The sequence below is a fragment of the Dromiciops gliroides genome, chromosome 4, assembly GCF_019393635.1.
Source record: "Dromiciops gliroides isolate mDroGli1 chromosome 4, mDroGli1.pri, whole genome shotgun sequence".
Taxonomy (NCBI): Eukaryota; Metazoa; Chordata; class Mammalia; order Microbiotheria; family Microbiotheriidae; genus Dromiciops; species Dromiciops gliroides.
Window position 1 is genome coordinate 340,915,070 of NC_057864.1, and position 144,179 is coordinate 341,059,248.

Sequence of the window (144,179 nt, forward strand, 5' to 3'; positions counted from 1 at the left end):
TTAACTTTTATTTTGTTACAATTTTATTATTTTATTTATTACAAAATTAACCTTTTGATTATGTGATTGCAATAGAATTGAGAAAAATGCTTAAACTAATTCACCAGTACTTGTCCAACAGATAAACACAATACAGGCAATTTTCAATTACTTACTCTAATGGAGGAGAACATTGGGACGGGTATTCTAAAACAGTTATTAAATTAATGCCAACCCCTGGGCCCCAAGCAGTTTTACCAGTTACTGCTACTATCACCACCCCTAGGCTAGGAGACATAAAGCTATTCCTATTATTAAGATCAACAATACTTTTATTTAATGCAATTCAACAGTGATTTATTGAATGCCTCCTCTGTGATTTCATCTAGGAAAAATAGCATGGTAAATAGGCTGCCTATTGAAAATAGCAGAGGATATATTTATGATGTGGACACACATAGTTTTCATCTATTATTTTCTATACTGGAATTGAGACACAAAAAGATATCACAGATCAAAAAGACAGTCTTTGAACCCAAGGGCCATTGACACTTATCCTTGGCTACAGAGACTGAATTTAATTTTAACTTTGACAAAATAATTATTAAAAATGGAGTGGGGCAGCTAGGTGGCACAGTGGATAGAGCACCGGCCCTGGAGTCAGGAGTACCTGAGTTCAAATCCGGTCTCAGACACTTAACACTTACTAGCTGTGTGACCCTGGACAAGTCACTTAACCCCAATTGCCTCACTAAAAAATAAATAAATAAATAAATAATGCATTAGGAAAAAAAGGGGAAAAAATGGAGGTTATGTTCTACAGAGTTTCATAAATCTTTACTTCTCACATCTACTGATGTTTGTTGCTATTAGACATATTACTACCAATTTTCCAAATGTAAGAAAGATTAAAGTCTTCTGTACTGGCAAACGTTCTAAGACCTACATCAAGACTTGAAAAACAAAGTTCACACTATTGTTTCAAACTATCATAAGAAAGGGTGTGGATTTAGAGTCAAAAGTCTTGAGTTTAAGATGTCCCTTCCCAGCTCTTAAATTTACTAGTTAGGGGATCATGGGCAAGACCCGTGAAAGGGAACAGGTTCCTGAGGGTCATAGGCATAGCACTGCAAGCTCCTCAAGCGGCATCTAATCTAACCACTTCATTATATGAGGTGAGGTAGGTTGTGATTTGCCCATGGTTATACTCAGGTGGTAAGTAAGGGAGATAATAAGAGGGAGGTAGGGGACACAGGTTTCTTCCACAATAGCATGTGATTTATTTTTTTTTTGGTGGGGCAATGAGGGTTAAGTGACTTGCCCAGGGTCACACAGCTGGTAAGTGTCAAGTGTCTGAGGCTGAATTTGAACTCAGGTCTCCTGAATCCAGGACCAGTGCTTTATCCACTGTGCCATCTAGCTACCCCCATTAGCATCCAATTTCTTTGAGCTTCATTCTCCTCAGCTGTAAAATAATGCTTGTACTCACAGTGTTGTTGTGAAAAGAGTATTTTGTAAATGGTAAAGAATTATATAACAATAATAAAAATAACAGCTAGCAAAATTACATAGCCCTTTAAGCTTTGCAAAGCACTTTCTATATGTTATTTCTTTTCATCTTCACAACAACTCTATGAGGTAGAGGCTATTATTATCCCTATTTTACAAATGAGGAAACTGAGGCTCAAAAGGTTAAGTGACCTGTCCAGAATCATATAGCTAATAAGTGTCTGAGGCAGAATTTGATAAACTTGAGCTGCATGGTAAAGAGGACCTGTGTAGTCCTTATACCTGACTTCAAATCCTGGCTCTGCCAATTTCTACTTGAGTGACCTTGGGCAAATCACTTCACTTCTCTGAGCCTCTGTTTCCCCTTCTGTAAAATATGGAGTTGGGCTATATGGCCTCTAATATCCCTTCTGACTTTAGATCTATGCTATTTCAATGGATCTCTGAAGTCATCAATAAGCATACACTCTCAACTTCCATCACTCCTTCCATCACTCCTTTTCATCTTCTGCATAAATCCTCCAGAGAGGATCTACCCAAAATGCTAGATGCCTTTCTCTAAGTTCTTGAATATTCTGTGGGTATTGGACAATTGGGCCATCCATTATCCTTTCCTTTCACTATACAACCCGATTACCTCCTTTTCTAACCATCCATTTCCATGATGATATTCTTTGTACCCTTTCTTGTATGCAAATCACTGTTCTTGATATGTTGCAACCAATTTATATCTCCCTCATACATCTCTACTTGTAGATTTGACTCTTCAGGGATTAGAGTATTCCATGTGGTAATTAAAAAGGTTCAAGAGACATGATTTCTGAGTAATTTAATAATTTTATTAATAAGGCTAGCATGTTTATTAATAAAAAAGATGATCATTTGGATGTTTCTCTTAGACCAAAGTCAATCATGATGGTGGAGCTCAGAGTTTGTAATCCCTTTGAAGAGATCCCCAGGGTAGAAATCAACCCTGATTGGTTAATAATTAATGAGAGAATGACTATTACAATGAGGAGCTGAGTGATATCATTTCTATATTCAGACCACCCTGAGTTGTGGGCAATTTAGACAAAAGGGTCTGTCTCTACCCAATCTTGATTGAATGGAATTCATCTTAGACTAGAGATTCCTTGTAAGGTTGGGTGAGGTTGAATATAGGAGGTTAACTCAATCTTCTGAGACTAAGGTCTTTAAAACAGAAAAAGGGGGAACTCTGAATCCCCCCAAATCACTAGTTATTCATAATAATTGCTCTCATCCACAATGATATAGTACAACCAAGAGAATATTCTTGCTAAAAAAGATGGACGTTATGTGTATCACAGAGCAGCTTGAAATTGTTAAGAGAATTAGAATTTCCTAAACACAATTCAGACCATTCTCTCATTCAATTATGAGCCCAACTCATTATTCATTTTGCAATATCAGGCCTAAATAAATGTATTAATTAAATCAATAGGCTTTTTTTATGATGAAAACATTAAATATTCATCCACTTGGTTTTTCCTATGTAGATTGTGAAGTCTGAACACTTAATTGACTATGGATTGCACTGAGGAGATTCTATAGTATTTTGAGACTCAATGCAGATTGACCTTACATAATATACATGCAAGAGTATCTATATGACTTCACTGTCTACAGGGAATCCCTCTTCAATTTGTTTTCTGTGTAATCCATCTATCATGATGGTACTGAAAACATTTAGTGAGCATATGCCTCCCAATTGGTTGTTTTTATTGTTGTTATTATTATAGCTAACATTTATATAGAGCACTTTACATATGTTATGTCATTTGATCCTCACAATAACCTTGTGAGGTGGTGCTATCATCATCCTCATTTTACAGATGAGGAAACAGAGGCCTGAAGGGGTTGAGTGACTTGTCCAACATCACATAGCTATGTAAGTACCTGAGACAGGATTCAAACTCAGGTCTTTTGAATTTCAACTTTCACGCTCCATACACTATGCCATCTTAAGGTTTGAGTAATGCCTATTGCTGGTGATCAATCACACTGTGCTACATGCAGTTTAATATCATCTACAGCTTTGCCTTAGAAGTGGAGATTTTCAAGGTGGTGATTAACTCCTTGACCAGCTGAACAGCCTGGAGAGCAGTGCCCCAGTGCACTGACAAGCCACCAGCACCATGACCATAGTTGTGTACCACAGGTAGTCGATGTCCATCCCGTACCAGCATCTCCTTCTGCAGTCGAATTCCTGGCCGTGATGGCCGCAAGCCCACTTTCTCTTTGATATCCCAAGCTCCTTGAAGAGATGGCTCAAGAGCCCGACACCTGGCAAGAATCTCTCTACTGTTTTGTGGGTCAGGGGATAGATTCCAGTCATCTTTTTGTCTTGTTCCACCTAGTGTTACATCGAAGGCTCCTGGGTAAATATAAGTCAGTCCATCCCCATCTCGGATAAAATGCTTCAGCCAGGGAGCTTGAACTTTAAGTACTTGGCCCCTCACAGGGAAAAGTTGCAAGTCACCTACTAACTCTCTGCTTCCAAGGCCTGAGCAATTGACAACAATATCATATGAGCCATAAAGCTCCCAGAGATCTTCAACCTTTCTTGTGTGGACCTGGCCTCCTCTGCCCCTTAACCTAGGAAGAAGAGTGATAAGACATGGTTGTTGCTAGAGCTCCCATATATCACAAAGCTTGGTTTTTAAAAAATTAATGTCATTGAGGGGGCACCTAGATGGTGCAGTGGATAAAGCAATGGCCCTGGATTCAGGAGAACCTGAGTTAAAATCCAGCCTCAGACACTTGACACTTACTAGCTGTGTGACCCTGGGCAAGTCACTTAACCCTCATTGCCTGACCAAAAAGACAAAAACAAAAAACAAATTAATATCATTGAGAGCAGCAGGTTCTTTATGCTTTGTCTTTGGATTGCCAGCACCTGGCACAGTGTTTGTCTCTTAATAAATATGCCATTTGCTTTATGAATAAACAAATAAGGCAGTAAGTTTAAAAGGACAGATGCCATGAGGTATTCCAACAGAATCATGGCACCAAGAATTTGAGAGTTCAAAGAGTCCTCAGCAGCCATTCTAAACCCAACCGATAAACAAAAAGAGTCATCACTATAATATATGCAACAAGGGGTTGTCCAACCTCTGCTTGAAGACCTCTGAGGAGTGGAAACTCCTCACCTCTTGAAGCAACACATTGTACTTTGAGACAGCACTAACCCTTAGGAAGTTCTTTTTTTTGATATCAGGCTTCAGTTGGCATCTTTGCAGTTTCCTTGCTCCGGCCTCCTCAGCCCAAATGGAACAATTGTTCTTCAGCCTCAAGCAGAATATATTTAAGCTCCAAATTCTAACATGCATTCTAAAGTTAGCCAGAAATGGCCACCCATTTAGATTATTCAAAGATAAAGAAACTGTGAGCCCTGACACTTTTTATGCTTTACTGAGTTTCTGGGCTATTCTAGATGCTGAATAGATGCAAAACTCATTGATAACCTGTATTGTATTAATTCATAATTTTATATTTAATTGTATATGACTTTGTGACTTCTGTATTATTCTCTTGTACTGTTTTTTAATGTTTCATTTGTGAATGCTTTATTCCCCCAACTCAACTATAACTTTCCTGAAGTCAGAGGGTCCATGCCTTATTTCTTTTTTTAAGAATTATTTATTTTATTCTGACCTTAAGAAATAAAACAAGCATTTCCATAACATAGTAGGATAGAGAAAATATGATTGCACATGAAACTGCAAGAATACAACTTGCTGTTCCTTTTAAGTACATGATAAAGTTATCATATAATTTTCCTTTTTCTCTCTTTTTTCTTCCTTCCCCAACCCTCTGCCTTAAAGATAGCTACTTACACAACACACACACACACACACACACACACACACACACACACACAGAAATCATCCTATAAATATTTCTATTTATTAGTTCTTTCTCTGGATGCAGATAGCATCTTCCTTCACAGGTCTTTTGTAGTTAATTTGGGCATTTATAATAGTCAAAATGACTAAATCACTCAAAATTATGCTCTTTTTGAAAAATGTATATCCTAAATCCCTCAGAACAGAAACCTACTTACTGTATAATGAACCTAGTGTAACCATGCCTTATTTATTTTTAATTCATCACAGTGCCTGGCATTGTGCTCTGTATAGAACAAAGTAAATATGCAGAATTCTAGACTGGTAATGATTTGGGGAGAGAAAAAAATTATCAAGATATAAGGCAAATGATGATTTATTTGGAGAATCTAGTTTCCCAAATATTAGACCATCTACAGCATTCAGGTTAATTAGAAGGATGAATTGGTCTTCCTGGAGCTAGGGCAACCTAGCTCTTCCAGAAAGATATTATAATTAAAATCCTTTCAGACCCATCATACCCAAGTAAATGGTATGCTAGTTTGTTCAAATGTACATCCTATATCCTCCAGAGCAGAAACCTGCTTACTGTATCACAAAACTAATCTTCACCACATGTCTGGCCTTAAGAAATAAGAAAAGATGGGGCAGGTAGGTGGTGCAGTGAATAAAGCACTGGCCCTGGATTCAGGAGGACCTGAGTTCAAATCTGGCCTCAGACACTTGACACTTACTAGCTATGTGACCCCGGGCAAGTCACTTAACCCTCATTGTCCCGCAAAACAACAACAAAAAGAAATAAGGAAAGAATAAACTTAAGTGTGAAAACAAGAATCATATGTCTTCAAAGAATGCATGTAACCAAGCATTTTATTAAATTTGGGCCAACCTCTTTTAATGTGTTTATATGTGTGTGTGTGTGTGTGTGTGTGTATGTGTGTATGTATATATATATATATATATATATATCCATTTTTCTAATTGCCACTTCTTTCTTATGTTCATGTCTTGTTCCCAGATAGATAATAAACCCCTGTTAATATGCCCCCAACAAGCCATGGAGACAGGGATACAGTGCAGCACAGATCATAGTTTTCTCATCTAGAAAAATGAAAAGGTTGGATTAGCTGAAATAAGCTCTAAGTATATGAATCTATCAGTGAGAAAATGTGTTACCATCTCCTGACAAAGCACTCAGATTGCAGAATGAAACATTTTTTGGACTTGGCCAAGGCAGAAGTTTGTTTTGCTCGATGATTCATATTTGTTATGGGGGGTTTATTTTTCTTTTTTCCCCCAAGAAAGGGGGGTGGGAGAGAGAGGAAACCAGTTTTTGTTCATTTTTTTAACTTAAATTTAATTTAAAAGAATCTTTGGATCAAAATACAAAGAGACTGCTATGCAGGGAAGGAATTCTATATAAATGGCTAAGAAAGAGAGCCTTCCTTCCTATGGCACTCTCAGAAGCTCTGAGGCCAACAGTACACAGGAACAGTGCATTAGAAAAGGGGGAAATGGTGAAACTAACCAGCTAATGGGCGGTTTGTGAGTAGACAGAACTCTGAAACAGTTCAGATTTTCACTAATCTCAACCTTCAGGCTAGAAAATTCAACCCATATTTAAGTGCAGAGCAGGAATAGCCCCCATGCTACCAGATCTGCATTGGCCATCTCCTAAAAGTCCCTCCACAAGAGGGGGGGAGGCTGGAAGCCTACCAGAGGCATACACGTGGATCATAGACTCTTGCTTCACTACCTCAGGGCGGTAAGCTGTAGCCAGGACTACACATATTACAAGAGAGGAAGCACGTGAGGTGGTAGGGTAGAAGCTAGGTTCAAAGGATGGCACAGTGGCTTGAAGTCAGGAAGACTTAAGTTCAAATTTCACCTCAGATTGTGGATGTCACCCTCTTGATTTCTTCAACTGAAAAATGAAGGGGAGAGGAAGAGTGCATAGTTTCTTAGATCCCTTAAATCATCTGATCTATGATCCTAAGTTCTAGACTATAATATGGATAGAATTTCAAAGGAGAATCTCTAGTCTTTAGAGGAAATAAAATTACAAACCCCTGGAGACCACAGGATACTGATAGACAATAGCCTTCTACCATGAGAGCAGGGGTCAGCAAAATACAGCCCGAGTTGGTACAGCCATGAGTTAAGAATTATTTTTACATTTCAAATGCAATAAAACTGTATTATAAAATGTAAAAACCATTCTCAGCTCTCTGACTCCTGAGGCAGATCATAAAGGTTTCCTTGTTTCATGAATAATTAATGATTCAGTCTCTAGCATTCCCCAGTTCTTAGGGGAAAAGGCCCTACCAATTTAGTTTCTTACCTCTGCACACCTGGAGGTTCTGCCACACCACACAGGCCCTTCCCAGACACCACTGCAAAAACTGTCTCGCTTGGGGGAAAGGGAAACAAGAGAAATGCAACAGTAACCTAAAATAGATCTATTAACATGTATATTTATGCTATAGTCAACAACTGTATCATAACAGGCCAAATAGACCTATTCTTTTCTAGCCCTTACATCAAGCAATCTTTTATACTATCCTAATACCTGGGCTTAGGATACCTTCCTAAGCCTTTTAACAAATTCCACTTCCTCATATATAAAGTATCCAGATTATTTCTAATGCCCTCCCCAGCTCTTAAATGCTACAAGTCTGTGTTCAACTATACTCAGTAACAAATAGTAACCATTACTTAAGTCATCAACGGATATCATCAATAGTAATTTTGTTCCAAGCAATGACACAAATTTATTCCATGATCAGCTTTCAATGTGAAATTATATTAAAAAGGCAGCATGATATTATATGTCTGATTACAGGAAATCAAGGAAAGAATTAGGCAGCCACTATAAGCTTTGCATCCATATAGGATTAAGGAAGTGCTGAGCTCTTTCAAATTGAAATAAAGGTAGTAACAGACAAGGTTTAGAGCAACAGTATTTTCAGAGGAAAAGAACATCATGAGTCTGGATGACTTGATCCTTTGGGACATTGGTTTGGAGTTTGGAGGCCTTGACTGAAAGGAATAAACTGGCAGCTTTTTACTACAGTCTTTAAATATGGCTTATTCCAAAAGATAAAACAGAAGTGAGCTTTGTGAAGTCTTTTTTTTCTTCTTATAGGGGCACAGAAAAAGAAAAGAAAAGAAAAAATTAGACCTGCATTATAGGATTGTGGGACTTCATATTCATTAAGAGAAACTAAAGGTTTAAAAAGTCAAGTTTTTTTAAAAGGGTTATTTTAAAATAATTTTTTAAAATTAATACCTATAATATATAGGTCTACACACACGTGCATGTGAGCACACACACACTCATACTGAGGTTTGGAAAAGAACTTTCAGAATGGTATTTGGATTTTATTTGTTTGGTATGAGATCTATGATTTACTGGCATGGGGAGCTCATGGTGAGGAACTTGCTTCTACCTATAAATCAACAAGATGGGTCAACAAGCTTATTAAGAGCTTACTATGTGCCAGTCACTGTGCTAAGTACTGGGAATACAAAGAAAGGCAAACTGCCCCCAAGAAGTTCACATTCTAATGGAAAAGACAACATGCCCAAGAAAATGTACCTGCAAATAAAAGAGTTTCAGAGGGAAGGCACTATTCTGGAAAACAGTGGCCCCAGCAAGGCAGCTTGCAAAGAAGGGGACTAGAACAAAGATAATAGTGGGTCATGTGAGGTGTCACCAATCTGGACAGTGGGAGGCTGAGGGTAAAAGTTACAGAACAGAAAGGATTAAGCATTCTCACCTGTTTCTCTTTCTAGCTGTCTACCTGATCCTTCTCAGACTCCAAAGTTGTCCTATTAGCCATGTCCTGGACCCATTTCCACCTCTGCTTACTGGAGATCTCCCCCTAGATATCCTATAGGCATCTCAAACTCAGCAAGTCCCAAATGGAAGGTATTCCTCTTTAAACCCATCCTTCTTCCTGACTTCCTTATTCTTGTTCAGGTCACCACTTATTCTTCCAGTCACCTGGGTTCAAAACCACGGAGTCATCCTTGACTACTCACTTGCTCAGAGAACTGTAACCAAATGAATGGTACCACTGCTTCTAGAAAGAGCATCAGTCAACTCCCCTATGGCACAACTCACCATCCTTTTCACTTCCCAGACCACCCCACCCCACCCCTCCCTTCTGTGGCACCTACTCCCCTATATTTATTGTTTCTCTATTAGAATGTAGCTCCTTGAGGGTTGATACTTGTTTTTTATTTGTAACCTCAGGGCTCAGTCTCTTAGGGGGACTTGGTGGAGCACTCAACTGCGGGTGATAGGGAGCAATGATGCACACCTTATCTCTTAATATCTGGCCCTCCATTCCTTTCCTCATCATCAACTAACATTCTCAGTCTTGTTACTAAATATAAGACAACAGAGAAGTTAAAAGCAGCTCTGGTTCAGGAAATGGTGAGGAAATACTGGGCTAAGCAATTACTTCTTGGCATCTAAACAAAAATCAGAGTGAGGTGATCCAGTAAAAGCACTGGACTTGGAGTCAGCAAGAACCAAGTTCAAATCCTATCTCAGAGGCTAACTGTGTGACCTTGGACAAGTCATTTAACCTCTCATCCTCAGTTTGTACCTGCCACTGAGAGGGGTTGTGAAAATCCAATGAAACAGCATTATATAAAGTGCTTTGCAATAATATATATGCTATACAAATGTTAGTATCATAATTACCTCACATACTTACCACAAGGCAACATGCTGCCATTGACTATTTGGAATGGGATCTGTGACGTTATGTGATGTTAGATGTCCAATGAAAAAAGACCAGTGTCTTTTTTGCCTGGCAATGAGGGTTAAGTGACTTGCCCAGGGTCACACAGCTAGCAAGTATCAAGTGTCTGAGGCTGGATTTGAACTCAGGTCCTCTTGAATCCAGGGCCAGTGCTTTATCCACTGAGCCACCCAGCTGCTCCCAAAGGACCAGTGTCTTAAGAAGGGACACCACCTTTTACTAATAACCTTGCAGTTATCATATGTGTAAGGGGCTAAAATTCTAGCTATACTATCTAAAATCTAATGAGTGGTCACCAGTAAATTATAAGCTTTAGCAAGAGTATTTAAGTGTTTAAGTATTTATTAAAGAGCATTAGGATCAGAAGGAAAGGTAAAAATCTAACTATTTCTAAGAGACCCCAACATCCGACCCACCATGGTGAGGTCAGAAACAAAAAAGGGACCCAACACTTCCTCCTTCGTCCCAGAAACCTCCTGTGAAACTGGGAACATCCACCATCCACATGCACACACAGCTCCAAGCTAATTGGCTGGTAGCTTTGATAGACATTACCCACAAGCAAACGTCACTTCCTGACACCAAAGAAAAGCCGCATAGCTTGCCCTCAGATACCTTCTCCTCATAGCGGAGCTTTCCTACAGTAACTCTCCAGCAGGTGGCATTACTCCAATTGTTACACATGCAAATGAGATTTCTTTTCTACAAAGTATATTTCTACACAGGTCTGTGTCAGTTAAATAACATCTTGCAGAAAGTCTCTAGTTTCTTTTCCAATATAGCTAATGTTGCATAAGACCAAGATATAGTACCGTATGAGGATAATAACAACACATTTCTATTGTGTGATGTGGTTTAGAAAGTCCTTTATTCACAACTCCAAGGGCTTGGTTGTGTAAGTATTATTGTTATTCCCATTTTATAGATGGGGGAGCTAAAGGTCCTTCTTTATATGTAGGAAACAACCTGGAAGTTTGAGATTTGATGAAGAAGGAAACTGACAAATAGAAGCACACAAACCGGGGGGCAGCTAGGTGGCATAGTGGATAAAGCACCTGCCCTGGATTCAGGAGGACCTGAGTTCAAATACAACCTCAGAAACTTGACACTTTACTATTTGTATGACCCTGGGCAAGTCACTTAACCCTCATTGCCCCACAATGAATGAATGAATGAATGAATGAATGAATGAATGAATAAAAGAAGTACACAGACTGGCTTGATACTGTCTTTACCCAATCTGTGAACCACCATAGATTGAGAGATACTAGCTTTCTTGGAATAAAAAGTATCTGCTTTTTGTAACAGTAAGTCTAATTGGCATTGCTTAGTAAATCGATCACCCAGACTTATTAAGTGTCTACTAAAAGCTAGGCATTGTGGAGACAACAATACAAAGAATGAGACAATACATATTCAAAGAGCTTACATTTTTTTCTAAATATTATCAAGATTAGCAATAACTGAAAATTCCTGGTGGTGTTGTTCAGTCATATCTAACTCTATTTGACCCCATTTGGGGTTTTCTGGGCGGATATACTGAAGTGTTTTGCCATTTCCTTCTCCAGCTCATTTTACAGATGAGAAAAAAGAGACATGGGGTTGAATGACTTTTCCAAAGTCACATTGCTAGTGTCTGAGGTCAAATTTGAACTCACGGGGCAGCTAGGTGGTGCAGTGGATAGAGCACCAGCCCTGGAGTCAGGAGTACCAGAGTTCAAATCCGGCCTCAGACACTTAACACTTACTAGCTGTGTGACCCTGGGCAAGTCACTTAACCCTAATTGCCTCACTAAAAAAAAAAAATTGAACTCACATCTTCCTGACTCTAGGTCCAGCAGTCAATCCACTGTGCCACCCAACTGCCCTTCCTGGTACTAATCGTAGCTTAATAATTGCCTGTTGATTGATTAGCAAGAGAGACTATGAGAAGCAGCTAGCTGGTGACCCTGGGCAAGTCACTTAACCCCAGTTGCCTTCAAAGAGAGATAGATAGAAACAGAGAGAGACAGAGACAGAGACAGAGACAGAGACAGAGACAGAGACAGAGACAGAGACAGAGACAGAGACAGAGACAGAGACAGAGACAGAGACAGAGACAGAGACGCTATTGGATGTGTAGTGCTGATTATAGAGTCAAGAGGAACTGGGTTGAAAGCTTGGCTCCACCACTTGTTAGCTATGACCCAGGGTAAGTTACCAAACCTCACTGGTCCCCAGTCTCCTCACCAGTAAAATGGGGGCAGTGTACTAGAGGATCTCTGATATCTCCTCCAGCTCTGGGTCTATGGTCCCGTAGGTGTCTCCACAAGGTTTCTGAGGAGAGAAGGAATGCCCATCTATCCAGGATAATTTAAGGATTCTGATAGAGGAAAGGGAAGGGTCCAGATAATCTCCAAAGCTGTCTCCCCACCATGATTGTTCCAGGGAACTTCCTATAAGGGACAAGGAAAGGGCACAAGGAAAGGTTATTCTGGTCATGATCCTCAGGATATTTCACCTTGAGAAAAATGAATGGCTTTAGTTCTTTGTTGGACTCTAAAACTCAGATTTGTGGTAGAAAATAAATGTTCCATCAGGAGAACATTGTACACAGTAACAGCAACATTGTGTGATGATTAACTGTGATAGACTTAGCTTTTCTCAGAAATACAATGATCCAAGACAATGCCAAAGAACTCATGATGGAAAATGTTCTCCGCATGCAGAAAAAAGAACTGTGAATTCTGAATGCAGATTGTACCATTCTGTCTCTACTTTTGTTATTGTTTTTTTGTTTTTGAGGTTTTTCCCTTTTGTTCTGATTCTTCTTTCACAACATGACTAATGTAAAATATGTTTAATGTGTAGCAGGAGGAGTTCAGAGAAACCTGGAGGGTCTTACGTGAGCTGATGATGAGTAAGATGAGCAGAACCAGAAGAACATTGTACACAGTATCATCAACATTGAGTGTTGACCTACTGTGATGGACCATATTCTTCTCACCAATGCAATGGTACAGAAGAGTTCCAGAGAACTCATGATAGAAGAGGATCTCCAAATCCAAGAAAAAAAAAAAGAACTGTGGAGTATAGATGCTGATTGAACCATACTATTTCTTTTTTTTGGGGTGCTGTTTTTTTTTCTATTTTGAAGTTTTGCATTACTGCCCTGATTTTTCTCTTATAACAGGATTAATGCAGAAATAGGATTAATGTTATTATGGATATATATATATGTGTGTGTATATATATATGTATATGTATATAGATATATAGATATAACCTATATCAGATTACCTGCTGTCTAGGGGAGGGGGGAGGGAGGGGAGGGAGGGAGAAAAATCTGAAATTGTAAAGCTTGTATAAACAAAAGTTGAGAACTATCTTTACATGTAACGGAAAAAATAAAATACCTTATATGTAAAAAAAAAAAAAAAAGACCTATAGGTACCACAGAACTCTGAGCCCAATTTGAGCTATGTGACATGGCAGCCAATAAAAGTCAATAAGATTTTAGTTTATATTAACAAAAATCCAGCATCTAAAATCCAAAAAAATATATATGTTTAATGTGATTGTACATATACAACCTATATCAGATTGCTTTCTGTCTTGGGGAGGGGAGAATGAAGGGAGAGAGGGAGGGAGGGAGAAAAATTTGGAACTAAAAATCTTATGAAAAAAAATGTTGAAAACTATCTTTACATGTAACTGGAAAATAATAAAATACCTTTATGATTTAAAAAAAAGAAAATACATGTTCCAGAAGTTGACATTACTTTTAGGGAGGTAATGCTTACATTGCATCTACTGTCTGCTAGCCTGTTGGGTGAAGCTAACATCTTGACTTAGAATAATACAGACTGAAAGCTAACATTGTATGAAAGAAGGGTAGAAGTGAACCAGCAACTTACTGAGGCTGCCAGATGATCCACGATTGTGTAGCCAATCATCTGAGCCAGTTCTATGCATAGACAGAGTGGGTGGCTACCTACACCTTGAGGGCTCTCACTCACTCACTCACTCACTCACTCACTCACTCACTCACTCACTCACTCACTCACTCACTCTCAGCAACTGGCCATATTATGTCCCTTCCTCTTACCTACCATGAAATTCCTACTCCTTTGAGTTAGCCAAAAAGGTGAGGGCATTCACCTCCAGAAATCCACCTCTTACACCCTAGGAAAGAAGGGGAAAGAAAGTCCTCTTCCATTAATGTAGTAGTGCAGGTTAGTTTCTCAGATAACCAGCCATCAGGTGAACGATGTCTTATGAGCACTAAAGGAATGGGACACAAGACAAGTAAGTTTCTTTAGGGAGAGGTTGAGAAAGTTCTGAATGGGGTGAAGATAGGAGCTCTACTCAGGAATGGTAAGCCCGAAAGGGGCCCCCATATTAGGGGGATAGTTCCTGGGCAAAGAGAAATTAGGGTCCTCAATACATGAAGTCATCGATAATAATAATAATAATAATAATAATAATTAATATTTATATGGTGCTTTAAGGTTCACAAAGTACTTTCACACAAATTAGGTAAAATGTTTGCAAAATGCTTTTTTAAGGTTTTTTTTAAAGACAATTTTTTTTGTGGGGCAATGAGGGTTAAGTGATTTGCCCAGAGTCCCACAGCTAGTAAGTATCAAGTGTCTGAGGCTGGATTACCTGAGGGCCAGTGCTTTTTCCATGCAAAGTACTTTTACAAAAATTATGTAAAATGCTTGCAAAATGTACAAATTTTGCAGGTGAGGAAACAGGCTTAGCAACATTAACTGACTTGCCTAAGATCACACAGCTAGTTAGTGACTGAACAGGATGTGAACTCTGGTCTTTCTGATTCCAAGTTCAGTAGTCTATCAACTTCACCGCCTAGCTTCCAAGTTAAGTGCAGGCCACTGAAAACAAAGATGAGCTTTGAAAAACAACAGTAACAACAACAATAAAAGGACACAGTAGAAAGAATGCTAACTCTGGAGGCAGAGGACCTGGGTTCAAATCCAACTCCTGACACTTGCTACCTGTGTGACCTAAAGCAAATAATTTAAACTCCCTGGGCCTCAGTTTCCTCACCAAAAAACAGGGGTGTTAGATTAGGTGACCTCTGAGGTCTCTTCTAGCTCTAGTCTTAGGATCTATGATCTCTGATGGAATTTTTAAAATTCTATGACAGAAATCACTGCAAATTCTTTTGCAGAAAAGAAAGTAGGAAGGAATCTTTGGAGGAACTTACCTTTCTTTTCTTTTCTTTTTTTTTTTTTTTGCGGGGCAATGAGGGTTAAGTGACTTGCCCAGGGTCACACAGCTAGTAGGTGTCAAGTGTCTGAGGCCAGATTTGAACTCAGGTCCTCCTGAATCTAGGGCCAGTGCTTTATCCACTGTGCCACCTAGCTGCCCCCAAGGAACCTACCTTTTCTCCAGCCATGGCAAATAGGAGAGGCCTTCACATTTCATGGTGGTAAAGGCTTGGCCGAACACATGCTGCGGAAATTTCTTCAGTTCTGATTCAGTCATCTTCCGAAACCCCAGCACGGTGTCAGCCCAGAAGGGCCTCTCTTGCTGTGAAATGTTTCTATATATCAGCCAGCTAAAAGTCATGGGATGCAGAAAACTCTTCAGTTTTCATGGAACACATATACCCAACATCATTATGAACAATAACAGCAATAATGGCTTGCAGTTCTATAGCCCTTTAAGGTTGGCAAGGTGCTTTACATACGTTATCTCACTGGCTCCCATTTGCTAAGCTCCCTGCTGTTCATCTTGGCATCTCTCACTGCTGAGCACAGTGGTGCCTTGTATAAACACAAAATAAATATTTGTTGAGAGAGCAAACAAATGAGTTGTGACTATAATGGCACGAGAGAGGATTTGTCAAGTGGGGTTTATAAACTGGCTCTGAAAGGTAATTGCAAAAGCAGTCTCAAAAAAGGTTTGGATCAATGTAGCAATTTAGAATCAGGATACAGACTTCCAAAGTGGCTGTCAACAAAACAATCGATTGTAAACAATCAATTAACATTTATTAAACACCTACAGGGTTATATCCCAGGCATTGGTTTGGTACTGGGGATACACAAGCAAAAGTGGAATAATTCCTGCCCTTAGGGAGCTTACTTTGGGTTTTGGGGGGAGGGGAGCTGGGGCAATGAGGGTTAAGTGACTTGCCCAGGGTCACACAGATAATAAGTGGCAAGTATCTGAGGTTGGATTTGAACTCAGGTCCTCATGAATCCAGGGCTGGTACTTTGTCCACTGCGCCACCTAGCTGCCCAGGGAGCTTACTTTGAAAAGGGGTATAAATTCTGGCTTCTCAAAAAAGATCTCCTGGCTTTATAATTATATGCACAGAATCCATTTAAGAAAGCACCCTGGGCCAACCCCCACAAGCCATCCCAGGACAAAGTGAAAGAAATAAGCTGTCACTTTGGTGACGGGAAGGGCAGTACAGGACCAAGCCCCATGGAGGGGAGACAGAGACTCCAGGACACTGGTGGAAAGTATAGTGGAGGATGGAGGTGGTGCTAGTTTATTTAATTAGTTCTTCCTGACAAGTAGGCTCTAAGCTCTGTTATTTGTACCTGTAGAATCCCTCCAAATGCTTTCAGTATGCTCTAGATTTGGCACCTATATGTGTCTCATCCTAATTATGGCTCTGCCCCTCAATCATTGTGCCCATTTTGGTGTCTTCAAGAATGACCACAAGTAAATGAAACAAACATTTACTATGTACCTTATCTACTCTGTGTTCATCACAGACAAAATATCTCAAAGGGATGAGAACCAGTTCATTTCTTAAAACCCCTCAAGGAGGGGCAGCTAGGTGGCGCAGTGGATAAAGCACTGGCCCTGGATTCAGGAGGATCTGAGTTCAAGTCTTTCATCAGACACTTGACACTTACTAGATGTGTGTGACCCTGGATAAGTCACTTAACCCTCATTTCTCCACCAAAAAGAAAGAAAGAAAAAACAAAACAAAACAAAAAACCTCTCAAGGAAAATTATTGTATACCCTCCCTTTGTAACTCATTCCAGTATCTAATAACCTTCACTGTTAGTGAATTGTCTCTTCATGCTATAATTTGTCCCAATTTTTTCTTGTTCCAGACTATATAGAGACAGAAAACACAAGATCAGAGCTCAATTATAGAGCTAGAGATGTCAAAGATCTTAAAGGTCATCTAATCCAACTGCCTTATTTTACATTTGGGGAAACTGAGGCCATTCTCAGTTAAATGACTTAATCAAGGTGACACCCATCATAAATGGCAGAATCAAAATTCAAATTTGGGTTGGTATCCTTTCCACTTTTATCATAAATCTAAGACCAACCAGTCCAACCTGCTCATTTTACAAATGGGGAGAGAGTTAAGTGATTTGTCAAAATTCATTCAAGTTGGTAAGATTCAGTCACCAATTTCTATATAAATCATAAAAGTAAAACTAGCTGAAATTTTTATTGCCTTTTATGGTTGACAAATTACTTAACATACATTGTCTCATTTGAGGCTCATGACAACCTTGTGAGATGGGTAGTACATTATTATTTTCCCAATTTACAGATTTGAAAATGGGTACTAGGAAGTTGTTTGCCCAAGGTCATAAAATTAGGAAGTGGTGGGGTCATTGAGGATTCTGAGTCATAAAAAACAAAAGTCAAACTGTCCTTTCTTACTATTTCCCACCCCAAAAAAGCAAGAAAATTCTGTCTTCAGGCTGGCCCCTTACCTGAAAGGCACTCTATTGTATCCTTTAAAAATCCCTGGTTTTCTTCCAACTTCAGCTCCAGAGCCCCTTCCTATGTAAGGCTTTTCCTAATCCCTTCACCTGCAAATGCTTCCCTTTCCCCCAAAAGAAGATGCTTTGCTTTTATTTTGTATATATTTCACATGTATTTATATTTGTACATTGGCATCCCCCTCCAGGATGTAAGCTTGAGACCAGGGACTATTCAGCTTAGGTCTTTGGTTCCTGAGTACCTGCTAAATGTTTGTTGATTTGGTGAAGAAAATGTTTAACTACGTTCAGCATCCTCTGCTCAAGGAGCCAGAAAAGTGTAGGATAGGTGTTGTTGTTTTTTGGGGTTTGTTTTTTAATGTTCATTCCCATGACCACAATTATGTAAAAGAAAACACTGTAAGACTTTTTAATTTTGACCAATGCCATGACCTGTTGAATCTTCAGAATCTCGTCAAGCCCGATTCCCATTTCTCAGTAGACTATAGGTGTGGAATGAGGCATACGTTTTCAGACACGAGCAATATATTGGTATGTTTTTCCTCACAACTCCCAGGCTAGCTACACTAGGTGACAAAAGTGGGTAGAGCACTGAACTTGGAGTTAGGAAGACATGAGGTCAAATCTAGCCTCAGAAGCTTGCTTGCTATGTGATCCTGGGCAAGTCATTTAACCTGTCTGCCTCTGGTTCTTCATCTATAAAATGGAGATAATAACAGCACCTACCTCCCAAAGTTGTTGTGAGGACAAAATAGATAATATTTGTAAACTTTAAAGCACTATATAATTAGTAGATAGCTATATATTTCAAAGGAGGGCTATTTTTTTCAGGGAGGGATTGTTATTGAGAAATTATATAAAAAGAAAGATTATTAGTAAAACACCAAAAATATGTGCTACTGTATAATTTTCAGAGTTTTACAAAAAAATGCCTAACCTTACTTACTTGTAATAAGAAACATTCTCTGGGGAATGGTTAGGCAATGGCAGTGATATTTAAAAAGGTTCAATAAAACATTTTTAAATGTCCATCTAAATGGATAAGATTAAAATATTCTCATGTTTAAAAGGAGAAAATAACTACCTAGAAGATTCACTTTTGTGGTATACCTCTCTCCTTGACTGGTGCCAGATAAATGCAGTCATATTTCTATTTATACATTTCAAAATCATGCTATGAAAGAAATTAGTCCTGAGCCACAGAAAACCATGTCCAGCTCTTTCCTCACTATAACTATTTTTGCACCATGTTGCTCTTAACCAAACGTTCCCCCAAAGAAACACAAAATTATTTTCTTGTAGTGAGGACCCTAAGTGATTTTTTTATTATCTCTAAAGCAGCTAAGTATTATCTTTCTATCTCTTACATTTCATGAAAGAAGTCACTTTTCAAAGGTTGTTTCTACCTCCCCTAGTTCCTCAGACATATTTGGCACACAGTGAGCGTATCTTACAATGAAGAGCATGTTTGTTCACAAGTATTTAACATTTTTTAAAGGTCTTCCTGAAATTTGCTCTCTTACCCAGATACCAGGTAAACGCCAGCATCTAGAGCTTCTGATGAATTAGTGATTGCAAACAATCTGTCAAATGTCTCTTGAAACCAATGCTTCTGCAGGGGAATTGGTGTACCTGTCATTATGACATAAGGAAAAAGGGAAACAGATGGGGAAGATTCAGTTTAAAAAAACCAACGTCAAACCAGCTCCTCCCTGAGAATCAGAAAAGGAATTAAGAAACATTTCCTTTGATCATATCACTCCCCTGTTTAAGAAGTTTCAATGGCTCACTGTTCTTTTAAGATAAAATATAAATTCTGTTTGTCATTTAAAGCCCCTCAAAATATGATATCATCTTGCTTACAAGTTAGCTGAATTGAGCCTGCTAAGACAAGCCCAGAATTACACTAGACTAGATGGTGGATACAGAAGGGTAGAGTGCAAGTCAATAGGGAAAGAAGTGAAGATTGTATATTTAGAGGACAAGGGATTCCTACCCACCCTCATTTCAGAGAAGCAAGGCCTCCTCCCACACTTCAGACACTGGCTCACCAACCACTTCTTGTTACCATGTCTCTCCTTCTGTCACTTGCAAGAGTCACAACTGTCTAGGTCTAAAAGTGCAGAGTCTATAACTGAGCAAGGACAGACCATGAAAGGACAGTGTCTCAGGCTGATTCCTTTCCTTGGCCAAACTATCAATTGTCAGTGCTTCATGTTCTCTCCCTCCTTGTTATTTGGAGGGGTTTTGTTCTTGTAAACCATCTACTCCTCACTTTGTTCTTGTAAACCATCCACTCTTTGGACTTGTTCTTGGGTTCTGTCCATGATCTCTCCCTCTGGATTAATTGCTTCTGTGCATTTGTGACCTTGGGTTTTACATCTTAAATCTGTTTGGATCAGGCCCTTCTTTTTTTCTTCCCCAATTCAGACAAAAATGAAACAAGCACTTATTAAGTGCCTAAGCATGTGGGAAGGGGCTATATATGGGAGAGAGTAAGTGGAAAAGGTCCTTGGTGAAGATAAGTGTTAAGAGGAGTGGTTCAGTTCCTCCCAACCATGTTTTCAGATGGTCTGTCTGTTAAGGGCTGCTAATCTCTGGCACCACATGCCCCATTACCAATGCCACAGTCACCACCACCACTAAAGGTCCACCCATCTTTAAGAGAAGAATTCTAGTCTAACAATGCTAACTGCAGTATCACTCACCTGGATAAGCATGAGGAATAAGCATTCCAGCTGCTATATCGCTAGTGGTGTCAGGTGTAAATTTATCAGAAATAACATCAATGGAGCATTGTGGGATGGATTCAGAAATGCAGACAGCTGTGGAGAGCCCAACTACACCTGCACCAATAACTGCAACTCTGGTCATATCCATTGGCTCTGTGAGGGTGGGGAAAAGGGGATTCTAGAATACTGATTGGATTCTTCCAATAAAAAACTCTCATTAAGCATTGAATTAAGAACAATACAGTATAATACAACATGATATAACAAACACATATTAAGTGCCTACAGAGTTATCTCTGACTGATGGATTCCCATTTGGATCACTTTTCATTTAAGATAAAATTTTAAAACAACAATATACCAATTGTAGGATTTTGTTCAGTCATTTTTTTTCAATCATGTCTGCCTCTTTGTGACCCCATTTAGGGTTTTCTTGGCAAAAACACTGGAGTGGTTTGCCATTTCATTCCCCAGCTCATTTTACAGATGAGGAAACTAAGGCAGACAGGGGAAAGTGACTTGCCCAGGGTCATACAGCAATTAAGTGTCTAAGGTCATGTTTGAACTCATGAAGATGAGTTATACTGTCTCCAGGTCCAGTGTTCTATCCACTACACCACCTAGCTGTAGGACAGCTCCCATTAATTGTGGACCCATTACTGATGGGATAGTTACAGGTAAAAGGCTGGAGTAAGTATATTGGAGTCAGGGTAGAATTCAGAGCTGGAATGAACATTAAGAAGGAAGGAAACAAGAATTTATTTAGTACTATGTGCCTGGAACCTTACAGATATTATTTGATCTTCCCAACAACACTGGGAGCTGGGTGCTATTACTATCCCCATTTTACAGCTGAAGAAACTGAGGCAGACAGAAACAAAGTGACTTGCCCAAGTACACAGCTAGTAAGTATCTGAGGCTGAATTTGAACTCAGATCTTCCTGAGTCCAGGCCTGGAAACTCTATTCATTTGTACCACCCAGCTGCCTTGGAGATCTTGGAGTCCAACACCTCCTATCAAACTCATCATACCCAAGATCCCTTGTGCATGGAATTCCAACCTGAGGTGCCAAAAGACCATAGGAGGTCTGGAAATAGGAGCTCTAACAGGATTGTGTTAGGACACCCAAGAACATTCCCATCCCAGAAGCCTCTTCAAGATTAAACTGAATCTGGTGGTGATGATACACATACTTGAAAAATCTGTAATGTTTTTGGGACCCTTCCAAGACAGGAGTTTTTTAGTTCATCAATAAGTATGTGGGGGAACATCTGGTATGTGTTCAAATCTATGAGATAGACTCTTCAAGGTAAGTTTGTAGCAATGTACTATTTAAGACCATTCTGGAAACTTGTAAACTTTATGGTTACAAAACATTCTCATGATTATTCTATGAGGTAGGTAGTCCATTATTATTACCATTTTACCATTGGTTGTTTTCCCCAGCAAGTAGACAAGCCCTGGAGTCTATATAATATGATTATTGAAGGGAGCCAGAAAAGCCCACCTACTCCCCCCCCCCATTTCTTCCCTGTGGTGAAGTAAAAAGAGCATTGCATTTGAGTCAATAAACCAGCATTTACTAAACACTTAGTATGTGTCAAATACTGTGTTAAGTTCTAGGGATAGAAAGATATATTCATAAAGATATATGAAACAGTCTCTGCCCTCAAAGAGCTTATATTCCAAAAGGGTTGATAACATATACTTATACAAGTAAAAAGAGAATAGTAGAACATGAATACAAGGTATTTTGAGTTCTGGCTTAGCCACTCCCTACCTGTATGAGATGGGACAAGTTACTATAGAGCAACTAGGTGGTACAGTGGATAGAGCACAGGGCCTAGAGTCAGGAAAACTTGAGTTCAAATCCGGCCTCAGACACTTACTATGTGACATTGGGCAAGTCACTTGACCCTGTTTGTCTCACTTTCCTCATCTGTAAAATAGGCCAGAGAAGGAAATGGCAAACCACTCCAGTAATCTTTGCCAGGAAAACCCCAAATGTGGTCACAAAGAATTGAACACAGCTGAACAACACCTTAGCTTCTCATTTATAAAATGTAAAGTAATGCTACCTCACAGGGCAATTTTGAGGAAAGCACTTTGTAAATATTAAAGCTAACTAATTGTATGCCATTATTACTGTTGCTTGAAATTTCACTATTAGAGCCCATTCCTTTGGGTTAAGGTTTTGCCAAAGGGCCAGAAGTCCTCTGACAATATCTTACTCTTCCAAGAGCATTTGCATTTTATAGACATGAACCCTTTGAGGAGGATTTCATCTGCCAATCGTTTTTGGGTGGATGGGACAAACTATCCGAAAGGGAATGAGGATACAGTATCATAAGCTTCAATGAGAGCAGGAGGAGGGAAGAGGCCAGGGCACTCTGTCTGGAGGAAGGACTCTACCCTGAGCCAGAGGACAGCATGGATAGCGGGAAGAACAATCAGAGGACTTGAGTTCAAATCCTACCTAAAAGACTTACTACTTGCAAACACTACTACAGGACCTTGGGAAAATCACAGAATCTCTCTGGGTATCAGTTTTCTCATCTGCAAAAAAGAAAGGCCTGGATTTGATGACTTCTGAGGTTCCTTCCAGGTCTAGGACTATGGTCCTATGAAACACTAATAAATTCTGGGGAGGAGAAGAGGAGGGTCCAGCCAAGAGATAGGAAAGTAATAAAGACAAGTTTTATGCTACACAATTTTTTTCTGTTGGGGATCATCCCTGACCACCTACAGACTCATCACTGTTTCAAGAGATTAAGAGATGGCTATAGAATATCTAGTGTGTGGTGGCCTTGTGGTGATGGAACAGAGAAGCAAAGCAGCAGCACTGTGTCATCCTGGAGAGAGCCATCTGGATTCAGAGTCCAGGATCTGAGTTCAAATTCCAGCTCTTCCTCCTTGGTCAATTCACTTAACCTCTCTAGGACTCAGTTTCTGCAGATGTAAAAGCAAGAGGTTGGGATAGATCAGGGGTTTTCAACCTTTTGGGGGGTCATGGACCCTTCCTGAAGTCTAGTAATGTTTTTAAATGCAGAAAATAAAATATTTAAGATTAGAAAAAACAACTATATTGACATACGATTATCAAAATATTTTAAAGAAACAAATTCTTGGATAATAGCTTAGGAACCCCTAGAGATGATCTCTAAGGATCCTGCCCTAAGAAGCAGGTGAGTGCTGGTAGCATATTACATAATACCGCTTAAAAGCAAGAGGTTAAAAGGGAGGAAATTGCTGCGGACACGAATAGCAGCGCTCAAGATTCTCAGCTCACCTGCTACCAAGCCACCTTTGAGGCACCCAGGACGCTGCAGAAACCTCACCTTTAGAGAATTCCACCTGGTTAGTAAAGTGAAGGAGAAGAGTACCTGAATTGCACAGGTCTGGGGCGTCAGCCTAGGAACCCACCGAATACTTGCAACCAAAACACTTGTTTTCCCGAAGGAACTGGGGAAAGAGCAGAGTGAGGGCCAAAAGTAAAACTGCTTCCCATTGGAGGCTTTTGGACTACGCCCCCACTGACTTCACTCCCCATTGGCCAGTGAGTCTTTTGGCGATCGAACCTCCTGGCCCCTCCCTTGCCCTAGGGACTCGGGCTCCCCAGAAGGAAGCTTATACGACAGCATTGGCAAAGCTGCAAGGAGACTTACAAAAACAGTTTTACCCGTTCCCTCCTTTCTCTCCACCGCCTCCAAGGTTTCAGTTTTATACTCAGAGTCTAGCTGGATCCTAAAAGTGCCCCAACTCTTCGGTAACTCAGGGAACCCCGGCTGGAAGCCAACATTCCATTACTTTTCTTTGACCCTTTCTTGGAAGTCACCTGCCCACCACCCAAGACGGCTTTCTTGTTAGCCTCCAAGTCCAGCTGGCAGACAGAGACTCCCAAGGTAGAGCCTGTGGGACATAGCTTTCTGTACCTGTGCACCCCCTTCCTTGTGAATGCTCCAGGAGGCTTGGTTATTTCTGTTACTTGAAATAGAGAACCAGGCTTTTGAGGCTGACAGCAGCCCCATGTACAATCTATAGGCAACTCCTTTACGAAGAAAATCTCAGGATAGTTGACATGATTGTGAGCAAGGGGAGACTTGAAGCACTGCTAGCTTTGTGTGGAAGACTGGTGGCGAGTCAGCAATACCTGAAATTCCACCATTATTGATCAGCTGGGGAAAAAGACTTAATTAACAATTTGTTGTTGTTCAATTTGTCCGACTCTTCGTTGACCCCACTTGGGGTTTTCTTGGCAAAGACACTGAAGTAGTTTGCTATTTCCTTCTCCAGCTCATTTTACAAATGAAGAAACTGAAGCAAAAAGAGTTAAGTGACTTGCCCAGGATTACACAGCTAGTAAGTGTCAGAAACCAAATTTGAACCCACGGATATTAATTTCCCTTACTTCAAACACAGCACACTATCCACTGTGCCACTCACCTGCGTCTTATGTATTTTTTTATTATTTCCCCAAGTTACATGTAAAAACAAATTTTCACATCGATTTTTAAAGCTTTGTGTTCTAAATTCTCTTCCTCCTTTCCCACCTCTCCTTAAGAACTCAAGCAATTCAATATAAGCATTTCCGAATATATTCAACAAGTATTTGTGGTTGAGAACTCATGAGCACTTTGTGCAACACAGTTTGTTAAATGCATTAGGGGTTCTTAACCTTTGTTGTGGTCTCCTTTGGTGGGCAATCTAGGGGTAGCCTATGGACCCCTTCTCAGACTTGTTAAGTGAATAAAACTCATTGGATTACAGAAGAAACCAGTTATATTGCACTGCTTATCCCCTCCCAAAATTTTTAAAGTTCATGGACCCCAGCTTACAAACCCCTTCAAAGGATATAAAGATGTATAAGAAATAAAATCCTTATATGAAGGGCTATAGAACTTTGCATGCCATTTGATCCAGCAATACCACTACTAGATTTATATCCCAAAGACTCCCCCCCCCAAAAAAAAAAGAGAGTAAAAGACCTATTTGTACAAAAACATTTATAACAGCTCTTTTTGCAGTGGCTAGGAAACTGAAAAGCAAAGGAATGCCCATCATTTGGGAAATGGCTAAACAAGCTTTGGTATAAGATGGTGATGGAATATTATTGTGCTATAAGAATTCAGAAAGGCCTGGAAAGACGTGTATGAACTGATGTATAGTGAAGTGAGCAGAACCAAGAGAATGTTGTGCACAGTGACAGCAATATTATTTGATGAAGAACTGTGAGTGATTTAACTAATCTCAGCAATAAAATGATCTAAGACTATCCCAAAGGACTAATGATGAAGCCTACCACCCACCTCCAAAGAAAGAACTGATACTGATGGAACAGACTGAAGCATGCTATTTTTCACTTTCATTTCTTTTATTAGTTTTCTTGTACAAAATTGCAAGGTTTACATACTTGCATATATACATATATATAAATATATAAAACCCATATCTGATTGCTTACCACCTCAGGGAGGGGAGGGGAGGGAAGGAGGGATAAAATTTGGAACTCAAAACTTTAAATAAAGGAGTGTTTACTGAGAAAAAAAATTTAAAAGAAATAAATAGAATTTTAAGAAGAAATACAATCCTTGCCTTCATAGAAGTTTATGGATCATCACAAAGTCTAGATTTAGAGCTAGAAGGAGCTAAGAAGTCATCTAGTACAACCCCCTCATTTTACAAATAAGGAAACTGAGGCCAAGGGATATTAAATGGCCTGGTCACACAGGTAATAAGGTAATAATACCTGCAGAATGTCACAGAGCTAATAAGTTTGAGGTGGGATTTATTTATTTATTTGGGGGGGGGAGTAATCGGGGTTAAGTGACTTGCCCAGGGTCACACAGCTATGAGGTGGGATTTAAACCTAAATATTGACTCCTAAAATACAGTTCTGGTTATGTCACTCCACTATTCAATAAACTCCAGTGGCTCACTGTTACCTCCAAGATCAGATACAAATTCTCTGCATGGCATTCAAAGCCCTTCATAATCTGCCCCCCTTCCTCCTACACTTCCAGTCTCCTTACACCTTACTCCCCCTCCAACACACTCTGAAACAGTGACACCACATTTCTACTGGCTGTCTCCTGTGCCTGGAATTCTCTCCCTCCTCTTCTCTGCCTTCTGGCTTCCCTACCTTCTAGCATCTCAGTTAAAATCCCAACTTCTGCAAGAAGCCTGTCCTGACCCTCCTTAATGCTAGCATCATCCCTCTATCGACTCTCTCCAAATTTGTCCTGTGTACATGGCTGCTACAGAGTTGTTTTCATTTCTCCTCCATTAGACTATGAACTCCTTGAGATCAGAGGCTGTTTTTGCCCTTTTTTCTATTCTTACTCCTTAGTACAGCACTTGGCACAGAGTAACTGTTTAATCAATTTTTGTTGACTCATTGCTTTTCTCATTGAGGTAACCTTCTATTAAAAGTTCACATTTACCTGGGACTTTAAAGTTAGCAAGAAAGACTTTATACATGTGATCTCATCCTCATAACAATTCTAGAAAGTAAGTGCTATTATTATCCCCATTTTACAGAGAAGAAAACTTATTCAATAGTTTAAGTGAGATCCTGAGAGTCATACAGCTAATAAGTTTGAAGTAGGATTCAAACCCAAATCTTGATTCCATGTATAATACTCCATCCAGTAGATTTTTATTTTTTATATATACTTTGTATTTATTACTTGCATGTTTATTGTACCTACCAGGTATCCTACAAGAATATAAGCTTTTGTTGTTGTTGTTGTTTGGTTTTTGGTTTTTGGTGGGGCAATGAGGGTTAAGTGACTTGCCCAGGGTCACACAGCTAGTAAGTGTCAAATGTCTGAGGTTGGATTTGAACTCAGGTCCTCTTGAATCCAGGGCCGGTGCTTTATCCACTCTGCCACCTGGCTGCCCTGAATTAATTTTTTTTTCCTTGGGGATAGGAAGTTGGACTATCTGAGCTAAGACTCATAGTCAAGCAATTCCCCAAACAAGCAATGTTTAGGGAACAGTGAAACTGGCTAGGGAGAGAGGACAAGAGGGCTTTAAGGAATACTAACAATTAAGTCTGAAAAAATCAGTTGGGGCCAGTGTGTAAAGGGTTGAGTAGTAAGATAACATGTGCTTTGTGTTTGGGTTTCAGGTGAATTGACCGAAAAGAAGAAAGATTAAAGTAGAGAGATCATTTGGGAGGTTCAAGCATTGAGATGATAAAGGATAGAACTAGTAGTGTGGCCATAGAAACGAAAGAAAAAAAAAAAGGATGAATAGAGAAGATATTGCAAGGGAAGAAATTGGCAACTGATGGAATATGCTCAAAGAGTTCACAATCCTATTGCAACTGATTTATCAAAACATGATAGGATTTGTTATTATTATAAAACATAATAAGAATACAACTTCATAAGCTAAAATACAAAAGGATAAGCTTAACCACATTGGGTCAGAGTAATGCCCCAAAAGGCACTGTTTTTCATGGTGTCAACAAGGAACGTTTAGAGGGAGATCATGTTTCTAAGTTCCTTGATATCCACCTGGAAGATTAGACATATCTCTCCCCCCAAAAAAACTCCCGCTTTCATTTGATGGCTGTTAGTGATCTATCATCCATGAATTTATCTAAGCCTTTAAAAATCTATTCATATATTCAGCCTCTACCAGCTCTTGGGTTAATGAGTTCTAGATTTACACAGTATGAAGCTGTGCGCTTCCTCAAATTGACCTAAATTTCCCTTTGTTTGGTTTTCAAGGGGGTAGGAGTTAGTGTTGGGGGGGGGGGTTGTGATCCAGGATTTGGAACAAACCCACGTTTACTTTTTCTACGTTGTTCGTCATTTTATAGAATTAGATTTCATGACTTTCCATATTAGAGATGTCAATAATTTTAGCCTGCAACTTCTCTCCTGCCTCCCCCTCCAATTATAGTAAAATTTGGAAGTCCTGGGGTTGATCAGTTCCCGAAGTTGCAAATATAAAGGTTCAGAGATGGTATGGCTGGCTATGATATTGTGGAAGCCTATTATCTTGGGTCCAGGACACATCAAATGAAGAGACATTTCCTATATATAGCTGACTGTTTGGGTAGTTCTAATGCCCACACTTTTCTACCTTATGAATATTCACATTATATCATTCCAGCTACAATTTTTTGTTTTGTTTTTTGTTTTTAGTGAGGCAATTGGGGTTAAGTGACTTGCCCAGGGTCACACAGCTAGTAAGTGTTAAGTGTCTGAGGTCGGATTTGAACTCAGGTACTCCTGACTCCAGGGCCGGTGCTCTATCCACTGCGCCACCTAGCTGCCCTACAATTACTTTTTAAAAAATTAAATTTAAAATTTTGGTTATATTTTAAGTTCTAAACTGTCTCCCTCCTCTCCCCCCCCCACACACACACACTAGAGGCCACCATTTCTTTCTCTCTGTCTCTGTCTCTGTCTCTCTCTCTCTCTCTCTCTCTCTCTCTCTCTCTCTCTCTCTCTCTCTCTCACTCACACACACACACACACACACACACACACACAAAGAGAGAGAAAGAGATCTGTATGTGTATATGTGAAACCATACTATGCATACCTCTATTTATCAGTTCTTTCTCTGGAACTGGATAGCATCTTCTTTCACAGGTCTTTTGTAGTTGATTTAAGTATTTGTAATACTGTGTGCTAGCTCATGCTGTTGGTCTCCTCCCCAAAAGGGTGGTCCTAAAAAAAACTGGCGTCTCTCCATTATCTAACCGACTGTTAAAACTTTTTTACCACAGGATAACTTAGTCATTCACAGTTACTCTTCAAACAACATTGCTGTTACTGTATACAACATTCACTTGGTTCTGTGCATATCACTCTTCATTATTTCATGCAAGGCTTTCCATGTTTTTCTAAAATCTACCTGTTCATTATTTTTTACAGCACAGTACTGACCTATAAAATGACTTTCAAATAAACAAAGCACTCTCCACTATTCCTTTGGACCATTATTTGTTAGGAAAATGGTACAATGGACAGAGCACTGTACTTGGAATCAGGAAGGCCTGGGTTTGAATCCTGCCTCAGATACTCTCTGCCTATGTAAACCCAGGCAAGTCATTTAACCTCTGTGGGCCTCAGTTTCCTCATGCAAAATGAGGGGGGAGGTGAACTTGGTGACTACTAAGGCCCCTGGTGATCTATGATCTTGGGAGCAGGTGCCTAGAGACTCTCCATGTATGTTTTTATCTGGTGCTTTGCCCATATTCCAGCATCAGAAGAGAGCAGAAGTGGGAAAAGAAATTAACAATTAAAAGCACTTGACTCAGAATCTCTTGGTTATTTCAAGTTCCTCTCTTCCAAACTCCTCTAGTTTTAATCTATCCATCCTGAAAGGGCAATGACCAGAACTGTGCCAAGGATTCTCCATAAGGAAGCACCATAGACTTGGGCAAGACTAGGATAATGCTTTGCTTCCAATTCCCTTGCTGAAGACAAAAATGCCAAGATTTTTCTTGACCCATTTTTTTTGTGTGCACAGCCACACATTTGGGCAATGTTTTCAGAGGACAGTCTACGATAACTCCCTGATCCTTTTCTTGGGTTGTAAGTACAAGCTCAGAGTTCATCATCACACAAATCTAGTTGGGATTCTTTTTCCCAAAATGCACTTGGTCATGCCAAGTCATCTCCATTTTTCTCCTCAGTTATGCAGAGAAATTCCCCTGGGAACAACCACCCTGACATTATAAAGTATAACTTGGATGAGTTGAACAAATTTCTTGACAATTTACAGGATAAACTGGGGGAAGGGGAGAGGGTGAGTATTTCTGGAAATAATTATGATTTAAAAACAAAAATTCTCAATAAAAAATTGTATCGAACATAGAGTAGATAACTGGGATGGAAATGCAACATAGTACAGAATAAATAACACTATTTTGAATCAGAGGACTTGAGTGCAAATTCTGACTCTTTTGCACATAAAGCTGGGTGACCTTGAGCAAATAACTTAACCTCTCTGGACCTCCATTTCCTCATCTTGAACTAAATAGGTCTCCTAACACTTGATCTTCTAGCTTTAAAATCTACTATTCTAGTAAGTTATCCATGGGAAGACTTGTCTGGTAAAATCTAGTAAGGTTTTAAAACTTATTTGCAGATGAGAAGCATTAATTATTTATCTGGTAGGAAGCTACAAAATTACCCTCCCTGACCCCTTTTTGGTGGGTTCCATGTAGGGAGGGAAAGGAGAATCTCCTCTTCTCAACTTAATTAGATGAGGGAACAGAAGGAAACAGGGAACACATTCTCCTCAAGGTTAAAACTGGCCTGTGTTTATTTATGAAGCTAACTACTGTGGGGATAATTTTTCTTATTTGACTTATTGATATGTGACTTTGGGGTTATATCATTCTTCAAAACAAAAAGAGCAGAACAGACTTTGGCATCATAGAAAGCTGGGGCTTTTGGAGGGAGTATGGTATTAACATATAAAGCAGTATGTAAACTTGGAGTCAGGATATCAGGGATAAAATCCTGCATAAGATACCTACTAACTGTGAGACCCTGAGCAGGTCATTTAACTTCTTAGACTCTGTGTTTTCTTATCTGTAAAATGGGGATAATATCCAAGTGACTTTATACAAATAAGAGTTATTATTATTACTAGACCTAATGGTTTTCATCACTGGTCATTATCCTTAATCCCTTTTAGCATTATTTTCATTTAATTATTATGGTCTGGGGCAGCTAGGTGGCGAAGTGGATAGAGCACCGGCCCTGGAGTCAGGAGGACCTGAATTCAAATCCGACCTCAGACACTTAACACTTACTACCTGTGTGACCATGGGCAAGTCACTTAACCCCAATTGCCTTGCCAAAAAAAAATCCTAATTATTATGGTCTTTTATTATTCTTTCAATACCTTTTCAATTCTTCTGATTAAAGCAGTGAAAAGCTTCAGTTACTTACCAATTGTCTTTAATATCAACTAACTCCTTTAATAAGGGCAGCTACGTGCCACACTCAATAGAGTGCCAGGCCAGGAGTCAGGAAGACCTACATTCAAATCCAGCTTCAGACATTTTTTAGCTGCATGACTTTGGGCAAGTCACTTGATCCTGTTTGCCTGAGTTCCTCATCTGTAAAATGAGCCGGAGAAGGAAATGGCAAACCATTCCAGTATCTTTGCCAAGAAAACTCCAAATGGGGTCATGGACAGTCAGACACGATTGAAATGACTGAATAACAACTCCTCCAATAAGAAAGACAAAAACTGAGAGCAAGATACAAAGGTATGGGGGGGGCAGCTGAAGTGATAACAAGGGTCAAGCAACAGTGAAAATTCAAAAACAAGAATATTAAATGCATGAATCAGGAAGGCAAATTCGGGATTATTAATATTGTGTGAGATAACAAGATAAATTTCTCAAACCTACCCTCTAGCTCTGGCTTCTAATTGAAGGCTAGGAAGGAGGCAGAAATCAGATGGTGAAGTAGGGAAGAAATTAGGAATAAAAGTACTCCCTTTATGACCTCAGACAAGTCACTTAATTTCTGTGGACCTCAGTTTCCTCAACTGTAAATGAGGAAATTAGACTGATTGCTTTCTAAGGCCCCTTCCAACTCAAGATCTGTGATCCCATACAATGCTTTAATTTAAGTCCTGGTTTTAGGAATATGTAATCATGAACCTGATCACAAAAAACATGACATTCTCAGCTACAGAGGTAAATAACCTCATAATGATAGAAAATGAAATTACCTTGCAGCAACTGGGCTGTTGCTTGAATAGGATTCACAAAAACCGAAAGCCAAGAAACTGAAATGCAAGGAGACTATTATTAGAAGACAGTAATATTGCAGATATTTTAAAATAATTTTGCAAGTAAACCATCTAAAGATAAAGGTCACCAGTTTTGAAATAAATGCCTATTGGTCAAACCCATCGTCTCAGAGGAGAGAATCTGACAGAATCTCCTGATTCCCACTCCCTGCTATTCTTTCCACCAGACCCAGCTATATCCATATTAATTGAATTCCCCCTTCTCTACACATATCTGCTATTATTTGGATCAGGAAACAAATCAGATTAAAGGCCTTTTCAAATGCCAAAAGTCAGCCAATTTTAAATCTCTGTTCCTAATGGACTCTTAAAATAGCATCCATTGACTAAATCTTATAGTTGCTGTCACCATCAATCAGAAGAATTCAATTACTCCATAAGAACAAGATGCCAATGTTAGTTTTGAGTTTGCCAATGAAACCTTTAAAGAGGTAGGTTAAAATGAAAAGGACGCAGTTTATGAAAGAGTTAACAACTGTTCCCCAAAAGTATGTACATGGGACACTGGAGAAAGTGTTAGTTGTGGAGTCAGAGGATCTAGGTTAGAGTTCTGACTCTTTTATTTACTACCTGAATGACATTGGGCAAGTCATAATCTCTGGGCCTCAGTTTCCTGAACTCTAAAATGAGGGAAGGTGGACGAGATCAGGGCTTCTTAAGCTTTTTCCACTTGCAAGGCCTTTTCACCCAAGAAATTTTTACATGACCCCAGGTATACAGGCGTATAAAATAGGTATACATAACCTTTTACTATTGCCAAATTTTTTGTGATCCCCACACTCAGTTACTCGACTCCATATAGAGCCATGACCCACAGTTTAAGTAGCTAGGGACTAGATGACCTTTAAGGTCCCTTCTAAGGTCCTAAGTTGACCAAGGTCAAGATGTTATGAGTTTACCTTCAAAATACATGATGGCAGAACTTTGGGACTTTAAGTTTCAATTTGATTTTACTCATGCTGAACCAAGAGTTGATATTATTTATCTTTTGTTTTTTGGGTTTTGGGTTTTTTTGGTTTTTTGGTTTTTTTTTAGTGAGGCAATTGGGGTTAAGTGACTTGCCCAGAGTCACACAGCTAGTAAGTATTAAGTGTCTGAGACCGGATTTGAACTCAGGTCCTCCTGACTCCAGGGCCGGTGCTCTATCCACTGTGCCACCTAGCTGCCCCAATATTATTTATCTTAAAAATAAACAAATAATTTTTAAAGATATTATTTATCTTATATCAGTAGAAAAATCCCTTACATCACCAAAAGGTGATGTTTCTTCTTAAGTATCTCCTTTCCATTTAGCCCCTCTTTTAATGTCCTTTTGTTACAGATATAGCCAGTGTTTCCAGATTCCTCTGTCTCTTACAGTTTCTTTTTATGTTGCTTTGTGTCTCATCTCATTTCCATGCCATATCCCTTAATTGCCTGTCCTTTCAGAGTGAGTTTCTATAGTTATTGAATAGTTTGTGTTCCTTGTTCTTAAAGTTAGAGGAACATTTTCTATTTCATTTCTTAAAAACCCAACGAAGGTCTAGAACTCATATTATAGGAAGGTTAAGGAAAAGCTGGAGTAGATCCTGAAGAAGAAGGTCAAGGAGAATTAAAAGACTGAATAATATATCTTATGAGGAGGACTGGTTGAAGGAGCTGGGGGTGGGTGTTTGGCCAAGAGATGAGACCCTTTCTATTTTGAAGTAGTTGAAGTAGATAAGAAATTAGATTTCTGCTTGCCCCTAGAGAGCAGAACAAAGAGCAATTGGTCTAAGCTGCAGAGAGTTATAAAGACTTGATATAAGGAAAACCTCCCTAATAATCAGAAGTGTCCTAAAATAGAAAGAGCTACCTCAGGACTCAGGGGAATTCATCTCACTAGAGGTCTGAAAACAGACATTGGATAACCAAGTATGTTGCTGAAGTGATTATGGTTCTATTCCAAGCTGAAAAAGATGGCCTCCCCTCATTTCTCAAATATATAGAGAACTGAGTCACATTCATTAGAATACAAATCATTCCCTAATTGACAAATTTGTCAAAGGATATGAACAGCACTAAGACCAGGTGGGATTTATACCAGGAATGTAGGGCTGATTCAATATTAGAAAAACTATCAGTATAATTGACTATATCAATAACAAAGACAACAGAAGTCATATGATTTTATCAATAAATCCAGAAAAAGCCTTTGAAAAAATACAACACCCATTCCTATTAAAACACTATAGAGGGGGGGCAGCTAGATGGCGCAGTGGATAGAGCACCGGCCCTGGAGTCAGGAGTACCTGAGTTCAAATCCGGCCTCAGACACTTAACACTTACTAGCTGTGTGACCCTGGGCAAGTCACTTAACCCCAATTGCCTCACTAAAAAAAAAAAAAACACACTATAGAGGGGCAGCTAAGTGGCGCAGTGGTAAAGCACTGGCCCTGGACTCAGTAGTACCTGAGTTCAAATCCGGCCTCAGACACTTAACACTTACTAGCTATGTGACCCTGGGCAAGTCACTTAACCCCAATTGCCTCACTAAAAAAAAAAAACAACACACTATAGAGGAGGGGCAGCTAGGTAGTGCAGTGGATAGAGCACTGGCCCTGGAGTCAGGAGGACCTGAGTTCAAATCTGGCCTCAGACACCTAACACTTATTAGCTGTGTGACCCTGGGCAAGTCACTTAACCTCAAATGCCTCAACAAAAAAAAAAAACAACAACAACAAAAACCCCACTATAGAACATAGAAATAAATGGAACTTACCTTAAAATGATAAGTAATATTTATCTAAAACCATCAGCTAGCATTATCTGTAATGGGGACAAGCTAGAGGCCTCTCCAATATAATCAGGGGTGAAGCAAAGATGGCCATTATCACCTCTATTATGTAATGTTGTACTAAAAATGTTAGCTATAACAAGAAGAGAAGAAAAAAATTAAAGGACTTAGAATAGGTAATGAGGAAACAAAACTATCACTCTTTGCAGATGATATGATATTTAGAAAATCCTAAAGACTCAACTAAAAACCACTTAAAATTATTAACAACTTTAGTAAAGTTGCAGGATACAAAATAAACCCACATAAATCATCAGCATTTCTATATATTACTAATGAAGTCTAATAACAACAGCTAGAAAGAGAAATTTCATTTAAAAATAACCAAACAATATAAAATATTTGGGAGTCTACCAGCCAAGACAAACACAGGAACTATATAACCAGAACTACAAAACACTTTTCACACAAATAAAGTCAGATCTAAACAATTGGAAAAATATTAATTGCTCATGGGTAGGACAAACCTATAGACTCCTCAATAATGTTTTAAATGCATAAAATAAAATACACATGGTTGTGAAGGAAGCCAATTCTATTGAAACCCAGTTACCAAGTTTTTTTAAGTTCATACACACTCCTCCAAGAATCCTGCTATTGAAAAAATTGCTTTTTATTTATATGCTTCATAGAAAATACACATGTATGTGTGTATACAACACATATTCCCTTCACCAAAGTCTCACTATGATGCCAGGCAAGTTCTAGTAGAGCTTACCATCCTGTTCTTCTGAAGATGGGTTCAATGATGGGCTGTATACCTACCTATTGTCTGACCAACTTCACTAAATTCAAAGAGATTCCTCAGCGAGTGGTCAAAAGGATTATTCATTTTTTCAGCTACAGCACTCAAAGACCTAAGGCATAGAATGATTGCAATCTGTATCAGTGGAAGGAATATTCATAACAAAGAAATCATAATACTAAGAAAGAATGAAGTTTATACATGTGTATCTATTTATTGCTGTTCAGTCACGTCCAACTCTTTGTGACCTCATTTGGGGTTTTCTTGGCAAAGACATTGGAATGGTTTGCCATTTCCTTCTCCAGCTCATTTTACATATGAGGAAACTGAAAGTGACTTGCCCAGGGTAACGTAACTAGTAAGTGTCTAAAGCTAGATTTGAACTCAGAAAGATGAGCCTTCCTGACTTCAGGCCTGACATTTTATCCACTGTGCCACCTCACTGCCCTTGTGTATGAATATATACATGCACACACACACACACCATACATACATATATATATGTATATATATGTATGTATGTATGTATGTATGTATATTTTTAAATATCTCAACATTTCCATTTCTCATTCAGCCTTATTTTAGAAAGGACAGGTGGGGCAGCTAGGTGGCGCAGTGGATAGAGCACCGGCCCTGGAGTCAGGAGTACCTGAGTTCAAATCTGGCCTTAGACACTTAACCCTTACTAGCTGGTGACCCTGGGCAAGTCACTTAACCCCAATTGCCTCACTAAAAAAAAAAAAAGAAAGAAAGAAAAGAAAAGAAAAGACAGGTTCTGGGCAAGTCACTTAACCCTCATTGCCACACCAAAAAAAATACAAAATACAAAATTAAAAAAAAAAATAGAAAGGACAGGTTCACATAAACAAAAGGATTTTCTGAACTTGAAGTATAATATTGAGAGAAGCAGCATGGCACAGTGTATAGAGGGCTGGATTTAAAAGTCAGAAAGACCTTGGTTCAACCCATACCTCTAATACATACTAGCTTTATGACCATGAGTAAGTCTCTTAAACTCTTGTTACTTGGCAACTTTGTGAGACTAAGTTACAGATAAGAAAATCTGTGTTGGCAAAGGAAGCTTCCAAATGAAATTCCCACATTAATGAAATCACAAATCTGTACCATGAAATTGAAATATGCATATCTGTCTATATGATAGACATGTGTGTATATAAGTGTAAATATACGTGCATGTCGATACAATGTACACATGCACGTATATATTATATATGTGTGTATATTTTTTAAAGTTTGAAACCATTAAGAGAATAGCTACATGTAATTTTGTGTGTGTGATATGTTGGTGTGGGACCCCCACCTAGGAAGATCTCAACTCATCTATAGCTTTACTGTTTCAGAGAGTTAAGACCTGTTGAGATTAAGTGGCTTTTCTTCAAGTTTGAAAATGTCAAGAGTTGGGACTTAAACCCAGGTCCTTTTGACTCCATGTACAGCCATCTCTTCTTGTTTCTACCGAATGAATTTAGTGTCAAAGCATCAAATAAAGAATGAGTGATCCACAAAATGTTGATCAGACCATGAACAAAATGTCACAGCTACCAATGCTTCCTCTCACCTCCCCTAACAGCCCTGGTCATTATAGTTTTGCCATGACTTTTAGACCAGTCCCAAGTCAACTGAGTAACTCACTATTGGGTCGGAGCAGGACATTTAGGATTACACCATTGTGACTTTAGCAGTGTCAAGTTGAGCCAGACCATCAAAAAATTATGGCAGTTCCCTATGGAAGAACAGATGGTTTGTCAGCTGTCCTTTTCCCATCCTGCTGCTTCAGGTTAAATGGAAGTCAATGAGATGATGGAAAGTGACCAATGATGAGATGTTTCTTCTCAGTGTAGAAAGACTGACAAAGGACATAGAACAGTGAAAATCAAAAATAGACTGAGATTGAAGGGAAAATAAAAGATTTTTTAAAAATAGAAATAGGAAAACTGGAAGGAAACTTTTCCTTCTTCATTTGCATTAATGGTGGGAGAAATTAAGTTTTAAAAATTTAAATGAAATGGAGAAAAGATGAATTCAGCATTTATTTTGGAAAGTCAATCATTATTTAAAAACAACACTGGTTTTTTACCAGAATACCTAGGTTTCAGCACCAGTTCCAATGCTTGCAGTATAAACCTGGACAAGTCACTTAACTTACCTAAGCTTCAGTTCCTCCATCTATAAAAATGGAGATAATCACATACTTGAACTTCCTATCTTACAGGGATGCTTAGGGGAAAGCAGTACTTAAACATGAAGGTTCTACCTCATTGCGTTGTTTAATGTATGAACAAGTGAGTGCTGATGAAGTTGTAAAAAGCCACCATTTTTTTCTCAGTAGCCTGAACACCTGAATTTCCCAGACAACTGAATGATCTGTGTAACTTTTCAACCATCTACTTCACTTAGAATATGTTCAATAGCAGCTAAAGTTTTGAGATAAAAGACTCAGTTCCTGATGATCCAGAAAACCACAGACAGCTGCAAATAAATATACTTGGGAGAAACCATGCACCTCAATTCTAGCAGAAAGGACTAGAATGCAATGATGGTAATAACAGGATTGAAAGGCTTAGGATGGCAATGTAAGTTTTAAAATCCAGTCAGAATTGAGGGAACACACACACACACACACACACACACACACACACACCATGTCATGAAAAAGGAATGACATCTTCACACAAATTGCTAAGAACAAAAGCCTTTAGAAATAATCAAATTGACGTTAGTTCAGTCAGCATGCTAACCTCAAACTCTAATTTTCCTCTGAAACTTGCAGAGATCTTTGAAGCCCGGAATTGTCACCAACTTCAAAAGGAACTTGGCATGTAAAGGAGACTCATGAGGGAAATCTGGCTTGAAGATAAAGGGAGAATTGGCAAATTCATTCGGTGATTAATTATATGATAAAAACCACAGGATCCGGCATTCAAATCCAAAAATCAAACCACCTAGAGGATGAGAAAACCACAAGTCTAGTGTGAGGATAAGGACACCCCGAATGGATTAAAACAAGGGGGCCTGTCAAATTTAATTCTCTGTTGTTTGGGAATAGAATAGCCAAACAAACTTATTCCACTCCCAGTTGTTGTGCAGATAGTTGGTGCTGGGGAGTCAGAAAGACCCAAGTTCAGCTCCAGTCTTAGATACCTTGACTGGGCTATGTAATTCTGTTGCTGTTGTTCTGCCATCTGCAATTGTATTTCCTTAGGAAAGAATTGTTGTCATTATTTCAGTCGTGTTTGACTCTCTGTGATCCCATTTGGCATTTTCTTGGCAAAGATACTATAGTGGTTTGCCAATTGCTTCCCAGCTCATCTTTTTCAGATGGGGAAACCAAGGCAATCAGGATTAAATGACTTGCCCAGGGTCACATAACTAAATAAGTGTCTGAGGCCAGATTTGAACTCAGGGATATGAATCTTCTGAACTCCAGGTCTCACACTCAATCCACTGTGCCACCTAGCTGTCCATGTGACCCTGGGCAAACTATTTAGCCCCTCTTTGCCCTAGCTTCCTCATCTTTAAAACAGGGGTAATAATAGTATCTACCTCCCACTTTGTAACCTAAAGATGCCACTTAAGTGTTAGCTAGTATTATCTTATTGTTATTGCTTTAAATCCATTCCCCAATGAATTTATTATCTGAGAAAGCATTTAAGGAAAAAATCTTAAAGCTCAAAATATAAAAAAGAAGGAGAAATGGTAAGGTATGGGGTGAAGGGGGACTGTAAAAGGAAAACATATCCCCTTCCTATTAGCAATAAATTGATTAAAGAAACACAGTGAAAGTGTCTGGGTATACTTAATCTATTAGCAAGCAGGATGCTATTTTTATAAAACTCCTTTATTTGTAGAAAATATTTTTAAAACTCCTTATAAAATTAAAAAGAGGCAATACAAATATGTAGGAGAGGGGTTTAGATGAAATGGCATTAATGGTTAATGACTTTTCAAATGATAGCCAACATATAAAACACTCCTATTCATGAGCGCCAGCTGCCCCTTGATGAATCATCTCTGTGTTTTCTGAGTCCATATTATTTACTGTGGGAGGCAATTTGACAAGAGAAATGCCTTTCTTCCCTTCTCGTTCCTCAGCTTCTTCCCAAGTGTTGGTCAAAGGTTTCCCGAGAGTTTCTGGGAGCATCAGTGTTAACATTCCAGTCAGAAAGGCCATAATACCAACCAGCAACTAGAAGAAATAAAATAAATTGACAGGTCATTAACAAATCAATCAACAAGCATTTAATAAATGCCATGTGCCAGGCATTTCGCTAAGCACAGATAAAGATAATATAAAGGATAAGTAGGTCTTTCCGAGATGGGTATAAAAAAAGAGTTTTGAAATTTATTTCAGAAAAACACGAAGATGCTGTACTACTTTGCTCCTTCAAACCCACCAGATTTCTGGGTAAGTGGTCCAATAAGGATCTGGAATCTCTTGGGGTCACTGTAGTTTACCACTGATAGACACACTAGGGGGCAGTGTGGAACCATTTCCCTACAAATGTTCAGTGTGGATTTTGACTCGAGTTCAAGCTGAACATTAAAATAGAAATCTGACCTAATGTATTAATAATTTACATTCATATAGTACTTTAACATTTCTCATCCTTCCAATATCCTGGATTTCCAACTTGAAAAAGAACTAATGCATTCCATAAAAGAAAGGAACATTATATATTGATTAGAGAAAGGAGGGATATGGGATTCCTTAATTCCTAAGAAGGAAACCTTTTTAATGACCTGGATGAGTTAAATTAGAAAGGTAAAGATGGAACTGAAATGTGAGACATCCCTCTCAACAATAGCAAAAATAGTCAGTCAGTCTACACTGAGCATCCATGGTGTGCAGAACATGTGTTTGCTGGGATGCCAAGGCTTGTTCTTCTTTACTATTAAGGAATAGGACTTGACCTGTGATTTTATTGGCACAAGTAACTCCCTTAAGGAAAGCTCTATCAATAGAGATCAGCCAATTGAAGTAGAGAGTTACCTAAAACAGTGGTGTCCAATTCAAAAAGAAACAGATACCTGAAGGCACATGTTGACAACCCACAAATTAAAATTATCTATGTTGTACTATTTTTTTATTTAGTTAAATATTTCCCAATTACAGTTTAACATACCCTGGAGTGTTGTAGGTTGTATATTTGACATCTTTAGGCAGGAGCACTGAGATGTCAAGTGAATTACCCCGTATCACCCAGGCATATGTATCACAGGCAGGAACTGAACCCAGGTCTTCCTGGCTTCAAGACCAGCTCTACATCTACTATGCCATGCTACCTCCCATATTTATTTATTTATTTGGGATTTTTTTGTGGGACAATGAGGGTTAAGTGACTTGCCCAGGGTCACACAGCTAGTAAGTGTCAAGTGTCTGAGGCCAAATTTGAACTCAGGTTTTCCTGACTCCAGGGCCTGTACTTTATCTACTGTGTCACCTACCTGCCCCTCCCATATTTATTTTTAATTAAAATAGGCCAGGCCCTGGGGCAGCTAGGTGGCACAGTGGATAGAGCACCGGCCCTGGAGTCAGGAGTACCTGAGTTCAAATCCGGCCTTAGACACTTGACACTTACTAGCTGTGTGACCCTGGGCAAGTCACTTAACCCCAGTTGCCTCACTAAAAAAAAAAAAAAAAAAATAGGCCAGGCCCTACCATGAAACTCTTTTTCTCATGGGAAACAAGGAACCTATCACTTTAAGCCTTTCTCTTTTGGGTCAGTGTTTATGTTCTTCCCCTAACCCCTTACAGGAGTAGGACATATAGACAAACCACCACAATTGGGGAAACTGAGACTTAGAGGAGTTAAATGACTTGTCTAAGGTCACAGACAATTAGCATCAGATATAGGGTATGACCTATTTTTTCTGACTCCAGAATCAATGCTATTTCACAAGAACCACAGTCATGGGCATACTTCATATATAAGGAGACATTTATGAGACTTAGAGATATTTATGAGATCATTGAATCAAAGCTCAAAGGAATCCAGAAGTCATTCAATGCAACCTCCCCCACCCCTTACTCCAATTGAGTGATTTCCCATTTCCTATCAATTAAATAGAAATGAATATCCTCACAGCTCTTACAAAGAAACTACTGTCTCCCTGGGCATTAGGACATCCACACACACACACATAAACTTCACGAAAAATTTTGTATTATTATTGTACAAATTTCACTTTCAAAAAAATCAAAATAAAACATAAAACATAAGTTACTTGAGTTGCATTAACTGGCCAAAGAAAACATGTTCAATTATACAAAGTTAAAGGTATCATTTAAATATACAGTTATCCTTTCCACATGATAACTTTCCCCATCACAGTTTCCAATATATCATGTGTTAGCATAAGAAATTAAACGGTAATTTCAGGGGAGTTTTGCAGAAGTTACAGATGGAACTCAAGGGCCAGCAGATGACACAAAGGCTATGACCAAATACTTAACCCAAATTTTAGAATAAGGTACTTTAAACATCCCATAAAAGAAAGAGAAAAAATTCAGACTTCTCTGGTCTGAGGGGAGGGACAAAATTTTTACAAAGATTTTCCATATTGAGGGGAATGGGGGGACACCAGACCCCTAACCCCCTCAAAGTGGAAGAGATATATTAAGTTGAGATTTTTTCCCCCAGGGTTCCTAAAAGAACAGCTTTATCCAAATATAGGCTAACCTTAGAATGACATCTGATTGGAAGGGGGAAAAATGTGCATGTACATATGTGTATATGTATAGAGAGGAATAGGGATTGAACATGTGATTTCATTGGTACAGGAAACTTTTGCATCAGAAAACTACCTCCAAAAATGAATTTCAGGACTTCTCTGCAATTTTTAGTCTTGTGGATACTGAAAAATAACTGATTATAAATCATACAGCTTTTAAAATGAGCCAATTGAAGTAGAGTCGGGGATGAAACCTATATTTCAACTAATAGGGTACTATTAGTACCCTATTATCAGTAATAAAGAATCCATTTGAATTGATTAAAACAACTCTGAGATATCACCTCACACCTATTAGAGTGGCAAATATAACAAAAACAGGAAATATTGGATATTGGAGGGGATGTGGGAAAGCTGGGATGCTAATCCACTATTGGTGGAGTTGTAAAAAGATCCAAGCATTCTGGATAGCAATTTGGAACTATGACCAAAGGGCTACAGAACTGTGCATACCCTTTCATCCAACAATACCACTGCTAGGTTTATGTCCCAAAGACATCCTCATAAAAAGAAAAAAACCTATTTGTACAAAAATATTTCTAGCAGCTCTTTTTGTGGTGGCTAAGAATGAGACATCAAAGGAATGCCCATCAATTGGGGAATGGCTAAAAAAACTGTGGTCTTATGATGGTGACGGAATATTATTGTGCTATAAGAAATGACAATCACGATGACTTCAGAAAGGCTTGGAAAGACATATATGAAATGTTGTATAGTGAAGTTGTTACATTGTGCACAGAGACAACAATATTTTTTGATGAAAAATTTTTTCTCAACAATACAATGATCCAAAACAATCCCAAAGGACTATTGATGAAACATACTATCCACCTCCAAAGAAAGAAGTGATACTGATGGAACAGACTGAAGCATGCTATTTTTCACTTTCTTTCATTTTTTTCTTTTAATCAAGTTTCCTTGTACAAAATGACAAATATAGTAATGTTTTACATAATCATACATGTATAACCCATATGTGATTGCTTGCTGCCTCAGGGAGGGGAGAGGGAAGGGAGGAAAGGAGGGATAAAAAATTAGAACCCCAAACTATAAATAAAAATGTTTATTACATTTTTAAAAAAAAGAAACTTGAGAAATACACACACACACACACACACACACACACACACAAAATCCAGCACATACAGTGATCAGGCTTCTCTGATGCCAGGTGTGCCAAGTGGGAAAAAAGCAACTGTCATTAGCACCTGGTTATCAAGAAAAATGGGTTTAAATAGGAATCTGCCAAATGACTTGATTCTCCAGCACATGCCTTGTTGTGTCTTGTAGCTTCTACACCCCTCCCCTCCCCAAACCTGGTGGCATCTGCAGGAACACATGAGAAGGCCTCACCTTCTGCTATTCTGTGGCAAGATTTTGCAGTGTTTGCCCCAAGTGAAAAGAATCAGTATTTTTAGCTCTGTTGAAGAAGCAACTGAGGTACCTCAATGGCTCAGCGAATCGAGTGCTGATCACTCTGAGAGCTTCTGCAAAGGGACAGGTCGAAACCACTCTTTCCGTAACAGCAGAAAGAGGCAGAGAATTTCACTGCATTACCTACCCTATCAGCACAAAGGATCTTTCATGAGTTTGGGGTAAGTCTTCATAGTGAGGGAGATCAAATGCCTGGCTCTTCCTTCAGAAGGCCTGGCCCTAAGACAAACTGTGAAATAACCAACATTTTTTTTGAACGCGTCTTCTTGTTGTTCAGTTGTTTCAACCACGTCCTGACTCTTCATGACCCCACTTGAGGTTTTCTTGGCAAAGACACTGGAATGGTTTGCCACTTCCTTCTCCAGCTCCTTTTATAGGCAAGGAAACTGAGGCAAACAGGGTGAAGTGACTTGTCCAAGGTCACATAGCTAGTAAGTATCTGCAGCTAAATTTGAATTCAGGAAGATGAGTCTTCTTGACTTCAGACCCATCATACTTTTCACTGTACCACCTAGCTTTCCTTGCTTTAAAATAAGAAGGATCAGCTCTGAAGTTCTGTGTTTTCCTTGTCTATTTCCAATTATTGAGACCTCATTTTCTTCTTAGAAAAACCCATGCTGGGGGCAGCTAGGTGGCGCGGTAGATAAAGCACAAGCCTTGGATTCAGGAGTACTTGAGTTCAAATCCGGCCTCAGACACTTGACACTTAATAGCTGTGTGAACCTGGGCAAGTCACTTAACCCCAATTGCCCAGCAAAAAAAGAAAAAGAAAAAAAAGAACCCATGCCACCATTGTATAGTCATTTCTGACTTTTTGTGGCCCCATTTGGAATTTTCTTGGCAAAGATACTGAAGTGTTTTTCCTTTTCCTTCTCCAGCTCACTTTACAGAAAAGTAAACTGAGGCAAACAGGGTTAAGTGACTTTCCCAGGGTCACATAACTAGTAAATGTCTGCAGCCAGATTTGAACTCAGGAAGATGAGTCTTCCTGACTCAAGTACTTCTTCAACAGAGCTAAAAACACCGATTGTTTTTTCCACTCAGGGCAAACACTACAAAACCTTGCCAGAGGAAAGCAGAAAGCAAGGCACTCTCATGTGTTTCTGCAGATGACACCAGGTAGTAGAGAAGGGATGTAGAAACTACAAGACACAACAAGGCACGTACTGGAGCATGAAGCCATTTGGCAGATTCCTATTTAAACCCATTTTTCTGGTGCTAACTAGGTTTTCTGACCAGGCACCAATGGCAGTTGCTTCTTTACGATTGACACACCAGGCATCAGAGGAACCTGGTCATTGTGTGTGCTGGGTTTATATGGGAGGGAGGGAGGAGAATGATATCCTCTACCAAAGACCGGAAGATGCCTTTGGGGAAAGAGGCTTTGAAGCCCAACCCAAACTCTTACCCTCAACAACTCAAAGTAGGATCTTAGAGCTGTAGAAGAGGAAATTGAGGCCCCCAAGAGAGGAGGTGACTTGTCCAAGGTCACAAAGGTTCAATAAAGCTTTTCTGAAACTGAGGCTAAGCTGGGGTGGAGTCAAATGGAGCCTAAATCTCAGAAACCCACAAACTATTAGAATTGGAAGGGACCTCAGGGAATATTTGGGCCAACTCCCTCATTTTACAGAGAAGGGAATAAACAGACCCAGAGTTAATGTCAGAACAAGGGCTAGTACCCCGGTCTCCCAACCCCCAATCCTGCTCTTTTAGCCAAGATGTTAATATATAGTGACCTTGAGGGCACAGGGGGACTGACCCTTCCAATACCATGGCCTAACGATAAAGAGCAAGCAGCTTGAGAGAGGCCTTCAATCCTTCCAGGCACACCCTGGGCACAAGATTACCCTGTTTCCTCCCCCTGGTGGGATTTAAGCAGTTTAGGAGGACAAAGCTTCAAATGAAAGAAAAGTCCCAGGGATGGGAGGGAGCAGATGCACGACCAGGAAGAAATGGGCCTCCATGGACCCTTCTTGCCTTGCCTTGCCGCACTGGTAAAGACCTCCTAACCCTGGGCAAACATCTCCTCCCTGAGGCAACTCAGTCCCTGTTCTCTGAAGGGCTAAAGGCCTTGAAATGCTTCCCCTCAAGTGACCCTCATTTCAACCTGGCCCTCTGCCACTCACCTAACAATATATCTAAGCTACCACTATAATCACTAATAATTAAAGAAATACAAATCAAAGCAACCTCGAGGTTCTACTTTCATGCCTATCAGACTGGCAGAGGTGACAAAAGAGAAAAATGACAGATGTGGGAGGAGCTGTGGGGAAAACAGGCACAATACCAATCACCCTCTTCCCTTTGATACTCCTCTCTAGGTTTTCATGACACTGCTCTCTCCTGGCTTTTTTCCAACCTACCCAACTCTTCCTTCTAAGTCTCCTTGGTTGGATTTTTATCCAGATTGTCTCACCAACAACCAAGGGTGTCCCCCAGGGGTCTGTCCTGGACCCTTTTCTCTTCTCCCTCTATATCATTTCATTAAGTAAACTAATAACCTCCCATGGATTCAGTGATCACTTCTATGCAGATTATTCTCATTTCTCCCATGACCCTATAACCTCTAGTCTCACATCTCCAACTTCTAATTGGACATCTTAAACTGGATGTTGCAGACATTTTAAATTCAACGTACCCAAAACTAAATCCCTTCTTTTCCTCCTTCCCCACCAAAAAAAAAAAAAATCTTCCTCTCTCCTAGATTTCCCTGTTGCCGATCTTCCCACCATCTTTCCAGTTACCCAGGCTCACAACCTATGTGTTATCCTTCTCACTCTCACGCTTCCCCCTCCCCCCATGACCAATCTGTTTCCAAGTCCTATTGATTCTACTTTTTTATCATAAAAGTATTTTTATTATTTTCCAGTTACATGTGAATATAGTTTTCAACATTTGCTTGTTTGTTTGTTTGTTTTTTGGTGGGACAATGAGGGTTAAGTGACTTGCCCAGGGTCACACAGCTAGTAAGTGTCAAGTGTCTGAGGCCAGATTTGAACTCAGATCCTCCTGAACCCAGGGCTGGTGCTCTATCCACTGTGCCACCTAGCTGCTCCCTCAATATTTGTTTTTATAAGATTTTGAGTTCCAAATTTTTCTCCCTCCCTCCCTTCCCTCCCCCCTCCCCGACAGAAAGCAATCTGATATAGGTTATATATGTATAATCACATTAAACATATTTCTGCATTAGTCATGTTGTAAAAGAAGATGTTGGTTCTACTTTTGCAACATCTCTTTTATATATCCCTTTGTGACCTCTGACTTTGACACATCTTCACCTCATCCCTAAAGTATTGCAATAGCTTACTAGCTGATCTCCCTGCCTCGAATCTCTACCCATTCCAGTCCATCCTCTATCCATCTCTCGAATTGTTCTTCCTAAAACACAGGTCTGATCATGTGACTCCCCATTACATTAAAGATTAAATATTTGAGTTCAAAGTGGCACAGTGGATAGAAGAGCAGACCTTGAGTCAGGAAGACATGAGTTCAAATCTAGCCTCAGACACTTAATAGCCATGTGATCCTGGGTGAGTCATTTAACCCTGTTTGCCTCAGTTTCCTCACCCATAAAATGAGTTGGAGAAGGAAATGGCAAACCATTCCAGTAGCTTTGCCAAGAAAACCCCAAATGGGGGTCACAAAGGGTCAGGCACTACTGAAACAACTCAACGACAACATGCTGTCTAAAATCTTCTGCTTAATAAGTTACTCTTTATAACCTGATCCCCTCCTAATTTTCCAGTCTTCTAACACATTCCTCTATGCTAAATATCACATCCAATGACACTGGCCTTGCTGTTTCTTCTATAGGAGATCTCCCCACTCACCACATGGACCACTCTCCCTCCTCATCCAAGGCTTCAAGTCCCAACTAAAATCTCACCTTCTGCAGGAAGCCTTTCCTGACTACTCCCCCACCCTGCCCTGCATGCTATATTTTATCAAAAGCTTTCTCAATATCTAATGATAAAAATCAGTCTTCTTATTTTTCTCTCACTGAGAAGATTTTTTTTATATGAATCATTTCCTTACTTAGAAAGTCATCCTTGCACTCTAGTTATAAATACTTCTTGGTCATACTGGTTAATTTTTCATGTACTGCTGTATTCTATTTTGGGACATTTTAATATCTTTGCATTAATATTCATTAATCATAGGGATCCATAATTTCCTCTCTTAGCCTTCTCATTATCAGGCTTAGTGATCAAAACTATCTTTGCATTGCCAAAGGAAATTGCTAGTCTACCCTCTTTCTCTCCAAGGTGAAACAGTCTCTACACTATATATAGCATAGGAGTCACTTGTTCTTTAAGAGTTGGGTGAAATTTGCATGTGAATCTGTCTGAATCTCTGGGTCTTTTTCTGCAGGATAGCACTATACCAATTTGTACTCAGATTTGTCCATTTATATTTTTTACTTCTTGCTTTGCTAATATTTATATTTTATATCTAAGCCATTATTAATGTCTTTTACATTCTTTTAGTTTACAGGTCAGAGCCATGTGTGGTAATTTCTGATAGTTTTCTTGATTTTTCTTTCTCCTTTTGTTTTTGTTTTTACAGGGCAATGGGAGTTAAGTGACTTGCCCAGAGTCACACAGCTAGTAAGTGTCAAGTGTCTGAGGCCAGATTTGAACTCAGGTGTTCCTGACTCCAGGGCCACTGCTTTATCTACCGTGCCACCTAGCTGCCCCTCCTTTTCATTTTAATCATTTGAACTAAACTCTTCTCTTTTTAAAAAGGTTTTAGAATTCTCATTTGAATTTGCTTATTTCAATTGGCTAAATTCTTCCCTAGCTTAATTATTTCTCTTTTCCTGTGGGTATATTGCTTTGTTCATTTTCTAGATTTTTTTTGAAGTATAGATTCAACTTTTTGATCTTGGGTCATGCTTTAAATTTGCCTCTAAGTACTCCTTTGGCTACATCCCATGGGATTTTGAAATGTCATGTCAGTTCTGTGATAACCTTTTATGTAATCATGCTATTGTTCTTATACTTTCTTGCTTTGCTAAGGAAATTTAATATTTATATTTCATATTATATATCTAAATTTTTATATTATCAATATTAAATAAAATTATTCTTTTTATGCATTATGTAGTTATTTGCTATTAACTTTATTGCATTCTGATCTATAAACATAATGTATACAATCTCTTCTTTTCTGTATCTACCTCTACTTCTTTGTGAGTCAGCATGTTATCAATGTTTCTGGATATCCTATTAGTTCTTTTTTTTTTTTTTGTGAGCCAATTAGGGTTAAGTGACTTGCCCAGGGTCACACAGCTAGTGAGTGTCAAGTGTCTGAGGCTAGATTGGAACTCAGGTTCTCCTGAACCCAGGGCCAGTACTCTATCCACTGTGCCACCTAGCTGCCCCTCCATTAGTCCTTTTTAAAAAACCTAAACTCTTGGCAGCAGCTAGGTGGCACAGTGAATAGAGCATCGGCCCTGGATTCAGGAGGACCCGAGTTCAAATCCAGACTCACACACTTGACACTCAGAAGCTGTGTGACCCTGGACAAGTCACTTAACCCCAATTGCCTCACCAAAAAAAAATTTTTTTTTAATGATAAAAAAAAAATCTAAACTCTTTTTTTCTCCCCATTAAGCTCTCTCTATATAGCAATTGCATACACTTTGTTTGTTTGGGGTTTTTTTGACAGTTTACAAAGAACCTTCTTTTATTGAAAAAATAAATTTCACTGGTAGCTTTTATTTTCATGCCTTCCACATTTCCCATTCTATCTCTCTTCACCCTCCCCATTGAACCCTCTTTTACTACTACTGACTTCCTAAATGGTCTTAGGCTTGAAAAATGTCTCACTTTGACTTTCTGTTGGCTCTGCCACTCCAAAATTTGATTTGGGGAGTTATTTTTAAATTGTTTGGAGAAGTATGTTGGGAGGGTTCAACTGGGTTGCTGCCTGTATTCCACCATCTTGGTTCCACCCCCATTTAGTTTAATACTCTGTTAAGCTCTGTATTTTCTTTCTTATTTGTCCTCTCTTTAGATTTGCCCTATTCTGATAGCGGGGTGCTGAAATCTCTCATTGTTATTGCTTTTTATTTTTGCCGTTCCTTCTTAAAACACCCTCAGCTTTTCTTTTATGAGTTTTACTGCAGAATTATTAGGTTCATCTCCATTTTAAATTGATTTTCTTTCTTTTGAAAAGAAACTTTTAGCATATCATAGTATCTTTGTCTTTTCTTGTTAAAATTTGACTTTTATATTTTCCATGTCATTCTTGGTTTTTTGTGATTTTGCAATAGCATGGTAAATTGTATAATACCCTTTCATAATAAATACAGAGCTCTCTAACTTAAATGGAAAACATATTGTCATATTCTATTTGATGCCATTCCATAACTCATACTTTTACTAAAGAATTCCATTTACATCTAGCACCATAATTTTAAGATTTTTCTTTTCTTCTGTCATTCCATTTCCTTGTCATAAATTGATTAACAATTCAACAAACTGTTGTTATTAATCATCTAAAACAAATTTAAAATAATGAAATAAAATTCCTGTCTTATACTAGTAACTAAGTATGTTTCTTTAATATAGACTTCTCCTTTATCAAGGATGTAAGTTTTCCTTTTCTCCTGGGGATTATTCTCTCATGTGCCTTTATACTGATCTTATTTTCATCTTTTTTTCTGTGTTTATATAAAATAGTCACATTTTCATTAGCATATATTTCTTAATTTGAGAAATATTAGTTTTTTTAATTTTTTATGTTTTACATTTGGAGGCTTGATTATTTAAAAACCACTTCACTGAAGTCTTTGAATAATCTCTACAAATGTCTTTATAATTTAATTTAGTTTAAATAAATTAAATCCCCCAATACAATTTAATTTTGTACATATTATATTTTTCTCATCAACCTACATTTTTCTTGAGAATTTCACAATTGATGTTCCTTGGTATGGTTATTTCTTTGGGTAACTTACATGATTTTTTTTCTCATCATTATCATGTTAAAATGTAACTATACTTGGGCAAGTCACTTAACCCCAATTGCCTCACAAAAAAAAAAAATTAACTATAAACCAGTTCAAATCCTGGCTCTTCCACTTTGTATTTATGTGATGTTGGTCAAATCCATTAATTTCTCTGAGTCAGTTTCCTTATCTGTAAAATGGAGAGGTAGCGGGGGCCAGGCAGGCATGGCATTGAACTGAATGACTTCTGAAGTTTTTTTTCTAGTCTTAGATATATGATCTTATTATCTTGACTGGAAGAACTGAATCTTGCCATTTTCTTTGTCAGGGCAGCTCAGTGACACAGTGGATAGAGTGCAGGGCCTGAAGTCAGGAAGACATCTTCCTAAATTCCAATCTGGCCTCAAACCCTCATGAGTTATGTGACCCTGAATAACCACTCCAGTATCTTTGCCAAGAAAATCCCAAATGGAGTCACAAAGAGTTGAACATGACTGAACGACACTTCTTTGTCAGAGTTATGTGGATCCTTTCTATTTACATTTAGTCATTAGTCTATTCATTCTTGGTTTTTTTGTTTGTTTTTGGTGAAGCAATTGGGGTTAAGTGACTTGCCCAGGGTCACACAGCTAGTAAGTGTTAAGTGTCTGAGGCCAGATTTGAACTCAGGTCCTCCTGACTCCAGGGCTGGTGCTCTATCCACTGAGCCACCTAGCTGCCCTCAGTCTGTTCATTCTTAAAAGCTGTACTGAGCAATTTCCTGGAACATAGTATTATATATATTTTTTTTAATTTTTTTTTTTGCTTTTCTAAATGAGAGTGGATATCAGTCATTCTTTTTTTTTTTTTTTTTTTTGGTGAGGCAATTGGGGTTAAGTGACTTGCCCAGGGTCACACAGCTAGTAAGTGTCAAGCTTCTGAGGCCAGATTTGAACTGAGGTCCTCCTGACTCCAGGGCCGGTGCTCCATCCACTGTGCTACCTAGCTGCCCCGATATCAGTCATTCTTAAGTCCTAACCTGTTGAGTTTTATCACTTGAATCTGAGTATTTTGCAGTTCTTTTAATAATTTGATCATTTGATGAACTTGTTTTCCATCTGTTCTGTGGAGCTCCCAGTTCTGTTTTATACAATGATAAACTTACTGTTAGCTATCTCATTGATTTTGAGGTCTTTCAGGTATGTTCTCCAGCCTAAATATTATTTCCCTCCAATCTCTTAGAAGTATCCTTTAACCTGAGTTTCAATTCTTACCCCTCTATAGCTACCTGCAAAAATTCCAATTTGAGAGACCCTGAGAAGCCAACATGCTTCAGAATGACTTCCTAGCCAGTCTAAAATCCCCAGCACTGACTCTGAGTTGGACAATAGCAGTAGTAGAGTTGTCTTCAGAAAATCATATTTAAAATAAATACGTTACTTCATAGAAACCACCTCTCTTCTTGGCACACTAGCCAATTTTTTTATCAGATAATAACAATTGAGAGCTTGGACCCTGAAGGGGTCAGCCACAAAACAGATTGGTTTCAATGACAGGCCAAGTGCACATAGCCTTGGGTGGTAAAAGGCAAGCATGAGGATATCTGACCACAGAACATGTTCTAACTATAAAGTGACAAAACATGAGGAAGGCAATGGATATAGGGAGGTGAGGATGAAAAAAATCAACTGTTTGTCTAGAATGGATCTAGTTTCCAGATCTAATGAAGTGATGAGGAGATGATCATTTCAATGATATACACAATGATTTCTTCTTCTTGAGTCATTTCAATCATGCCTGACTCTGCAATCCCACTTGAGGTCTTCTTGGCAAAGATACTGAAGTGGTTTGCCATTTCCTTCTCCAGTTCATTTTACAGGTGAGGAAACTGAGGCAAACAGGGTCAAGTGACTTACCCAGGGAAACATGGCTAATAAGTATCTGAAGCTATATTTGAACTCAGGTCCTCTTCGCTCCAGGCCTGGCATTCTATCCATTGCGTGAGCTGCCCCACACAATGATTACAATAATATAACTGTTAAGAATGCTAGGGCAAGGGGGCGGCTAGGTGGCGCAGTGGATAAAGCACCGGCCCTGGATTCAGGAGTACCTGAGTTCAAATCTGGCCTCAGACACTTGACACTTACTAGCTGTGTGACTCTGGGCAAGTCACTTAACCCCCATTGCCCCGCAAAAAAAAAAAAAAAGAAAAAAGAATGCTAGGGCAATCAATTGGGGAATGGCTGGACAAGTTGTGGTATATGAATACAATGGAATACTATTGTGCTATAAGAAACGATGAGCAGGAGGAGTTCAGAGAAACCTGGAGGGTCTTGCGTGAGCTGATGATGAGTGAAATGAGCAGAACTAGAAGAACATTGTACACAGTAACATCAACATTGAGTGTTGATCTACTGTGATGGACTATATTCTTCTCACCAATGCAATGGCACAGAAGAGTTCCAGGGAACTCGTGATGGAAGAGGATCTCCAAATCCAGGAAAAAAAAAAAAAAAAAGAACTGCGGAGTATAGATGCTAAATGAACCATACTATTTCTTTTGTTTTTGATGCTGTTGTTTTTTTTCTATTTTGAGGTTTTCCATCATTGCTCTGATTTTTTTCTCTTATAACATGACTAATGCAGAAATAGGATTAATGTTATTATGTGTGTATACACACACACACACACACACACACACACACACATATATATATATATATATATATATATATATATATATATATATATATATAAATAACCTATATCAGATTACCTGCTGTCTAGGGGAGGGGGGAGGGAGGGGAGGGAGGGAGAAAAATTTGAAATTGTAAAGCTTGTATAAACAAAGGTTGAGAACTATCTTTACATGTAACGGAAAAAAAAATTTTATTAATTAAAAATTTTTAATTTAATTTAATTTAAAAAAATAAAATAAAATAAAAGAATGCTAGGGCAGCTAGGTGGTGCAGTGGATAAAGCACCAGCCCTGGATTCAGGAGGACCCGAGTTCAAATCTGGCCTCAGACACTTGACACTTACTAGCTATGTGACCCTGGGCAAGTCACTTAACCCTCATTGCCCAGCCAAAAAAAAAAAAAAAGGAATGCTAAAAGGAACCCAAACTCAAGCGATTATAATAACCAAATGTGACTCAAGAGAATAGATAACGAAAGCTACCTCTGCCTCCTCTCAACAGCATGGTGAGGGACTATAGGGACAGCATGCTGCATATGCTTTCAGAGATAGTCATTGTCTCATTGTGGCTCATCTATTTTTGTCACAGGGGAATATTTAATTCTAGGGGACAGAGGATGCTGCCTACATCTGAAAATTATTATGATATAAAAACAAGACACCAATAAAAGTTTTTAAAAAGGAAAAGACACAATCGTTTCCAGGAGTAAAACAGCAGAATCATTTAAAAACAGTTGTTTTGGTTTTTTTAAAACCAGTTATCTCACTGACTACTCTTGTTAAATTCTAGATAAGCATTATCAATGAAAGTTGTCAATTGATACCTGTGGCATGAAGATCCACACACTTGTGAGGTAAACACAGAAAGGGGCGATCACACTTCCCACGCGGCACATCATGCTACCGCTTCCTACGGCAAGGGACCTAAAAATTTTAAGAAATGTTAAGCAACAGCATAGAAAGTAAGTAGCTGATACAAGACAGGAAATAGAATATTTATGGCTTTTGTCCTGGGAAGAATATTTTAACATTGCTGCAGTTTCATAGATGGAAGGAGTACATTGATATATGGACTTCCCTCAACTGATACCATTCATGGCCCCCTTGATACCTCCAAAAGAGGTTATTTAGGAGTTGCTATAGTCAGAAATATTTATCACCTGGTGGTCAACTTTCTGGCAATGAGCCATTCAGAACTCAGCTATCCTGGGCCACAGCCTGTAGACCCATAAACCTTCCATGCTTGAAGAACCTCTGGTTTGGTAGGTGGTCACCAGAACTCACATGCCATTGGTGTAGCCACATTGAACCCAGAGAGTCCTCCATAGCTTGGAAAGACACTGGAGGAGGACTTCAGTGGAGGATACAAGGATACATAATAGAAATATTAGATTAATTCAATCCAGAAGGAATTTTAAGATTTTTTTAAGAATATAGATATGGGGGCAGCTAGGTGGCACAGTAGATAAAGCACCAGTTCTGGATTCAGGAGGACCTGAATTCAAATTCGACCTCAGACACTTGACACTTACTAGCTATGTGACCCTGGCAAATCACAAGTCATTTAACCCTCACTGCCCCGCAAAAAATTTAAAAAAAAAAAAAAAAAAATATATATATATATATATATATATATATATATATATAGAGAGAGAGAGAGAGAGAGAGAGAGAGAGAGAGAGAGATGGATGAAAAAGCCAATGCATGAGGTTCTACAACCACGGGAGTCAGGGGTAGCATTGTGCCTCAATTTCCATAAGTGATGGGTACCTGAAAAGTTGTACATAGATCTGATTTTTCTTTCAAGTCAAATAGTATTTTAAATGTGTAACCACTATCTAAATGAAACATTCATCATTTTTGTAAAGCAAAAAAAGCTTCTTTTAAAGTGAATTGTCAGGCAGCTAGGTGGCGCAGTGGTTAAAGTGCCGGCCCTGGATTCAGGAGTACCTGAGTTCAAATCCGGCCTCAGACACTTGACACTTACTAGTTGTCTGACCCTGGGCAAGTCATTTAACCCCAATTGCCTCACACACACACAAAAAAAATAATAATAATAAAATGAATTGTCACTCCTTAATAGTATTGTTTCACCAGTTCAAATGTTCACCTGTTGACTTTTTTTGAAGTGGGATACACTTCTAGTTGAAAAGAGACCACCTTTTTTTCTCTAAAATTCATACTAGCCTCTATTTTCTAGATACTTCATAAATGCTGGTTGAAGGTGGTGGACATGGTGCTTTGAAGTTTGCAAGGCACTTCACAAAATTTAACTCATTTAAACCTCATAACAACTCTGTGAGGAAGGTACTCTCATTATCCCATTTTATAGATGAGAAAACTGAGGCTTGGAGAGATAGATGAAGTGACTTGGCCATGGTCACATAACTAGTCAGTGTCAGTGCAGGAATCAAACCCAGCTCTTTTCTCTGATTCTAATACACCATCTACTAGGACCATACAGCACAAATATGAGTACACACAGCGACATCAGTGGTTTGGAGTATCCCCTTTTTTCTTCATCCAATGGAGATTGTTCGAATTCTTCCCTGCCCTGAATTATAGAAATGCCCCATGAAAAGAACTTTTGGAATCTCTAAGAATCTGCTTGTGGTCCCAGAATTAGGTCTTGTCCCATTGTGAATGAGTTTCCTTATACTTGATAACTGGGCACATTACTAAAAACCCACCCCCCTTTCCTGTCCATAGTCATCTGGGTTCACAAATGAGACTTAAGAGCCTCAGCGCACAAGGAGTGATAGCATTATTGGTATCTGCTTTTATCTAGAGTAAGAGACAGCCAACAATACTCCTTGAGCCACCACCCATTTTTGTACAGTCCATGAACTAAGGAAGGTTTCTACATTTAGGGTCATAGTTTGTCAAATATTAAGAGAATGGCAGTGACATGTATCATGAGAAAATAGACCCCTTGTGGTATAAAAAAATATAGGCATTCACAGGATATCGGGATTTAAATCTAGAAGACGCCCAAGACAATTGAGGTTTAAAATTTCTTTAGGACTATGCACACCTTCAAAAAGTGATTTTTTTAAAAAAATAAATGTTTCTGATGAGAAGGATGCTATCAAAAGGACATGAAAAATGCAATCCATCTACAGAGAAAGAACTGATGGTATCTGAATACAGATAGAAGTATATATTTTTTGTTAGTTCTTCTTTATAAAGGTTCTTTTTTTCCATTTTCTTTCACAACCTGACAAATGTGGAAATGTTTTGCATGACTGCACATGTATAACTTATATTAAATTGCTTGAGTTCTTCAGGGGGTGGGGAGGGAGGAAGGAAGAGAATTTGGAATACACAGTTTTAAAAATCAGTGTGTAAATTTCTTTATGTAACTTGGGAAAAGTTCTAAATAAATAAAATAAATGTTTCAAAATAATTTTTAAAAGTTTTTCAGTGCCAATGAACCATAATTAGCACTTAGCACATGGTGTGGTACACAGTGGGTGCTTAATAAATGTTGGCTGCTTAGCAAAGTAACTGACATACAGTAGGTACTTAAAAAAATGTTTATTGGTTAATCAATAGCCACAGCCTAGGAGTCATAATACACTAGAATTTCTTTTATCTGAGGCTCTCTTTCTATAGAGAGAGTACCTGGGACTTCTATTTCTTGAGTAGCCAGTTAAACAAATGATGTCTAATTGCGACCTCCACTAAAGTCTTGGAGGGGAAGGAAATTTGGGGTCTCAGCAACTATACTGGTAGAACACAAACTCCGGTATGCCCTAATAAGTGACTTACCAACTAAAAGGATTGTGCAACTGGATGGCCACCAACAAGCCAAGTGAAATTCAAAAAGGTTCATCACCAGGTTGGTTGGGATGGGTAGACAACAAATTTTTAGCCATAAAAAAAATCACAAAGCTCACCTTCTAAGGCACAGAGGAGAGTCACTATCTGCATCAGGGAAGGGAGTACCCACAAAGAAGTCATATATCCTCGAAGTAACAAAGGATGTACATTCCAAAGTAACAGGAAAACAGGAAGATAAATCTCCAACTCTCACCTTATGAATGTTGGATATAGCTCTGCCGTGTACAGGTAAATGAGGCCAAATGCAACACCAATAGCAAATTTTCCTGCCATATTTGCCAAAACATTCAAAACGCTGCAGTGCTGTGGAAAGAATGTAAATCTGTCATTGTAAGGAGTCTGCAATGGATTTTGACTCATTAACTTCTCTGAAGCTCATAATAACCCTGAAAGATGAGTACTTAAGGTAGCAGGCCCCCATTCCACAGATGAAAAAAATTGACAGAGAACCCAATTCACCTTACAGTTAACAAGTGTTAGAGCTGGGATTCTAACCCAAGGGTCCACCACACTTGTCTCTATCTCAAGCTGCCTCTCTCTTCTCTTGTCCCTTCTTTTTCGCACCATGACCACCCCACTGGTGCCTAGAGGCAGTGAGGTGGTAAAATGGATAGAATGCCATATCAGAAGTGAGAAAGACTTCACTTCAAAACCTGCCTTAGAAACCTACTGTCTGTGTGACCTTGGACAAGTCACTTAACATCTGTGTGCTTCAATTTTCTTTTTAAAATGAGGCGAAAAATAGCTCCTACTTCACAGGGTTATTTTGTGAATCAAATGAGACAATACTTGTAAAGCACTTAGCACAGTGCCTGGCACATAGTAGGCCCTTTATAAATACTTCTTCCTTCTCGCCCCAGTGCAAAACTGCATCATCGCCTTTCTTCTGGACTATTTTTAAGCTTCCTACCTAATTTCCTTTTCTTCCCTCTCTCCAAAACCTCCTTTGCACCACTGCCAACTAATTTTCCTAATGGACAGCTCTGACTGCATCCTTCCCCTGCTCAAAAAATCTTCAGTGGCTCCCTATTGACTTAAGGATAAAATATTAACTCTGATGGGCATGTAAGGCTCAAAACAGCCCCAAGATAAGTTTCCAGCTTTATTCCCATTCTTCAAACTAGACCTGATCTCATTCTGCATGCTCACACCTGGTAGAAGAACATTTCATTAGTGCGGCAAATCCCCTCTGACCCAGAATGTTCTCCTTCCTCATTCCTTTGGCTCACCTACCAGTCATCTTTTTTTAAGGCCCTCATTTAAGGTACATCAGGAAAGGTCAGTGCAAAAGTATGGATCCTGGACTATTGGGTATGAGGAACAAAGGTCAGTTTGGCTAGATCATAGGGTCAAGGAGGGTAAGGAATACACAGTAAGGTGAGAAAGATTGAGCCCAGGTTGTGATGGACTTTTATTGTTTTGCAGGGCAATGAGAGTTAAGTGACTTGCCCAAGGTCACACAGCTATTAAGTGTCAAATGTCTGAGACTGGATTTGAACTCAGGTCCTCCTGAATCCGGGGCCGGTGCTTTATCCACTGTGCAATCGCTGCCCCTATGATGGACTGTAAAAGCTAAACAGAAGAGTTCATAGATCATCATGGAGGTACTGCAGTTGACTGAGTATACAAATAACAGGGTCAGATTTGGGCTAATGGACAATCTGGCAGCTGTGTAGAACTTTCTAGGTTTGGACAATTTCATTGAAGACTTGGGATAATTCTCATTTAAAGGAGAAATACAATCAGAGAACATATATTCTTTCAGTCTCAAAGGGCAAAGCTATCAGTAGCTCCTTATTGACTCTGGAATAAAACATTCACTCCTTAGGGCATTTAAGGCCCTCCTCTCTAGCTCCCCATCTCCCTTCCTAGCCTCTTTCACACTATTCCCTTTTATGTGCTCTATATTCCAGCCAAACTGGACTAATACCTATTCTTGTAGGGGATATTTTATTTCTCACCTCTGCCATAACTCACAGCTGCAACAAACACAAATCCTCCAAATTCACCTTTCTGAGGCCTTATTTTGCTTTAAGGCTCAGTTCAAGAGCCACTTCCTACTTTGGGAAGCCTTTCCTATATTCCCAGAATTATTATTTCTCTCTTTCCCTAAACAGATTATCTTTTATTTACTTAACTAATATATGTGTTCTATCTATCAGAGTGGAAGCTCCCTGTTGGCAGGAATTGTTTCAATTTTATTTTTGTATCTCTAGTGCCTAGCACAGTGCCTAGCACTTCATAAATATTTTTAATGGAATGAACTAGCAGTTATACTTAAATTTCAAGTAATTTGGCTTTCAAAACATCGCAGAATCATTTAGAACCATAAGATCATGCTGTGTTATATTTTTCTAATGGCTAATGGTTGCTGACACTATTTTTTTTCCAGGGAAATGAGGGTTAAGTGACTTGCCCAGGGTCACAACAGCTGGTGTCAGGTGTCTGAGACTGGATTTGAACTCAGGTCCTCCTGACTCCAGGGCCAGTGCTTTATCTACTGCGCCACCTAGCTGCCCCTGCTGACACTATTTCTTGATGAGCACAGCAGCTATCACTAAAACATTTCCAATCCCTTTACAATATCTATGTTGAATAAAGGAAGAAAGTTCATGCTTATAAACCTACTTACTTTCCTTTACCTCTATATATGCAACAGAATTTATATAGTTTATAGTTTTTATATTTACGTAGTTCTTATGCTTATATAGTTTATAGGTATTTATATAGTGTCTACTATGTGTCAGCCACTATGCTAAGTGCTTTACAAATATAATTTCATTTTATCTTCACAACAACCCTGAGAGGGAGGTGTTGTTATTATCCCTATGTTATAGATGAGGAAATTAAGGCAAATGGAGGTTAAATGACTTGCCCAGGGTCACATAGTTACTAAGTGTCTGAGTCTCGATTTGAATCCTAGTCTTCCTAATTCTAGGCCTAGAACTTTATGTCATAGAATAGGCTCATTTCTTAGAAAATAAGACTAAAGTCAGTGTTACTTTAAGTGTGAGAGATGAGTTTCCCTGAGTGAGTCATGAAATTTTGGATGTTCTGCTATTTCATATAAAAGAAAATTTGTAAATCATTTAATATGGATTTTATTTAGCCAGCATGCATGGTCTAAGTACTGTGTTTAAAAAAAAACCACACACACACCTAATATATGTATGTATTCACCTTGAAATACACCAGACTTTGAAATGACAAACTCTGCTCTCACAGAAAAGAGAATTGTGCCTGTGACAGTCACCCAATTCTCCTGTAGTGCCAACTTAAACAAACATTCAGCGTATCTCGATTCCTTCTGACAAAGAATATTAAGCCTTAAGCCAAGAAAAGTTGGAGAACCATTGATTTAGGGTAACGAACAACTCACCTGAGGGATCAGCATGATCATAGCACAGATGAGGGCACTAGCAATAAGAAATGGTGTCAGAGTGTTTCGTCTGCCAACTCTGTCCATTCCAATGCAAGCAAAAGCATAAGCAGGAAGTTCCACGGCACCTGTTAATGGAAAATGTAGCAAACTGTAGGCTAACATGAAGGCATCTCAGTAGCGCTAGGCACTGCTAGATGGCAGTGGACAGAGCACCAGCTCTGGAGTCAGGAAGACCCGAGTTCAAATCCAGCCTCAGACACTTACTAGCTATGTGACCCTGGGCAAGTCACCTAACCCTGTTTTCCTCAGTTTCCTCATCTGTAAAATGAACTGGAGAAGGAAGTGGCAAACCACTCCAGTATCTTTGCCAAGAAAACTCTAAAAGGGGGTCACAAAAAGTTGGGTAAAAGTTCAACAACTGAACAACAACAAGGGCAAGATGATAGGCCTCTATTTGTTGAAAGAGGAAAGAAGCTGGGGTTCCCACCCCTGTAGAGGCAAGGTGATATAGTGGGAAGAATTCTAAGTTTGGTGTCAAAGAACCAGGATTCAAATCTTACTACATGTCACTATCTGTCTAACCTTACTACATTCTCTAACCTTGGAATTGTCCATCTCTCTGGACCTCACTTTCCCTATTTATAAAGTGAGTGTTTGAGCCTAGATGAGCCCAGCTGTAACTCCTATGACGAACATAAAATGAGAAACTATTCTGAATCTATTTTTATCTGGATTCACTTTTATTTAGGCCACTGGCTACAAGCCTATGGTTTTTCTGACCCTTCTGCAAACATTGATTCTGAAACAGCATTCATATCCTTAGAAAAGACATTCTCTAAATTTACAGATGTTCTGCCTGTAATTTAACAAAGGTATAAATAAGGATAGCATTCTCGTGGGAAAATAAATTCTGGCTACAAAACAAACCCTTCAATTCTGGGATCCCGAATGAATCTTTTCAGGGATTCCTCCCTTCACCCTCATACCTCCTACTCAATATCAGAGAAGGAAGGAGGGAAGGAGGGAAGGAGGGACGGAGGGACGGAGGGACGGAGGGACGGAGGGAAGGACAGGAAAGGAGAGGGAGAGAGAGAGAAGGAACGAAAGAACAAACAAACAGTTCTTCACTGGCATCACCACAGGAAGTGGGCCCAATGTAGTTTGGGTGGGAGTAGCTTATAAATGTTTCTATAACAATTTTGGTGGTACAGTGGCTAGAATGCCAGCCTGGAGTCAGGAAGACTCATCTTCCTGAGTTCAAATCTAGCCTCAGACACTTACTAGCCATATGACCCTGTGCAAGTCACTGAGACCTGTTTACCTCAATTTCCTCATCTGTAAAGTAATCTGGCAAACTAGTGTCTTTGCTAAGAAAACCCTAAATGGGGTCATGAAAAGTCAGACACAATTGAACAACAACAATAACAATAACAATTTTTATAGCATCATGGAATCATAAACTAGGAGCTCCCATTTTACAAAGAAGAAAACTAATTCAGAGATTAAGTAACTCATCCAAGGCCACACACTTAGGAAATGAGGACTTGAATTCAGCCTAATTCCTAGCCTAGGTCTCTTTGCCTCCCTGATACTATATCAAAGAAAGAAAAGTTTAACCAAAGGGATTGAACCTATTAAATACAAGAAGAATTTCTGGACAACAAAGATAGCCAAACACCAGAACACTTTACTAAGGGTGGTTGTTGAGATTCTCTCTTCAACAGTCTTCCAAGGGAAGACTGTTTAATAAAAATAGCTAGGGGGCAGCTAGATGGCACAGTGGATAAAGCACTGGCCCTGGATTCAGGAGGACTTGAGTTCAAATCTGGCCTCAGACCCTTGACACTTTCTAGCTGTGTGACCCTGGGCAAGTCACTTAACCCTCATTGCTCCACCAAAAAATAAAAATAAAAAATAAAATAAAATAAAATAAAACTAGCTAGCATTTATATAGCACTTACAGGTTTGCAAAGTACTTTACAAATATCTTATTTTATCTTCACAACAACCCTGGGAGCTAGTTTCTATTATAATCCTCATTTTACAGAGGTCAAATGCCATAGTGATTAATAATTATTGAATGATATTAAACAAATCAATAATATTATTTTTATCACTCTAAATAATTTGCTCTGAAAAAAAAAATCACCTTAGTGGCAAAAGTTTAATATTCTGGGGGTCCTAAACAAACATGAAGAACTATCCTTTACTTTTTGTTAAAAGTGATGATTTGTTAGTTAGGGAGGAGACAAAGACAATCATTTATTAAGTACCTACTCTGTGTACCAGGCACTGTGTTAGGTGCTTTACTAATATTATCTCATGTTATCCTCACAACAACCCTTCAAGGTAGGTGTCATTATGATTCTCATTTTTCATTTGAGGAAACTGAGGCAGACAGAGCTTAAGAGACTTGCCCAGGATCACACAGCTAGAAGTGTCCAAGGCCAGGTCTGAACTCAGTTCTTCCTGATTCCAAGTCCAGCACTGTATTTGTTGTGTCACCTAGATGCCCCAAGTGCCATGGGGAAGAATATGCTCAGAAACAAATGTGACATAAGAATGAAATCCATCAAGAAAAACAAGAAAATATTTAGAGAGCAGAAAAATAAATAGATCTTCTGAAGAGAAAGATCCTCCTTCTTTCCCAGGTACAACTGTCATGCATGGATCCCTTGGGGAGCACATGTGCTATTAATCTCAGAGGCTCTCCTAGCTATAAAACACTGTGGTGAGGCACTGATAATCATTCTGGTATCATGTGAAGCTGGGAGGAAGAAGACATGAAAGTGCTAAATGTTAAATAGCTTAAGGGAAATGAGCACTACACCTAGGTGATCTTGATTGGTTAGGGTGTAGAGGCATTGTCTGCATGTATGTGTCAGTTTTGTCTTTCCATTGATGACTATGTCATCAATAATGTCCGCCTCTTTGGTAGTAACCTCCAACTTCTGTGAAGTGAGAATTGATCATTTTACTCTGAGAAATGGGAACATATCACAACACATCCTGAGATTAGAGACATCCCAATGTGTCAAAAGATCAGGCCTGGGAATCACAACCCTATCTGAACAGTTTCAGGAAATGAATACCTCATTTTTTTTTTTTTTTAGTGAGGCAATTGGGGTTAAGTGACTTGCCCAGGGTCACACAGCTAGTAAGTGTTAAGTGTCTGAGGCCGGATTTGAACTCAGGTACTCCTGACTCCAGGGCCAGTGCTCTATCCACTGCGCCACCTAGCCGCCCCGAATACCTCATTTTTAAAGTCAAAAGTTTACATGCTATGCATAGGTTAGAAAAAAATATTGACTATAATCACTGCTCAATAATCTGCACTAATAGTGGACACACTGAATGATGGAAGACAGTAAATAAGCCAAATTAGTTTATATTGAGTTTCCAAAAGAATTTTGGTGATTATAGGAGGAGTCCTTGATCATCTGGAAACTTATGCCACAAGCCAAAACAGCAAACATCTTCCTTGTCTTTTCTTTTCTTCTTATTCCTTGACTTTGAAAACCGTATAGGGCTCTCCTCATTATAACCCCATGAGATACCTAGTGAAAGTATTTTATTATCAGGTTACAAATTGAACTAACATTCTGAAAGGATGATTAAATCAGTCAAGGGCACATAGCTAAGTGTCTGAGCTGGGATCTGAACCCAAATCTCTGTAGCACTTCTCAAACAGATTCAAAAGAGAGTCTGAAGCAGAGATGAGACATCTCTTAAAAACTTGCTGTTTCGGGGCGGCTAGGTGGCTCAGTGGATAAAGCACAGGCTCTGGATTCAGGAGTACCTGAGTTCAAATCTGGCCTCAGACACTTGACACTTACTAGCTGTGTGACCCTGGGCAAGTCACTTAACCCCCATTTCCCCACAAAAAAAAAAAAAAAACAAAAACAAATAAACCTTCCTGCAAATAATCAGAGGTACATCGTGGCATACGCAGAAAATGAGGATTTCTAAGTTTTCCATAGTCTGCAAATATGCATTTTTGTCTAAATTGGGACTTGCATGCTGAGTACTACCACAGTAACTCTAAAAGCAGTTCTATCATGCCACTACAATGGAACAAATATGCCTCATTCAGTAGCATGATAACACTTTACTTTCCCGACTAAATGGCTAAAGTAAAAATAAATAGAATTTTTGAGATCAGACAGATGCCACAATCATGTGCTTAGCAATCATGTTCCGGGAATAAAAGGATAATGAAAAATGGGTTACACATATCTGTTGAAATTCCCAGGTGATTAACTAGTCATGTGACTGTCACTGTAAAATAGCTCAATATTTACCTATGAGGAAGAGGTTTAAAAATTCATTGCCTCCCAGGTTAACAGAACTCAAAGAGAATACATAGTATCCCAAGCTGCCAGTAAACCAAATGAGCCAGACTGTGAGGGTCCTTCTCGAAATTTTCCAGTTATAAAATAGATGAAGTATATTGTGACTCTTCATTTCAGATGCAACATTGCCAGCGTTGGTGCCGATGCCACCACCTTGTTCCACTGAAAGCATTTCAGATATGTTGCAAGGGCTTGTTCCATTCCATTTTGCCATCATATTAATTAGCTTCTGTGCCTCTTCATATCTTCCTTCTGAGAGAAGCCAAAATGGTGTTTCGGGCAGAGCCCAGCAACATAAGACAAAGGGAAGAGTTGTCATGGAAAGAAAAATCTGATAGAGCCACCAGGTCCGGACCAAATATCCCATCAGAGCCACTATCATAACACCAATCGCAAAAAAGGCGTGCATGTGCATAGAGGCCCATGTCCGCACTTTAGTACCGATGAATTCTGTCACATAAACAAATGCCACCACAAGATACCCACTGGCAACCTGGGTGGGGAAAAGAAAGAGAGATTAGTTCAACTGGCGTGGCTTAATAAAGGGTTGCTGGCCAAGATTATGCTTATCTATACTAGTAATGGAGAACTTTCATCTGCAAATGCCATTCCCATGATGCTCTACGGAGGGAAGAAAGAAAAAATGACAACAAAAAAAGATTAAAGTTTTCAAATTGCATTCAATTTGCTTTCTCTTTAAGTACTTGCAAATAGCCTTCAAGTCTCTTTCTGCTTAATTACTTGTATTACCCTTCTTTATATAATTAATCAACCATCTACCCTTTTGAATCCCTCCTTTATGTTTACTTAGTAATTCTCTTCGCAGGACATGAAGCATGTTGTTGTTCAGTCATGTCTAACTCTTTGTGAAAATCCCTTTTGGGGTTTTCTTAGCAAAAATACTGGAGTGGCTTTTCATTTCCTTCTCTAGTTCATTTTACAGATGAAGAAATTGAAGCAAAGAGGTTTAAGTGACTTGCCCAGGGTCACACAGCTAGGAAGTGTCTGAGAACAGATTTGAACTCAGAAAAATGAGTATTGCTAACTCTAGCCCAGCACTCCATGCACTATGGCACCATCTAGCTGCCCAACATACAGCCTATATAGCCCCTAAGCAGTCAGGGTAATTTAAGTGCCTACTGTGGCACTTTGCTAAGCATTGGATACAAAGAGAGATAAGAAACAGTCTCTGCTCTTAAAAAGCTGACAGTATAAGGTAGTTTTAACAACTACATACAAACAAGATAGATACAGGATAACTTGGAAATAAGTTCCAAGGGAAGGCACTAAATTTGAAGGTGGGATTTTAGCCAAGACTTGCAGAAAGCTTGGGTAAAGTCAGGAGGCAGAGAGGAGGAGGAAGGGCATTCCAAGCATGGGGGACAGCCAGTAAATACGGGGAGTGAGGAGATGAAGTGTCTACTGCAGGGAACAGCAAGGAGCCCAGTGTCACCTGGATCACATCAGTGGGCAGCTAGGTGGTGCAGTGGATAGAGTACTGGGCTTGGAATCAGGAAGACTCATCTTGCTTAATTCAAATCCAGCCTTGGACACTTAGTAGCTGTGTGACCCCAGGCAATTTACTTCACCCTGTTTGCCTCAGTTTTCTCATCTGTCAAAGAGCTGGAGAAGAAAATGGGAAACCACTCCAGTATCTTTGCCAAGAAAATCCCAAATGGGGCCATGAAGAGTCTATTATCACTGAACAACAATAACAAAAGGTATAAGACTGGAAAGGCAGAAAGGAACCAAGTTATAAAAAGTTTTTAAAGCCAAAAACAAAACCAAATATTTATGTTTTATTCAATCCTGGAGGTAAGAGGGAGTTTTCTGAATTGGAGGGTAGCATGGTCAGAAAATAATTTTGACAGTTGAGTCGAGTGGGGTAGAAAGGAGGCAGGGAGACCAACTAGCAAGGTACTGAAATATTCTAAGTCTAAGGAGATGAGGACTTGGAACAAGGTGGTTGGAGACTTAAAGAAGGGGATTTATATAAGGTAGATAGTGAAGGTAGAATAACTTGGTAACAAATTGGCTATGAGGAGTAAAAGAGACAGATTCATCCAAGACGACCCCTAGGTTGTAAACTTCACTAATTGGGAGGATAATGGAATCCTCAATAGCAACTGGGAAATTAGGACAAAGGGAGAGATAAGGGGAGGCGGGTGTGGGAAATAATGAGTTCTGTTTTGGATATTCTGAATTTAAGACATCTATGGGGATTACTTTGAGATGTCAAATAGGCATCTAAAGATTTGAAGCTGGAGGTCAGGAGAGAGATTAAGACTGGATGAATAGATCTGATGATAATTGAATCCGTGGGATCTGATAAGAAATAAAGTACAGGGAGAAGTGAGCTCAGGACAGAACCTTTGGGGACAGCCATAGTTAGAGGGGGTGAGCTGGAAGATCTAGCAAAGGAAATGGAGGAGGAATGGTCAGCCAGGTAGGAGGAAAACCAGGAGAGTGAAAGGTCACAAAAACCCAGAGAGAAAAGAGTATCAGTAAGAGGATGATAGATAAGGTCAAAGGTTACAGAGAGGGCAGGAAGGATGAGGATTGAGAAAAGGCTATTAGATTTAACAATTAAGAGATAACATAACTTTGGAGAAAACAGTTCCAGTTGAATGATGAGGTTGCAAACTAGATTGCAGAGAGTTAAGACAATGACAGGAAAGGTAACAGAGAGACTAATGGTAATCAGCCTTCTCCAGGAGTTTAGCTATAAAAGTGAGGAGAGGGAGGCAAGACCTCGAAGCTAAATTCTGGATCAGACAAGATGGACCAGCTGCCCCACAGGATCATTAAGGAAACCCAGCATTTGCTGGCAGAATCATGTGGTCATTGCAGGCCCACAGGATTCCCCCTTTGAGGGAGGGACTTTTAAACTTGAACTATTTCTTCCAGAAGAATACCCAATGGCAGCTCCTAAAGTAGGTTTCATGACCAAAATTTATCACCCTAATGTAAACAAGTTGGGAAGAATATTTTTAAATATTTTGAAAGATAAATGGTCTCCAGCATTGCAGATCCGTACAATGCTGCTCTCAATCTAAGCTTTGTTAAATGCTCCCAATCCAGATGATTCATTAGCAAATGATGTAACTGAGCAGTGGAAGACCAATGAAGCCCAAGCCATAGAAACAGCCAGAGCATGGACTAGGCTATATGCCATGAATAATATTTAAATTCAATCTCAACATCAAGTGTGCATCACTTCTCCTGTTCTGTCAAGACCTCTTCCTTTTTTGTTTGCATTTAATGGACACAGTCTTAAAAAACATTACAGAATAAAAACCCAGACCATCTTCAATCCTTTGGTGATTAAATGAACATTAGAAAATCTGTCTTGTCCTTGTAAACTGTCCTTGTAACACATGAGCAGAGGCTAGAAGGATCATCTGGATTGTTGTGAAATCATTTAAAAGCAGTGGCCCAGCTCTGCTTTTATTCATTTTTCCCATCATGGTTTAAGTATCAGCACTGTGAGTGAAAGTAGTTGTCCTTTACCTGCAGGGGGTGTGTCTTTTTTTTTTTTCTTCAAGTTTTGTGGGCTCCTTTTCCCTGTTTATGGTGATGCTAATTGCATTAGTTAAAGCAGCTTACCAGTTGTACTTTAGAATACACCCTCTAGCCAAGTCTAACTCCTTAGACCGTGTAGATGGACAAGCTTGGTTGTTTGAATAAAAATGGGAACATTAATCATCATAGACATCACTAATATTGTGATTCTACTTGTATAGAAACCTCCCTTCAAGAAAAGCTTGTTACTACTTTGTATGGCTTGTCTGGAAACTTCTGTAAATCTTATGTTTTAGTGAAATATTTTTTTAATTCTAAAAAATAAGTGAGGAGAGATATAGGATGATAGTGGGAATGAACAAATCAAGTTGGGATTTTCTTGTTTGTTTTTGTTGTGTGTGTTTTGGTGGGGCAATGGGGGTTAAGTGACTTGCCCAGGGTCACACAGCTGGTAAGTGTCAAGTGTCTGAGGTCATATTTGAACTCAGGTCCTCCTGAATCCAAGGCCAGTGCTTTATCCACTGTGCCACCTAGCTGCCCCGAAGTTGGGATTTTTTAAGGATGGGGGACACATGTATTTGTAGGCAGTAGGAAAGCAGCCAGTAGGCAGAAAGAGATTAAAGATATGTGCTTACTAATTTTTTTCATTCATTAATAGTGTTTAACAAATGCTTTCTCATTCATTCATTTATGTACCACTCTCTCCCTCCATCCATTTACTGTAAGCAGGCAAAGAACCACAAAATAACAAAAATATATAATACGACTTTGGTAAACATAAATGTTAGAAGACATTTATCTTTTGTTTTTAAACAAAATGCTATAGATACACTAGACCAGGTGGGATTTATACCAGGAATGCAGAGCTGGTTCAACATTAGGAAAACTATTAACATAACAAACCACATCAATAAGAAAACCAACCAAAATCATATGATTATCTCAATAGATGCAGAGAAAGCTTTTGACACCTATTCCTAATAAAAATACTAGAGAGTTTAGGAATAGGTGGAGTTTTCCTTAAAATAATAAACAGTATCTACTTAAAGCCATCAGCAAGTATTATATGCAATGGAGATAAATTAGAGGCCTTCCCAATAAGATCAGGGATGAAACAGGGATGTCCATTATCACCCTATTATTTAATATTGTACTAGAAATGTTAGCTTTAGCAATCAGAGAAGAGAAAGGAATTAAAGGAATTAGAATAGGCAAGGAGGAAACAAAACTATCACTCTTTGCAGATGATATGATGGTATACTTAAAGAATCCTAGAGAATCAACTCAAAAATTACTTGAAACAATTAACAACTTTAGCAAAGTAGCAGGATATAAAATAAATCCATTTAAATGATCAGCATTTCTATACATGACCAACAAAGTCCAGCAGCAAGAGATAGAAAGAGAAATTCCATTTAAAGTAACGGTAGATAATATAAAATACTTGGGAGTCTACTTGCCAAGACAAACCCAGGAACTCTATGAACACAACTACCAAACACTCTTTACACAAATCAAATCAGATCTAAATAATTGGAAAGATATTAATTGCTCATGGATAGACAGAGCTAATATAGTAAAAATGACAATACTGCCTAAATTAATTTACTTATTCAGTGCCATACCAATCAGACTACCTAAAAATTATTTTATACAGCTAGAAAAAATAATAACAAAATTCATCTGGAAAAACAAAAAATCAAGAATATCCAGGGAAATAATGAAAAAAAGTTCACAGGAAGGTGGGTTAGTGGTACCAAACCTGGAGCTTTACTATAAAGCGGCAGTCATCAAAACTATCTGGTACTGGCTAAAAAATAGAGTGGTAGATCAATGGAATAGGCTAGGCACAGGAAATGCAGTAGTAAATGACACTAGTAATGTAGTGTTTGATAAACCCAAAGACTCCAGCTTCTGGGACAAAACTGCTGGGAAAACTGGAAGATAGTATGGCAGAAATTAGGCATAGACCAACATCTTACACCTTATATTAAAATAAGGTCAAAATGGATACACGATTTAGACATAAGAGGTGATACCATAGGTAAATTAGGAGAGAAAGGAATAGTCTACCTATCAGATCTTTGGAAAGGAAAACAGTTTATGACCAAAGAGATAGAGAATATTATGAAATGCAAAATGGATGATTTTGATTACATTAAATTTAAAAATTTTTGTACAAATAGAAACAATGCATCCAAAATTAGAAGGGAGGCAGAAATCTGGGAAACAATTTTTGTGGCCAATACTTCTGATAAAGTCCTCATCTCTAAAATATATAGGGAACTAAATCAAATTTATAAGAATCCAAGTCATTCCCCAATTGAGAAATGGTCAAAGGATATGAACGGGCAGTTTTCTGATGAAGAAACCAAAGCTATCTATTCCCATATGAAAAAATCCTCTAAATCACTATTAATTAGAGAGATGCAAATTAAAACAACTCTGAGGTACCACCTGACACCTGTCAGATTGGCTAAAATGACAAAAAAGGAAGATAATAAATGTTGGAGAAGCTGTGGGAAAATTGGAACACTAATGCATTATTGGTGGAGCTGTGAACTGATCCAACCATTCTGGAGAGCAATTTGGAATTATGCCCAAAGGGCGATAAAGCTGTGCATACCCTTTGACCCAGCAATACCGCTTTTGGGTCTTTTTCCCAAAGAAATCATGGAAAGGGGAAAGGGACCCACATGTACAAAAATATTTATAGCTGCTCTTTATGTGGTGGCAAGGAATTGGAAGTTATGGGGATGCCCATCAATTGGGGAATGGCTGGACAAGTTGTGGTATATGAATACAATGGAATACTATTGTGCTGTAAGAAACGATGAGCAGGAGGAGTTCAGAGAAACCTGGAGGGTCTTGCCTGGGCTGATGATGAGTGAGATGAGCAGAACAAGAAGAACATTGTGCACAGTATCATCAACATTGAGTGTTGGTCTACTGTGATGGACTAGATTCTTCTCACCAATGCAATGGTACAGAAGAGTTCCAAGGAACTCATGATAGAAGAGGATCTCCAAATCCAAGAATAAAAAACTGTGGAGTATATATGCTGAATGAACCATACTATTTCTTTTGTTTTTGGTGCTGTTGTTTTTTCTATTTTGAGGTTTTTCATCATTGCTCTGATTTTTCTCTTATAACATGACTAATGCAGAAATAGGATTAATGTTATTATGTGTATATATATATATATAACCTATATCAGATTACCTGCCATATAGGGGAGGTGGGAGGGAGGAGAGGGAGGGAGAAAAATCTGAAATTGGAAAGCTTGTATAAACAAAAGTTGAGAACTATCTTTACAAGTAACGGAAAAAATTAATTAATTAATTAAAATGCAAAAAAAAAAATATGTTATTTATGTTCTTTAGCCTGAAAAGAAGATACAAAATCTCTGATTAACCTGTCCCACTGCTTTAAGGACCCCTGCCATCAGAATATTTCTTTTTTAGTTGATCTCATCCTGCAGTTTAGGACCATTTTCCTTTTATTTTGTCTGTAGTGGAGCTAGGAGAATAAGAAGAAACTATCCTTTGAATAAAAGACTTCATGGGGGGCAGCTAGGTGGCACAGTGGATAGAGCACCGGCCCTGGAGTCAGGAGTACCTGAGTTCAAATCGGGCCTCAGACACTTGACACTTACTAGCTGTGTGACCCTGGGCAAGTCACTTAATCCCAACTGCCTCACAAAAAAAAAAAAAAAAAAAAAAAAAGACTTCATGGACCAAAAGAAAATTATTACATCACCCCCCCACCCCAGTTTTTGCTCTAAGGTTTGATACTTAATTCCTTTAAACTTTCTTCAGTGGCTGTATATGCCAACTCTTTGATCATTGGATAGTAACGATCTTGGCCTATTGAGTAACAATTTTTCACTTTAATGAATTCCATGTTGAAACACGAATAAATGATATTTTTCTGTGAGGCAAGCAAAGGTTACTGCAAGCTCACTTATCATAGAACAAAAATAGTTTGGTGGTTATGTGTGTGTCCGATGGTGACAAAGATCATTGGAGAAATTTAATGCTAGAAGGGACCATGAAGATCATCTTGTCCAATCCGCTCATTTAGGGATAAACAAACTGGGACTCAGAGAGATAAAGTAACTTGCTCAAAGTTACACAGGAAGTAACTGGATGAAATAGGAACTGAACCAAAGTCTGTTGATTGGAAATCCAATATTCTTTCCATTGTCTCACAAGATACTCAGTCCTTGGGTCTTCAGCCATGTGTAACTTTTGCACATGTAAGATGAGGGTGGTTTATTTTTAAACATCCAATTCTTATATTAAACTATTATGGGAAATTCTAAAGGGCAAACCATAGGCATATGCCTTCTTTGTTAATGTTGATGGCAAAGCAGGCTCCAGGGGCACCGAGTGTACTACCTGCTGCCCCAATTCTCTACTTCCAAATGTCTCCATGACTAAGTCAGTTACACTTGACTTATCTTGACCTACTAACAGCAAAAGAAGAGGATAAGTCCCAAGAGTGTATTTTTTGTAATGTACATGGAATTCAATTAAATTCAACATTTATTAAATGCCACCTATATGTAAGGCATTGTGTTTAGTGCTAAGGATAAGAAGACAAAAAAAATAGTCTCTGGGCTCAAGGGTCTTACATTCTTCTAAGGGAACACATGCAGGAAGGCACTAACTCTTACCATATATAAAAATATAAAGGACAGATGAGAGTCAGAATGGCATCATGGGTAGAGTGCTAGACAAGCAATCAGGAAAATCTGGCTTCAAATTTTGCATTAGATACTTACTTGCTAGTACAAGCACAAATATAAGGTGTGCCTAGGCACACCTTAATGTCTCCAGAAAAATTGGTATTTTGTTTATTGCTTTTTAAGTTGGTGTTTTAAAGTAAAATTTAGTGGTTAATTTTTTTTAATAATTTAGTTGTTTTAATTTATTTCCTTTGATAAATAAAAATTATTTATTTTATGGCTGAATATTAAGTAAATGTTAACCTTAAAACAACAAAATTCATTTAACATACACCCAAATGAAATGTGTTTTATACCCCTATGCTGATTCTGTAATCCTAGGGGCAAGTCACTTACTCACCTTTATCCTCAGGTTTTTTTTTAACTATGAAATGGGAAGAGAAGTATCACTAACCTCAGAGTCTTGCCGTGGTGGACCAAATGAAATTATACTTTATTTAGGTAAAGCACTTTGCAAACCTCAAAATGCTGCACCAGTGATGGCTTTGATTATTTTATGTAAAGTGGCAGCTTTGTAGAGAAAGGGAGAAAGCAAAGATTTAAGAAACAATAGGAGGTTTCTTATAATGTTCAGGATTCAATTTTCTGATTTTTCCATTTTCTACAGTATGTCACATGCCCAAATGTGAAGAGTTGTGTTTCCTCCAGACACTTACCATAGCAAGAAGAAAACGTATAGCTATGAAACTGTAATAGTCAAATGTAAAAGCCACCGCAACTCCCAGGAAGAACTGCCCAGTGCTTGTGAACCACATTACAAATCGCCTTCCAAACCTGAGAATTACACAATGGAAGAAACCAAGCATTGGTATACAACCACATTAAACACCGACTCCTTTTGTCATGAACAAATGTCACACCATGTATTAATCAATGAAGGATGTGACAAGCCCCTGACAGGACAGAGCTGGAACTTCTTTGCTTCTAAAACCAGCTTACCTTCCAGTTTCTAGGAAAAATGCTTTCCGAGCAAGTGATAGACAAATAGATACATGGAGTGCAAGAGACACATTCTCTCTCTCTTCTCTTCTCATCCCCCTTTCCCCTTTATCTGTCTCTGTGTCTGCCTGTCTCTCTCTCTCTTTCCCTTTCTTTCTTGCTGTCTCTGTATCTGTCTTTCATTGTTTCTGTTTCTGCCTCTGCATGTCTCTCTCTTCCTTCCCCCTTCTCTCTATATCTCTGTCTGTCTTTATCTCTCCCCTTCTCTCTTGCTGTGTCTCTCTCTTCCTTCCCCCTTCTCTCTCTCTGTCTCTGTCTTTATCTCTCCCCTTCTCTCTTGCTGTGTCTCTCTCTATCTCTGTCTCTTACAGTCTCTTTGTCTCTGTGTGTCTCTCTCTGTATCTCTCTGTCTTTGTTTCTCTCTCTGTCCCTCCCTCCCTCCCTATCTACATATGTAGTTGCCAAGAGTTCTCAGTTCTATTTCCACAGCCTCTCTTACCTCAGTTCCCTCTTCTATACTCAGACAGCCACTACCCTAGTCAAGGCCTTCATCAGCTATCATCACAACTATTATAATAGCATCCTAATTGATATCTCACATAAAATCTCGATCCTCTCAAATGCATGAGCCACACAGCTGGCAAAGAAATTTTCCCAAAGCACAGACCACAAAGGTAAAATTACATAGTTTGTATAGGACTGGACTCAGAGTCAGGAAGAATTGGATTGAAATCCTGCTCAGATACATCCTAGCTGTGTGAACCCAAGTCATTTAACCTCTCTCAGATACGATTTCCTCGTCTGTAAAATTGGAGAATAATAGATCCTACTTCTCTGAGTTATTGTGAGGATAAATGGAAATGACACAGGTAAAGCATTTTTTAAGCCTTAAAGCAGTGTGTGTGTGTGTGTGTGTGTGTGTGTGTGTGTGTGTGTGTGTATGTGTTAATCATCATTATTTTGGTGGTGGTCACGATCATGATCATGATGAGGATGATGATAATGATGTCATTCCCCTGTTCAATAAACTCCAGTGATTCCCTATTGGCTCTAGAATCAAGTACAAACTTGTCTGTTTGACTTGTAAAGCCCTTCATAACCTGGCTCCAACCTACCCTTCCAGCCTTGTTTACTCCTGCCCTTCATATACTCTAAAATCTACCCAAACTAGCATTTTTCCTGTCTCTTAAATAGCATACCCTAGCCATCATCTTTGTGCCTTCATGCTGGCTGTCTAAACTGACTTCCTAGGGTTGATTGCGAGTATAAAATATGGCACTTTGGATACGAAAGGATTACCATTGGACGAAGTACCCACTTTACCACTGGACAAAGTAAAAACTATTAAAATAAGGTAGGATCTCATATTTTACACATTTCCTCTTAGGTCTCTTATTAATGAGGACATCAAGGAAAAGGAACTAGGAAATGCACCAGTGACTATTTTAGCAGTATAAAAGTTTAAATAATCCTAAAACATACCTCCTAGTAGACAAATCAAGGTGACACACTTGGTGAAAGAATTGTTAGGGAAGGAGGCAGCTAGGTGCCACAGTGGATAAAGTACTGGCCCTGGATTCAGGAGGACGTGAGTTCAAATCTGACCTTAGACACTTGACACTTACTAGCTGTGTGACCCTGGGCAAGTCATTTAACCCTCATTGCCCCACAAAAAAAAAATTGTTAGGAAAACACGTGTGCACACACTAAAAGGGGTTCTAAAAGGTTCTACAGAGATTGTGTTGCAAAGGCATGATATCTATACTTTACCTGTCTGAAAGATCACCAAAAATTACTGCTCCCAGAAGGACTCCAAGCATGAAAGTAGGCTGGATGGATTTTGCAAACCACTCTTGGTGACAGACCAGATCCCATTCAGTCACCACGGTGCTCTTCCACTTGGTATGGTCATAAAAGTAGCCATCGGTGCAAGGAAAAACAGATTTGTTACCATCATATTGGTATTCAAAATAAGGATCCTCTCTTTTGGACCTGCTGCACTGAGCAAGTTCCCAAACATCTCCATTCTGTAGTTGTACTACCATGTAATCCTCTTTGCCTGTTGTGAACAGTGCCCAGGCATCTTCTATCTTCAGGCTAGATGAATTATAAAGGAGGACCTGACTTATGTTCCCCAGAACCCCACAGGAAAACTTGGGGGTAACAGCCATGAACACAGAAGCCAAGTAATGGATGCCACAAGAGATTGTTTGGAAAGCTGATGCAAAATAGACAAATGCCTGGAATCTGCAAGAGAAAAAAGAAAGATGGTTAATATACCGTAAGTCCCCACTGAAACAGAGATCTCCCAAATCAGGGACTGATACCTCTGCTCTGGAAATCAAATTGATTCCATGGAGGACAGGCTCTAATGGTAGCAAAGCAATCAACGGCAGCCAGGGGAGAACTCTTCACTGTTCTTTAATTATTAAAGTAGAAGACATGGGGCAGCTAGGTGGCACAGTGGATAAAGCACCGGCCCTGGATTCAGGAGGACCCAATTTCAAATCTGGTCTCACACACTTGACACTTATTAGCTGTGTGACCTTGGGCAAGTCACTTAACCCTCATTGCCCCCACCAAAATAAATAAATAAAGTAGAAGACATAATCCCTATCAAGGTAGACTTACCCATAATTATGGAGGCAGCAAACCATGGCTTTACATGTTGTCTCCTAATGGAGACATTAATATTATGTGTATTGATATATGATAATACTTGTCATCATTACTATTTCTTTGACTCTTCTTACTCAGAGCTGTTTTGTCTCCAGCTCTTAGAATCATAGAATTAAGGCTGAAAGAGAACTTAAAGATCTAGTCTAACTCCTTCATTTTACAGATGAGGAAACTGAGGACAAGAGAAGTGAAATGATTTGCCCAAGGTCACACAGGTAGTGAGAGGCAGAGCCCAGCTTTGAACCCAGGTTCTCTGACTCCAAACCCAGGGCTCTTTGCTTTGCACCACACTGCCTCCTACTAGGCTCTTGGTACTCCCTTCTTTCTTATAGGACTCTGACTCTTGCTAGGAGAGGGATACCTCTCCTTTTCTCCTCTTTTCTAAATTCTTCTCTCCCATTGAGTCTCCTCCTTTCTCCTCTCTGATTCCTTCTTTATTCATCTTCCCCCCTCCCCAGCAGTCTCTCCATGCTTCTCAGTCTCTTTCTCCGCACTTTTTCTTTCCTTGGGGGGGGGGGGGGGGTCTCGCGCTCGCTCTCGCTCTCTCTCTCTCTCTCTCTCTCTCTCTCTCTCTCTCTCTCTCTCTCTCTCTCTCCTTTACCTAGATGACATCATCATCACTATCACCATCACAATAATATTATAATAATAGCTAACATTTAAATAGCCCTTTAAGGTTTGCAAAGTACCTTACATAATTTTGATTTTCACAACAACCCCGTGATATTAACATTATCCCAATTTTACAGATAAGGAAATTGAATCTAAAAGAAGTTGAATGACTTGCCCAGAGTCACTCAGATAGCAAATGTTTGAGGAAGAATTTGAACCCAGGTATTCCCAACTTCAAGTTTAGAACTCTATCCACTATACAACCTAACCATTATATAGGACTGAGGGATGAATTTTATCATATGTGTTTACTGAAAAGCCCCAAACAGTGCAGATTGAAGTTTTTCCCACAACATGCCTAACATGAAATGTCTTACATGATGTATTTCTTGACTTATCAATGGGTGGGATAGAGGTAGAGGGAGAGAGAGAATAGGAACTTTAAAATTTTTAAATTTTAGAAACAATTTTTAAAAAGAAAAAGAAAAGTTTTAACATTGTTTTCTTTCTAGAGTTAATTTTAAAAGCAGATGACCTGACTATTGTATAATTCTCACCAATCCCCCCAATTTAATTCAAAATTATTTATAGATTATTTTTCAATATATGGCCCCCTTGATTAATAATCCTTTATTTTTTAAAGGTTCATCACTTCATCTCATAAGAGAAATAGGGTTAGCAAAACAAATGACCAAAAATTAAAATAAGCAACTATAGCTGTATGAAGATATATATATATATATATATATATATATATGAAACCGTCACAGGGAGGACTGTTTCAGATTGTCATTAGTGAAGAATCATTGCATGGAGGAATAGGTTCTGAGCAGTGTGTTGAAGAAACAAAGGGACATGAGTAAGTAGACAGTAAAGGGAAGATCATTTCCAGCAGGGAGAATATAATAGCAGAAACAACTTAGAACCAGAGGAAGTGTTCATGGTCAAAAAAGGTAGTCAGAGGTACACAATACACAGTGGTAAATGACCATAGTAATCTAGTGTTTGATAAACCTAAAGATCCAAGATTTTGGAACAAGAATTTACTCTTTGACACAATCTGCTGGGGAAAATGGAAAGCAGGTCAGCAGAACCTAGAAATATACCAGTATTTCACATCACATACCAAGATAAGGTCAAAATGGGTACATGATTTAGACAAAGGGTGATACCATAAGCAAATTTGGAGAGCATGGAATAGTTTACCTGTCAGATCTATGGATAAGGGAAGAATTTATGACTAAACAAGAGATAGAGAGCAATAGAGGATATAAAATGAATAATTTTATTACAACAAATTAAAAAGGGTTTGCATTTTTAAAAAAACTGATGCAGCCAAAATTAGAAGTAAAGCAGAAAACTGGGGGAAGAGAGGGGAATTTTACATCAAGTTTCTCTGATAAAGACCTCATCTCTAAAATATCTAGGGAACGGAATCAAATATATAAGAATATAAGCTGGGGGGCAGCTAGGTGGCACAGTGGATAAAGCACTGGCCTTGGATTCAGGAGGACCTGAGTTCAAATCCAACCTCAGACACTTGACACTTACTAGCTGTGTGACCATGGGCAAGTCACTTAACCCTCATGCCCTACAAAAACAAAAACAAAAAGAATACAAGTGAGTGCAACTAGGTGGCACAGTGGATAGAGCACCAACCCTGGAGTCAGGAATACCCGAGTTCAAATCCAACCTCAGACACTTGACATTTACTAGCTATGTGACCCTAGGCAAGTCACTTAACCCCAATTGCCTCACCCCCCCCCCAAAATAAATAATATAAGTCATTCCCCAATTGATAATTGGTCAAAGGATATGAACAGGAAGTTTTCAGAAGAAGAAATCAAAGCTATCTATAGTCATATGAAAAAATGCTCCAAATCACTATGGATTAGAGAAATGCACATTAAAACAAGTCAGAGGTACCATCTTATACCTATCAGATTGGCTAACATGATACACAAAAATGACAAATGTTTTAGGGGATGTGGGAAAATTGGGACATTAATGAATTCTTGGTGGAGTTGTGAACTGATCCAACCATTCTGGAGAGCAATTTGGAACTATACCCAAAGGGCTATAAAACTGTGCATACATTTTTATTCAGCAATACCACTACTAGGTCTGTATTCCAAAGAGATCATAAAAAGCGGAAAGGACCTACATGTATAAAAATATTTATAGCAGTTCTTTTTGTGGTGGCAAAGAACTGGAAATTATGGGGATGACCATCAGTTGAGGAATCACTGCACAAGTTGTGGTATATTAATATAATGGAATACTATTGTGCTATACAAAAATGATGAGCAGGTGGATTTCAGAAAAATCTGGAAAGATGTACATCAACTGATGCTGAGAAAAGTGAGCCCAACCAGGAGAACATTGTACATAAGTAACCAACTATGACTGACTTAGCTCTTCTCAGCAATACAATGATCAAAGACAATTCCAAAAGACTCATGATAAAAAATGCTATCCACAATCCAGAAAAAGAACTGATGGAGTCTGAATGCAGATCAAAAAATGCTATTTCACTTTGTTGTTGTTTTATTTTTCCCATTTTTTCTTTTGTTCTGTTTCTTCTTTCAGAATATGACTAATATGGAAATATGTTTTATATGATTGCACATGTATAACCTATATAGCAGATTTCTTGCCATCTTAGGGAGGAAAGAGGGTAAGGAAAGAGGGAGAAAAATTTGGAACTCAAAATCTTTCAAAAAACAAATGTTGAAAATTGTCTTTATATGTAATTGGAAGAAATAAAATGGTATTAAATTTTTTTTAAAGGCTCCATAGAGGGGGCAGCTAGGTGGCACAGTGGATAAAGCACCAGCCCTGGATTCAGGAAGAACTGAGTTCAAATCTGCCTCAGAAACTTGACACTTACTAGCTGTGTGACCCTGAGCAAGTCACTTAACCCTCATAGCCCTACCCCCCCCCAAAAAAAGGCTCTGTAGAGAAAAAAAAATCATTTTTTAAAATTTGCATTCCCTCTAAATGTTAGCACCCTGGAACACAGCTCTGATTACCACACTCTAATTAGAGTTCTGAAAGGTACTACATATAAGTCAAAAATACAATACCCATTTTTTAATGTTTCTTTCCTGAACTCGTTTTCTATGAGCTAACCTGTTTCCTGGATAAAAATGCATAGAAATCAAAAGAATGATACTTGTTCAGTCTCAGGAGAGCCAAATATAGTTATCACTTTTGTTGCCCAAGCTAATGTTTCTATGTTAAAGCTTAAAAAAGATCACACGAACCTTTTAAGAAATTTCCCAACACACTATAATTTCAACTTCTTCATTTTCAAGTTTTGCTTTATTATGAGTCAGATTTATGAGTCAAATTGGTAATATGCTTGCTCTTTAACCTTAGGGTAAACTCATCTAATCCCTTTCATTTTACAGGTGAGCAACTGAGGCCAAGAGAGAAGAAATAATTTGCCCAAGGTCATACAGGGATTAAGTGCCAGAACCAAGAACTCAATGTCCTCTGATTCCATATCCAGTACTTTCTCTTTGACTTATATTTTACCTCTCTAAACTGACATTGAGACTATGTCTACACAGCACAAATGCAATTGGTCAATTTAGCAAAAAACAAATCAAATCAGTTGTTTGAAAGAATGGAAACAAAACAATTGGACGATGGATTGTTAAAATACCTTTGGACAGCTTCATTCTACTCTCATCTGGCCTTCATTGAATGGTTGTGTGTGTGCGCACGTGCCAAGAGACAGAGACAGAGAGACAGAGTCCATAGGTTCAAAACATACCTAAAGCATAGAAAATTATTGCAGTCTTAGACTTACCTTTGATAGTTTGTGGTCTGTCTAAAAAGGATATTTCTCTAAAAATATATACAGTTAAATTCTGTCCTAAGTTTCTGGAGGTACCAAGTCAAAGACTAATACAATATAAGTAGGAAGGAAGAGCTGAGAAATAGCAGGATGCGTGGACTAAAAATACTGGGTTTGAAGTAAGAATACCTCAGTTTAAAGCCTAGCAACTCCCAGTTTCCTCATCTGTTGATGAGGATTAGATAACATCTAAGGTCCCTTCCTAGCTCTAAATATCTGTCTTGTCCTTTAATGCCTAAAGAATCTATTAAAATTAAGGGGTTTAGCTGTGTGACCCTGGGCAAATCACTTAACCCCCATTGCCCCACAAAAAACAAAACAAAACAAAAAAATTAAGGGGTTTATAAAAAAGGAAGGATTTGGGATAAAGAACTATTTCATTAAAATTCGTCCTATAGTATTAGTAGTAAATTAGTATATATGAGATATTAAAAGAAACCTGGTAAGGCCTACTGCTTTTATTTTTTTTTAGCAAATATTCTATGGAGGGTTTTTGGAAAGGCATACAAAAGAAGGATAAAAGATAAAAATGCTAGAGGGGCTACTCAAATAAAATCATTAATCCAAAGTGCCAAGATTTATTCAAATGCATAACAAATAGACAAACTTTAGACCTTGAATTGGGTGTACAAAGTACATTATTAAAATATATCCAGACAACAATCTGTGGATCATTTTTCTAAACCCCACAAAAATCTACCTGTTGGTATGGTCAATTAATATAAAATTTAAATTTTTCCACTTTTATCATCCAAATATTTTGCCTATATGAACTATTAGCTATTCCTTGATCTCATCCTGCTAGGGCACCTAGGTAGCTTTGTGTATAGAGTGCCAGGGCCTAGAGTCAGGAAAACTCTTCTTCCTGAGTTCAAATCTGGCCTCAGACACTTACTAGCTGTGTGACTCTGGGCAAGTAACTTAACTCTGTTTACCTCATCTGTAAAAGGAGCTGAAGAAAATGGCAAACCATTCCAGTATCTTTGCCAAGAAAGCCCCAACTGTAGTCATGAAGAGTCAGACATGACTGAACTACAACAATGTAATCTCAGACACATTAACACTATACTAGCCTCTAGAATGAGGAAGGTGGTAATCGTGCTATATTCTGATCTTGAGAATCTATATCTGAAATACTAGTTCTGGCCACATTTTAGCAAAGGCAGTGAAAAGGAGTAGTCTGGCTAGAGGAGAATGAAAGTACAGAAGATCATGCCATGCAAGGATCTGTTTAAGAAATTTGGTGTATTCACCCTACGGTGACGGTGATGGATGGATGGAGGATGGACAAGGATGAAAATATTTATATAGTATGTTAAGGCGTACAAAGCCATATATATATATATATATATATGTTCTTTCATTTGAACCTCCATAAATCCTGTGGTGTTCTTATGAGCATCATTTTACAGATGAGGAAACCAAATGATTTCCTCAGGTTCAGGCAGCAAGTGTCTGAGGTGGGATGTGCCTTGAGAATAAGTAATTTACAGGACCATATATTTAGAATCAGAAAGGACTAGACCTATCTATACAAAAATATTTCTAGCAGCTCTTTTTGTGGTGGCTAAGAATAGGAAATCAAAGGAATGTCCATCAATTGGGGAATGGCTGAGCAAGCTGTGGTATATGATGGTGATGGAATAGTATTGTGCTATAAGAAATGACAAGCAGGATGATTTTAAAAAGGTCTGGAAAGACTTTTATGAACTGATGTTTAGTGAAGTGAGCAGAATCAAGAGAACACTGTGCTCAGTGACAGAAATATTGTTTGATAAAGAACTGTGAATTATTTAGCTATTCTCAGCAATACAATGATCTAAAATAACCCCAAAGGACTATTGATGAAACATACTATCCACCTCCAAAGAAAGAATGGATATTGATTGAACGCAGACTGAAGCATGCTATTTTTCACTTTCTTTCATTTTTTTCCTTTTATTTAAGTCTTCTTATACAAAATGATTAATGTGGAAATGTTTTACATAGTTGTACATATATATCCTATATCTGATTGCTTTCTGCCTTGGGGGAAGGAAGGATAGAATTTGGAACTAAAAACTTTAAAATAAAAATGTTTACTAGGTTTTTTTTTTAAAAGAATCAAAAAGTACCTTAGAGGCCATTAAATCTGGTTTCTTTATGTTCAGTAATTTTCTTTTTTTTTTTGCGGGACAATGAGGGTTAAGTGACTTGCCCAGGGTCACACAGCTAGTAAGTATCAAGTGTCCAAGGCCAGATTTGAACTCCGGTCCTCCTGAATCCAGGGCCAGTGCTTTATCCACTGTACCACCTAGCTGCCCTCAATGTTCAGTAATTTTTGACTTGAATTCAAGTCCCAGGTGACTCCAAGATCAATATTCATTCCACTATACCTTACTTCTTCCCCACGGCTTGGTGATGGGGTTATGTGGATGGGTGGAAGATAGCTATTTCCAAGTCTTTGAAGGGCTATCATATAGAAATGGGACCAAGTTTTCCGGGCTTGGTACCAAGGGCAGAGGGAGAAGAAATGGCTAGAAGTTACAGAAGTACAGATTTTCATTCACTATAAGGAAAAACTTTCTAACTAGAGAAGTGAATCAAAAGTAAAATGGGTTTCCTTTCTTATAGCAGTGAGCCCCCTACCCCGCCACGTCAGTCAGGGTCTTCCAGCAAAGTTGGATGTCCACTGGGCAAGGAGATTGTAAAGGGTATTCCTATTCAGATGCAAGGTAGACCAGATGGCCTCTAAATTCCCTTTTAACACTGAGATTCTATGAGTTTATAAAAGACTAAAGGACATGAAATGACAAATTTTCCTAGGTCTCATTGTAGAACTAATAGAAAGAAGCAAAATTATTAAAATGAGAGGGGAAATGTAAAATTTATCCTGAAATTAAACTAAGACTTTATTTTTATTTTGCATCCAGTTAAAGTTAATAAAATCAGCCTCTTCCCCCAGATCAAAGGCATTTGTACAGGATGGAAATTAAGACTCTGAGGTTCCGGTTTCCCACTAAATTCAGGATGCCTCCAATGGAAAGCTATTATTTCCTTCATGCATTTTTAAGTTCAGCAGGGAAAATAATGGGTTTAAGTAGAAATACCAGCCAAAGAAAACATAATGAAGTAAAGAATAATACACTCAAACTGATGCAACATTCACTGGGCCTGGCAACTGTTTATCGTTCGTTGTCTTTTGGAATGATGATTTCTTCCTGTTGAGATTAAGATTTCAAGACAAAAATACACTTCCAGCTAATTCATTAAATTTTTTCCTTTGATCATATTTTCATCTCTTTTGCTCTCTGGCTTTCCTCTATCTAGTTTTTCAACTCAGAGACATTAGGTAGGAATTACAGGCATAACTAGGAAATATTGCAGGTTCAGTTCCAGACCATGGCAGAAAAGCAAGTATTGCAATAAAGTGAGCCACATAATTTTTTTTCGTTTCCCAGTGCATATAAAAAATTATATTTACACTATACTATAATCCGTTAAGGGCAACTAGGTGGTGCAGAGGATAGAATGCCAGACCTAAATCAGGAAGACTCCTCTTACTGAGTTCAAATCTGGCCTCAGACTCTTGCTAGCTTTGTGACCTTGAACAAGCTACTTAACACAAGTTTCCTCAGCTGTAAAATGGGCTGGGGAAGGAAATGGAAAAGCACTGCAATATTTTTACCAAGAAAACCCCAAATGGGGTCATGAAGAGTCAGATACAACTGAAAAATGACTGAACAAGAACAACAATAATGGTCTATTAAGAGTGCAATGGGGGGGGCAGTGAGGTGGCGCAGTGGATAAAGCACCGGCCCTGGATTCAAGAGTACCTAAGTTCAAATCCGGCCTCAGACACTTGACACTTACTAGCTGTGTGACCCTGACTAATGTGGCGGGGTAGGGGGCTCACTGCTATAAGAAAGGAAACCCATTTTACTTTTGATTCACTTCTCTAGTTAGAAAGTTTTTCATTATTAAAAATGCTAACCATCACCTGAAACTTCAGCAAGTTGTAATCTTTTTGCCAGTGGAGGGTCTTACCTCAATGTTGATGGTTGCTGACTTATCAGGGTAGTGGTTACTAAAGGTCAGGGTGGCTGTGGCAATTTCTTAAAATAAGACAATAATAGAGAGGATTCTGGGAAGATGGCAGAGTAGGTCAGAAAATTCCAAGCTCTCCAAATTTTCCCCACAAAAAAAGAATATCGCCTCAAAGTGAACAAAGAGCAGCAGAAATAAGTAAAAATCTGGGTAACGCAGTTTTCCTCCTAAAAGAACTGGAGAGAACCTCAAGAAAGACCTTCCTTTTGGGGGGGGTGGCGCTAAGAAGCGAAGTGCAAACACCTTCAGGCAGACTTTTTTTGAGTCAACAAACAAGCCCAGAGGGCAGCTCTAAATGATTATTGCTGAGAGAAAAGCAAATTAAAACAATTTTGAGATATCATATTACACCTGTAAGACTTCTTAAAAAGATAGACACCCTTCAAATGGAGAATGGCTAAACAAGTTGTGGTATATGATTGTGATGGAATACCACTACCTTATAAGAAATGATAAGCTGGTTGATTTTAGGCCAGTACTTATGAAGGAAGATGCTATGCACCACCAAAGCAAAAGAACTCATAAACAGATGTATCTATAGTGTGGTTTTATATTTATATATGGATATATACATGCATATATATGTGTATAAATGTGTGTATACACACACACATATCCATATTCATGTTTTAATTGTTGCCTCCTCTAGGGCAGGGTGGGAAGAGAGGGAGAAAAAAGTATACAGCAGAGAACAAAAGAAAACCTAGAAGGAAGCAGGGAAAAGTTAGGTACCTTTGAAAACAATGCATAGTATTTATTAAATAGTTTTTGTTTAAAATAGTAAACAATGTGGAATGGAAATTTATGGTTTTATATTGAATCCTCTATGTTCTTCTGTGTACATGGACATGTTCTTTTTTTCTTGTTTTTTATTTAAGTTTAAAATGAATTTTTTAAAAAGTTTTAAATGACAACAATGAGGTTTGATGCATCAATGGGCTCTTCTTTCACTAGAATGCTTAGAGGTCATTGTGAGGTTGTTAACTGGCCTAATTTCAATACTGTTGAGTCTCAGGGAATAGAGAGGCCCAAGGAAAAGGAACCAAACAGCCATTAGCAAAGCAGTCAAAATATATGCATTTATTGATGAAGTTCAGTGTCTTATATGGGCATCACTAGTGGTGGCCCAAAATCATTACAATAGTAACTTCAAACATCAGTGATCATAGATCACCATAATAGATATAATAATAGTGAAAAGGTTTAAAATACTGCAAGAATTGCCAAAATATGACACACAGATAGGATGTGAACACATGCTGTTGGAAAAATGGCAGTGAAAGACTAGCTTGAGGCAGGGTTGCCACAAACCTTCAATTTGTAAAACACACAATATCTACAAAGTGCAATAAAATGAGGTATGCTCCAGGTTCTTTAGGATATAGAGTTTTGCTGCAATTAATAAGAGCACTTACTGCCCAGGGTTGTGAGGTTCAATTAAGATAATATTTGCAAAGTGCTTACACACTTCCTGGCACAAAGTAGATGGTTAATAAATCCTTTTTTTTTCCTTCCTAGACCATGCTGGGTTTCTAAGTGTAAACTTTTGATTTCTTCCTCTCATCTACTTAGTTCCTTTTCTTCTACTCCATTTCATTTTTTTTCTTTTATTTCATCTTTTTCTTTTATCAAGAAACAGCCTAACACATTGGGAAAATACTGGCTCTGTGGTCAGAACACTTGGATTCAAATCCCACTTTGATGATTCATTTATGACTTTGGGCAAATAATTCACTTTCCTTTGGTCTCCATCTGGAGAAGCAAGGGTTTGGTCCATATAACCTTGCCATTCCCTCTAAGTCAATGGTTCACCTCTTCACCTTCTCCCACTCACTTTTTTTTCCTTTTCTTTTTGCGAGGGTATGGGGGTTAAGTGACTTGCCCAAGGTCACACAGCTATTAAGTGTCAAGTATCTGAGGCGAGATTTGAATTCGGGTCCTCCTGAATCCAGGGCTGGTGCTTTATCCACTGCGCCATCTAGCTGCCCCCTCTACTCACTTTTTTGAGTTGGAAAGAATATGCCATTTCCGCCCCCCCTCCATTCTTTTCTCTTCTTCCACAAGGTTGTTCCTTCCTTTCTCTCCTCAATTAGCCACACTGTCAATTTCTCAAACCAAAGGTAATCACTACACATAATTTGTAAAGTACTTTGTTACATACTTTGCATGATTAATTCAATATGAAACTGCTAACCATACAGAACCAGAACAAACTCATGGGTAAAGTTTGTTCAGTAGTTTCAGTCAAGTCCAACTCTTCATGACCCCATTTGAGGTTTTCTTTAAAAAAGATACTGGGGGACAGCTAGGTGGTGCAGTGGATAGAGCACCAGCCCTGGATTCAGGAGGACCTGAGTTCAAATCCAGCCTCAGACACTTGACACTTACTAGCTGTGTGACCCTGGGCAAGTCACTTAACCCCCATTGCCCCGCAAAAAAAAAAAAAAGAAAAAAGACACTGGGGGGAGCAGCTAGGCACCACAGTGGATAGTCAGGAGGACCCGAGTTCAAATCCAGCCTCAGACACTTGACACTTACTAGCTGTGTGACCTTGGGCAAGTCACTTAACCCCAATTGCCTCACTTAAAAAAAAAGACACTAGGGTGGTTTGCCATTTCCTTCTCCAGCTCATTTTATAGATGAGGAAACCGAGGCAAGAAGGGTTAAGTGACTGGCCCAAGGTCACAAAACCTGTATATGACAGGTGAAGCTGAATTCAAGTCTTCTTCACTCTCTAAAAATTATGTCAGCTCTTCTCTAAAATGCCATGCTTCCCCTCCAAACCCAGTTGAGAATAAAAATGTTTAAGTTCTTATTGAAATAAGTAGGGAATACTTTAGACTTTCAGAAATATTCCTTTAGTGAAGATAATAAGTAGCACTTTGCACAAAGGGAGGTAGGATAATCAAGCACCATCTCAAGAGTTAAGAGACTATCTTGATGGACCTTTTCAACTACTTTTTTTTAATAAGCCAATGGAGAAGTACAAAGTCTGAATTTAAAAAGCTCTCAAATTTTATTGTGCAGAGAGTTTGATGAGAAATAATGGTTCATCTTCTAAACTTCTGGAAGGAGATTATTAATTCACTTTCCTTCCTTAAACTTTTCCTTCTTTCAGATCAATTTCACAGTAAAGAAAGTGGTGCTGTACAAAGGGAAATGGCAGAGTCCTAGCAGGTATAAAGAGTTATTTGTCATAAAAATGGGATAATGGCTTTAAAAGTGCTTCAAAACAGCAAAGTGCTACATTAATGGTAGCTAATATCATTATTACACAAACCTCTTCTATCATCCTTCAGCCAAGGATCACGTTGATGAAAGGTGATGGTCAGCATGGAGTTTAGAAGGCACCATGGGCAAGTGTCTAATCCATTGGGAAAGTGTATCTTAGCAGTAAAGAATAATGTTTCCCATCAGACTCACTTATGGCACCATTTTCTCAGCCATGCTACCGTACAGATGAGAAAATCATAGCTTCTTTTAAACTAGCTAATATCATAGATTGTTATACTTGAAAGAGGAGATGTTTCATGAACAATTCATTTACACTCAAGAAGGTCAATAACAGAAAGAACCCATAACATTATATACCGAAATATTCATAAAAGCACTGTTTGAAATAGCAAAAAGCAGGAAACAAAAGCACATGGCCAATATTTGGGGAATGTGTGAACAGACTGTGGCATATGAATGTAATGGAATACCATCATGGCATAATGGATGGCTATGAAGAATTCCGAGAAATGTGGGAAGACCTGTATGAACTGGTACTGATCAAAAAAAGATATATAATGACTACAATAATATAAATAAAAACAACACTAAAAGAAATCAGAATTCAAGTCAAATACAATAAGGAATGTTGGTACCTATTGACTAAGCTAAAACAGACATAATTCTTTATTCCTTAAGGAAAAAGGAAAACAAAGAGGTTTAAAGTCCTGCATCTGATTGGATAAAGCACCAGCCTTGGATTCAGGAGGAGTTCAAAACTGACCTCAGACACTTGACACTTACTCGCTGTGTGACCTTGGGCAAGTCACTTAACCCTTATTGCCCAACCACCACCCCCCAAAAAAAAAATATGTTGATATCTTCTTGTGCCCACCATGCAGGTTTCATTAGAGTATACACCCAGGAAATGTGTGTGTGTATTTTTTAAAGGAAAACATTGATTGAATATTTAATCATAAAGAATATTTTTATTCATCAAACTAAAGAAACTAAAATTTAATTTTTAAAATTAACTTTACTTAAAATACACACTTAAAAATGAGACACTACTGAAATATTTTGGAGACATCAGCATGTACTAGGGAAGTCAGCCCACCATGTTTGTGCAAAGATACACATACATACACACACCCCTATGTGTGTGTGTGTGTGTGTGTGTGTGTGTGTGTGTGTGTGCCCCCCTCCCATTTTCCTTTGGTGGACAACTTCAATACTTCAGCAACTGAGACATCCTGACTACACAATGTCAAAAAAATCACATATTTGGGTAGATGCTCTATGATAGATCTCTGAAGGAACAGGAAAAAATTCTAATGGATGAGAAAGCAAAGATTAACAGCACTAATGGAGGGAGGAAATTTACCCAGATGAGATCCCAGATCCACTAAAGTAAATGTTTCTTGACTTAAGTGATTTTTGATTTGGAATAAAGTTGAAATACACATTGCCCTTATAAACACTGATACATCCTGGTTTTTTTTTTTTGGGGGGGGGGGTGAGGCAATAACAGTTAAGTGACTTGACCAGGGTCACACAGATACTAAGTGTCAAGTGTCTGAGACTGGATTTGAACTCATGTTCTCCTGAAATCCAGGGCCAGTGCTTTATCCACTGTGCCACCTAGCTGCCCTGCATCCTGATTCTTATTCAAATATCTTATATTTGAATATCAGGTTTTGTACTTTTCTAAATGTTATCACCAGCGATCTAAATCGGCCAACAACCACTTATTAAGCCTTTACTGTGCTAGGTACTAGAGACATCAATAAAAAGCAAAGGCAATCCCTGCCTTCAAGGAGACAATGGGTATAAACAAGCATATAAAAGATAAATACAGAAAAGAAGGAAGGCACTAGTAGTTGGTGGGACCAGGCCTGCTGCAGAAGATGGCATGTGAGCCGATTCTTGAAGGAAGCCAGGAATTCTAAGAAGCAGAGAGGAGAAGGGAGAAAATTCAAGTCAGTACAATGGTACAAAGATGAGGTAGAGTATCCTGAACAAGAAACAAGGACAGTATGACTGGCCCATAGATTGTGCTGAGGATATTAATGTATAAGAAGAGCAGGCATGGGGGCAGCTAGATGGCGCAGTAGTAAAGCACTGACCCTGGAGTCAGGAGGACCTGAGTTCAAATCCGGCCTCAGACACTTGACACTTACTAGCTGTGTGACCCTGGGCAAGTCACTTAACCCCAATTGCCCCGCAAAATAAATAAATAAATAATGAATAAATAAATAAATGAAGGTGAGGAGGAGGAGGAGAAGAAGAAGTTCAGAAGAGAGATGAGTTTAGGGGGAAAGAGAATGAGTTCCATTTTCTACATGAAAAGTTTGAGATGCCTACAGACAATCCAGGTTGAAATATCCAATAGGCAATTGGTAGTGTGAGATTGGAGTTCAGGAGAAAGTCTAGGAATGGATATATAGAAATGGGAAATTATCTGCACAGAGAGGATAATTGAATCCACTGGAGCTGATGAAGTGATCAGGTGACACAGTATAGAAAAAAAGTAAAGAGGGCCCAGGACAGAGCTCTGATGTATAGCCACAGTTAGGGACTGTGGACAACTCATCAAAGGGGTGAGGAACAGTCAGACAGGTAGAAGGAAAACTAAGAGAGCAGTGATGATCAACCCTGTCAGTTGCTGCAAAGATGTTTTTAAAAATGCAGATTGAAAAAAGGTCACTAGATTTGATTATTATGAGACCACTGGTAACTTTGAAGATAACAGATTAAGTTGGATGATGAGATCAGAAGTTTGGTTGGAGGGGGTATAAAAGAAATTCAGAAGAAGTAGAGGCACCAAGAATAGACAGATTTTTCAAGTAGTTTAGCCGAAAAGGGGAGGCAAGATATAGGACAATAGCTAATAAGGATGATAGAATCTGAGACAGCTAAGTGGCTCAGTGGATAGAGTGCTGGGTAAGGAGTCAGGAAGATCTGAGTTCATATTCAGTCTCAGAAGCGTACTGGCTGTGTCACCCTGGGTAAGTCACTTACCCTGTGTTTGCTTTAATCTGCTGGAGAAGGAAATAGCAAACCACTCCAGTACCTTTACCAAGGAAATCTCATGATCATTACGGTCTATGGGATCAAGAAGAGTCAGACATGACTGAACAACAAAATGATAAAATCTAGTAAAGATTTTTTAAGGCTGAAGCAGACATGGGAATATTTGAAGGCAGTCAAAAATAAGTCAGTAGATAGAGATTGAAGATTGTTGAGGGAGGGGATGAATTTGAGGACCAGTCTGTTAGAAAAAAAACCAACAGAAAAATGATAGGATCAAGGGTAGATGTAGATTAGTTGGCCTTGGTAAGGAGAAAAGCCATCTCTTCAGATGGCTGGAGTGAAGGAGGAGATTACGAGGAAAGATGTCAAAGGGATGTGAGATAAGGAGAGAAGAAGGGGCACATGTCCTCAATTAATCTTATTCTATTTCTTATTACAACAATGTGGAGAAGTAGAGTAGAAATTATCCCTATTTCGTGGAGTAGGGGGGAAAAAAACCAAAAACTTTTAGGAAAAAACCCTTTGATTTCTAACTGTTGGCTTTGATTGGTTTGGGAAAAGGGCAGAGGTTATTTAGAATACCCTCTTCCCACCAAATCCTTTCAAGAAGAAGCTAAAATATGCTTTAAGAAGTCTTTACTCTCCCTTTGGGCAACAACAGATTAACACATCATTTGAACACTGCTCCAGAGAAAAGATAGCTTTTATGAAAGGTTGTCTCTTTCACTAATGACATCAAAATACATGTTTTATAGAAGAGATAGTGGATGTAAGTAGACTGAAGCATATAACAAATGATAAATTAGATGCAATAAGAGATGTAAAAGACATCATTAGGTACTTATATGAACAGAAATGGAGGCAGGCCAGTCATATTCAATAGCTAGCTAGTAAATAATAGCCAGCATTTATATAATACTCTTAAGGTTTGCAAAGCATTTTCCAAATATCTCATTATTGATATTCACAACAGCCCTGGGAGGTAGGTGCTATCATTATTCCCATTTTAAAGGTGAGGAAATTAAAGCAAAAAGAGTTTAAATTACTTGCCCAGAGTCATGCAGTTAATAAGTGTCCGAGATAGATTTGAACTCAAGGCCTTTCTTAATCCAGGCTCTATGCTATGCAACACTTACCTGCCTATCAAGTACAAAACATGACAGATGGACAACCTGAGTGTTACACTCTTATTCATGAAATTTCCTAGGATTTAGTGGAAGGCCTCTGGTATTCCAGCAGGTATACTCTATGGAGACTTTGTAGAAGGGCATGGGCAAGAATTACACTAGATGTGGGGCAGCTAGGTGGTGCAGTGGATAAAGCACTGGCCCTGGATTTAGGAGGACCCGAGTTCAAATCCACCTCAGACACTTGACACTTACTAGCTGTGTGACCCTGGGCAAGTCACTTAACCCTCATTGCCCTGCAAAAAGAAAAAAGAAAAAAAGAAAAAGAATTACACTAGATAAGAAGGCACTAGAGTCACAATATGTACTAAAGAACAAATCACCTTCATGAATGAGAGATGCTGGATTCAAAAATAAAATGATCAGAACCAAGGACTAGAATCATACATACAGTGGGGGTCCGATTCAAATACACAAATGCAACTTGTTACAATAGGAAACATTTTTGATGCAATGGTGAATTCAGAGAGAAATGTAGCATTTGAACGTATTCAAGAGAAACCTCAGTTTGTCAAACAGGATTTGCCCAGGTTGTCAAATTTAAAACCAATTCAAGAGAACCAGGAAAACAAGCTAGCATTTTACTCTGTTCCTCAGATTTTTTCTGACCTATTAATCTGGAAGAAAAGGAAAATATTTCAGCTGGAAAAATCTAGGCCAAATATTCTTCATCACATCATGGACAATCACAAAATGCTAACCCTTGGAGACTTTAGAACATATCTAGTCCAACCTCTGCTCCCCCGCTCCTTCATTTTACAGATGAGAAAAGAATGCCAGAAGATGACATGACTTCACGCTCCGTGTGCCCCCATTTCCTCACAGTAAAGGAGGGAATTAAGTTGGTATACATCACTGAAAGCTTCAAAACTAAAACAGCATTAGGCTGCATACCGGCAGGTGCTGGACATCGATGTTATTCACTAATGAAGCGATTGCTGCACAATCAAACGGAAGAAACAAACTTGAAAACTAAGAGGAAAGAGATGAATAAAGACCTAGAAAGTAGTAAAGCTCAGCACAGTATTTCAGAACTGTAAGGAATCTCAATGGCTTCCTAGCCACCCCAGTACAAGAGACCTGACAAGTAGTCAGTCTACCTCTCACAGAAGACCTCTAAGAAGGGGAACTCCACCACCTCTCAGGCAGCCCATCCCACCTCTGAAATGCCCTCCTTGTTGGGAAGTTTTCCTAATATCAAGCCCAAATTTGCCTTTTTGTAATTTCCTCCCATTGTTCCTAGTTGGGTGAGAGGGGGAGAAGAGGAAGGGAAGGTAGAACATATTCCTGGTAACTAAAAACGATCACCAGGATCAAAATGAAGAAATAACTAGAAAGAAAAGGACGTGAGATCCAAGCCTAATTACAGAGAGACTAGCCCCTAAGCTAGAAGACTATCTTCCCCATAATGGCCAACGTAATATTCCTAAAGTATAGGTCTAACTATGTCACTTTCCAGCTCAATAAATTCCTATTACCTCTAAAATTGAATAAAATCTCCTCTAATTGGCATTTAAAGTCCTTTACAACCCATCTGTCCATTGTTATTATATATTAACCCCCTTCAGTTAGGATAACCTGGCCCAGCTGTTCCTCACACATGTCTATCTCCCTTCTCCAAGCTTTTTCATACCAAGCAGCTTTTAAACCACTGGATGATTTTTAAAAGTAACAAAAATGTAATTGAACATTATGTGACAAAAAGAGTTGTAATAATTGTTATCTAAAAATAATGAGTTGTAATACTGCCTATCTCAGCCATGGTTAACAACCACGGTGGGAAGACCCAGTTGTGGAGAAAAAAAAATGGATATGGAGTTTCTGCTGTCAGAGAAAACACTGGAAGATATCAATCTATTTATATCTAAACCTCGGACTCTCTAAAAGTATGTGCCTTTGACCAAATTGCTTTCTTCTCATATGCTGTTTTCCAAACTGAGAAAATACATGCCTCTTGCTAATCTCAGAAGAATGCTTGAATATGAAACTTGTGAAAATAACAACAATTCACATTTCTCAGCAACCTGAGAGTTCCTCCTAACCACCTTGTGAGGTGAATGCTACATTATCCTTTCCATCCTACAGATGATGACACTGAGGTTTGGTGATGCAAAGTGAATTGACTGTGGTCCCAGAGACTGGTTTGGAACCCAAGTCTAGTCTTCTTTCCCTACACCAAGAGTTTAGAATCCTTTGGAATTGGATAATAGGAAAATACAATATGGGCATAGGGAAGATTAAATTTTGAGACGCATTCATATTTCTCCAACCTTATCTTTATTCTGGGCATCAACTATGTTGCCAAAGTAAACATAGCCGGGGCAGCTAGGTGGCGCAGTGGATAGAGCACCGGCCCTGGAGTCAGGAGTACCTGAGTTCAAATCCGGCCTCAGACACTTAACACTTACTAGCTGTGTGACCTTAGGCAAGTCACTTGACCCCAATTGCCTCGCTAAAAAAAAAAAAGTAAACATAGCCAAGACACAGCTAACTACACACTCCAAAAACTGTCACTTACCCTAAGAAATGGAAATGGTGATGAAAGAAGAGTATAAGTAATCTAGGGGACTAAAGGGGGAAAAGCGAGGGGAGTGGGAAGGCAAAGAGAAAAGTAAGGAAATAAGCCAGGCTGAAGACTAGAGGAATGCTAAAAACACCAATCAAGGAATCCTCCCATTTCTACAGTACTCTAAGATTCATAAAGTCCCTTCCTCACAACAAAGCCTGTAAGGTTGATGCTTCTAGCAGGATCCCCATTTAACAGTTGAGGAAAGAGACTCTCTGGCTAAGTGACTTGCTTATGGTTACACTCCTAAAAAATTTCAGAAGCAGGACTTAAACACTAGTCTCCTGTCTACAAATCCAGTGCCCTTACCACCATGACATGTTTCTTCATCACCCAACATTAGTATGTCAGGCAACATTGATCAAATGCTTATTATTTGGTGCCAGGCACTGTATTAAGTGCAAAGCAAGGCAAAAACACTGTCCCTCCCTTAAAGGAGCTCAGAATCTAATGGGGGAGACACAGTGCAAATAACTACGTGTGATGTGATGTGTATGTTTGTGTACAGAAGTGATGGAAGGTAATATCAGAGGGAAGGCACTGGGCGGGGAGGTAGGACAAGAGAGAGGGAAAGGCTGGAATTTGAGCTCAATCTTGAAGGAAGTAAGGGAAGCAAGTCGAAAGGCAGAGGGCAGAAGGGAAGAGAATTCAAGGTCTGGGAAACAGCTAGTGAGACGTTAGGAATCAGGAGATGGAGCAACACTTTTGAGGAATGGCTAGCAGACCAGTCAGCATAGCGGGATCATAGAGTGAATAAGTGGAGGACAACAAAGTGTAGGAAGACAGAAGAGGCTGGAAGGGGCCAAGTTGTAAAGGGTGTGTGCCAACAGAGGATTTTATAGGTAGTAGAGAGCTACTGGAGTTTAATGAGTAGGGGGTGGTAGTGATATGGTCAGACCAGTACTCTAGGAAGATCACTTTAGCAGTATCATGAGAATTTACAAAGTCTTTTTCCACACATTATTTCATTTGATCTTCATAACCATTCTGAAAGACAAACACAATAGGGCAGATGAAGAAATTGAGGCTTAACTCTGGGAAACCATTAAATTATATGGAGAGTGTAAAAAACAAATAATGACAAGCAGTTGCCCCTCTTTTGTATTCCACTTCCCTTTCTTTAGTTTCCAGACTGCTTTGATAAATGGGGGAAGGTGTTTGTTTGAAGGGCAATGAGGATTAAGTGACTTGCCCAGGGTCACACAGCTAGTAAGTGTCAAGTGTCCAAGCCCGGATTTGAACTCACATCCTTCTGAATCCAGGGCTGGTGCTTTATCCACTGTGCCACCTAGCTGCCCCCTGATAAATGGTTTTACATCAACACACCATTAGCTATTCCTCATCAACATATCCTTAAACAGGACATTGAGCTAGGTAAACTTCTGTACACCAATTTGAGTAGAGGAACTATTTGAAAAATTACAGTTCAAATTTAAATTCTGGTAACTAATTCTTCTATACTTTTTTTGGATGGCAGGTGGAAATGAGGTATTCTTCATATAGAGAAGGCAATGTAGGGCAATAGAAACCAACCTGGACTTGGGATCAGGTATGATCTCTGCCCTACAGCCTAGTCAGAAATAAGATATAATCACAAACAAGAAGAATTTATGTTGATGAGGAGATGACCTGAACTGTTCAACAATAACAACACATTCCACAGGTACATAAACAACAAAAGCAATCCTTATTCTCAAGGAGTTTATATTCTACTAAGAGATACAATAGTCTATTTGGGGTATCTATGTGTGGCAGTTGATAAGCCCTGGAGTCAGAAGTATCTGAGTTCAAATCTCACCTCAGACACTATATTTTCAATTAAATCAGGAGTACTTCTTAAATGAAAAGATCCTTTTGTCACCTTATTTACTCAATGTCTTTCTCACTAGATATAGCTATTTCTAAACTATCTTGTTTCTTTTTGTTCTTTTTTTATAAAGAGCTACCAGAGACTTCCTACCTTCCTCAATCTTACTTTCAATCATCACTCTTTAATCTGTTAAACAACCTCACTCTGTTGTTTTTATATATAAATACCTCAAATTATGCTTATAGTTATTTCTTCTGTTTTTTGAAAAGGGGAACCACAGTTAACCACCACCATTTTATGAAAACTCTTCATATGCTTGGGAAAATATTTCATCTTCAAGGTTCCACAACAAACAAAACTAAGTCCTTTAACCTCTTCTCAAAGATCCTCTTTTTCAACTCTTTAATCATCTCTGTGGTTCTCCTCTGACCCCTCTCCCAATGTTACATTGCTTGTTTTCCCTCAGTAAGGTCTTCCTTCCGCCCCCTACAGTGCACTGAGTCAACAGAAATCACCCATTCTTGCCAATAATATAAAAATACATCTAAAAGGGAAAAGGAACAAGGACAACAGCAAGCAGCAACCAAGAGTATGCTTGACAGTGTAATCTGCTATGGAAGGATCATTCCACCCCAAATCCCTCACAAAAAATACCCCATTGAGGGACAGCTAGGTGGCGCAGTGGATAGAGCACCAGCCCTGGATTCAGGAGGACCTGAGTTCAAATCCAGCCTCAGACGCTTGATACTTACTAGCTGTGTGACCCTGGGCAAGTCACTTAACCCCAATTGCCTCACCCCCCAAAAAAAAATACTCCATTGAAAAGAGAGTATAATATTCAGTTCTATTCAACAAACCACAATATGCAAGTCATTGAGAATACAAAGGCAAAAATGAAAGAATCCTTGCTCTCAAGGAAATGATTCTATCAGTCAGTTAATGAGCATTAGGTGCCTTCTACGAGTCAGGCACCAAGATCAGGAAAAACAACAAATAGGAAAATAATATCAAATACATACAAAGCAAATACAATAAAATGCCATTTTGGTGTGGAGGAGGCACTAATGGCTGTGGGAGATGGGATGGTAGTGATCAGAAAAAGCTTCATGTAGATTAGAAAGGGAGGTCTTCTAGGATGTGTATTTGAAGAGGAAGAGCATTGCTAGAAAAGGAGACAGCCTATGCAAAGGCTATAGACTAGAGATGGAATGTCTTGTATGAAAGACAGCAAGTCAGCCAGTTTGGGGAAAACTCTACATGAAGTAGAGTTTTGTTACATATTATTATTAAGCCTGGAAAGGTAGGTTGGACCACTATTCCAGAGGACCAATGATGGAGCATGCTACTCATCTCCTGGGGCAGCAGCTAGGAGAGGCAGTGGATTCCTGGCATAGAATTGAAAGACCTGAGTGTTCAAATCTGACTTTAGACACTAACTAGCTGTATGATCCTGGGTAAGTAATTTAGCCTCTGTCTGTCTCAGTTTGCTCCTCTGTAAAATGGAAATAATAATAAGCAACAGGGTTGTTATGAGGATCAAATGAAATAATATTTGTAAAGCATTTAGCACAGTACCTGAGGGATAGGTAGGTGGCACAGGGGATAGAACACTGGCCCTGAAGTTGGGAGGATCTGAGTTCAAAATCTCTGACACTAACTGTGTGACCCTGGGTAAGTCACTTAACCCCCATTGCCTTAAACATGGGGCCATCTCCAGTTGTCCTGATGTATGCCTTTTTTGGGGGAAGGGGGTGGCAATGGGGGTTAAGTGACTTGCTCAGGGTCACACAGCTAGTAAGTGTCAAGTGTCTGAGGCTGGATTTGAACTCAGGTCCTCCTGAATCCAGGGCCAGTGCTTTATCCACTGCACTACCTACCTGCCCCTCCTGATATACTGATGTGTGTGAGTTTTTCTTGCCACTGGACCCTGATGGCTTTGGAGGAGATTTGAAGTTGTTGACTTTGCACAACCCTCCCTCACTTAAATCCAATTCCCTGCACATCAAGACATAACCCCATGTCATGGTCCTCTTTGAGAACAAAGGACAAACAACAACAATAATAACACCCCAGTGCCTGACACACATTAGGACCTTAATAACTGCTTGGTTCCTTCCTGACAGCAAGGTGATGGGGGAGGGGGGAAATTTCATGAGGAACTGAGTGAATAATGTGTAAAATGAGAAATGTCTATTTTAGGACATGACAAATGTGGAGATTTGCTTTGTTTGTGTATAATTGTTCAAAGGTTCTTCTTTTCCAATGAGGGAGATGCGAGGGAGATAGAATAGATTTTTGTTCATAAAAAAATGAATTTAAAATTAAATCAACTAATGTTGAAAAAAGAAAGAAGAATTGGAGTCAGATTATGATGATTTTTAAATGCACACAGGAAAGGTGGTATTTTACTCTTCAGATAATAGAAAGCCACTGGAGCTTTTCAAAGAAGGCACATGCAGATCTGTGCTTTAGGAATATCACTGGCTGCTGTGTGGAGAATAGATATGAAAGACATGAGGCAGAGAACCTAATGAGGAAGCCATTGTAAGGGTCAGGATAATATATGAAATGGGGTAGTAGTTATAATTTCAAAGAAGGATGATAGAAATGTTACAGATTTAGAATCATGGAAGAAGAAGAAGGTGGCTGTCAACAAAGGTGGTGATGGGATATAGGTTTTGAAGGATGGTGTCACCCTCCACAGAAATAGGAAGTTTGAAAGAGGGGTAGGTTTGGTGGGAAACATAAAGAGTTTTGAAGTTAGTGAATTTGGAAAATCACTCCAATTCCTCTGCCAAGAAAAACCCCAAATGGTATCATGAAGAGTCAGATATGACTTAACAACTGAACAAAAGCAAAAATTAAAAATCCATTGAGGGTAACAGCCAAAAGGCAGATTGTGATATGGAGACTAGAACTCAGGAGCAAGTCAAGGACTGCCTATATAGCTTTGAAGTCACATGCATAAGGATGATAAATCAACTAGTCCAAAGTCCAACCCATACCTCTGACACTTCCTAGTTTTGTGATACTCACCCTCTTAAGTCACTAAACCACTCAGTTTCAATTTCTCACCTATAAAATGGAGATAAATAAAACTGTTTTACCTATGTCACAGAGTTGTTATAAAGTTTAAATGAAATAATGGAAGAAAAGGGCTTTGCAAACTTTAAAGCTATGCAAATGACTCATTATTATAGGTTACTAAACTAAATTCATTTCTACTCCATGTATATTTCTTTGGAATGGCCTCAGGCCATTCCACTTTGGATGCTAGGACATATGGTCCTTGATGTTGCTGTTTCTTTTTTTTTTAAATGTTTATTTTTAAGTTGAGGTGTATGATTGTGATGAAATACTACTGTGCTATAAAAAATGTCATTGTTTCAACAGAAATATTCCTAGAAACTAAGTCTTAAATCATATTAAGGTGAAATCTTGACTGTATTCCACTTGGACATGCCTGTTTTCCCAAGCTTGTTTGGCATAATCATGGGAAGAGGGGCAGGTGGCCAGAAGTCAATCTTTTATTACACAAGGAAAGGACAGAAGTGAGAGAAATGGGCACCATTTATTCAGGTGTTAAATACACTATTAGCACATTTCTATTGGCTCACTAAATCACCTTGGTTTGGTCTACATAAATCTTTGTCCAGCTGACCAATGCCAAGCCCCATCTGTCCACTTTCTCTGATCTCTCTCTCCAACAGAATTTTAACAAACCCAACAACCCAAACCTGGCCCTGGGGAAAAGATACAAACATTAAATAAAACATGGTCCCTGCTCTCATGGTCTTAAAGTGACTATATTCTCTGAATTGTCACCACCTCTGCCCCAGAAGATAGATGAGAGGTGGCTCTCCACAAGATTGAAGGCTTCTAACAGAGAAAACAGTTAATGAGGGTCTTTTCTCACTTCTGTGTGATCAAAAAGCACCTACTTTAAAACTGAAGGTACTTTCATTTCATCCATTCATTCAATAACATATACTTATTGAACCTCCACTACAGGAAAAGCAACAGTGTGGAAAATACATAACAAAGACCAAGAGGTGTCCCTCATAATCTAAAAGTCATTCATTCAACCTGTTCAGGACAAGGCATTGTGAGAGACCCTACAAGTCCGAAGAGTTAGCAAGGCTTTGGAAAGTAGCATTTGTTAAGGCAAGTGAAAGAGAAGAAAGACACACCTGTAACCCATCTACTCTGAGCTACCATCCTTTAAAAAAAAATTATACTGCCTAAGCCTAACCAAATGTCTTGCTTTCCTGGAACTAACATCCTTGACCTGAGAGTTAGGGGAGAGGCATTCTTTCCCAGCCCCAACATCTGTAAGTTTGTTTTTGTTTTTTTCCAGGGCCTCCCTTTCCTCCAGTCCTATACCAAGAACAAGAGTGAAGTGAGGACAACACCCGCCTAGAGACTTAGAAGGGAATCTGGGGTGATGACTCCCCAGGGGAGGTAGAACTGCCCCCCAACAAACGTCCTCAGCAGCAAGTCTGATTGGGTACCAGAAGCCCCTGTACGCACAGACCCAAACACACCGCGCACTTTCTGGCGCAAAGAAGCGGAAAACTTCCTGTACTCTCTGACCTGTTTTTTCTCATTTTCTGTTGAAGGAAAGCATGGAAAAGAAGGATAGAAGAAGAGGAATGGAATGGGGGACGAAAGAAGAGAGAAGTAACCGGGAGTGGGAAGGGGAGATGGGGAGGAAAGAAGGGGAGGTAAGGCAAGATGAAGGGGAGAGAAGTTGGGGAGAACAGGAAGAGAGGAGGAAGGTGACTGGAAGAGAGGAAGGGTATGAAAGAAAGGAGGAAAAGGAGAGAGAGGAAGAGAGGAAGCGGGGAAAGGGAAGAAGGTAAAGGCCAAGAAAGGGACAGGTTCCCTCTCTTCTCTTTTCTCTCCCCCTTTTCCCAAGAGAAGTAAAAAGTTAGAGGGAAAGAAGAGGGGGCTACTGCGAGGAAGCGGCTCTTGGTGCCAAGGTAGAAAGCACCGCACCACACCCCCTGTACCTGCCAAAGTGTCCGACCCAGTCGAAGATCAACTCGAAGCTGCGGGAACTCATTTCGCCGGTTGTCAGTGGCAAAGGAGTGAGTGCCCCAAAGGCGAGCAGCTGGGAGTGCGCTGGTAGGCCGCCTTCCCTCCTTATCCCGCCCAGCCCGGCCCAGCCCGGCCCAGCCTAGGGCGGCGCCCTTAAAGACCACCCCCAAACCTTCCGCCCGACTCCGAGCATAAGCCCTTGGGCATGCAGACATAATGACAGACTAGCACCCCGGTCTCTTCGTCTTGCTCTGGCATCGCACCCTTCCCCCATCCCCAGTGCCCGGAGTCCTTGATCTGAGTGTCTGCCTCTTCCCTTCCGAAGTTGTGCTGCCAGCTGCGTGCCTCGTGTGTGTGTGTGTGTGTGTGTGTGTGTGTGTGTGTGTGTGTGTGTGTGTGTGTGTGTTGGGGGAAGGGCGGGGGTGGGTGACTTTATCATCCTTTTGCACCTGGAAAACCGGGGTTGGGCAACCTGGCTTAGAGCAAGGGTTCTCCCCTCTAATATTTCTGGCTGCTGCTCCCGCCCACCCAACTGTCCTTTGTTTCTCTCTTGCCTTGTGTTGGTTGTTTTTTGTGGTCTCCCTACTGTCCTCTCCAGCACCTCTCTGTCTCCCCTGTGCACCCCTGTGCATCCTTCCCCATCCCACCACGCTGGCTGGCAGCTAGGTGGTGCAATAAATACAGCATGACCTGAATTCAAATTCAGCCTCAGACATTAGCTGTGTGACGCTGGGCAAGTCATTTAACCTCTCCCAGCCTCAGTATCCTAGTATCCTCATCAATAAAATGGGAATAATAAAAGCACCTATCTCCCAGGGTTGTTAGGAAGCTCAAATAAGGAATATATATAATACTTCCAGTGAGGGACAGAGGAAGAAGAAAGTAGTAGCGATTCACTGCTATAGGGAATTGGGCAAGCTATTTCTCGACCTGACAAAAACATCAGAGAGGTCCATTGTCTTCCAATGGTATGGATCCAAGACACAGCAGAGAACATCCCAATTCTTAGTAGAAGAGATGACAACAGCCCATTTTAAGCGATCCATGTGGATACAAATTGCATGGCCAAAAGGAACCTAAGGATTGCCAATGATTAGAAAGTATTGGGCAAGAAGCTGAAGACCACAGGGAAACAGATTGCATTCTCACTGTTGATTATTGAAGGCCAGGGATGCCAAAGAGAAAAAATTAATTGGGGTGTGAATAGCTGGCTAAGAAGGTGGTGCCTGAGAATGATATTTGGATTGGATCATGGCTTACTATATAGTGTTGACAGATCACTGGACAGAGATGGAGAACATCTAGGAATGTATTTGCTGGACAATTTTGATTACATAAAACTGAAAAATTTGTGTGCAAACAAAATCAATGAAGTTAAAATTAAAAGGGAAAAAGTTAATTGGAAAAAAATTTACAGTTAAGTTTCTCTGATAAAGGTTCTAATTCCAAATTGGGTAAGGAACTGATTCAAATTTATAAGAATAAAACCCAATCCCCAATTGATAAATGATTAAAACATGAACAGGTAGGGGCAGCTAGGTCGTGCAGTGGATAGAGCAGCAGCTCTGGATTCAGGAGGACCTGAATCCCTGGCCTCAGACACTTAAAGCCTACCAGCTGTGTGACCTTGGGCAAGTCACTTAACCCCAATTGCCTCACACAGAAAAAAAAGAAGAAGAAGAAAGAAAGAAAGAAAGAAAGAAAGAAAGAAAGAAAGAAAGAAAGAAAGAAAGAAAGAAAGAAAGAAAGAAAGAAAGAAAGAAAGAAAGAAAGAAAGAAAGAAAGAAAGAAAGAAAGAAAGAAAGAAAACGAAAACATGAACAGGCAATTCTCAAAGGAAGAAATGTAAGAAAGGGGCACAAGGGGCAGCTAGCTGGAACAGTAGATAGAGGACCCACCCTGGAGTGAGGACCCAGTTCAAATCCAGCCTCAGGCATTTATCAGCTGTGTGACCCTGAGCAAGTCACTTAACCCCATTGCCTCCAAAAAATAATGATTAAAGAAATGCAAATTAAAGCTACTCATAAACTAGCAAAGATGCACCCCCCCCCAAAAAAAAGGAAAATGACAAATGTGGAAGAAACTTAGGGTAAACAGGCACATTAAGGCATTGTTAATGGATCTATGAAAAATGGTCCAGCCATTCTATGAAGCAATTGGGAACCATGAATCAAAAAAGTACTAAATTGTGCATTCCATTTGAATCAATAATACCACTATTAAGTCTATATCCCCAAAAAGATGAAAGAGGAAAATGGCCTATATATACAAAACTTTATAGCTGCTTTTTGTGGTGGCAAAAAAGTGAAAATTAAGGGTTCATTAGAATGTAATAGAATATTATTGTGCCAAAAGAAATGATGGAAGGGATATTTTCAGCCAAAGCTGGGAAGACTTGTAAGAACTGATGCAGAGTGAAATAAGCAGAACCAAGGAAATAATTTATACCATAACAACAGCATTGTAAAGACAAACAACTTTGAAAGACTTAAGAACCCAGATCAACAAAATGACAGATCACAATTCCAGAGGATGCATGCTGAAACATGCTACCCACTTCCTAACAGAGAGGTGACAAAAGGACTTAGAGTGTAGACTAATAAATAATATATTATGTGGGCATGACCAATGAGGGAATTTACTTTGTTTGAATATTCACATCTGTCACAAGAGTTATTTTTCTTTTCTCTTTTCCAATAGGTGAGGAGGGAGAGAAAAATATATTTTTGTTAACTAAAAAAATGAAACTAATTGTTTTTAAAGTACCACTACTATGCTCATTCCTCAAAGAGACCAAAGAAAGAACAAAAGGATCTCTCTGTACAAAAATATTTATAATAGCAGCTCTTTTTTGTGATGGCAAAGAAATGGAAATTAAGAAGATGCCTATCAATGGGGGAATGGCTAAACAAATTGTCGTATATTAATATAATGTATAGGTATTGCTAAGACTTGCTGAGGTGAATCCCATATCTTAATCACATCTCTATATGGATATACCTTATTTAAAAGAAAAGATATGCTGAAAAAAAGGGGGGAGAAGGGGAGTGGATGATTGTATATTAAGAAGATATACTCAAGTGAGGAAATCCAGGAACCCTAGTAGGGAAGCATGAATAGAGGGTATCTGGGTAAAAAGTAAAGAGGGAGAAATAAAATAAATTTTGTCATTGGAGTCTTCCACAGAGCCCCTAGATAGAAAGAAGAAGTAGATGAATAATTTGGGAAATATCATAAATCTGGAACAGAAGCATGATATAATCATTATGAAGGACTTCAATTATCCACATATTTGCTGAAGCTCGTTCTCCTCTGCCAAAAACAGAGAAGTTATATTTTTAACCTGCCTTACTGATAATTTTATCTTTCAAAAGGTGGAGAAACCAACAAAGGGAAATTCTGTTCTGGTTCTTATTGTCACTAACAGAGATAGCACTGAAATGAGGAGGACTTTGTGAGGAAGTAACCAGTCTGTCCTGGAATTTATGATAGAAATGCACAGGAGAAGTATAGTCTGATCCTTAGGATAGATTTGGGGAAGGGAGATGTCAGTGGGTTCAGAGGAAAGACAGAAGAGATGCCAAAGGCTAAAATGTTTTTGGGGAAGTCTATCCAGGAGGGATAGGAGATGCTTAAGAATAAAACTCTGAAGACACAAAGGTAAGCAGTTCCAAGGAAGAGGAAAAATAGGATTTGTCCGAAGAGACAAATGTTTATGCACAGGAAACTCACCAACCAATTTAGATTTAAGAAAGAAATAGAAAGAAATTGGAAACAAGGCCAGGTAAGAGAGAATAAATAAGAATGTGGTATGGTCCTGTAAAAGGAGTGTGAGGAATACTAAAGCTCAAATGTGGTGAGGCTGATAAGGGCACGCACCAAAAAAAGGAGGGTCTTTTTACTTATATTGGGAGGAAATGGAGGATTAAAGAAGCTTTGGACATTCACTTAGAGGAGGGTGATTCAAAGATAAATGACAGCAGAGAGAAGGTAGAGCTGTTCAGTGCTTATTTTGTTCAAAGGTGAATGGCCTTTACATTGAAAATGACAGAACAAAAATGGCTGACAGGAAGTTGATACTCAAGATAAATGAGGAGATAGTAAGAGAGCACCTAGCTAATCTTGATGAATTCTAGTCACCTGGCCAAAGATGAACTGCATCCCAGATCTTAAAACAACTGACAGCTGTGATGGCTGAACCACTCAGTCAGGATATGTAAAACACCATGGAAAATGGAGGTACCACAAGATTGGAGAAGGGCAATTGTTCTGATTTTCAAAAAATGGAAGAGAACTGAGTTTCTATAAACTACTGATTTGACTTGGATTCTTGGGAAAAATTTAGCCCAGATCATTAAAGAAATGGTTGGCAAATATCTAGAAAGGAAATCAGTGGTTACAAAGAGCCAGCATGGTCCCATCAATAAAAGATCATGTCAGACTAACCTCATTTCATTTTTACAATATTACTAAACTAGCAGATGAGAGAAATGCTAGAATTTATGTAGATTTTAGCAAAGCTTTTGATAAAACATCTCATTATTTGTGTAAAGAAAATAGAAAAATATTAATTAGACAATAATCTAATCACATGGACTGATAGATGATTGGACTCAAAGGAGGGTTATTAATGGTTCAGTGTCAACATGGGCAAGAGATCTCCAATGGAGTATCCCAGGGATCCATATTTGGTACTGTGCTGTGTAACACTTTTATTAATGACTTGGATAAAGCATAAATGGGATGTCATATTTGCAGATAACATAAATTTGGGAGGGATAGCTAACACACTGGATGACAGGATCCAAAAGGATTTGATAGACTAGATAGAGCATTAGGCTAAATCTAAAAAAGTGATATTTGATAGGTACAAATTACACTTAGATACCAAAAACAAAAAAAGAACTCCCCAAAATCAGATGGAAGAGGTATAGATAGAAAGCAAGTGTTCTAAAAGAGATCTGAGTGTTTTAGTTGAAGTGCAAGTTCAATATCAATTAGCAATGTGATGTGGCAGCCACAAAAGCTAAGCTGACCTTGGGCTGCAATAAGAGGGGCATAGTTTCCAAGAATAGGGAGGTGATAGTTCTAGAGTACTCTGCCCTCATCAGACGTCATCTGTAATATTGTGTTCAGTTCATGAACAAGATTTTTTAAGGACATTGATAAGTTTTGAGTGTCCAGAGAAAGGCAGCCAAGTTGCTGCTGAAAGGCCTTGATTTCATAACATATGAAATGTGGTTGAAAGAATTAAGCAATTTTAGCCTGGAGAAAAGAAGACTTAATAAGGGACATGAGAGTTGTGTTCAAATATTTAAAGGCCTATCATTCAAAGGTATTAGACTTGTTCTTTTTGGCCCCAAAGAGTAGAACCAGGAGTAATGGGTAGAAGTTGCAAAGAGGTAAATTTAGGCTAAATAGAAATGGCCTAACAATCAAAGCTAGCCAAAAATGGGATGGCTTGCCTCAAGAGGCAGTGGACTCCTCCTTGGAGGTCTTCGAGCAGACTGAACAACCACTTGTTCAATATGTTATCGTGATGTGGCATTTAAAAAGGTTCTAAGACACATAATTTCTAGGTAGTTAAATCATTTTATTCATAAGCCAGCAGTTTATTAATAAAAGGATGGTCATTTGGCCATCTCTCCACCTCATGGTGGTAGGCTCACAGTTTATATGCCCTTGGAAGAGTAGGTGTTCCTGAGGGGTGCAAATACAGGTGTATTTTTGTTTGTTTTTTGTATCCCAATGCCAGCACAGTGCCAACTACATAGTACGTTCTGACTGGCTAACAATTAATGAGAAAATGAATACTACAATGAGAGGGTGGACTATATTACAAGGAAGATCTTAGGGTATGTGACTTGGGTCACTCAAATCTTGGTCAAAGGGACTCATCAATTTCCTTATCACCTCTCTGGAAAAAAAAGGAGGATCAGCATTTTCCCAGGCCTGTCTGAGTAAACATGATGAGCAGAAATGCAGCCATCAGCCTACACTTAAAATTTCTTTTACTATCTGATTAGCTCTTGACCTGAGTAAATCTCTGCCTAAGATTTCCAACACTGGTTGATTTCTGGATGAGGAAGTAGAAAAGGCGACAGATCTTGGTTCTGATTGAATAATTAATTAATTAATCCAAGAGAGAAATAATAATTTCCCACATTGGGGATTCCTTTCATCTCTAGGTCAGACTAGATGTCCACTGTAGTGACCACTCTTCCAACTCTCAAATTCTGTGATTCTATGATTCCAAATCACCATCGGGCAACAAAACTGCTTTCTCCTTGAACTAAATCTTCATCTACTGGCATCCTACCTTTCCTTCAAAGCTTAGTAAAATGTTATCTCCTCCATTAACTCTTCCTAATTCTCCCCTTTCAATTCAACAAACAATTATTAGGAACCTATGGTGATAGAAAGAGGGGTCGGATATAATAATATGCATTACAATACATACTATTGTATTGTACACACAATATAATATAATGTATACATGAGTAAATAAGTACCAAATATATAATGTGCAAAGAAATACAAACTAATTTTAAGAGCAGGAGAATGCTAACTACAAGTGGATAAGAAAGATGTGTTATAAAAGCTGGCACCAGATCATTAAAGTCCTTCTAGAGAGTAGAGGTAAAGAGGATTCTCATTTCAGATATGGGGAGAGGGCACTTGTACAAAGATACTGAGGCCAGAGATAAAGTGTTTCCTAAGGCAAACTGGTAGTAAGTCAGTTCAACTGGAATAGGCAATACCTAAAGGTGAGTAAAATGAAATAATTGGAAAGGTAGATGGACTCCCAATTGTGGAAGGCTTTAAACGCTGGGGTGAGGAATTTGTTTTGTCCTAGAAACAATAGAAAGATATTGAAGGTTATTGAGTGAGTGTGTGTGTGAGAGAAAGGGACAGCATAGCCATATAGCTATGTTTAGGAATACAAATCTGACAGTCATGTGGAGATAGGAGAGCCTGAAGGCTGAAAGGCCAATTTGAAGACCATTACAGTGGTCCAGGGGAGAGATGATAATGACCCGAACTAGAGTAGAGGCTATCTGGAGAGGAGAGGACAAATTCCAGGGATGATGTAGAGGTCAGGTTGACAGGAGTTGGCAATAAACTGGATAGAGAAAGTAAGGAAGAGAATAATTTTAAGATTGTGAACCTGGGTGAGTAGAAGGAAGGATGGTGGTGCCACAAACAGAAATAGAAAAGTTTAAAGAAAGGATGTATTTTGGAGAAAATATATTATGTTCTTTTTTGAACATGTTGAATTTGAGATGCCTCATTACATCCAAATGAAGAGATTTGGTAGACAGTTGCAAATATGGGAGTGGAGTTCAGGAGGGAAATTGACTACATTGATTTGGGAGTCTGCATAGTGATGATAACTGAACCCAACATGAAAAATGAGATCACCAGGAGAGAGAAAGATAAATGACCTTTTTAAACTGTAAGGGGCTAAAATTCTAGCTAGTCTGTCTAAAATATCTGATGAGTGGTTGCCAATAAATTATAAGCTTTAGCAAGAGTTAGACTTTTAAGCATTTATTAAGGAGAATAAGAATTTGGTAAAGAGAGAGAGAAAGGCCTAGATTCATCTATCTATGAAAGGGAGAGCACGTCTTTAGCTCCACTCTCCACCAGAGTCCTCACAAAAGAGACCGAGAGATCCAGCCTTGCACCCTCATCCTCCCACAAGCAAACGTCACTTCCTGATGCCAAAGAACTGGATGTCTTGCCCTCAGACACCTTCTCCTCATGGCGGAGCTTTGCTACAGTAAGTCTCCAGCAAGTGGCATCATTCCAATCATTACAAAACTCTTTGCCAGAAGTATTGTCAATAATCTCATAGCTCAATGTGCCATATCCACAGTAAGTTTATATCATATATTGTGTTAATAACAATAATAATATATCAGAATATATGTCTTATTACACCTGCAAATTGTCAATAGTTTGAGGATCTGGTGTATTTTTGTTTGTTTTTTATATCCCAATGCCAGCACAGTGCCAACTACACAGTATGTTCAGTTGGATTTTCCCAATGACAAAGGACAGTCAGCTTCTTGGTGGAAAGAGAGAAGGAAAACAAGAGTGAGGGTCTGGGAAAGCTAAAGTACTGGCTCAGGAGTCAGGAAGACCTGAGTTCAAATCCAGCCTCAGACACTTGACACTTACTAGCTGTGTGACCCTGAAGAAGTCACGTAACCCCAGTTGCCTCACCAAAAAAAAAAAAAAGAGTGAGAGTCTGGAAATACTACTATTCTGGGACAATACTGGCTTGGAACAAGGGTCCAAGAGGAAAATTCAGTATAAAGATAATGAAAGAAGGAAACAAGCACTTACTACATATCTACTACAACCCTGGGTGGTAGGTGCTATTATTATCCTCAATTTACAGATGAAAATTTTGAGGCAGGCAGAGGTTAAATGACTTACTAAGGGACACTCACCGAGGATCTGAGGATAGATTTGAACTCAGATCTCTCTGACTTCAAGACTTGCACTCTATCCATTGTATCACCTAGCCGGATCGTGAAATCTCAGAAGAAGGAACTGGAAGATCTGTCTAGGACAAGATTCCTAGACTAATATTTGGTGTTAGGAGACCTGGGTTCTAGCTTTGAAAAGTACAAGATTGTTGAATCTGTTTTGTCACCTATAACATGAGCATTATAATACATGCACTACTAATTTCACAGAGGGTGTTGTAAGTGAAGGGCTTTGCTATCTTTAAGTGGCCACATAAATGTGAGTGGATGTCAATATTATTATTTCACAGATGAGGATACTGAGGCCAGAGAAATTAAGCTACTTGTTTAAGATCAGACCTAGCATGTTTTAGAACACTAGGACCCAGATCTCTTGACTGCTAATACAAAATGCTAATCCAAAATTTACTAAGATACAGAAGTAAATAATGGAATTTTAGAGCTGGAAGGGACCCTAGAGATGATCTACACCATCTCCCCCACTTTAGAGATGAGAAAACTGAAACTTTTAGAAGGTAAGTGAATTATCCGAAGCCCCAGAGTCATAGTAGGCATTGTGATACTAGTCTCCTAAGATTTGTATGAACTGATGCAAAGTGAAGTGAGGAGAATGTTGTAAACGGTAACAGCAATATTGTATGATGAAGAACTGTGAACAACTTAGCTATCCTCAGCAATACAATGATCCAACATAATCCCAAAGGATTCAAGATAAAGTATGCTATCTGCCTCTAGAGAAAGACCTGATACTGTCTGAATACAGACTGAAGCATGCTATTTTTCACTTTCTTTCTTTCTTTTTAATTTGTCTTCTTGTATAAAATGACCAATATGAAAATGTTTTACATATTTACAATATGAAAATTATTAAAAATGCACAACCTATATGAGATTGCTTACCATCTCAGTGAGTGAGGAGGAGAGAGAGAGAAGGAAAGATAGAATTTGGAACTCAAAACTTTCTTTAATGTTAAAAATATTGTCTTAATATGTAATAGAGGGGGAAATATCATATAAAAATACTAGTCTCCTGCACCCATACACCTCAAAAGGATGAAGAAGGCAGAACTTCAACTTGGTAAACTAGATTGTGGTCTCCAAGAGGAGATGTAACATGGAAAAAGGACTAGATTTAGAGTTAGAGAGTCTGGGTTCAAATCCTCACTCTCCTTACTACTATGTGATCTTTTAAACTCTCTAAACATTTCAGTGAAATATAATTATTAATAACATATCTTGGGGTGGCTAGGTGGCACAGTGGATAAAGCACTGGCCCTGGATTCAGGAGTTCCTGAGTTCAAATCCAGCCTCAGACACTTGACACTTACTAGCTGTGTGACCCTGGGCAAGTCACTTAACCCCATTGCCCCGTAAAAAACAAACAAAAAAAAAACATATCTTGGAGAGATTCAGTGATCTCCCCTCTTTTCAAAAAGATGTTAGGTAAAGTTATCATTTTTATTATTTTGACTTTACCTACCTATAAACAATTAATATTTCTCCAATTATTTACATCTGACTTTAGTTGTATAAAGATTGTTTTATAATTATGTTCATATAGTTCTGGGGTCTGTTTTAGCAGATATACTCAGGTATTTTTATATTGTCTACAGTTATTTTAAATGGGATATCTCTTGCTATTTCTTCCTGCAGGGTTTTGCTGGTGATATATAAAAATGCCGATAATTTATGTGGGTTTATTTTACATCCTAATATTTTTCTAAAGTTATTACTTGTTTTAATTAATTTTTAGTTGAATCTTTAGGATTTTCCAAATATATCATTATATCACCTACAAAAAGATAGTTTACTACCTCTTTTCTCATTCTACTTCCTTCAATTTATTTTTATTCTCTTATTGTTATTGCTAGTATTTCTAAAACAATACTGAATAATATTGGTGACACATAGTATAGTTTCCCAGTTTATCTCTTTTAATTAAATCTATTTAACTTTACCTTCACCTGAGATCATGATTGCTGCCCCTACTTTAATCCAATCAGCTGACGCATCATAAATTCTACTCTAACCCTTTATTTTAACTCTGTATTTCTCATTTTAAATTGTTTTTCTTGTAAACAAGATACTGTAGGATTCTAGTTTTTAATCCATTCTGCTGTTTCCATTTTATCGGTAAATTCATCCCATTCACATTCAAAGTTATAATTGCTAGTTGTATATTTCCCTCCATCCTATTTTTCCTCATTGTTTATCCTTCTCACCCTGTTTACCCTAACCCTCCTCTGGGTCTAATTTACTTCTAACCACTACCACCTTGCCCTTCTAGTCCTTAATCTACCCACCTCTCTAAGTACCTCCCTTATCCTTCACCCTCCTAATTCTTAATCTACACACCTTTCTAAAAATCCCTCCCTTATCCTATCCCCTTGCCCTCTTATTTCTTTATTATTATTAAAATTATTCATTATTATTATTTCTTCATGAATTTAGAAGTATTTTCTATACTTCTAGATGTATTTGTTGTTCCCTCTTTAATCCAGTTCCCATGAGAGTAAGGTTCCAGCACTACCAGTCCTCCACTCCCACTTGCTTCTTCCATATGAGTTCTTCCTTTCACTCCTCATTTGTATGAGATAATTGCTCCTTTTTACCTCTCCCTACACAGTTTTATTTTTTTAATCAACCCATCATACTCAATTCAGCCTGTCTTTCTTTCAAACTACCCAAGTAATGACAGACTTAAAAGTACTTATAATATTTTCACATATAAGAAGGAAACACTTTGCCCTTATTAAGTCCCTTATAAGCAGTCTTTAATGTTTACCTTGTTTCTCCTGAATCTTAATATCAAAATTTCCATTGAGTTCTTGTCTTTTTGTCACCAATAACTTAAAGTCTTTCACTTCATTAAACATTTTTTTTTCTTTAAGGATTATACTCATCTTTTCTGGGTTAGTTGTTTTTAGTTGCAATCCCAGATCTTTTGCTCTTCAAAGCATTATGTTCCAAGACCTATAGTCTTTTAATGTAGAAGCTGATAGGTCTTGTGTGATCCTGATTGTAGCTTTATAGTATTTAATTTTTTTCTTGTTGCTTGTAGTATTTTCTCCTTAATCTGCTAGCTTTGAAACTTGGCTATGATATTCCTTTAAGCTTTCATCCTAGGATTTCTTTCAGGTGGAAATAGGTAGACTTTTTCTATTTCTACTTTGACTTCTTATTCTACAACTTCAGAGCAATTTTCCTTAATAATTTTTTGTCAAATTGTATCAAGCTCTTTTTTGGTTGCAACTTACAGGTAGTCCAACAATTCTTATACTGTCTCTCCTCAATCTGCTCCCCAGATCATGTGTGGTTTTTTTTAATAAAAGTATTTTATTATTTTCCAGTTACATGTAGAGATAGTTTTCAACATTTGTTTTTATAAGATTTCCAATTTCAAATTTTTCTCCCTCCCTCCCCACTCCCCTAGACAGGAGGTGATCTGATATATATATATATATATATATATATATATATAACATTAAACATATTTCTGCATTAGTCATGTTATAAGAGAAGAATCAGAGTAAAAAGGAAAAACCTCAAAAAAGAAAAACAACAGCACCAAAAACCAAAAGAAACAGTATGGCTCAATCAACATCCATATTCCACAGTTCTTTTTTTTTTTCTAGATTTGGAGAGCCTTTCCCATCATGAGTCCTTTGGAATTTTCTTGTATCGTTGGATTGGTGAGAAGAATCTAGTCTATCACAGCTGATCAACACATAATGTTGATGATACTGTGTACAATGCTCTTCTGGTTCTGCTCATCTCACTCATTATCAGTTCATGCAAGTCCTTCCAGGTTTCTCTGAACTTCTCCTGCTTATCGTTTCTTATAGCAAAATAGAATTCCATTACATTTATATACCACAACTTGTTCAGCCATTCCCCAATTGATGGGCAGCCCCTCAATTTCCAATTCCTTGCCACCACAAAAAGAACAGCTATAAATATTTTTTATGATCTCTTTGGGGAAAAGACCCAAATGTGGTATTGCTGGGTCAAAGGGTATGCACAGCTTTATACCCCTTAGGTGTGTTTTTTATCTTAAAAGTATTTTATTATTTTCCAGTTACATGTAAAGATAGTTTTCAACATTTTTGGGGGGTGTAGTGGGGCAATGAGGGTTAAGTGACTTGCCCAGGGTCATATAACTAATGTCAAGTGTCTGAGGCCAGATTCCACTGCGCCACCTAGCTGCCCCTCAACACTTGTTTTGATAAGATTTTGAGTTCCAAATTTTTCTCCCTTCCTCCCTTTTCTCCCCCCTCCCCAAGACCAAAAGCAATCTGATGTAGGTTATATATGTACAATCACATTAAACATATTTCTGTATTAGTTGTGTTATGAAAGAAGAATCAGAACAAAAGGGAAATACCAAAAAAAGAAAAAAAAAGAAAAACCAAAAAAATAGTAGAAATAGTATGGTTCAATCTTTATTCAGATTCCACAGTTCTTTCTTCTGGATGTGGAGAGCATTTTCCATTATGAATTCTTTGGAATTGTCTTGGATCATTGTATTGCTGAGAAGAGCTAAGCTTATCACAGTTGATCTTTGCACAATGTTGCTGTTACTGTGTACAACATTCTCTTGGTTCTGCTCCCTTCATTTGGCATCAGTCCACTTACGTCTTTCCAGGTTTTTCTGAAATCTGCCTGCTCATCACTTCTTATAGCACAATAGTATTCCATTACATTCTTATACCATAACTTGTTCAGCCATTCTTGAATTGATGGGCATTCCTTCCATTTCCAATTCTTTGCCAGATCAGGTATTTTTCTTTTTTTCTGATAAAAGTATATTATTTTTTTCCAGTTACATGCAAAAACAGTTCTCAACATTTGCTTATACAAGCTTTCCAATTTCAGATTTTTCTCCCTCCCTCCCCCCCCCCAGACAGCAAGTAATCTGACATAGGTTATATATATACATAATAACTTTAAACATATTTCTGCATCAGTCATGTTATAAGAGAAGAATCAGAGCAATGAGGAAAAACCTCAAAAGAGAAAAACCAAAAGCAAAAGAAATAGTATGGTTCAATCATCCTCTCTACTCCACAGTTCTTTTTATTTCTGGATTTGGAGATCCCCTTCCATCATGAGTCCCCTGGAACTCTTCTGTACCATTGCATTGGTGAGAAGAATCCAGTCCATCACAGTAGATCAACACACAATGTTGATGATACTGTGTACAATGTTCTTCCAGTTCTGCTCATCTCACTCATCATTAGTTCATGCAAGTAGATCAGGTGTTTTTCTAATAAGATGTTTCACATGCCCTTCTATTTTTTCACTCTTTTAATTTTGTTTTATTATTTCTTGGTGCTTTATATTGTCATTATCTTTCCCTTGCCCAATTCTAGTTTTTAAGGACTTATTTTCTTCCTTAAATTCCTGGATCTCTTTTTCAAGTTGGTTGACTTTCTTTTCACAATTTTCTTTATTTTCTTGAATTGCTCTTATTTTTTTCCCTAATTTTTCCTCAATCTCTCTTATTCAATATTCAAAGTCCTTTTTAAGTTCCTCTAAGAACTATTTTTGGTCTTGGGACCATTTGACATTTCTCTTTGAATTAGGAGTGGATTTTCAACTTCACTATCTTCCTCTGAAGATGAATCCAGATCTTCCCTACCCCCATAGTAGCTGTCTATGGCTCAGTTCTTTCTCCTTTGCTTACTCATTTTTATTTTTATATTTGTTTTATTATATTTTAGCAGGTTATTATTGTAATCTACTCTAGTCCTGGGGCATGGGGAATTGTGCCCCAGGCCTCAGGTCTTCTTTACTACTATTTTCTGAGCTTTTTCTGGGGTTCTAATCTTGGGCACTCCTCTCCACCCCCAAGCCATGGCTAGGGCCTCCAGTCACACTGTCCTGCAAATGTTCTTGCCCCTTAAGGTACCTCCAGCTGCTGCAAACTTCAGCTCTTCCCCTTTACCCTGGAGCCAAAACCAGGGACTCAGTTCTCAAGTGCTCACAGCCAACAAGGTGCCTACCCCTCTGCTACTGTACTCACCCACAGCTGCAGCTGGGGATTAGTCAACACAGATGGGCCTGGCATCCCAAAACAATCCTCCCCCACTCAGCTGTTCAATCCCCACACTTTCTGCAAAGTGAGGCTACCTCCAGGATCCAGCTGTCTTCCAGGGTTTCTCATTTATTGATTCAGAAGAATCTGTCTGGAGGTATTTGCTCTTAACCCCTTCACCTCTGAAAGTAGGGTCTTACATGAGGTCCTCTCAGGTTGTCTTAGGAGGACAACTGCTTTGCCCCAACTTTTATTTATTTCTACTGCTCTATGTTCACTTTGAGGTGATGTTCTGTCTTGTTTGTTGGGAAAATCTGGGAAGCCTGAAATTTTCTGACCCATTCTGCTATCTTCCCAGAATCCTCTCGAAATATATATATATATATATATATATATATATATATATATATATATATATATATATATATATATATAGGCAGGGCAATGAGGGTTAAGTGACTTGCCCAGGGTCACACATCTAGTAAGTTTCAAGTGTCTAAGGATGAATTTTGAACTCAGGTCCTCCTGAATCCAGGGCCTGTGCTTTATCCACTGTACCACCTAGCTACACCTCGAAATGCATTTTTAAAGTCCTCCATAAAATCCCTCATGGGCATGAGTAAAGCATCCCTAATGGAAGCAAATAATACTTAGTACCTAGTTGTAAATCCTTTTAATGAAGAAATAACCTAAAGATGAGTTGCAGGCAAAGCTAAATAAAAGACAAAGGGAGAACACTCCAAACTTTTCCACAGGCTGTGGTGAAGAGGTGGTAACAGTAAGAAACCAGAAGGGGGAGCCAGCCAGCCAAGTCCAAGGCTTTGCTAGAAGGAAAAGGGTGGGCTCTCAATTTGAATATAAGAAGCACAGGTGTAAAATAACTACAGTCAAAACTTCACTAACATAACTACTAACTAAGAAAAGTTTCCTTTACTTGAGACTTTCTCCAAAGGTCCACCATGAAAAAGAACATGGGCATAGGTGTCAGGGTAGAAGGCCCTAAATGTCTTCTAAGAACCAAGAGAGGATTTTGACATGAAAAGTTGGAGAATTATTGATTTTAAAAGAGAGGGGTTTTTCTCCTTGGTTCGAATTAGACATCTCCATAGTGATGGCATGAAATATTAACAAGAAATATGTAAAATGGACACACACACACACACACACACACACACATGCAAAATTCCCTTCACCTCTCTTAAATCCAGTCAATATCAAGCATCCCATTGCCTCCAGGATAAAATACAAATTTCTCCAGTTGGCATTTAAAGGTCTCCTCAGGCTGGCACCAGCCTCTCTTTCCAGGCTGGTTTCACATCACTCTTCTTCAAGCGCTCCTTATATTACAGTCAAACTGGTCTGCTTGCTGTTTCTCTTGCATTACTTCCCATCTCCTACCTTTACACAAGCTGTGCCTGTATTTAGAATGGTTTTTTTTAGAATGATCATTTCCTCACTTCATTGCAGCTAAGTGGCACAATGGATAGAGTGCCAGACCTGGAGTCAGGAAGACTCATCTTCATAAGTTCAATTCTGGCTTCAGACCGTGGGCAAGTTACCCAACCCTGTTTGCCTCAGTTTCCTCAGCTGTAAAATGAGCTGGAGAGGGAAATGATAAACCAGTATCTTTGCCAAGAAAACTCCAAATGAGCTCACATAGAGTTGGATACAACTGAAACAACTGAACATTTCCTGTCTTCATCTTAATATTTCTACTTTCAAGGCTTACCTCTAGTGCCACCTACAGATCTCAATTAATCAGTCGACAAGAATTGATTAAACTCTTACTTAGTGCCAGGCCCTGTACTATGCACTAGGAAACATAAAAAACCCAACAACAATAAAATCATTCCCCTCCAGAAGCAAGCATTCTAATGGGGAGGCCTTTCCTGCTGCCTCCTGCCACCAAGTTATTAGTACCTCTTTCCTGAAATTAGCCTGTATTTACCTGGTATATATTTGTATTGAGTTACCTGTATATGATACATGTTTTCTCTCCCCACCCCTATTAAAATGTAAGCTCCTTGGGGCAGCTAGGTGGTGCAGTGGATAAAGCATCGGCCCTGGATTCAGGAGTACCCGAGTTCAAATCTGACCTCAGACACTTGACACTTACTAGCTGTGTGACCCTGGGCAAGTCACTTAAGCCCCATTGCCCCGCAAAAAAAAAAAAATGTAAGCTCCTTGAGGGCAGGTACTATTTATTTTTAGTCTAGGGCCTACTTCAATACCTTGCATCTGTTAGGCACTTAATAAATGTTTATTGAAGTATCCACGCAGGCATATTTTCAGCCAACCTTGAAACAATGATTGTACTTCAGAGATAGTGGATTATTTTGTCTAGAGGTATATTTAAAAGTTTTTCTTGACACTAAGATCATAAATTGAGGTTAGAGGGAAATTACTGAATAATAATACTGGAATCCCAGAGCAGAAAGAGACCACAGCAGGTTACTCCTATCTTTTGCAGTACTAAATATCTCAGATAATTGTTGTTGTTGTTCAGTAGTTTTTCTGTCATGTCTGACTCTTCATGATCCCTTTTGGGTGGGTTTTCTTGGCGAAAATACTGGAGTGGTTTGCCCTTTCCTTCTCCAGCTCATTTTACAGATAAAGAAACTGAGGCAAACAAGGTTAAGTGACTTATCCCGGGTCATACAGCTGGTAAGTGTCTGAGGCCACATTTGAACTCAGGTCCTCCTAACTCTATGCATTCTACCCACTGTGCCACTTAACTGTCCCATCTCACATAAAAGCTGTTTAAAAAAACAATTTTCAGAAATGCATAAGAATCTAGTCCATTTCATTTCTGTACAACAACAAAAAATTTCCTTTATGTTACTTCTTTTATCTAACCTTACAGTGTAAAATTATTACTAGAGATTTTACTAATGGACCTCATTACAATATTCTCTTGAATCCCAGGCTGTAGCACATCAGACTGCCAGATCTGGAGTCAAGAAACTTGAGCTCAAATCTAGCCTCACACCCCTACTAACTGTGTGACCCTAGCCAAATCACTTAATTTCTGTTTGCCTCAGTTTCCTCATCTGTAAAATGAGAATTATAATAGCACCTACCTCCCAGGGTTGTTGTGAGCATCAAATAAGATAATAATTGTAAAATGCTTAGCACAGTGCCTAGCATGCTAATATGTAACATAGCATTATATAAATAATAACTTTTATTATTGATATATTCCTGTAGCATTGTGAATTACATATCATTTCTTTCATTTTGCCACTTTAATTTTTACTATTTTCCTATCATTTATAAATAGCAAGGCAAGTTTTAGCACTTAAGAAGGCACATTTTCCTTCAGAACTTTAAAAGGAATGTCAGGTTTGGCAATTTATAGCTACTTAATAGATTCCCTGATGAAATCTTTTATTCATTTCCTAAGTATAAGTTCTATATAGGGCAAAGTCTAGACTTTTACAAGTCTGCCCCATTTTGTACAGTACCCTTATTCCAGGAAAGTTGTGTATAAATTAAAATATAACAAAATGAATCCTACTTAAAAAGGCAGGGCAAAGTTATAATCATCCAATTGTGAAGAGACTTTTTTTTTAAGTGCTAATAATGACTCCCTGATTTAGCTGCTTTGTAAGATGCTTGCTTGTCAGTGGCTAGTGGAAAACCAATAAACATGTAGATTATTGGCTGACTTTGTTAATGTGGTGGGTTTTTTTAAATAAATAACTTCAATTGGTGCCTGTATTTTATACCACAATTATGTTTAGAAACACCCTCACCTGCCACTGAGGAAGGAGTGTCTTCCCTCCTCAAAATGAATTCCTTGCTTGTATCAAAGAAAAACAGACAGAAATACCCAATATTTTATTCTTGACACATATGAAAGAAAACAAGGACAGGGTATTGGTCCAGACTACCATGGTGCTTAAATGAATCCCAAGTATGAACAAGTTAGAGTTCACAAGGATTATATTACAATGAAACATGATAAGATACATGGGCGAAATAAAAAACCAGAGCATGTGTTACATTAAAACAGCTGTTTGTTTTATGATATTAAAAGCACTAAGTACATAGAATTATACAGCTACCATTTATCTCAGTGCTTTATCTCATGTTCTATTGAATTATTTTGTCTATTTAACACCTGTCTTGTTCGACATTAGAACATATCTTCATGAGGCTGGAGTCACATGTTCAATGAGTACCAAGTGAAGTGCTTATTTTTAATAAACATGAATTAAATGAATCATCTCATTTGTTCGTGAAGGGACAGCTTGGTATAGTAGAAATTGTTAAACCTATCATCAGTATACCCTAGTCTGAATGCTGGCTTCAAAACCTATTAACTCTGTGACTTGTGGGCATCACCCTTGAGTTTGTTTCTCCAGTGATAAACTGGGAATAATAATCCTCTCATTGTCTACTTCACAAGGGACAGCTAGGTGGCGCCATGGATAGAGCATGGGACTTAGAATCAGAAAGACTCATCTTCATAAGTTCAAATCTGGCCTTATACACTTACTAGCTATGTGGCCCTGGGATAGTCACTTTAACCCTGTTTGCCTCAGTTCCTCATCTGTAAAATGAGCTGGAGAGGAAATTTTCTTTGCCAAGAAAACCCCAAATGGTGTCATGAGGAGTCAGACACAACTGAAGAAAAGTATCTGGGGCAGCTAGATGGCTTAGTGGATAAAGCACCAGCCCTGGTTTCAGGAGGACCTGAGTTCAAATCTGGACCCAGAGACTTGACCCATACTAGCTGTGTGACCCTGGGCAAGTCACTTACCCACCATTGCCTGGCCAAAAAAAAAAAAAAAAGAACAGAAAAGAAAAGTATCTATTTCACAGCAAAGGCTTAATTAGTGGTCTTGGACCCTGAGGCAAGCACTAATTTCAACTTCAAATTAACCATAGTGGTAAGGACCCAGCAACATCGCTTTATGAGCGAAAGGTAGATAAAAACTCTGGGATACTTTGAGATCTCTACCAGTAATCCAGAGAACAGGAGGCACAGACCTCTTTTGTAGGGTGCCAAAGAAGTATGCCTTCTGGTAGCTTATTCTTGCCAACCAGCTTCTGTGCTGCTGAAGTAGTGAAAGTCTTGCCAACATGTAAATATGACCAATTTAAAGACTTTGCAGTCTTCTAAAATCATTTTTAAAGATGTTTGTGCCCTCTCAACTTTGTATGCCTGGGGTTCAGGCCCCAGTCAGCTCCACCTTAGTTATATTTCTGATCACAGAGTTGCCTAGTAACTTACTATACAATGAAATGTGAGTTATTATCATTTACAGGCAAATGAAGCTGAGCTAAAAGTGTTCAATTACACAACACTGCAAACTCGGCAAATGAGGTAACGTATGCAAAGTGCTTTGCAAACCCCCAAAGTGCTTTATAAAGGCTAATTATTAGGAGTTTCTTTAAAATGAAGGATTGGACTAAATGAATTCTAATATTCCTTCAAGCTTTAAAGCCTGTAACCCTAACATTTTATTCATTTATTAGCAGGTTGAAGGTTATTTGTTTCTGAATTTTATGTAAGATAATGATCTAAGTGAAAATTTGGAGTCCTTTTTCCATCTAACTCAGGGCCTTCAGTTGTCAGCAGTACCTGAGTGAGCCTCTTTTAAACAATAATAAAATCACTTGTCCATGAAAACTTAAAAATAAGACCTTCAATGGCACCTAATAGTTTTTAAGTCCCTCAGAAATTTTTTAAAAATCAATTATAGGAGGGGCAGCTAGATGGCACCGTGAATAGAGCACCGGCCCTGGAGTCAGTAGGACCTGAGTTCAAATCTGGCCTCAGACACTTAACACTTACTGGCTGTGTGACCCTGGGCAAGTCACTTAACCCCAATTGCCTCACACCAAAAAAAATTTAATTAATTAATTAAAATAAAATAAAAATCAATTAGAGGAATAAAAAAAATCAATAAGAGGGGGGCAGCTAGGTGGCCGAGTGGATAAAGCACCAGCCCTGGATTCAGGAGGACCTGAGTTCAAATCCAGCCTCAGACACTTGACACTTACTAGCTATGTGACCCCAGGCAAGTCACTTAACCCTTATTGCTCTACAAAAAAAAAAAAAAAAAAAAAAAAAAGAGGGGCAGCTAGGTGGCGCACTGGATAGAACACCAGCCTTGGAATCAGGAGTACCTGAGTTCAAATCTGGCCTCAGACACTTAACACTTACTGGCTGTGTGACCCTGGGCAAGTCACTTAACCCCAATTGCCTCACTAAAAATAAAAAATTTAAAAAAGAAAAAAAAAAGAAAGAAAGAAAAATCAATTAGAGGGGCAGCTAGGTGGCACAGTGGATAGAGCAGCAGCCCTGGATTCAGGAGGACCCAAGTTCAAATCCAGCCTCAGACACTTAACACTTACTAGTTGTGTGACCCTGGGCAAGTCAGTAACCCCAATTGCCTCACCCCAAAAAAATCAATTAGAAAAAAAAGAAGAAGAAATCAATTAGAAACAAAATTTAAAATACCAATATTGCTTGAGAGCAGCTAGGTGGTACATTGCAAAGAGCACTGGCCCTAGAGTCAGGAAGACTCACTTCCCTGAGTTCAAATTCAGCCTTAGACACTTAGTAGCTGTGTGACCCTGGACAAGTCGCTTAACCCTGTTTGCCTCAGTTTCCTCCTCTTTGAAATGATCTAGAGAAGGAAATGTCAAACTACTACAGTATCTCTGCCAAGAAAACTCCCCCAAGAATGGCTGAACAAGTTGTGGTATATTAATGTAGTGGAATACTATTGTTCTATAAGAAATGATGAGCAGACAGACTTCAGAAAATCCAGAAAAACTTAAGTGGACTGATGCTCAGTGAAGTGAGCAGAACCACATGAACACTGTACACAGTAATAACAACATTATGTGATGATCAACTGTGATAGACTTAGCTCTTCTCAGCAATACAATGATCCAAGATAATGCCAAAGAACTCATGATGGAAAATGTTCTCCATATCCAGAAAAAAAGAACTGTGAATTCTGAATGCAGATTGAACCATACCATTTCTACTTTTTTTTTGGTTTTTGAGGTTTTTCCCTTTTGTTCTGATTCTTCTTTCACAACATGACTAATGCGGAAATATGTTTAATGTGATTGTACATATATAACCTATATCAGATTGCTTTCTGTCTTGAGGAGAGAGGAGGGAAAGGAACAGGGGAGAAAAGTTAGGAACTAAAAATCTTATGAAAACAAATGTTGAAAATTATCTTTACATGTAACTGGAAAATAATAAAATACTTTTATGATTTAAAAAAGAAAACTCCCCCCCAAAGGGGTCATGAAGAGTCAGACATGACTGAAATGACTAAACAATAACAAAACCTACTTGACAACTATTTACATTTAGATCAATTATTTCAATGCATAAAGTGCCATAACATTTCTTTTTTAAATACTACTTTTAGAAAGATTCCAGGAGATTGCTAATTCTGTTCCATATTATAGTGCCTACCTGGGTTTGGTAACAGATTCATTGGTTACGTAGAACAATTATAAATCGAAGTGCCTATAGACCACATTTTTCTTTCTAAACCACATTGATGATAAGTATTATATTCCTATAAAGCCCTGATATTTCACAATTCACACTGGAACTTTGTGTACCAAGGGCCCTTCTCCCAGACACTTCCCTCCTGCCCCCTCCAATTCATCCATGTTCAGTCACCATCCCTAGCTCCAGGTAGCAATCCTGCTGCTCCACTCCTTCCATTGGTGCCAGAACCTTCAGATTTCTCAATGGGCATCTGCTTTATTTCCAATTCTTTGCTATCCAAAAAGTACTACTATAAATGTTTTGGTGTATGTAGAAGCTTTCTTCCAAAATGGTTCCTACACAGCAGAGAAAGAAAGTGCATTGAGTGTGGTTGGGAGTTCAGAGAGGGAACGAAAGAATGTATACTGGAAGACTTAATGGAAGAAGTAATATTTGAAATGATCCGTAAAGCATGAGTAAAAATTGGGCTATTGGTGATAGGGATAAAAGAAATTGCAGGGGCAGCTAGGTGGCTCAGTGGATAGAGCACCAGCCCTGGAGTCAGGAGTACCTGAGTTCAAATCTGACCTCAGACACTCAACACTTACTAGCTGTGTGACCCTGGGCAAGTCACTTAACCCCAATTGCCTCACTAAAAAAAAAAAAAAGATTAAAAAAAAAAAAAAGAAATTGCAGGCAATGGGTACAGAAGTGAGAAAGCATATAGTATGTTCAGGAAACCAGCAGTATACTTTAACTGGAATGAAAATGAATAATGGAAAATAAAGCCGAGAGGAAATTAGGACTAGGTGGTTCAAGGCCTTAAAAGGCCAGCTTAATATTTTAAATTTTTTTAATTTAATATACAATGGGAAGCCATACTCATGAAAAGTTTTTTAATAGTAATTTTTTTACTTAGACTGCCCAATGACTTTAAGCCTTGACCATTTAATTACATGCAGCTGGGTGGCGCAGCAGATAGAGCACTGGCCCTTAAGATGAGAAGACCTCAGTTCACATCTGACCTCAGACACTGTGACCTCAGCTGTGTGACCCTGGTCAAATCACTTAACCCCAATTGCCTTGAACATCCTGGAGCATCTCCAGTCATCCTGATAATATATCTTGCCACTGGACCCAGATGATTCTGGAGGAGAAAGTGAGGCTGGTGATTTTGCACAGCCTTTCCTCACTTAAATCCAATTCAGTGCATGTCATGACATGGTCATGGTCCTGTTCAAGAACAAAGGACAGGGGCAGCTAGGTGGCGCAGTGGATAAAGCACCGGCCCTGGATTCAGGAGGACCTGAGTTCAAATCCGGCCTCAGACACTTGACACTTACTAGCTGTGTGACCCTGGGCAAGTCACTTAACCCCCATTGCCCCGCAAAAAAAAAAAAAAACCAAAGGACAAACAACAACAAGATATGCATGGCTATATTATACACACATCATGATGTAAAAGCTAAAATACACTCAGTAAAGGTAGACATCTCAATTTTGCTAGCATTTATATTGAGCTTTTTTGGGGAAACTTCTCTATTTTTTATTTTTTGTTGAATTTTATTTTCAGTTCCAAATTCTCTCCCTCTCTTCCCACTCCTTCCCCCACTCACTGGGAAGGCAAGAAATACAAAATTTAAAATACAAAATTACAAATTTGAAGTCACATAAAACAAATATCCACATTAGGCATGTTTGGTTTTTTTTTTTTAAGCAATAAAAAGAAAGGAAAATACTTCAATATACTCTCTGCGTTTATCAGTTTTCTATCTGGAGGTGGACAGCATATGTTACATCATGAGTCTTTTGGAGTTGTGATGGATCATTATATTGATCAGTCACTAAGTCTTTCACAGTTGATTAACTTTACTATATTGCTGCTATCATGTAAATGGCTCTCCTGGTTCTGCTCACTTCACTTGGCATCAGTTCATGTCTTCCCATTTTTTCTGAAATCATCCCCTTCATCATTTCTTATAGCACAATAATATTCTATCACATTCAAAGACCATAATTTGTTCAGTCATTCCCCAATTGATGGGCTTCCTCTCAGTTTCCAATTCTTTCCCCCACAAAAAGGGTCACCATAAATATTTTTGTACATATGGTTCCTTTTCCTTTTTTCTTCAATTGCTTAGGAATATAGAACTAGTAGAGGCATTACTGGATCAAAGGGTATGCATATTTTAATAGTTTGGGGGGCATAGTTCCAAATTACTTTCCAGAAGGGTTATACTAGTGCATATCCACCAGAAGTATATTAGTGTAGGGGAAGCTAGGTGGCACAGTGGATAAAGCACTGGCCCTGGATTCAAGAAGAACTGAGTTCAAATCTGGCTTAGACACTTGACACTTACTAGCTGTGTGACCCTGGGCAAGTCATTTAACCCTAATTGCCCTCCCCAAAAAAGTATATTAGTTTATCTATTTTCCTACATCCCCTACAACATTTGTCATTTCCTTTTCTATTACCTTAGCTAATCTGATGGGTATGAAGTAGTACTTCAGAGTTGTTTTAATATGTATTTCTCTTTTAGTGATTTAGAGCATTTTTTCATATGACTATTCATAGCTTTGATTTCTTCCTCTTTAAACTCCTGTTCATATCCCCTGATAATTTATCAATTGGAGAATGGCTCTTGTTCTCCTAAATCTGGCTCAGTTCCCTATATATTTTAGAAATGAAACCTTTATTAGAGAAACTTGCTGAAAAAAATTCTTCCCAGTTTCCTGCCTTCCTTCTAATTTTGGCTACCTTGGTTTTGTTTGCACAAAACCTTTTTAATTTTAAGAAATTTAAATTACCCATTTTACCTCCTATGAGCCTCTCTATCTCTTGTTTGTTCATTAAGTCTTCCTCTTTCCACAGATGTGACAGGTAATTTCTTCCATAATCTAGTAATTTGCTTATGATATCACACTTTATGTCTAAATCATACATTAAGCTTTAATGTTTGCAAATCATTTTACATATGTTATCTCATAATAACACTGTTATATTGGTGATATTATTATCCTCATTTTACAGATAATGAAATTAAGGCTGAGAGAGATTAAATGCCTTATCTAGGATTATCTAAATTGTAAGTGTCTGAGACAGGATTCGAACTAAAGTCTTCCTGACTCCAGGTGGAACACTGTCCACTTTTCTGACCATAATTTAAAGTCAGGAAAAAAATTATATGAATATTTCTTTCCAAATGAAACATGGCATTCCAGGGTACCATTTTTGGCTATATACATCAGAGATTTTTTTTTTTAATTTTTATTTCTACAAAGAACATAGGGAACTAATTTTGTTTACTTTATCTACTATAATATCCTCAGTAAAGGGATTTAAATCAAGAGACGTCTTTATTTCTGATCTGCTAGTAATTCCTTTCACTGATAATTGGGAACAAAATGATAAAATCTGAAGATATAAAACCATAGACTGAACCATAGCTCATGTATATGAGCTGCTAAAAAAATGTCCTCTGACTTCCATCTCCGCATATAAACCACAGAATTTTCAAGCTGGGATAAATCTTAAAGATCACCTTACCTAACACTTTCACTTTTTTCTTTTTTTCTTTTTTTTTTTTGCAGGGCAATAGTGACTTGCCTAGGGTCACCCAGCTAGTAAGTATCAAGTGTCTGAGGCTGTATTTGAACTCAGGTCCTCCTGAATCCAGGGCCTGTGTTTTATCCACTGCGCCACCTAGCTGCCCCCCCAACCCTTTCATTTTACAGAAAAGTAAATTGACGCTCAGAGAGGTTAAGCAATTTGTGCACAGTCACCCAACAAAGATAATTGCTGAGATGGGATTAGAATTCAAGCTGCCTGCATAGCAAATCATAAAATATTTCTACTGTGCCATGATGCTTCTATTTGTTTGTTTGTTTGGGGTTTTTTGCAGGGCAATGAGGGTTAAGTGACTTGCCCAGGGTCACACAGCTAGTACGTGTCAAGTGTCTGAGGCTGGATTTGAACTCAGGTTCTCTTGAATCCAGGGTCGGTGCTTTATCCACTGCACCATCTAGCTTCCCCCACCATGATGCTTCTATAAACAATAGCTGTTTATAGATATAATACATATTAATAGTGATAACAACAAGAATAAGCATGGATATAGTACTTCATAATTTTAAAAGTGTTTTACAGGGGCAGCTAGGTGGCACAGTGGATAGAGCACCAGCCCTAGAGTCAGGAGTACCTGGGTTCAAATCCAGCCTCAGACACTTAACACTTACTAGCTGTGTGACCCTGGGCAAGTCACTTAACCCCAATTGCCTCACTAAAAAAAAAAAGTGCTTTACAAGTATTATGTAACATCATAACAGCCCTGGGAAGTAGATGTTATTATTATCCCGATTGTACAGATGAAAATACAAATACTGAACCAGACAGAGGTTAAGTGACATGTCTGGGGTCATATAGCTATTAAGTATCTCAGGTAGCATTTGAACTCAGGTCTTCCTGACTCCAGCTACAGCAACCTATCCACTGGGTCACCTAATTTTTAGTTTCTGGTTTGATAATTAATAGAACTTTTGTTCAATGTCAACTGCCAACTGTAAATTTAGTTATAAGTAGCAACTGCACTCAGCTTTTTACTATTTCTTCTTATGAAAGGCTTGTTTATTATGGCCAAACCCCTAAAACTTTTTAGAAATCAAAATCTTTAAAGGAGCAAATATTTATTTATAGCTACAAGGGATTTAAAAAATTCATCTAATCCAATCTCATTTTACACATGAGAAAACTGAGGACCACATTAGAAATAGGTATAAAGTAACATGTTGAAGATACAATTACTTCAATGTTTCCTATGTTTTATTTGGTCAATAATGTAACATTAGCTTAATGCTCTTGCTATATCCTTTTCTTAATAGACTTGGAATCTCAATCCCTGAGTCTGAATTAATCACAAAGAGAAATTTCTTTGGAAAACGAAGGTGGAATAAATAGAAAAAAAAAATCCCTGAAAGTTTGCCCTTTGAAAGTGGTATGTAGATCAATGGCATGTCAACTTTGTAAGGCTGCAACACAAGGTATTTTGATCTGACAGCCAAGAAACTGAGAGATTTGCTTAAAGATAACATGTAGAGAGATATCTATCTGGATCTTATCAAGAAGCTAAAACGCTGTTGAAATCCTACCTAACAACAGCATAGACAGCTAGGTGGTGCAGTGGATAGAGTACCAAGCCTGGAGTCAGAAAGATTCATCTTCCTGAGTTCAAATCTGGCCTCAGATACTGACTAGCTGCATGACCCTGAGCCAGTCACTTAACCCTGCTTGCCTCAGTTTTCTCATCTACAAAATGAGCTGGAGAAGGAAATAGCAAACCATTCCAGTATCTTTGCCAAGAAAACCCCAAATGGGATTATGAAGAGTCAGACATAACTGAAAATGACGGAACAAAACAACAGCATAGCCATGGATCCTAGATCAAGAAATCTACTGTATTAAAATGACTTTGGGGGGGACAGCTAGGTGGCGCAGTGGATAGAGCACCGGCCCTGGAGTCAGGAGTACCTGAGTTCAAATCTGGCCTCAGACACTTAACACTTACTAGCTGTGTGACCCTGGGCAAGTCGCTTAACCCCAATTGCCCCACTTAAAAAAAAATGACTTTGGGGGGAGCTAGGTGGTGCAGTGGATAGAGCACTGGCCCTGGAGTCAGGAGGACCTGAGTTCAAATCCGGTCTCAGACACTTAACACTTACTAGCTGTGTGACCCTGGGCAAGTCACTTAACCCCAATTGCCTCACTTAAAAAAAAATTACTTTGATGGTGTAACATGTTCATCTTCGTAATATAGAAAAGCTTGTATCTTGGGAGAGTGGGGTACATTTTGACTATTAAATCTGTTTGCTTGCTTTTAATCCACAGAATCTCAGAACTGGAAGGTATCTCAGAGATCATCTAATCAGAACCACATCTGGTCAAGAATTCCTTCTGCTACATACTCAACAAGTATGTAATCTCTACTTAAAGACTTCCAGTGAGACAGAACCTGTTGCTTCCTAATGTAACCTACTCCACTTAAATAATAATAACTAGCCTTTATTGATGGGCTTTACATATGTCATCTCATTTGACTTTCACAATAATCCTGGGGATAACTATTATTCCCATTTTACAGATGAGGAAACTGAGGCTAACAGAAGTTAAGTGAGTTCCCCAGGATCATCCAACTAGTAAGGGTCTGAGGCAGAATACAAACTCAGGTCTTCCTGGTTCGAGATCCATCATTCTACTCACTGTGCCACCTAACTACCTACTTGTCACATCATTGTGACTCCAAGACCATCATTCTGCACATCACCACCTAACTCCCTTCTTGAAGGCTTTGTTAGAAAGTTTGATCCTGTGAATCTTTGCAACTAGCTACCATTTTCTAGGTTTTGTCTTTTTCACACTGGGAGTTCACTATACCAGTGGTTCTCAAACATTTTGGTCTCAGGACACCTTTATACTCTTAAAAATTATCGAGGACTCCAATAGATTTTGTTTACATGGATTGAAGCAATTCGTATTTACTCAATTCAAACTTAAAACTGATACAATTTTTAAATTTTAATTTATTAATTTGCTTAAAGAAAACAATAATAATTCCATTACACATGAATATGGTTTTATGAAAAACAACTATTTTCCCTTTAAAAAAATGTAGTGAGAAGAGTGGCATCCTTTTATGTAGTCTTACAAATCTCTTTAATGTCTGGCTTGATAAAAGACTGTTAGTTTCTCATATCTGCTTCTGCATTCAATTTGCTGTAATATGTTGTTTTGGTTGAAATATATAAAGAAAATTCAAACAACATATATGTATTTGGAAAAGGGAAGAGTAGTTCAGTAGTCAAAATAATGACAGTATGATTATGAAAATACCTCAGGACCCTATGAAAGGTTCTCAGGGTCCCCAGGGGTCTGCAGATCACATTTTGAGAACCATTACCCCATAAAAATGACATCATAGATCTGTATCAAAATAATAGCAACAGCCACAATCAAGATGAAATTATCTGTCTTCCCATGTGAGAACTTGAGCTCTTGCAATAGCAATTAATCATGACTTCTGGATTCTTCTTTGGAGCCATCCTACATGCCTCCAGCTAGATAACCCACCTAATGCACTACTCTGCTGGTACCACTACTGTTAAGGGCTAAAATTCTAGCTAAACCGTCTAAAATATTTAATGAGTTGTCACCAATAAATTATAAGCTTTAGCAAGAGTTAGACTTTTAAGCATTTATTAAGGAGAATCAGAATTTGGTAAAGAGAGAGAGAAAGGCCTAGATTCCTATCTATTAAAGGGAGAGCACATTTCTAGCTCCGCTCTCCACCAGAGTCCAAAGGAAAGAGAGCGAGAGCGAGCGTCAGTCTCTTTCTTCTTCCTCCCACTAGCCATCGTCACTTCCTGATACCCAAGAAAAGACTCCTGGTCTTGCCCTCAAAGACCTTCTTCTACAGTAAGTCTCCAGCAGGTGGCGTCATTCCAATCATTACACTACCCTGTTTGAAACCCTTCCCTGGATCCCTGATGCTCACTGAGTAAAATAAAAGCCCCTTAATCTAGTATTCAGGGCCTTCCCAAAATCTGGTCACAAACAATCTTTCTAATCTATCTCATACTGCTTCACCTCTGCTCTAGCCAGCTGGGGTATTCCACCAGTCCCCAATCACATTCAATCATTCAATCAATAAACATTTATTAAGTGCCTTCTATGTCCCAGGCATTGTGCTAAGTGCTCAACACTCTGCACTTTCTCTCCCCTAATCTCTCTGTCTAGACCGTCCTTCCTCCTATATTCACCTATGAAAATTTTATTCATCTGTCAAAATCCAGTCTTAGCACCCCTTCTCCATGAAGCTTTCAAAAATAATATTTCTTTTTTGAACTCTTTCAATAATTCAATTTAAATCAATGAACATTTATTTAGCACCTAGTCACCTCAGACATTTACTAGCTGTGTGACCCTGGGCAAATCACTTAAGCCCAATTGCCTTAAACATCTGGGGCCATCTCCAGTCATCCTGATACATATCTTGCCACCGGACCCAGATGGCTTTAGAGGTGAGAGTTGTAAAGAATTAATTGTTATTTGAGGTTTGTATGCCTCAGCAAGCACTGGCCTGGGGCTCCACAAACCGCACGGTTCTCCACCCACTGGTTGTAGCCATTGCCAGGGCTCTGGCATCTCAAGTCATCACCACTCGCCGACGCCTACATGGGCCTGGCAAAATTATAATGATTGGAAGCCTAGTGAGGGCAGTCATGTGACTGTCAGAGCGGCCATCCCATTGGCTGGGGCTGTGTGGGGTGTTTCTAGGTTTGGGGAAGGAGAATTGGGCATTCTAGGTGGAAGCTGGAAAGTGACAGGCGTTCTGCTGCGTATTTTCAGCTGATTCCTGGGCGGTGGTATTTTTTCAGGTATTATAATTTCCCTTTCCCCATTTTATTTCCTTTCCCTTGATCCTACTGATCCTGTTTGTGTTTTGTTTTTTTTAAGTTCGTTCTTGTTAAAATAAATCTTGTTCTGTTTTGAGGGAGTCTGCCGATCTCCTTCCTTGCCCCAATATTGCAGCGAGCTGCTTAGCTAGCACTCCACAATTAAAAATTGGTCCCCACAGAGTGAAGTTGGTGACTTTGCACAGTCCTCCCTCACTTAAATCCAATTCAGTGCAACATGACATCAACCCAAAGTCATGGTCCTCTCAGAGAACAAAAAACAATAAATGAAACACCAACAATGTACAAGATGCAGGGCCTAGCCTGAAGATACAAGGTCCAAAAAATGAGGAAAAGAGTCCTTGTCTCAAGGAGTTTGCATTCTTCATGTGGACAGATAAATATAACATGAGGTAATTTGAGGAAGAGGACACTAACAGATAAGGAAATCAAGAAAAGCTTCCCGTGGGTGGTTGTACCTGAGCTGGGCCTTGGAGGAAGGCAGGGATTTTTTTTTGACTGAGGTAATTGGGGTTGAGTGACTTGCCAAGGGTCACACAGCTAGTAAGTGTCAAGGGTCTGAGGTCGGATTTAAACTCATGTCCTCCTGAATCCAGGGCCAGTGCTTTATCCACTGCGCCACCTAGCTGCCCCCAAAGGTAAGGATTCTTAAAGACTAAGGTGAGCTCAGAGTACATTGCAACATGAGATAGAGACCTGCAAAGGCAGGTGTGAGAAATGGAATAATGGAATAATGCCACTAGATTGCAAACTCTTTGCAAGCAGCTCTTTTTCCTCTTTTTATATCCCCAGAGCTTAGCACAGTGACTGGCAAACAGTAGGTGCTTAATAAATGTTTATTGATTGGTTGATTGCCTAGTTTGGGAACAAGAATGCCAGTGTGTTGGGAACCTAGAATGCATGAGAGGAAGGTATATGAAATAATTGTCTATTTTATCTTTTTATCTTAGGGGTAATTGGTTGAATGGTTGGTTGGTTGTTGTCCTTCATTCTCAAAATGGACCAAAATGCCATCACTACATTAGAGTCAAGTTACCATCTGTCCAGCTGTGGTTGATCAGACCAATATGAACTTGGAATGTTCTACCACAGATCAGATAAAAATAGTCCATGTGAATATCTGGGTTGGATTCTCTAAATTTGCACATTTCACATTTCTTTTGAGCTAGATTCTTCAGTAGGGGAGGATATGATCAGAACTATGTTTTAAGAACATGCATTTGATTTGAAAAGGCAAAGGGAGAAGCTAGAATGGATATCAATTTGTAGGTTCTTTTGGATGGAAGGGTTCCCTCCCTCAGGCCCTGTGATTTGCCTTTAATCATCGCCTCCTAACTGCCTATCTGTGCCAGGGATCTGATACTTAGGACCTATGCCACTGCTATGTAATGATGCAATTGTGCACTTGGCACAATGCCTTGACTATGAGACAATTTCTAATTGCAGTAAAAATGGAATCCAGTAATCAGTGCTCAACTGGGACAGGGGTTTCTTTATCATTGTTCCATTTCTTCATTGACCACTTGATAAAAGAAATAATGGCCAAGCTTCCCCTGGTGAAGGGACTTAGGACCAGAATGGTTTAAGAGAATAGGAAGGCATTTACCAACTTCTCAACCTTTGCTTGGGGGCCTAACATGGTCGCTATTTACATAAAGTAACAGATTACCAGCCCAGACCTCACAGTTTATAGAAGGTGAGTTATAGGTATATTTCATGACACTGTTGGGGAATTACTGCTCTCTACCCCTTTTGGTGTGTAGGTATATGTGATATGTATGACATCTGTCAGTCTGTGTATCTCTGCCTAGTTTTCTATTCCTTGGCCCTAATCAGTTTCCCTGAAATATATCAGACTTTCTTTTCCCTAATCCTGTCTGCCTAAGGAGATAGGCCAGTTATAAAGAATGAAGCATAAGAATTCTAAGATCATGGAATCCTAGATCTAGGACTGGAAAAGACCTCAGTGGGAAAAGATCAGATGCAATGATATTTGTAAGGTTCAGGGACACAGAAGGTACTTAATAAGTGCTTATTCCCTTCCACTTTGAAAAAGTAAATTTATAGATTTCTCTTACCATTTGTTTAGAAAATTTTATTTTGGTGTTCTATTTCAAGAAATTCCCCCCTCTTTTTGATCCAAAAGCTACAATTTTAGCTGAAAAATTGGATAAGTTAAAAGCATGAACAGGTCATTCATTTGGGTTTGTTTAGGTTATTATATAGGGATCTGAGGATAGCAAGGTTATACAAGTGATGATTCCTGACTGTGGATTCATCACCTGCTTTATTGTGATAAGCCTTTTCTTTACAAGATGAATCATTAGGTATCTCTTCTTCTTCCAAATTCATATTTCTACTGGTTTTACTGTCTACAATATACATTATAGCACATGGTAGATTTGGATATTTTCCAATATGTTTAGACTTAGATGTGTTTGTTAAGCAAAAATAACAATCTGTTGATAATGTTGTTTTCTCCAAATCAGAGTGCTACCTGAAGCTCAGGAGGTCCCCTTGTTCTAAGGGACTCCTACTCTAGACTCACACAGACAGGATTCAAGCTGGCCCTTAGAAGAGGAGAATTAGGCTTTTTCTCAAAGTTTCTATCTCATTGGCCCCACCTTAGACCTTTTATTTAAGAGAAAATCTCCTAAATAAAACTAAAGTATGGCTCATGTCTAGGGTCTCCCCAAAAGTAGCTTGACAGGGTCCCTCCTAGAAAAGATAAGCAATGTTCAAAATAGATATTATATATAGGACAGTTATTTATTTCCTCCAACACAAAAGAAATGCTTTAAATGAAAAAAAGATATAGGTATGCATTAACAAATGCTTACAACCTAAAATAATAACCCATAATCTATTATGTTTTCTCAGGAGGTAAAGACAACTTTGTAGGACCACTCAAAGGGTATTTCACTTTTACCCAGCATCATTACTGTCTGATCAGCTCACAAAGTTGTAATATTCTGAGTAGCCAGTCCCTGGTTCTGTATTCCTTTCAGTGGCTTAATTCTGCTGGTGGTGACACATCCTGAGAAGCTGTTAAGGAAATCACTTTCTACTAGGCGACCAATACCCAACTCAGGAATTCTCAAACTTACAAGGTAGTAACCAGAGCTAGAAACGTCCATTTCTAAGAATTACTATTTGTGACCTGGACTCAAGGAAGGAAACAAAACAAAAGAGGCAATGGGATACTTAAGATCTAGTCTCAGGCTCACCTAGGCAAGAACAAGCACATATTCTTGCTATCTGAGCTGTTGACAAGGGCAAGAGAGTATGGATATCTTCTCTCCCCTATTGAAGTCCAAGGGAGATCTGACCTAGGCTGTGTCCAAAGAGAACTTCAAAGAGATAGAAAACTCTCTCTGCTATAACACACAGAGTGGGCTGCTCTTCCTGGTTCAATCAATCTTCTTTGACACAGCTCTCAGTCAAAGAGACCAGTAAAGGATTTTGGCATCATCCCAAAGCAAAGCAGAGTGTCATAATGGATAGTTCTCTAGATCTATCTTCTGTAATCAGAAGACCTGGATTCAACTCCACCCTGACACTTATTAGCTCTGTGACCCTGGGCAATTCACTGAAGTTCTTTATAGATGAGTTTCCTCATCTATAATTAGACTTGATGACCTCTAAGGTCCCTTAATAACTAGATGGTACAATGGATAGAATGCCAGACCTGGAGTCAGAAAGATTCATCTTCATAAGTTCAAAACTGGCCTCAGATACTGTCTGCATGACCACGGGCAAGTCACCTCACACTGTTTGCCTCAGTTTCCTCAGCTGTAAAATGAGCTGGTGAAGGAAATGGCAAACCACTCCAATATCCTTGCCAAGAAAACCCCAAATGGGGTCACAGAGTTAGATATGACTGAAATGACTCAACAACAAGGTCCCCTTAAGTTCAAAGTTCAAAATCTAGCCCTATACCTTTAGCAAGATACTACTATGCATGTCAATTTTCATTGAGCCAGAGTGCCTCTGATTGTCCCTGTTACAATAGGAACTACAAACGTCACATCATGAGAGCCACATAGTCAAATGGTTAGAGCCTAATACAATTGATACAGCAAAAATGAGGGTCTCATGCTTTATCATGATCATCTATTTTTACAGCCAAAAAGTAGTTCATATGCTTTCTTAACTAGAGAAGTAGAATTTCATCTCTGAAATTTAAAAGTTGGGTCACTACATGTATAAAAACTCTTTATCCCTCAACCAAACCACACTTAACTACTACTTCCCATTGCATTATTTATATTAAAATTCCTGACTTCTCTCCTGGCTCCACTCCTAACCAGTCTTTTAAACCTCCTCAACAGCACACATACCACACCTTCCTACCTCCCTATTATGTGCTATCTTCCCTGTTTAGAATGTAAACCCCTTGAGGATAGGGACTGTCTTTTTCACTTATATTTATATTTCCAGTTCTTAGCAAAGTGCTAGGCAGATGGTTAGCACTTCTATTTATCTCTCAGCTATTTTTCTATCTATCATATCATTCAGTAATGGTAGGCAGTAGAGAAATACTGTTTGCATTTTTAAATAGCATCAAAAAGTATATATAAAGAGGTGCAGCTAGGTGGAGCAGTGGATAGAGCACCGGCCCTGGAATCAGGAGGACCTGAGTTCAAATGCGGCCTCAGACACTTAACACTTACTAGCTGTGTGACCCTGGGCAAGTCACTTAACCCCAATTGCCTCACTAAAAAAAAACAACAAAAAAAAAACCAAGTATATATAAAACACTAGGAAGTTTCTATGTAACAAAATATGTGAAACAATTCAATGACTGAGAACGTCTCTCCTCCCCAGGGCTAGAATATTGTATGTAGCAGGGGTACCTGGGACAGGACCCAAATGAGTGAAAAGCAGAGCTGTTGCAAGGCTCAAATGAAATAATGGATATAAAGCACTTTGAAACTTTAAAGCCTATAAATGGCAATTTTATTATTATTTTCCTTATGATTGTTGGTACAGTCACCAGGCTGCCAGTCTCATGATGACTTCATTCCTTGAGCCTTCTACTGCATTCCTGCTAAGCTCAAACAATGTTTAGAGAGCTATAAAGGGGTATCTACAGGGCAGAGTACCTGGCCTGGAGTCAGGAAGACTCATCTTCCTGAGTTGAAATCTGGCCTCAGACACTTATTAGCTATATGACCCTGAGCAAGTCACTTAACTCTATTTGCCTCAGTTTCCTCATCTGTAAAATGAGCAGGAGAAGGAAATGGCAAACCACCCCAGCATCCATGCCAAGAAAATCCCAAATAGGGTCACCAAGAGTTGGACATGACTGAAATGACTGAACAACAGGAGTATGCTAGTAAATGTTTAACAAACAGGGACAGGAATATGTGCACACACATTTTAAAATTTAATCTACATTATTAATACTTTCTTAAATCTAGAAATAAAAAACAATAAATCAAGCAATGATTTGTACTGATTGCTGATTTCTGAAGTGTAAATATACACAGTCAAACCTTTAATAATCGTCTCAATCTGCTCTCATCAGCCAGTTAGAGAAGGCTCCAGCACTTTCCTGGACAAGATACATATATAGAAGACTTAGGGAAAACATCTTGGAAAGAAACATACCTGTTAATTTCTCTAACAAATGATACATTGGTAAATCTTTTCCATCTCATCACTTTGTGACCTCACCTATAAAACTTAAATCACCCAGTCCCTCAGACATATGTCTACTATAGGGGTCATTAGCCTTTTTTATATAATGAGACCCTCTGAAGTCTATGGAACCTTTCTTAGAACAATATTTTTAAATGCATAAAATAAAATACAAAGGAGTACCAAGGAAACAAATTTTTTTGAAATAGTTATCAAAATATTTTTAAACATTCATTTTTTGTCTAGCATTTATTTTCTTCATTTGCTAGAGGAATTGAAATAAACTTTAAAAAAAAATTTCCCTAAACATGAACCATTCAAGCAAAACCAACTGGACTATAGAAATTTAACAAAGTAAAGGAACAAAAGTAGTACAACCATCCGAAGGTGGGAAGGAGAAAGGCACAAAATGGGAGGAAAGCCGTCTCTCTCATTTTTTTTAATAATATATATGAAGTTCTTATGATTCACCTGCTTAGATCAAGTATAGGAATTCATTTCGGATAATTGTTTTCTCCAAGTATCTTTTGAAAAAATTTCAATTTAAAACAGAAGGCAGAAAAAAAGTAATCACATGGGGCAGCTAGGTGGCACAGTGTGGATAGAGCACCAGACCTGGATTCAGGAGGACCTGAGTTCAAATCCAGCCTCAGACCCTTGACACTTACTAGCTGTGTGACTCTGGGCAAGTCACTTAACCCCAATTGCCTCACCAAAAAAAAAAAAAAAAAGGTAACCACAAGGGCAGCTAAGTGGTGCAGTGGATAAAGCACTGGCCCTGGATTCAGGAGGATCTAAGTTCAAATCTGACTCAGATACTTGACACTTACTAGCTATGTGACCCTGGGCAAGTCACTTAACCCTCATTGCCACACACAAAAAATAATAATAACCACAACCTCCCCCAACAAAACACACAGCCACAATTGTCTTCCTTCATTAATCCCAGTTTTCATTTTGATAAAAGATGAATAAAATATTGAAAAAATGATTCTCATTTTATAATTTTTTAAAGCTAGAATTCAGAATTTCTTAGAAAACACACCAGAAACTGCCCTCCAGTCCACATCCCAGTTGCTGAGAGGATAAGCACGAATCAGAAACATTGTGGGGCCTAGTCCCACAAGGGATGGAAGCCCCTTGGAAATGAGAAAGGTTAGAGGGTGTGGATGTGTGTGGGGACTCCAACATCCTGTCATAGAGAGCTTGGCAGGGAAAGCTTAGGCAAACAATGTAGTCTGAAAGAACCTAAACTTACTACCTATAAAAGCTACTCTAAAATTAGATTTTTCAATGCTGCTTAAGCAGTCTGGAATTGAAGCTGACATGCCAATGTTTTGTTCTTGAGAATAATTTTCCTAAATTAAACCTGGAAAGTCAATGTTACTAAATATGAGTAAAGTGGGGAATCTAAAAAAAAGTGTAGGGGAAGAGGAGCTGAAGGAAAAGGAAACCAAAAATTATACAGTCCTCATCTGTCAGTTTCTATTGGAAAATGAAAAATTAAATTAATTTAAAAATAAATAAAAATCAAGCCTTGGTTCAAAATGGGACATCGACTGAAATCCAAACAAATTCCCATAGCCTACACCCCACCCCACTCCTAAACAACCAAAAGCCCTACTTCTGCTTAAGGGTGGAGAGCTGGGCAGGGGCGGGGGGGGGGGGGAGCAGCTAGGTGGCACAGTGGATAAAGCACTGGTCCTCCTGAGTTCAAATTTGGCCTCAAACACTTGACACTTACTAGCTGTGTGACCCTGGAAAAGTCACTTAACCCTCATTGCCCTGCCCCCCCCCAAATAGGCATATGTAGGGTGGAGAACTGGGCCTTCCTTCAGCCAGCCTACACAGACAGTTCATAGGCAAGGGACTTTTCCCTTCTAGTCTGGGATGTTTACATTTATTTTTTTTAATTTTGAGTTCTAAATTCTTTCCCTTCCTCCAGCCCTTCCCCCACCCATTGAGAAAGCAAGCCACATGATACACATTATACATGTGAAGTCATGCAAAACATATTTCCATATTAGCCATACTGAAAAAAAAAAAGGCAAGAAAAATAAAGACAGTGAAAACCAATATGCTGCAGTCTACACACAGAGTTCATCAGTTTTCTCTGGAAGTGAGTAGCATTTTTCATCATGAGTCCTTCGGAATTCTTTTAGATCACTGTAATCAAAATAGGTTTTTAAAAGGTCACTGACTCTAGGTTAAAAATTTTTGCTATACAATGAATACAAAGAGGAGCTGATATCTAATGCTAAAAAACATTAGAAAAGTCACTGCCAGAAGGCATTCTCAGCATCCCTTCCCTTCACTGTTCCTGATATAGGATTCCCTGTATTACATGAGGCTACTTGTGCCAAGAACCAGGATGACAAAAGAAATCATATGATTATGAAAGAAATGACTACATTTAGAGAAGATAAAGGAAGGGAAAGGATGATACTGTATGGATTTGTTCAGAAAATGATATTGCTTTAAATTTTGGAGCAGGAATTCATAGCTCACATTTGGATTTCTGAACAAATCCATACAGTATCATCCTTCTCCTCCCCCAGCACCACCTCCAACTTCTCCCATAGCCTTGATCCTCCCACCAGGGAGGTCACAAGATACAATCCAACACTGGAAGCCACAGTGCCTAAGTCCTGTGGTTTAGACTCTTCCTGTAGTCTTTCTACATTACTCCCAAACTTAGAGGAAAACCCTTTAAATTCCAGAAATGCTCATTTTGTTCTTAATTATTTTGCTAATCTGCTTTTGCATTTAATTAATAACCTTATAAAGCATTTGTATCATGAAAGGGCCAACAGAGAAAATAAAGGGGTTGAAGAAAAACAAGAGAAACTTTATCATCATATTTCAAGAATCTGCTTCTACTGCCATGGACGGGGACATATTTTGCAGAAATGTAGAAGTAGACAGCAAGATATTAATATGAAAGCTGGGGATTTTTAGATATCAGAATCAAAAATGTTCTAAATTCACTCAGAGAAATAATGTCAGTTCAAATGTTACATAAGGATTTCTACGCTATTATATCTACATGTTGAAATCAATAGCATGAGTTTCTTTTCATAGAGATTTTCATTCTTTTAAGATTGTGTTTTATACTTAGCTTTAAAAAGGGAACATCTGCAAAAGCTTTTTATATTCATGTAATCAAATTTATATTTTGTAATACTCTTATTAATATTAAGTTCATATTCATTTAGATTTCTCCAGTTTGAATTTTATTGTCTTTTATTCTTCCATGTGTATTTTGTTCTTCTAAACTGTTTGTTTTTCTAACTGATTATTTGATCAAATTATATAAAATATTTCCCTGGCAAATTGATTACCATGACAAGTGTAAATTAATTCAAGAAATACTATTTTTACTAAAAATATATTATTTGGAATTATTACACATTGTAAATTATATTCTGAGTCAAAGCAAATTCACATTTTTTGTGATCATTATTATCCTCAATTTTTAAATCCATATGAGACTTTGATTATGGGAACTTACCATTTAAGACATTAATTGCCTTCACCCATGAGAGGAATACATACAAGAGCAGGCATTGGACTGTCACAGAAGGGGAGACACACACGAAGTCCAGATACTACACTGCCTTGGCAAAGACCAAGAGAATGGCTATTGGAAAGAGTTGAGGTTGGATTTTCCTGGTTTAATTTTCCCCGACATGGCACTGGGTGGCCAGGCTATGCCATCTCATTGGAAACTTGACTTCAATTCCCCCTTCTATATGCCTGATGTCATGGACATCTCAATCCTATGCATCTGATTAAGCCTGACTCAGTTATTTCTCTGTTCTTTTATGGTAACCCCCATAATTATCTCAGGTGTCATGATAAATACAATGTTGGATTTGGCCTTGACATCTGCTACCAATTATATTATATCCTTTAATTTCTCATAATGGTATGAGGATAGTTAGGCAGATGATGTAAAAAAGTGATGAAACAACGATTTTTGAAAAATTCTTTTCTTAATTAATATCACAATTGTCTTCTCAATTTATTCCCCACAGGGGGGAATGTAGTAATATTAAAGTTTTAAAGAATGTTTCAATTTTTGTTTTTATTATATGTTTCATGCGTAAAAACTGGACAACAATTGTAAAATCTCTAAAAGATTCTGAATTTCCTTAGACATGTTTTTGAGAACTCTCATTGTTTGATTTGATTATTGACAAAGCTATTTAAAGTTGTATTAAGCTCAATTTTGTAGGAAACTTTCCCAGCTGATTACCAGTATCTTAAACACCTGAAGGACTTTACAACCACATCCAAAACTCTACAGCTGAGACTTGTTAGTTGATCTTCAGCAACCACACCTGAAAGACTTTCATTCCACAACTACACCCAGAGGACATCCCAAGAAGCATCTGAAAAAAAGACTTCCAAAGACTTAAATGGACATTTTTCTGTTTTCCTTTTCCCCATTGTATACACTGTTTATAATGTCTACTTACTAAAGGGGAGTGCCCCCCTTTAGTTTTTCTCTGTTTGTAATGTCCACCTGCTAAAAGGGGAGTGTCCCCTTTAGCATTTGTTAATGTGTCACTCATTTCTTTTCTCTCTTTTCATTCCTTTTACTTTGTTAGTCATAAGTATCTAATATTATTGCTTCGTTTAGGAAACAATTGTTTCTTAATGAAGCACAGGGGGGAATGTGATAAAATAATGGGATTTGGCAGACTCACAGGGGTCCCACCTGAAGATTAATTTGGAATTGATTGAATTGGATGAGACTGAGAAACTGACTGAGAACCTAACTTAAGAATGATTAAATCGAGACCATACATGGTCGACCCTGAGTAGGGTGCTGTTCTCAGAGGCTGTGGGCTGTGACATCAACAGGAGACAACTCTCAACCAATCATATTGAAGGACCTTCCCTTTTGAGGAAGGAGACAGGAAGTAGGAAGTTGAGGCTGGCTCACTGGCTCTCTCTCTTTTCATCCGGAACTCACTTGGTGGTGGCTGACGAAGAAAACGAGGTTCCTTCTTGTCATCCAGGACTTTGGCGTGGTGGGGGACTTCACATGGACTGCTAAGAAAAGCAAGGGTTTCTCTCTGGCTATACCAAATACATCTAAACTAGGGTTTTCCATTATCTCTCTTCACAAACTTCTAATACACTTTAATAAATCCTTAAAAGCCTAAACTCTTACTGAATTTATCAGTAAATGTTACCCAGTTTCCCCAAAAAAACTGGGTGGGGGGCAGATTAGGACCCACATTAGAATTTAAACATCACAAGTCCTTGCCCTCATGGAGCTTACAGTCTAGTAGAAGGATAAGACATCAATGAAAATAATCATTTGGTTATTTAATCAAATGCAGAGGGTTGTTATCATCAAACCCACAATAGTACACACATGCACACACACGTGTGTGTGTTTATATGTATATATGT

General features: G+C 38.7%; 2 protein-coding genes and 1 pseudogene across 6 annotated transcripts; 1 reads left to right on the plus strand and 2 right to left on the minus strand.

Annotated features, from left to right (window-relative positions):
* Positions 1-1,629: 1,629 nt before the first annotated feature.
* DDO (D-aspartate oxidase) lies at positions 1,630-24,048 on the minus strand. Of its 5 annotated transcripts, none has more exons than XM_044004401.1 (6): positions 23,962-24,048; positions 20,554-20,730; positions 19,369-19,477; positions 15,519-15,695; positions 7,696-7,764; positions 1,630-4,104 (listed from the first exon to the last, which is right to left on the minus strand). In XM_044004401.1, exons 2-6 carry the CDS (start codon positions 20,723-20,725, stop codon positions 3,537-3,539), a joined length of 1,095 nt encoding a protein of 364 aa, XP_043860336.1. In that variant the 5' UTR covers positions 20,726-20,730; positions 23,962-24,048; the 3' UTR covers positions 1,630-3,536. The 5 variants fall into 5 exon arrangements, with proteins under 5 accessions (XP_043860336.1, XP_043860334.1, XP_043860337.1 ...); XM_044004399.1 differs by having other exon boundaries at positions 23,868-24,028; XM_044004402.1 differs by having other exon boundaries at positions 23,917-24,006.
* Positions 24,049-39,827: 15,779 nt separating this feature from the next.
* On the minus strand, positions 39,828-102,790 carry SLC22A16 (solute carrier family 22 member 16). The gene is made up of 8 exons (XM_044005403.1): positions 102,607-102,790; positions 76,314-76,790; positions 74,261-74,378; positions 65,282-65,825; positions 60,978-61,105; positions 57,792-57,901; positions 54,580-54,679; positions 39,828-40,144 (listed from the first exon to the last, which is right to left on the minus strand). Exons 1-8 carry the CDS (start codon positions 102,657-102,659, stop codon positions 39,932-39,934), a joined length of 1,743 nt encoding a protein of 580 aa, XP_043861338.1. The 5' UTR covers positions 102,660-102,790; the 3' UTR covers positions 39,828-39,931.
* LOC122756222 lies at positions 68,112-68,556 on the plus strand (annotated as a pseudogene).
* Positions 102,791-144,179: the final 41,389 nt, after the last annotated feature.

Coding starts and splice junctions, on each gene's coding strand:
- DDO (XM_044004401.1), bottom strand. CDS start 20,725: ATGGATATGACCAGAGTTGCAGTTATTGGTGCAGGTGTAGTTGGGCTC. Junction 19,478..20,553: donor TATTCCTCATGCTTATCCAG/GTGAGTGATACT, acceptor TCATAATGACAG/GTACACCAATTCCCCTGCAG. Junction 7,765..15,518: donor TTGCCATGGCTGGAGAAAAG/GTAGGTTCCTTG, acceptor CTTTCCCCCAAG/CGAGACAGTTTTTGCAGTGG.
- SLC22A16 (XM_044005403.1), bottom strand. CDS start 102,659: ATGAGTTCCCGCAGCTTCGAGTTGATCTTCGACTGGGTCGGACACTTT. Junction 74,379..76,313: donor TTTGGTGATCTTTCAGACAG/GTAAAGTATAGA, acceptor TGTAATTCTCAG/GTTTGGAAGGCGATTTGTAA. Junction 65,826..74,260: donor TACGTTTTCTTCTTGCTATG/GTAAGTGTCTGG, acceptor TTCCCCACCCAG/GTTGCCAGTGGGTATCTTGT.